General features: G+C 32.4%; 12 protein-coding genes, 1 long non-coding RNA gene and 2 pseudogenes across 23 annotated transcripts; 10 read left to right on the plus strand and 5 right to left on the minus strand.

Moving 5' to 3' along the window:
• Positions 1-24313: 24313 nt before the first annotated feature.
• LOC146924945 (uncharacterized) lies at positions 24314-26168 on the plus strand (annotated as a pseudogene). The gene is made up of 2 exons (XR_015011207.1): positions 24314-24336; positions 24469-26168. The product of XR_015011207.1 is annotated as an uncharacterized LOC146924945 (transcript).
• On the minus strand, positions 25305-27274 carry LOC146924946 (purple acid phosphatase 18-like). Its single transcript, XM_085709917.1, has 3 exons — positions 27026-27274; positions 25912-26008; positions 25305-25777 (listed from the first exon to the last, which is right to left on the minus strand). Exons 1-3 carry the CDS (start codon positions 27176-27178, stop codon positions 25458-25460), a joined length of 570 nt encoding a protein of 189 aa, XP_085566043.1. The 5' UTR covers positions 27179-27274; the 3' UTR covers positions 25305-25457.
• A 1810-nt stretch (positions 27275-29084) lies between these two features.
• LOC146924947 (uncharacterized protein At3g06530-like) lies at positions 29085-48036 on the plus strand. 6 transcript variants are annotated; one of them, XM_085709904.1, is made up of 41 exons: positions 29085-29372; positions 29489-29702; positions 29789-29884; positions 29971-30091; positions 30179-30340; positions 31329-31496; positions 31632-31687; positions 31794-31883; positions 31972-32120; positions 32407-32489; positions 32578-32709; positions 32836-32910; positions 33737-33905; positions 34847-34980; positions 35128-35208; positions 35658-35738; positions 36357-36537; positions 36776-36873; positions 36973-37125; positions 37483-37630; positions 37927-38060; positions 38262-38343; positions 38432-38594; positions 39034-39109; positions 39335-39496; positions 39581-39649; positions 39736-39840; positions 40017-40106; positions 41820-42016; positions 42102-42297; positions 42408-42590; positions 42757-42852; positions 42957-43024; positions 43107-43449; positions 43960-44175; positions 44987-45225; positions 45316-45640; positions 45728-46167; positions 46852-47107; positions 47393-47563; positions 47682-48036. In XM_085709904.1, the coding sequence occupies exons 1-41, from the start codon at positions 29213-29215 to the stop codon at positions 47895-47897; spliced, it is 6378 nt and encodes a 2125-aa protein (XP_085566030.1). In that variant the 5' UTR covers positions 29085-29212; the 3' UTR covers positions 47898-48036. The 6 variants fall into 6 exon arrangements, with proteins under 6 accessions (XP_085566030.1, XP_085566025.1, XP_085566027.1 ...); XM_085709899.1 differs by having other exon boundaries at positions 44987-45640; XM_085709901.1 differs by having other exon boundaries at positions 35128-35205; positions 44987-45640.
• A 10278-nt stretch (positions 48037-58314) lies between these two features.
• LOC146924948 (putative disease resistance protein At3g15700) lies at positions 58315-60439 on the plus strand. The gene is made up of 2 exons (XM_085709907.1): positions 58315-58389; positions 58553-60439. Exons 1-2 carry the CDS (start codon positions 58386-58388, stop codon positions 60172-60174), a joined length of 1626 nt encoding a protein of 541 aa, XP_085566033.1. The 5' UTR covers positions 58315-58385; the 3' UTR covers positions 60175-60439.
• Positions 60440-66847: 6408 nt separating this feature from the next.
• On the plus strand, positions 66848-68999 carry LOC146924949 (disease resistance protein RUN1-like). The gene is made up of 3 exons (XM_085709932.1): positions 66848-67394; positions 67989-68495; positions 68730-68999. Exons 1-3 carry the CDS (start codon positions 66892-66894, stop codon positions 68791-68793), a joined length of 1074 nt encoding a protein of 357 aa, XP_085566058.1. The 5' UTR covers positions 66848-66891; the 3' UTR covers positions 68794-68999.
• Positions 69000-69319: 320 nt separating this feature from the next.
• Positions 69320-72792, plus strand: LOC146924950 (disease resistance protein Roq1-like). 4 transcript variants are annotated; one of them, XM_085709936.1, is made up of 4 exons: positions 69320-71089; positions 71252-71338; positions 71800-72330; positions 72508-72792. In XM_085709936.1, the coding sequence occupies exons 1-4, from the start codon at positions 70854-70856 to the stop codon at positions 72557-72559; spliced, it is 906 nt and encodes a 301-aa protein (XP_085566062.1). In that variant the 5' UTR covers positions 69320-70853; the 3' UTR covers positions 72560-72792. The 4 variants fall into 4 exon arrangements, with proteins under 4 accessions (XP_085566062.1, XP_085566059.1, XP_085566061.1 ...); XM_085709933.1 differs by having other exon boundaries at positions 69320-71338; XM_085709935.1 differs by having other exon boundaries at positions 69320-71338; positions 71899-72330.
• Positions 72793-73381: 589 nt separating this feature from the next.
• LOC146924951 (disease resistance protein RPP2B-like) lies at positions 73382-76138 on the plus strand. Its single transcript, XM_085709937.1, has 3 exons — positions 73382-74008; positions 74980-75483; positions 75597-76138. Exons 1-3 carry the CDS (start codon positions 73530-73532, stop codon positions 75658-75660), a joined length of 1047 nt encoding a protein of 348 aa, XP_085566063.1. The 5' UTR covers positions 73382-73529; the 3' UTR covers positions 75661-76138.
• Positions 76139-76782: 644 nt separating this feature from the next.
• Positions 76783-78219, plus strand: LOC146924952 (uncharacterized). Its single transcript, XM_085709938.1, has one exon. The coding sequence runs from the start codon at positions 76984-76986 to the stop codon at positions 77998-78000; it is 1017 nt and encodes a 338-aa protein (XP_085566064.1). The 5' UTR covers positions 76783-76983; the 3' UTR covers positions 78001-78219.
• A 404-nt stretch (positions 78220-78623) lies between these two features.
• Positions 78624-83899, plus strand: LOC146924953 (uncharacterized). The gene is made up of 2 exons (XR_015010324.1): positions 78624-78675; positions 83688-83899. It is a non-coding gene; the product is annotated as an uncharacterized LOC146924953 (long non-coding RNA).
• Positions 83900-86023: 2124 nt separating this feature from the next.
• Positions 86024-92149, minus strand: LOC146924954 (DEAD-box ATP-dependent RNA helicase 32-like). Its single transcript, XM_085709939.1, has 8 exons — positions 91656-92149; positions 90242-90517; positions 89150-89473; positions 88578-88772; positions 88302-88457; positions 87738-88159; positions 87303-87457; positions 86024-86679 (listed from the first exon to the last, which is right to left on the minus strand). Exons 1-8 carry the CDS (start codon positions 92046-92048, stop codon positions 86360-86362), a joined length of 2241 nt encoding a protein of 746 aa, XP_085566065.1. The 5' UTR covers positions 92049-92149; the 3' UTR covers positions 86024-86359.
• Positions 92150-96735: 4586 nt separating this feature from the next.
• LOC146924955 (heat shock 70 kDa protein 16-like) lies at positions 96736-101460 on the plus strand. The gene is made up of 9 exons (XM_085709940.1): positions 96736-98034; positions 98291-98503; positions 98868-98963; positions 99057-99203; positions 99486-99686; positions 100260-100406; positions 100479-100607; positions 100692-100822; positions 101206-101460. Exons 1-9 carry the CDS (start codon positions 96865-96867, stop codon positions 101291-101293), a joined length of 2322 nt encoding a protein of 773 aa, XP_085566066.1. The 5' UTR covers positions 96736-96864; the 3' UTR covers positions 101294-101460.
• Positions 101461-103177: 1717 nt separating this feature from the next.
• On the minus strand, positions 103178-107345 carry LOC146924956 (uncharacterized). The gene is made up of 5 exons (XM_085709942.1): positions 106886-107345; positions 105146-106133; positions 104673-105045; positions 103810-103872; positions 103178-103728 (listed from the first exon to the last, which is right to left on the minus strand). The coding sequence occupies exons 1-5, from the start codon at positions 107154-107156 to the stop codon at positions 103657-103659; spliced, it is 1767 nt and encodes a 588-aa protein (XP_085566068.1). The 5' UTR covers positions 107157-107345; the 3' UTR covers positions 103178-103656.
• Positions 107346-109189: 1844 nt separating this feature from the next.
• LOC146924957 (uncharacterized) lies at positions 109190-115239 on the plus strand (annotated as a pseudogene). The gene is made up of 3 exons (XR_015010325.1): positions 109190-113069; positions 113544-113643; positions 114908-115239. The product of XR_015010325.1 is annotated as an uncharacterized LOC146924957 (transcript).
• Positions 115240-115536: 297 nt separating this feature from the next.
• Positions 115537-117806, minus strand: LOC146924958 (bidirectional sugar transporter SWEET9-like). The gene is made up of 6 exons (XM_085709943.1): positions 117703-117806; positions 117332-117365; positions 117030-117240; positions 116344-116505; positions 115990-116109; positions 115537-115878 (listed from the first exon to the last, which is right to left on the minus strand). Exons 1-6 carry the CDS (start codon positions 117785-117787, stop codon positions 115768-115770), a joined length of 723 nt encoding a protein of 240 aa, XP_085566069.1. The 5' UTR covers positions 117788-117806; the 3' UTR covers positions 115537-115767.
• Positions 117807-134002: 16196 nt separating this feature from the next.
• LOC146924959 (uncharacterized) lies at positions 134003-138942 on the minus strand. The gene is made up of 3 exons (XM_085709944.1): positions 138402-138942; positions 137097-137225; positions 134003-135950 (listed from the first exon to the last, which is right to left on the minus strand). Exons 1-3 carry the CDS (start codon positions 138771-138773, stop codon positions 134391-134393), a joined length of 2061 nt encoding a protein of 686 aa, XP_085566070.1. The 5' UTR covers positions 138774-138942; the 3' UTR covers positions 134003-134390.
• Between the last annotated feature and the right edge of the window lie 5237 nt (positions 138943-144179).

Below are 144179 nucleotides of genomic sequence, written 5' to 3' on the forward strand. Positions count from 1 at the left end.
TTTTTGGGCGCCTAGGAATTTTTTTTTATTTTTTTAGAATATTTACCGAGGAAACTTTCCTCAGAAACAAATTCCCAAAATTTTCAATTTTTTTAAATTTTTGCGGCAAAATTTTAAAAGTATTTTTTTAATTAAATGAATTTAGCGAGGAATATTTCCTCAGAAACAAATTTCAAAATTTGGTGCAATTTTTGAATTTTAGTTTTTTCCGAATTTTCGCGCCTAAAATTATTTTTTATTTTTAATTAATTAATTTACCAATGAATATTTTCTCCGAAAAACAATTTCAAATTTTTTGGCGCAGTTTTTGAATAATTTGGCGCATTTTTCAAAATCAAAATTTGGGATTTATTTTTTATTTTATAATTTAATAGTTTCCTAGAAAATGTTTTCTCGGAAACAATTATTAAAATATTAATGCTCGCTCACAAATGGTTATATAAAAAGTTAACGTGGATGGTTTCTCTTTCGATAACCCGGACAATGCAGGATTAAGTGACCTTTTAAGAAATCATTATGGAGGTTGGATTCAAGGTTTTTCTGATTCATGCGGAAGAACGTCTAATTTGTTTGCTGAACTCTCAACAATTTTGTGAGGCCTCAAATGACTTGGGATCTTAGTTATCGGTTTATTAGTAGTATTTTGGTCTATTAGTATTTTGGAATCTGATTCTCAAGCAACTTTGTATTTGATTTCTAATGATCATCAAAATAAATTTCATCTTTATGTGACTATTCTTTCACTCATTAAAAAATAATGTGATGAATAGATATGATATTGTCTAAAAAAGGAAATATATCTAGTTATTTTACATAAGAAGAAAATGATATATAACGTTTGTCATCGAGAAAGAACGTTAACGTTAAATAAATATCATTTTTTTTAAAAAGCAATCCTATCAAATCTAACTGTGACTTACTAAACTACTTCTTCTTTGAAAAATCTCACTAAACCAGTATTATTATGAAGGAAACAGTTGCATTAAACACATTTTTTTTAGGGAAGTTGCATTAAACACATGTACGATATACTAATGACTTAAATATAAAAGAAATAAAAATATCGTCAACAAGTCTTTCAAAAATAAAATAAAATAATATCGTTGACAAAATATCGTCAACAAATCTTTCAAAAATAAAATAAAATAATATCGTTAACAAAATAATATGAAAAAGTGTATTACATCGTTAACATTTGCTACATAAAATACTAAAACTCATCCTAGTCCTAGGGAAATAAAGATAGAAAGCTAGAAATCTTTAGATCATGAAAATGGAAATTAAAAGCAAATATTCAAGAAACTTTTAAGGATGCAAAAACCCCACGTAATTTCAAATTAAGAGACATAAAGTCACTCCTTGCAATTAAGACCACTATATTTTATTAGCCAAGAAAACAATGAAAGTTTGCATTTCAGTAAAGAACAAGCAAACGAGCAGTACTGAACCTTTAGAGCAAAGTCTCAAACCTCCTTCGTAACAAAAAAAAAAAAAAAAAAAAAGACAACTGAAGCACAAAAATTTACATGAATTAGTGAATTTCAACCAAAATCCAAACATACCTCTAGGCATCCAAGACCCTCTGAAGTCTGAATACATTTCTTTTGATATATTAGATTAGATGGTATGTTTTAATTGAGTTATGATGTTATGATATATCCTCAAGGGAGGATTAAGCTAGAGGATATAGATATTCCTAATGATGTTATTAATGGATGGAAGGTCATTTCGACCACATGTTGCCAACGAGAATGTGCCATGATGGATTGTCAGAGAGATTCCATTAGGTCCCTTATCCAAAGATGAAGCTTGGACTTTGCTAAAGAAACATTCAAACATAGATGATGACTGTTCGTGCATATTAAATGTAACAACAAAAAAATGTGAGGGGTTACATATGGTACAATTAAGGAGAAGGGATCTTCCTTAACAAGTACTCCATCCGTTTTAAAATATAAGCAAAATTCACTTTTTAGATGTATTCATTTAATTATGTATGTGGTCTATATTATAAATCACATTCATCATTAAATGAATGAACCTAAAAAGTGAAATTTGCTTATATTTTAAAACGGATGGAGTAAATGGCATTTTGAAGAGTGAAAAACATCATTAGACAGTCGGAAGTACTTGATGACATATTTTCATTACTAGTTTATTGGAGACTCCCAGCATATATTAACAATATAAAAATAATCAATTTATGACTCACTATAAAGTAACATATTTTGATTTTAGCCACCAAAAACATTGAAACTTGATCATCTCGCAAATTTTCCTCCTTTTGCTGAAAAATCCGACCATCCGCTCTTTCCAAATAATCAAAACTGCACTAAGCCAAACAACTTTTGCAAAACCAACTTAGCCACCAAAGATCAAAACCAACTAAAAAAATATCACATCTGACAATAAACGATTATTTCTATAAGTTAGTTAAAATTCAATTTACTATTATTTTACAAGTTAGACCCCGTTCAATAAATACAGTTAGTTAACGTTTCTTTTATGTTGGGTTTTCATGGCCAGACCAAAAAATTGTCTCTCATTGATTGTTGTAATTTGCAGCTCCATTCACGGTGTGGATCAACCTAGGGATGGAAAAAAAAAAATCCACACCTACCGCAGATAAAATCTGCTATGGACACAGAGCGGATACCTTAATGGATATTCATGGATAAAATAAACGGATTTTTTAACTACCCGCTAATTAATGAATACGGATGCGGATTTAATGATATCCACACCCGCTATTAAACCGAGTAAATTATATAAATAACCTTAATATCATTCAACTTTTTTTTTTAAAAAAACTACGTATTGTGAGTGTTATTAGTTATCATGTTCCTTTAAAAGGAAGTGAAATTGGTTGGGATTGTTGAAACAAAAACTTTGTTTTTGTTGAATATGATGACCTTTACTTATATTTTTTGCTAAATCAAATAACTTTATTTTTATTAAATGTAAGAGACTTTATTTATGTTTTTGTTGAGTCAATGATTTTTGTTGTTATTGTAATGTATGAATATTATATTTTGCTAAAAAGAAAAGAAAATGCATGGAAAAACCTTCATTTCTAAATTTTAGCTAAAAAAATTAAACAAATTTTTTATTTTAGTTTTATAAATGTTATCCACGGATATCTGTATAAACCCACAGATACCTCAAAATCCGCGGAATAGATAAATAGGATAAAAAATGTGTTTTAACCAATCATTAGATAGATAGATAGATAGATAGATAAGGGAATAGATATGATATAGTCTTAAAAAAGAAAATATATAGTATATGATTTTAGAGAAAAAGAAGGAAATGTTATAAAACGTTTGTCATAGAAAAAGAATGTGAACGTTAAATTAAATAAAATAGTCCGTTGTATTAGTAAGGTAATAAATAAATAAACTACACTTAATAATAATAAAGAAAAGAAGATAAAGTTAGTACTATATAAGAAGAAACTCAAGTACTGTTTTAGTCTTAAGCAACAAGCAAAAGCAAAAGCTAATAGCAAGAAATCATACATCACATCACACATTTCTCAACTCATCTCACATTTCTTCTCTCTAACCGTCAAATCACACATTTCTTCTCTTTCAGATCCTTGTAACAAAATGGAGCATCAGCATCAAGATGATGAACCAAAACGAAAACGAAGAAGAGGAAACCACAAAACCCTAACATCCCAACTCAAAACCCTAGCTACAACCGATTCCGCACCTCAAAAGCGACCGTTCGCTCGTCCTTCTATCTTGTTCGATCCTAAAGAAGCCGCTGATAAAAGTACCGAAACGATTTACACCATCGCTGCTCAAGGTAATTTCATTTTTCACATTTTTTTAATTTATTTTTTGCTATTTTTCATAAGCTTACTTGAATGAATTCGATTTCGATTATTGTATTGAAATTTAATTTTAATTTTTGGTTGTTTTTTAGGTTTGGATGTTCTGATTAGTATGGATGAACGGTTTAGGAATTATAAGAGTGGTCTGTTCTCTCCCCAGAGTAAAGAATTGGATAGAGGTTTGAAGACAGAAGAGGAGAATAAACAACTTAATTCTTTGATTAATCCCTACTTGAGATTACTTTCTGGACATTTTATTCTTCCTGATGCACTTCAAACGCTCGAGTATTTGATACGTGTATACAAGTAAGAACTCTATTTCATGATTTGTTTTGTTTTGTTTTTGTATGATGATTATGTTTTGTGGTTTTTGATTTGATTTGATTTGTTATGTGTTTCAGGATCCATGAGCATAATGTTGAGGATTTGATTTTGTGTGCATTGCCATACCACGACACAGATCATTTTGTTCGTGTAGTACAGATACTTAAGATAGGGTTAGAAATATACGATTGTTTATTATTTTCTCTGTTACTTTGTTTGGTTGCGTTGTCAATTGGAATGGTTTATGATGTTTTTATTGGTTTCTGTCAAGGGATGGTACATGGGGGTTTCTTAAGGGTGTCAAAGACTCGTGTGCAACACTGCCTAGAAAGGTTATAGTGCAGCAATGTCTTTGTGATGGTGGCATGTTATTAAAGTCTCTATGTGCCTATGTGAGTAAACCATGTTGATTTGTCAATTTGATAGATGTTTAAGAGAATTAAATAGTAAGTTAACTATGTTTCGTTGCAGGCATCTCCATCTAAAAAACCTTCAAAAACTGTAATTGCCTTTTGTACGGCCGTTATTGTTGAAGTTTTGGGTGCGAGGGTTGATGAAGATATTGTCAAAACAATTCATCCTTTTGTGAGCTCTGGTCTTCAAGCCGGGAAGAAGGGGATTTTAGATCACAAGGTTAGATTGTTTTCATGCATGAAGCTGGTGGTGTACTTACTCTTGAATGAGTAAACTATCTAAAATTGGTAGATTATGTGAAATGAAGTCGGCTTTTCTCCCCTCATGTCAAGATCCATTAAGATGTTAGAATTATCACAAACAATACCACACCCTCTTGTAGCATAAGTTGGCATATTTTGTTAAGAAGTGCTATTCACTGTAATCGCTTTTGTAATTCTAGTATATAACCTGTGATTTGTTCAATCAATTAATTGCATGATTTGCGATTGATGATTTTTTTAAGTCATCAAACTCCGGTATATCCATATCAGGCAAACATATAATAACCAAATCCACATAGTTGGATAAGGCTGAGTGGTTGTTGTTTTATTGAGTATATTTTCTGTACAATTTATGCTATGAAGGTCATTCCTTACATTATTTATTGTTACCCTTTATTTTTAATTCGCAGTTGAAATGAAATTTATTCACTAATATTAAATATCTCACCATTCTCCATATTTGAAATTGAGGAGGAAACTCTCTTTAAAAGAACATGCACTTAGCACCAAACAAAGACCACAAACCAATTGTTTCTCAAACACACATGTTTAAGGAAGTATATCTCCATTTAAGACTCTCTTTAAAAGAACATGCACTTAGCACCAAATAAAGACCACAAACCAGTTGTTTCTCAAACACACATGTCTAAGGAAATATATCTCCATTTAAGACTCCCCTCCTGTCAAATAGACCGAAGAACATCATTCAATGTGTACCACTTTTAACTTATGATTCTATATCTATAGCCTTACTTTTAGGACTCAGTTTCTGCTTGCAAACTTCCTATAAGAAAGGTCTATGTTAGTAAAGCTTGAAGGGATAGTTGGGCATAACTATCTAATTCATTTAATTAAATACATGTTCAGTTATAGGGAGGGAATTGTGAAAAGGGGAATAAAAGAGGTAAGAGAGGAGAGAAGAACCAAGTTTTTGGAGCCAATTGATTACCAAGGAGGACCTGGCCTCTAATTTATAGTTTAAAAAGAGTGTCATATCTGTATTTTTCATTATTCATTCAGGATCACCCATCTTGTTCTTAGATTCTGTTTCAGATGTTACGTTTTTTTTGTTTCATATTCTATATAGTTGTAATTGATGCCATATATACATTTCTTTAAATTATGTTTGTGTCACCTTTTGTTGAACTACTTCCATTTCAGGCCAGTTCATTGATGATAATTTGCTTGCTTGGACATAAAACTCCATTAGCTCCCTCCATTTTGAATGGTTTGTTACGTTGTGAGGAAGGTCAAGATCATCATTTGTTTCGGCTGTCCCTTATTGCCTTAATCAATCTTGTCCAGGTACCATGTTGTGACAGAATTTTTCATCTTTTCTGTCCCTATTTTCTTCTTGTTGTGCCATGCCTTTTTTTAACTTTCATGTGTTTGAATCTTTGTAGTCCCAAAATGTGGACACACTTCCAATGAAGGTCTTGGATGTTTTAAAGAAACGAAGTTTGTCTATCTCAAACTGCTCAACTTTTTTATGATCCCTGTAATTTTGTTGTTATTTGTTTTTTATATGCATATCTATGATTTATAAAATCCTTTTTCTTACAGGGATTTGCCTGGGATTTTATTAGAATTGTGTAAGGAGTTCAACATTGACAAGTTTCTCGGGATTATGTTGGACTCCCTAATCATCTGCATGTGATAGTTCTATGATTTTCTTTATGACAATCAATAGTTCCAATACTGTTAAAAACTCCTGTTTTGTGTTGACTTTTACACTTTAACAGCTCTAAGGATGAAGAAGACTACATGCAGTTGCTTGGACATAAAACTCCATTATCTCCTTCAATTTTGAATGGTTTGTTACGTTCAGTTGTCGGGATTGCTCTTTCTTGTGTGGAAGGTCAAGATTTTCGTTGGTTTCGGTTGTCCCTTATTGCCTTGATCAATCTTGTCCAAGTACTATGCTGTGACAAAAAATTGCATCTTTTCTCACCCAATTTTCTTCTTGTTGTGCCATGCATATTTTTTTAACTTTGTTGTACTTTCATTCTAACTTTGCTGTGATTGAATCTTTTTAGTCCCATAATGTTGACACACTTCCAACGAAGGCCTTCGATGTTTTAAAGAAACTAAGGTAGTCTATCTCTAACTGCTCAACTTTTTTATGAACCATGTAGTTTGGCTGTTGTCAGTTGTTTTTTATACGTATATGTATGATTTATAAAATCCTTTTTCTTATAGGGATTTGCCTGAGCTTTTATTAGAATTGTCTAAGGAGTTCAACATTGAAAAGTTTCTAGGTGTTATGTTGGACTCCCTAATCATCTGATGGTGATAGTTCTATGATTTTCTTTCTGGAAATCAATACTTCCAATACTATTTAAAAACTCATGTTTTGTGCTGATTTTTTCACACTTTCATAGCTCCGAGGATGAAGACTGCGTGCAGGCTATCATCAATACTTCCAGTTCATTGATGATAGTTTGCTTGCTTGGACATAAAACTCCATTGGCTCCCTCAATTTTGAATGGTTTGTTACATTCAGTTGTCGGGATTGCTCTTTCTTGTGAGGAATGTCAAGATCTTCATTGGTTTCGGTTGTCCCTTATTGCCTTGATCAATCTTGTCCAGGTACTATGCTGTTATAAAAACTTTCATCTATTCTGACCCTATTTTCTTCTTGTTGTGCCATGCTTATTTTTTAAACTTTGCTGTACTTTCATTCTTACTTTGCTGTGTTTGAATCTTTTTAGTCCCAAAATGTTGACACACTTCCAACGAAGGCCTTGGATGTTTTAAAGAAACTAAGGTAGTCTATCTCTAACTGCTCAACTTTTTCATGATCCATGTAGTTTGGCTGTTGTCAGTTGTTTTTTATATGTATATGCATGATTTATAAAATCCTTTTTCTTATAGGGATTTGTCTGAGTTTTTATTAGAATTGTCTAAGGAGTTCAACATTGAAAAGTTTCTCGATGTTATGTTGGACTCCCTATTTATCTGCAGGTGATTGTTCTATGATTTTTTTTTGGCAATCAATACTTCCAATACTCTTAAAAACTCGTGGTTTGTGCTGATTTTTAAACTTTCACAGCTCTAGGGATGAAGACTGCGTGCAGGATATGCTGTCCTTGATAAAAAAAAAAAAGGTCCCCATAAATGGTCTTATTCATCGTGTGGTTACCAAGATCCTATCAACGTGTGTGAATCTATCACTAACAGCTGGTCAATTAACATTTTCAATGTCAGGTATGTATTTGATTCTGAATATAAAGAAAAGAAGATAAAGTTAGTAGGGTAATAAATTAAATAAAATAGTCTGTTGTATTAGTAAGGTAATAAATAAATAAACTACACTTAATAATAATAAAGAAAAAAAGATAAAGTTAGTTTATAAGAAGAAACCCAAGTATTGTTTTAGTCTTGAGCAACAAGTAAAAGCAAGAGCAAGAAATCATGCATCACATCACACATTTCTCAACTTATCTCACATTTCACACTAACCGTCAAATCACACATTTTTCTCTCAGATCCTCTCCCCTGTAACAAAATGGAGCAAACAAAACGGAAAAGAAGAAGAAACCACAAAACCCTAACATCCCAACTTCATCTCAAAACCCTAGCTACAACCGAATCCGCACCTCAAAAGCTTCCTTCTATCTTGTTCGATCCTAAAGAAGACGCTGATGAAAGTACCAAATCGATTTACACCATCGCTGCAACAGGTAATTTCATGTTTCACGTTTTTTTTATTTATTTTTTGCTATTTTTCATACCCTTAAAAAGATTGGAAGTGAATTTTTGTATTCAATAATTAAATGAATCTGATGAAGGAAACTATTTTTTATCCAAGTTTAACTGCTCTAACTAACTCAGCTCTTTGCTTAATGACTAGATTTTATAGCTAATGCAATAGTTGCAGCCTGGTCAATTATCATTTGATGCCTAACTTATTATCTCACAATTTTGTTTTTTCAAATGTTGTAACGCCCTCCTTTTTATTTAATTATTTTTATTAAGTTAGAGTCTATTTATGTGATTTATTTATTTATATGAGGTGTTAGTATTTTATTATGCGGCATTATTCTATTATTTATTAGAATACGAGAATTATTATAGTAAGTAGATTTGGAGGTAGTTCTGAGATTAGATGTCTTTTTATGATTTAGTCGATTTATTTTGATGAGTGATATATTGTTATGATATATGTTGGTATTTACTAGAATAATATATATTTGTTATTTGTTAGAGATATATTTGTTATTTGGTGTAGAAATATATTTGTTATTTGTTAGAGATATATTTGTTATTTGTTAGAGATATATTTGTTATTTGGTGTAGAAATATATTTGTTATTTGTTAGAGATATATTTGTTATTTGGTGTAGAAATATATTTGTTATTTGTGAGAGATATATTTAATTTAGAAATAAATAAGATTATGAGGATTATTAGTGTGAGTGGAATTGGGGGTTAGAATATAAAGAAGAATAAGTTGTTGGGCCTAAATAGATTTGGGAAGAATATTTTAGTATATTATAAATAGAGAAGCTTAGGTTAGAAAGAGTTTACATTAAACCGCTTTTTGGAAAAGAGGAGAACAAGAAAGAAGAGAAGAGAAGAGGAGAAGACCTTAGGAAAGAAGAACGCTACTGCTGATTCAGGAATTAATCTAAGGTGAGGGTGAGACTATCTTGCATTAATATTAAGTTGTTAAATCATTAGATTACTTCTAACAAGTTCAGGAGAGTTTGTGAGAATTTGAGAATTAGGGTTTTGAGAGAGATTTGATGATTAGATGATGAAAACTTGTTGAATTGTTGTAGAAATTGTGTACATGCCTTAGATAATCCATATGATGATTATTGGAAGTAGTTTTGAGGTTAGAACCATGAGATTAGGTGAAACTTGGAGAAAATCTGCATTCTGCCCGAATTTTGATATTAAAACTGGAATTGATCGGTGCCGAATTGGTCTCAGGTGTAAACACGAAAGTTGTAGGTATGGATGTTAGCTTTCAAATGCCGTTGGTCTCACATCAAAACGATATATAGAAATTGAGTTATGGTCAAATTACTGCACGTAGGTCACAGTGAATTTTTATGGACTTTCAGCACAACTTTTCCGAATTTAAAATGAAAACTGGTATTGATCAGTACAAAATTGGTCTTAGGCATAAACATGAAAGTTTTAGATAATTTTGTTAGCTTTCTAGTGGCTTTGGTTTGACGTGAAAATGATGTTTGGTCTTTGAGTTATGATTAAAATACTACAGGGAGGTCTTAGCGAAATTGTACGGTGACAACATTCTCTGTTTCATGTTTTTGCGTTTTGTTCATATGTTTCTGTTTTGAATTGATCTTTGTTGTAAACATGAAAGTTGTTGATATTTGTGATATCTTTCTAGTAGCTTTGGTTTGACATGAAAATATGTTGTGGATAATTTATTATGTGTTTACAAAGGTACATAGTGAATTATTGTTGATGTTTAAATACGATGTTATATGAAGTTGTTTATGATTGATGAATATGATGTTTTAAGATGTTGTTTATTATCGTTTGATATTGTTATATTATGATATGACATGAATTATTTATGTGATCCATATGTTGTCAAGATGCTAAGATGTTAAGACGTTAAGATGATAAGAGTTGTATAAGAAGTTGTCCATTTTAATGGAATTGTATAAGATGTTCACGTTGTTGTCCAAGCTGTAGGAAGATTGTGTTGTTGCATAGTCAGCGATGGGGGCTTAATGCCCGACAGGTTCTTGATGACCTTAGCGATGGGGGCTTAATGCCCGACAGGTTCAAATATGACCTTCGCGATGGGGGCTTAATGCCCTAGTGGTACCACATGCATGTTGAAGTTGTCTAAGTTGTTGTTGAAGTTGTCTAAGTTGTCGTTGAAGTTGTTGTTGCATTGTAGAGTCGACATAACTTATACTTAATGATGATGTTTCGATGATTGATGGTTTAATGTTGATATTTTTGATGATGATGCTTGTCTATGATTGATGGTGATAATATTATGAACTTAATTATGAAGTTGTTTTCGATAAATGATACTTATGTGAATTACATGATGATGCTTATGATTATATTTGGTGTTAGATGTCAATGTTTGTGATTAATATATGTGTTGATGTTTGTAATTAATATTTGATGATGTATGAAGATGTTTATGATTAGTGTTATGATAGTTTATGACTAAGGTAGGAGGATTAATGATACTAGTTAAGGAAGTTTAAGTTGTTAGATATGATTAATGAGTTATGATATGTTTAAGTTGTTGAATGTACTTTATATGATTTATATGTTTAATATTTTTGTTTTGAGAAATCTCACCCCTCTGCTTGGAAATGTTGCTCTTCGTATGGGTAACTTGCAGGTAATCAAGACTAGAGGCGTCGTGAGTGGACTCCTCACATGTGTGTCTAGGTGCTCTGATACGTAACGGGATGAGACTTGACTTTACCTCTATTCCTTACGTATTGTTTATGAACTTTTATGAATAAATATTGAACTAAGACTTATGAGATTTTCTGATGAGGCCTTCGTGCCAAAGACTTTTTTATGTTGAATGAACTAATTTCCGCTGCGAAGTTTTGAATTACTTATGTTAAATGATTTAGTAAAATAAATTGTTATTTATTCAGTTTACGAATTTTTAATAAGTGTAGCATTCCGTTTAAAGTTGAATTACTCTGATTTATATTTAAGAAATTTTTACGTTGGAAAAACGGGGTGTTACAAATGTCAAATAGCTGACTGGGCAAATGAAATTCTGAAAATTGTTCATAAGAAGTATTTTTCTGAATACACTGCAGCAGTTCGTCATTTTCTTCAGGTGTGGTGTATAATTTTATGTTTTTGTTTGTTGGCAATTATTTTAAGAAAGTCTTAACAGCCTGAACCTTAAACTTGCTCAATTTCAACAGAAAAATAAATCGCATTCCGAGGAATTATTGCATATTGTCCTTCAGTTTGTTATCATCCTAGATGTCTCTGAAGTGGTGCAGCAGAATTTTTTTGTTAATCAGACTATACGATCATTGCACGATATCATCCAGGTCTGCAAGGAATGGAAGGGTGTCATTTTAAGCCCAGATTTTGCTATAATGCATGCTTCATCAGCTGCTCCTTCCCTCTTTGTTGTGTGTCAACCCCTTCTTTGTAAATCCCTTCTTTCAAACATGTCATACGTGATCATGGATTTCAATAAATCTATTGGCAGGAGCCTTCCGCGTACCTTTAATCCTTACTCAGGTCTTGAATGTTATCAGCCATTTGAGTTTACCGGACCTCTGGTAGCTAACTCCTGTATGGGAGTAATAGCTTTGTACACTCCAATAGCTCCGTTCCAAATTAGCATAAGTAACCCCATTACTGGGAAATGTGCACTGATGCCGCATGGGAGGGATTCAGATGACATGATGAATAACGACAGATGGAATAGGCTACACCAAGTAGTTGGTATTGGCTATGAGCCAACCGAACAACAATTTAAAATCATTCGGGTTGTGAATATGTCAGCATCAGTTCAGAGTGCAGAAGCGGTCATCAAAGTGTATACCGTCAACAACACTAAAAACACTGAAAACTGGAGAAGGGTGGCCTCGAAGGGTATTTTTTGGGTGGCAGCCTCTCCGGCATATATGGATGGGAAAATTTATTTTCTGGTGAGTTACAGCGAATTTCCATTTTCTCAACCCAGTTACCTAAGAATTAGTGCCTTCAATTTGCGAAGTGAAGAATTCGAAGAGGTTCAGTTGCCTCTTGATGCATATGATAATGAGGTAGTAATTCAACTTGGTTCTGTTATTATGGGAAATCTGGGTCAGGGGCTCTACCTGTGCAAAAAAGTCCATGCGGATAGGGTTTTTAAAGTCTGGAGATTCATGGATAATAACTGGTCTAGCATGTTCGACATACCGTTTTTTTCATACGACCCTTTTTGCCCAAGTTTGTTCATTACCCCAAACCGGAATGGTCTTTACTTAGTTGTTGTTCGGGGATCACGTCAGTTTGTCACATATATTGGAGTACAAATCGAAGGTAGATTTGAATTGTCTGAAAGGGGGCCACGTGAACCTTGTCGGTTCTATTGGGTCCAGCACAGCCCTAGCCTAGTTTTTCCAGCTGTTGACAACGTCGCGAGGTAATAAGTTGGTACTTGTTAATTTTTATACTAGTTTGCTGGGTAAACATTAATCTTACAATGTAAAATGTATGTTTACAGTTGCCTTCAAGACATAAACCCTGAGGATGGTTGCACCGTGTTGGAAATACAACCTGGAGGTACGATGTTGATGAGTTAACTTAATGTGTTGTTTTTTTTTTTTTACGTTGGTTATTTGCTCACTATATATCATTCCTATTTGTTAAATTCACTTAATGGGTTCATATAGATTGTGATAATAGTTGATCCTGCCGTTGTTTTGATATTTTGTTTTTTGGTATTCTCTAACATCTCTATTCTTCAGTTTTCATTTGAAATCACTCGCAGAATTATGATAGAGTTTTTGCATGAACTTATTTTAACTCATTTCATTATATAAGCACTGTTAATTAGGTACAGTGTTATTCACCAAATGAGTTGTTTGACATGTTGTTTTTAGTATTGATACTTTGTAACATCTCCTCGTTTTTGGCTGGCTAATAGCAAACCGTGACTAAACGGGGCGGGCTAGCCGCATTGCCATCCCGAGTGTGTCACTTTTCAATGGAAGTTAGTATACCTTTCTGCTTTTATTTACATTTATTTGTCATGGATGAGACTTTTGAAGGATCTAGTTTGTTTCATATGCTAACTTCCATTGAAAAGTTGCCCATAATAATTAATTTTATAGCAATCGTATGGCGGCTTGTTCTATATGTCCAATTAAGTGCCATTGAACTTAATTCAATACATTGAGCATGTCTTTTGATTTTGCTGTTATATCCGTAAATGATAGGAAATATACTTACAAATTCGGGGTTATGTGATATTAGTAATTGGGGATTAAAAAGTAATTAGGGATTAAAAAGTTTTTGATTAATAATGAGAATAGTAGAGAATCTTATTGATTTCAAGTAAGAGTTTGTCATAATCACTAACACTACACATGGCATGTGTCATGTCCAAATTGACACATATTATATTGTATATATCAACACATGTTGTATTGTATGCCAAGAAAGATATAATTGTTAGATATTATAGATGAAATTATATTGGATTGCATGCAAAGAAACATATAGTAATCATTTCTTGAGTAATAATAACTTGATATCTTCAAGACGTTGGAAATTATGCAAATGTGATATGATTTTCATGTGGATTTCCTAATCATGAAAATCATAAGAATCCTATTACTTCTAAGACACACTATAACTATAAAGCACGGATGTCAATTTGTTCTTGGTTTGGACAACTAAAATAATCAACTTGATATGACATTTACTAAATCTATATAACTTGCTATTCAAGAAATGGTGTACCTATAGCTTATCAATTATCTAGATCTTGTAATCATGAGAATAGTAGAGAATCTTATTCATTCCAAGTAAGGGTTTCCCCATAATCACTAACACTACACGTGGCATGTGTCATGTCCACATTGACACATATTATATCGTATATATCAACACATGTTGGATTGTATGCCATAAAAGATATAATTGTTAGATCTTATAGATGAAATTATGTTGGATTGTATGCCAAGAAACATATAGTAATCATTTATTGAGTAATAATGACTTGATATCTTCAAGACGTTGGAAATTGTGCAAATGTGATATGATTTTCATGTGGATTTCCTAATCATCAAAATCATAAATAATCATATTACTTCTGAGACACATTATAACAATAGAGCACATATGTCAATTAGTTCCTGGTTTGGACAGCTAAAATCATCAACATGATATGACATTCAATAAATCTATATAACTTGCTATTAAAGAAATGGTGTACCTATTGCTTATAAATTATCTAGATCTTGTAATCATGAGAATAGTAGAGAATCTTATTCATTTCAAGTAAGGGTTTCCCATAATCACTAACACTACACGTGGCATGTGTCATGTCCACATTGACACATATTATATCGTATATATCAACACATGTTGGATTGTATGCCAAGAAAGATATAGTTATTAGATATTATAGGTGAAATTATGTTGGATTGCATGCCAAGAAACATATAGTAATCATTTCTTGAGTAATAATGACTTGATATCTTCAAGACGTTGGAAATTGGTCAAATGTGATATAAGGTCATGTGGATTTCCTAATTATGAAAATCATAAGAATTTTATTACTTCTAAGATACACTATAACCATAAAGCACGGATGCCAATTAATTCGTGGTTTTGGCAACTAAAATCATCAACTTGATATGAGACACACTAAATCTATATAACTTGTTATTCAAGAAATGGTATACCTATAGCTTATCAATTATCTAGATCTTGTAATCATGAGAATAGTAGAGAATCTTATTGATTTCAAGTAATGGTTTCCCATAATCACTAACACTACACGTGGCATGTGTCATGTCCACATTTGCACATATTATATCTCATATATCAACACATGTTGGATTGTATGTCAAGAAATATATAGTTATTAGATTTTATAGATGAAATTATGTTGGATTGCATGCCAAGAAACATATATTAATCATTTCTTGAGTAATAATGACTTGACATCTTCAAGATGTTGGAAATTGTGCAAAAGTTATATGAGATGATGTAGATTTCATAATCATCAAAATCATAAAGAATCATATTACTTCCAAGACACACTATAATCATAGACCACGGATGTCAATTAGTTCTTGGTTTGGACAACGAAAATCATCAACATGATATGAGATTCACTAAATTTATATAACTTTATATTAAAGAAATGGTGTACCTATTGCATAAAAATTATCTAGATCTTGTAATCATGAGAATAGAAGAGACTCTTATTCATTTCAAGTAAGGGTTTCCCATAATCACTAACACTAAACGTAGCATGTGTCATGTCCACATTGACACATATTATATCGTATATACCAACACATGTTACATTGTATGCCAAGAAAGACATAATTATTAGATTTTATAGATGAAATTATGTTGGATTGCATTTCAAGAAACATATATTATTCATTTCTTAAGTAATAATGACTTGATATCTTCAAGACGTTGGAAATTGTGCAAATGTGATATGAGATCATGTAGATTTCGTAATCATCAAAATCGAAAAAAATAACTCCACTTGGCACGTGTCAATATATAAGATCTAATCCACTTGACATGTGTCATATTCTGTTTAAATCGCAAGCGGTTAAAAAAATATTGTTTGTATAATATGATCTTATATATACATCGCAAGAACGACAACAATACAAAATCTTATTACCTGTAATTATAAGTATTGTAAAATCATTATCATCAAACTCGTAATAGACATAAGCCATCATATCAACTCTTATTAGTATAAAGTATCTATCATGTAGAGTTAGTCTCAAAAAAGTATCCAACAGGAAAAATGATAAGGGAATCAGAGTTTTTGCTCATTGAATCAAACCAATGCATATAAATCATTAATAAGCTAATAAGTATACTAATTATCAAAATTAAAGGAAACCAAATGTAAATTCCTATTGACACTTGGATTATTGCATGTATTACTCAGGAGTCGTGACACTTGATTTATTGCATGGGTAACACTTGGCTTGTTCCATGTATTCATCTTGACACTTGGCTTGTTGCATGTATTCAAGAGTCATGACACTTGGTTTATTGCATAGGTGACACTTGACTTATTGCATGTATTACTCTTGACACTTGACTTGTTGCATTTATTCCTCGTGAGTCATGACACTTGATTTATTGCATGGATGACACTTGGCCTTCTGCTTGTATTCCTCTTGACACTTGGTTTGTTGCATGCATTCCTCATGAGTTGTGACACTTGGTTTATTGCATGGATGTCACTTGGCCTTCTGCATGTATTCCTATTGACACATGGTTTGTTGCATGCATTCCTTATGAGTCGTGACACTTGGTTTATTGCATGAGTGACACTTGGTTTGCTGCATCTATTCCTATAGACACTTAGATTATTGCATGTATTACTCAGGAGTCGTGACACTTGGTTTATTGCATGGGTAACACTTGACTTGTTGCATGTATTCATCTTGACACTTGGCTTGTTGCATGTATTCAAGAGTCATGACACTTGGTTTATTGCATAGGTGACACTTAGCTTACTGCATGTATTCCTCTTGACACTTGACTTGTTGCATTTATTCCTCGTGAGTCATGACACTTGATTTATTGTATGGATGACACTTGGCTTGCTGCATGTATTCCTCTTGACACTTGGTTTGTTGCATGTATTCCTCGTGAGTCGTGACACTTGGTTTATTACATGGGTAACATTTGGCCTTCTGCATGTATTCCTCTTGACACTTGGTTTGTTGCATGTGTTATTCCTCATGAGTCATGATATTTTTCTTGTTGCATGGATGACACTTGGCCTTCTGCATGTATTCCAATTGACACATGGCTTGTTGCATGCATTCTTCATGAGTCGTGACACTTAGTTTATTACATGAGTGACACATGGTTTGCTTCATGTATTCCTATTGACACTTAGATTATTGCATGTATTAATCAGGTGTCGTGACACTTGGTTTATTGCATGGGTAACACTTGGCTTGTTGTATTCATCTTGACACTTGGCTTGTTGCATGTATTCAAGAGTCGTGACATTTGGTTTATTGCATAGGTGACACTTGGCTTACTGCATGTATTCTTCTTGACACTTGACTTGTTGCATTTATTCCTTGTGAGTCGTGACACTTGATTTATTGCATGGATGATACTTGGCTTGTTGCATGTATTCCTCTTGACACTTGGTTTGTTGCATGTATTCCTCGTGAGTCGTGACACTTGGTTTATTACATGGGTAACATTTGGCTTGCTGCATGTATTCTTCTTGACACTTATCTTGTTGCATGTGTTATTCCTCATAAATCATGACATTTGTCTTGTTGCATGTAGTAGACTATGGATTACATGCCAAGAAAACTCGAGTAATTATTGCCTAAGTTATTATTAATTGATGTGTTCGAGATCTAAAATCGTAAATTAGTTGATTTTTGTAAGACCTAAAACCATGGATTGCATGCCAACAAAACTCGAGTAATTATTGCCTGAATAATTATGAATCGATGTGTTCGAGGCCTAAAACCATATGCTTTCTATGAGATACGCTAAATCTAAATGGCACAGAGCCCAAGAAATTGTGTGTACATGATGTGCCTTTATGTAAATTTTATAATCATTATCATCATAGAAAATCTTATTACTTGCAAGTATAGGTTTCCTGAAGTTAACAACATTTGTCATTAATATTTGCAGACATTAAAGGTTTTTTAAAACTTTATAAACTTTCCTTAAGATGCGCAAAATCTAAATGGAACGGGGTTCTAGAAATTTCGTATCTATGATGCACAACATATTTAGCTTTGGTAATAATGACCATCATAGAAAATCTTATTTCTTTAAGCTATAGTTTCCCCAATCAATAACACTTCACTTATCATTAACATTTGCACATCTTAAAGACTTTAGAGACCTAAAACTATAGACTTTCATTGAGATAGACGTTATCATTAACATTTGCATATATTAGAGAACTTATAGACCTAAACCTAATTTTTGCTACATTCATGTGATGATCATATTTGTATTTTGATATCTTACAAATAGTTTGGACATCAAAATATGAATTGAATAGAACAAAAACATATCAAATCATAAGTTGGGTAATAGGGATACTCTTGAGAAATGTTAACATGCACAAACAATAAATTCTTCAACTAAGAATAACTATTCATGCAATTCATAGATGAATACAAAAAGAGTGCACAATATACATCAAAACTTAGATGCAAAATTGACCAACGACGGCTCTTAGTTCATATTATAGAGAAAATACAAAAAACGACAAAAAGGAGTAGAACATAGGGACCACATATATCACATTATCCAAGCTTGTTGGCTTGGTTCACTTCAAATCCTCAATCTTCAAGAAAACCGTTTTTGACTATTTAGTTGTATAAATTTCTTCACCCACAATATTAATTGAATATAGCCCTTCCAAACTCGCAGCTTTCCTTTTTCAAGTTGATTTGCTTGTTGGAGTTTCGTTTGTGTCCATGACTTAGGAACAACTCACATAACATATGTCTTACTCCATGTGAAAGGTTCGCATGTTAATCAAGTCCCTCCTAACATCTCTGTCAATCTCTGGACCAACATTACCTTTAACTGTTAACATGAGATGAAAAGTGCACAAATAAGATGAAATACTAACATATACAATAGAAGCAACATAATCTTGAACATAAATTTGCAAAAGGAGATTTTCAGTGCATGGTTCAAGACTGAGTTTATTCAAATAAACAACATCAACAACACTATGAAAGAAACAAATTCAAGTGATAGAAAGAACCATAAACATGTAGCACTCAAAAGCTAATCATACCTTTCATGAGATGAAACGCGCACAAATAAGATTTTGAACATAAACTTGAATATAAATTTGCAAAAAGAGATTTTGAGTGCATGGTTTAAGACTGGGCTTATTCAAATATGTGGCATCCAACAACACTATGGAATAAACAAATTGCCTTATTAAAGTTTATGGGATGTACTTTGCAGTGACCAGATAGAGGGAGAGAGTCTGGGTTTGTGAAGGGAATATTGGAAATGGGTTTGGAGAAGAGGAAGAATGAGCTTTGGCTATGAGAGAGATAAAAGGAGCTCTAGTTATGAGAAGAGAAACAAAGATGAAATTTAGTTTTTGTGTTGTGGTTTGCGAAGGCATCATCTTCATTTATATAGAAAGAAGAACTGGTTAATCTAATGTGGTCATTTCAAACATACAAATCAAATCTTCAGCCAAGGGTATGGTTAAATGCTCAGTAGTTAATTGAGGCTATCTCATGCGTTCATTTCAAAGTTGCAATGCAAATCTTCAGCCAAGTGTATGGTTAAAAGAAACAACCATCATTGCCCTAAGCCTAGTAAACCGTGTGCTCATTTACCAATGCAGTTTTTCTTCAAGCAAGAAGTAACTCGACTCCCAAGGTATGGCACATGAGCTGAAGGACAATAAAGTCATTTTCCTATTTTAAACCCTAGGGTTTTCCCTCCATATGAATTTGCTGGTTAAACGGGGAAGAGCTTGCCTAGGGTTTTTTAAGATTTTGTTTGCAAGACTTAGTTCCTTTTATAAATTTAAGATGATAAATGGTTTTTTTTTTTTTTACATTACCCTCTCTTGTTCAAGGGGTATTTACTCCTTCAAGATATCAACCAATCAAAATGTAATATACAAATGTAACATTAAATGAGTCAATTTTTTCTATAAAAAAATGAATTTTAATAAGGTAACTTTTAATTTTTATTTAATTATATTTAGGTATACAATCTTAATTAATTTACACTATAGGGTTGTAACAATTAAAATTTCACATCAAATTCAACCCATCATGGTTGTGTTGGTAACGTGAATAAACTAGCTTATTGCTTGTTGTTCAAGGGGTATTTACTCCTTCAAGATATCAACCAATCAAAATGTAATATACAAATGTAACATTAAATGAGTCAATTTTTTCTATAAAAAAATGAATTTTAATAAGGTAACTTTTAATTTTTATTTAATTATATTTAGGTATACAATCTTAATTAATTTACACTATAGGGTTGTAACAATTAAAATTTCACATCAAATTCAACCCATCATGGTTGTGTTGGTAACGTGAATAAACTAGCTTATTGCTTGTTGGACTAGCTTATAAGTTTGTTTTGATATATTTTTTGTCAGACGAGCTTATAAGCTATGAGCTAAAAGCTAAAAGCTCTTTTTTGGTGTTACCAAACAGAGCCTACGTGTTGGGCAAAAAGCTTTTTCCACTAGCTTATAGCATGTTTTAAGAAGCTATTTCAAGTAGCTTTTGAGCTTATAGCTGATATTTTTTTTTATATTTTCTTCCAATTTTAACCCTATTAATTTAATTTAATTATTTTTTAATAAAACAACAAGTTCATGGCTTAAAAAATAACAGCCAAGTTCATAGCTTATTTTTTAATAAAACAACTATCACGTTTTCTCCTTTGAAAGAAAAACTGCCATGCTTTATTTTATTTTTAACTAGTAATAGACCCGTGCGGTTACGCACTTGAAAGAAAAACTGCCATGCTTTATTTTATTTTTAACTAGTAATAGACCCGTGCGGTTACGCACGAGTCACGTAACATTGTGGTAATCATATAAAAAATAATTACTTTGTTAGTACTATCAAATGTTTTTTTTCTTCATATATTATATATAAAAAAAATGTTAAATATTTGAATCGCGTATGTTATGGATTTTATTTTCTTACTTACACGAAAACAAATTTTTATATACACATATAAGAAAGTCAATAAAATAAATTTTTTAATACTCATGATTATTTTCAAAATATCAACATCAATGTAGTGTTTCTATTAAATAACTTTTTATTTTATATGCAAAACACCATTCAATATTTTCACCGTACCCGTTATAGATTTTATGTGATTTATCTGCAAAAATAATTTTTTATGCTAATATATGAGAAAGTTGATATGATAAAATCGTAGAAACTCATTAATATTGTCAAAATATAAACATTAATATAATGTTTCTATTGAATAACTTTTTATTTTTTATGCAAAACACCGTTCAATATTTGCACCGCTCCCGTTGCAGATTTTATGTGTTTATATATGCATAAATAAATTTTTATGTACATATATGAGAAAATCGACATGATAAAATTTTGAAAACTCGTGACTATTTTCAAAATATCAACATCGATGTAATGTTTCTATTAAATAACTTTTTATTTTATATTTAAAACACCGATAAATATTTGCACCGCACTCGTTGAAGATTTTATATACTTATATGTGCAGATTTTTTTTTTTTTTAACAATATGTAATAGTTAATATAATAAAATTTAGAAAACTCGTGACTTTTAAAATATCAACAGCACTGATTGTTTCTCCAAAATAGCGTTAAATATTTACACCGCACTCATTGTAGACTTTATGTGCGTATATCTCCAAAATTAAATTTTATGTATATCGATATGAGAAAGTTGATATGCTTAAATTTTGAAAACTAATGATTAATTTAAAATTTTTAACATTATTGTATAGTTTCTATTAATTTTTTAAATATGCAAAATATTAAGATTAAGAGATTAAAATAGATGAGAACAAAATGACGATATAGAGAATTAATTAGGTTTGGAAGTGATAAATCTGAAAAATGAAGATATATAGAGAATTAGTTAGGCTAGAAAGATAAACAAAAATATATATAATATTTTTTTCAAAATGAATAAATTTGTATTTTATTTTGTAAAATGACGATTAAACCCATAAAATTAAGAATATTGTGAGGATAATTATGAAATTTTACTCGATTAAGATTTTCTAATTTTCTTATTATAGAATTAGTAGTAGTAATAAAAGTAGATATTTAAATTTGTTGTGTGGAATTGAAAAAATAGTTGTCCGTAATTATCATGATAATATATTGGCTTTTAAGAAGGACAATTATGAAATTTTGTTGGATTTTTATTTTGATATATTTTTTTAATAAATATATTGTTTTTCAACATTTTTTTTATATATTGTTAGTAGATTAAAAAAACAAATAATATTTAAAATTTAAAAGTATTCCAAAGACTTATTAATTTTGCAACAAAAATTCAAATATTGGTGGAAATTTGTATATCAACTTATCAGTGGAAGTACAAATTAGGAACAAATTTTTTTTTTTGTAGAGAAAAAAATTGGCTACACCTTTTTGTTTTTAATTAAAAAACAAATAATGTTTTAAAAGTATTCCAAAAACTTATTAATTTTGCATCCTAAAAAACAAATATTTATGGGTTGAATTTGATGTCAAATTTTAATTGTTACAAGCCCTATAGTGTAAATTAATTAAGATTGTATATCTAAATATAATTAAATAAAAATTAAAAATTACCTTATTAAAATTGATTTTTTTTATAGAAAAATTGACTCATTTATTTGACATTTAATGTTACATTTGTATATTGCATTTTGATTGGTTGATATTTTGATAGACTAAATACCCCCTAAACAAGATAGGGTAATCTAGGCCTCACCATAATAAATGCTACGGGAAATGATAGATACGGTGACAAAATTTATCAAGAAAATTTCAAGACAATGTATTTGCTAAGACCATTCCTTAATTACACACCATTACTTCCCTTGATTTCCGCCAAATAACAAATTTAATTGGTTGAGACGTTTTCTTGATAAATTCTTAATAAAAACTCTCTAGATAAATAACAATGCTCAAATGCTACACTAGACATAAGTGATGACAGACAACTGCTTGTATAGAAATGAATTATGACTTTAATATACACGTTCAATGATAAGTTGTATTTTAATATGATTCCTAGGATAATATTTGCTCATGAATGATAAATTAGTTGGAGAGGACTCTTCCAAAGTGAACATACTTTCTTAATATTTTTGTATAACCTAAGCTAATTATACACTTTGATGGGAGCTAGATAGTAGTAGATACACACAATCCTTTAGGCTAGTTATGAACTAATCCTTAGTCTGAGACTTAAAATTGATCGCCTCTTCTCAAATGTTTGTACGTGGGGACTGAACAAAGTGTGTTGTGAACTTTATTTTAATGTAAGTAATTAATAATTGATCAATTCTTAGTTTACTTTAAATTGCATTTTAATATGAATACACTTCATAGAAGCATTGGTTGTTACTATTTCCTCTATCTAAACATGTTACATACTCAAATTTGTCTTCTCCATTTACTGCATTTACATATATCAGTTAATGTTGTTTCGGTCCATGTATCCTTTAGAAATGGATTATCTGTGTATGTTATGTATGGAGAAATCATGGTCCAATAAGTTTCTTGAAAGTTACAGATTATTGCTATGCTGCAACTGCTAAACAGGACAAGAGCAGGGAGCCAATTGAGAAATCAGTTACTCGTTTGACTATTAATGTTTGAGCATAACACTATTACTAAGATTGGACTATGCATTGAACAACACTATAAAATGCAACTAATGTTATGTTACACCGCTAGTCTCTCCCCAGGAAAGGGCCATTTCCTTGGCTTCGTAAGAATAAAAGTTCTGAAGAATCACTTAATAAAATGTATATATAAATTCGTCAACCGAGTACTAAATTATTCATCAAATACATCCTTGAAATTGGTAACAGTTTCAGCACTAGAAGTTCTTGCAGAAAGTCTATAAATAACGAATAAAGTCATTTACTCGTAGAAGCTAATGAACATAGAAAATGGAAAATGACATCCACATCATATTTAATATTATTCATAACAAATGCTATATATTTTAGAACAAATTTTCTTTGCTAAAATGCATTAGTTTATAGCTTCTGGATGGACATGGATTTCTACGGTGAAAATGGGTATTTTCAAACACACACTAAAAATAATGATATGATAACACTTCTAACTTCAGTTTCTTTTGCCCAAACACACTTATTTGCGGAGTTTTGATCGAACCTATAAATACACAGCTTTGTATAGAATTAAATAAGTTTTTTATTCATCTTGTATACTAACAATCTCACTATTGCAACTGTTTCCGTTGTTAATTTCGAATCTCACTTCCTTATTCACTTGTTTAACCCCAATTCAAATTATGCTGAAAAAGGTTCGTTTTCCGGTGAATTTGAGGAGACCCATGATTTGTTTTATGATAAAGATTCCAAATTTATTGATATTGATACTGATATTGCTGGTTTGAAAAATTATGTTATTCATAATTCTACTGTTGAAAATGTGAATGATGGAGGTAAGAAAATTTCGATTCGTCAAATTTGTGATGATCTAACTAGAGGTTATGAAAGACCTGCTATTACTTTTACTATTGGCAAATATGCTGCAATTACTTCTTTGTCACATATTTGGATGAAGCAATGTGAATCTAATGAGTTAAGCTTCAACAAGATTTTGTCTTGTCCTGAAGCATGTGAAGTACTCTCAAAAGGGTTTTTGGTGAAGAAGTTGCAAAGGAAGAAATTGAATAGGGAAGAAAATGTGGAAGAATTTGAGGAATTTGAGCTTGGGGTTAGTTCTGGATCGGTACTACTTTTTAATTCTGTTAGTGTTAGTGACTTAGATGCTGTTGGTTTTGAGGTGAAGAACTTGATTGTTCTGGATGGAACTTGGGCTAAGGCTAAAAGGATTTACTGCAAAAATCCTTGGCTGAACATTTTGCCGCATTTGAAGTTGCAAGTGAATGAGATGAGCTTATATGGTGAAGTGAGGAATCAGCGTAAAGCTGGTTAGGGAGAATCACAAGGGTTTGGATAATCTGTTGGATACTTTTGCGTCCATGGTTTGTGACCAAAGGCGATGTAAAGATGAGAGATTGAGCAAACTGTTTTATTTCTTCTTTTGATTGAAGTTGAACAACTTGAAAAAGTCGCTTAAACCAAAAAAGAAATAGTTTTGAAATGAATTATGAACCATGAGACCTCTAGGAGTTTATGCCCTGCGTATCCTCAGCAGAAGGATTGCAATATCAAGCTGGAACTTTGAAGATTGCAGAAACATCAGCAAATTCATCGGTTAACAATGGTATATTTTCCTCTTCATGATTTCCTTCTATTACCATCCACGGCCTCGCACTAGCAAGCGGCTCCACAAGCCTACCAAACGAGTCCCAAAGATGTTGCATACAATCAGCATATGAAAGATCACCCGGAAGAAGGTAAACATCATATTTACATTGATCAATGTGATCCAATGTTGATTTAGTCCAACCAGTTTGACCAAGGTCGCCAGCCACAGCAAAAGTAATTGGAAATTGAGATGGAGGAGTTTTGAGCTTGAACTCGGGACCTGTCCACCGCATCGATAAAAATACACGGTATTATATTCCAAAGGTCCAATTACAGTATGGTGTATCTTTCCTGAGCTATATAACATATAATTATAAGAGGTGAACTCTCCTTCAGATATTGAATCATATCTACCAGCTAATGTTCCATATTCTACAAATGAAGGTGAGTGTTTGTCATCAGTTATCCAGGTTATTCTCATGTGTCTGTCTCCTGCCAAAGTTATATGTACCTGAAAAATCACAACTCTGTCATCCCTCAATCCAAGACAACCATTCTGCTTGGATGTACAAAAACAGTCCGATAATGCTTATTTGTTTGTGTTTGGATTTTTTATGAGTGTGTATATTTGAATTGTTGGAAAGGAATTATGTTTGGATTCTGCTTTGATGTACACAAACAGTCCATAGTAAGGTGAAGTGAATATAGTGACTTAACTCAAAAATAAAAACTGAAACATAACTTAGATTGAATTTCAAAACTCATAACTGAAATTCATATAACTACTTTTGATTTTTGAAAATTTCAAAACACAAGACAGAAAACCACTCAGAATTTTGCAGTAATCTGAATTTTAATAGGTACCATAAATAAATAAATAAACAAACAAACATACATAAAGTGTTATCATAATTGCTTCTTTAATATTTTTAAATTAATCCTAATAAAAAAATAATGGTTTTATTATTTATCTTATTATAACTTATAATAAGCTAGTACTAGTAGTTTCTGAAAAAATCTCATATTTTTTTTAGTAAAATAAATAAATAAGTTTCTGAAAAAATCTCATATTTTTTTGGTAAAATAAATAAATAAAAAATCTCATTTAAAAATGTGTGTTAGCTGGAAGAATATTAAAAAAGTAATTTTTTTTGAAGGAATTAAAAAAGTAATTTGTCAGTTTTATTATTACAAACAATCACATACTGTATATCATAAGTTCTAGCTTAACTCCCCTAAATAAAAGTTCTTGACAAAAATATGGAAATTATAGATAACTTGCATAATTTCTTCTAATAATAACTTGTATTTTAATTTTAAACAAATGAAATGACTATAGATAATATAAGCAATTAAACAATAGTTCTGTTTCTATAGGGTTACTTATTCAACAATTCCAGATTCAAAAAAAATAAAAAAGCAAATACAGAAGAAACTAATAATAATAATAATAATAATAATAATAATAATAATAATAATAATAATAATAATAATAGAATTGATGAGAACTAGAGAAAGAGAGTTTGACCTGTTGAGGGTAAGATTGGGATTTAGAATCCCATGGCCATGGAATGTTTAAGGTTTTTCTTGGCAAAGGGCGAACATATTGATCAGCAGTGACGGTTGAAGAAAGAAGCATTAGATTAATAAGAAGAAGAAGAAGAATGAATTTGAGTTCCATGGTGATGATATTAATTAAGTTGGGTGTAAGGAAGGAAGAGGACGACAACAAAGTACTTCCACTTCCGATCTTATGTTTTATCAAAAAATATAGAGTACAATTTTTTATTAAAAAAATTTATGATATTTTTTAATAATTTAATAGCTAGGTTTCATCTCGAATTTCAACCCTTCTATCGTTTTAGAAATTTCACAAATGTTTTTCTTTTGAAAGAAGCAAATCAATGCATTTCATTATCTAAAATAAGTCAAAATGCATGACGGATTGACGGTGCACCATCATAAATATCGGGACTAGAATCAAATGAAGCTACCCTCGCTAATTTGTGAGCGACCTCATTAACTTGCTTTCATTAAACTCGACTCGACATGAGAGTTTTGAAACCTATCCTAAAACAACTGTCTACATGTAGTAATAATACAACCAAGTTCACTGCCATTTTTTAATTCAAAGTCTACATTATCCATATATGGTTAAATGTTTCGTGTGGAAGTGCTGCCAGGTTTGGGGAGGGGCTTTCTGTCATCTGGTGCAAGTTTTTGGGTGTCTGCTGTGACACTTGCTGTTGCTGCAGGTGCTGTTTTTTAGTTCTGTTTAGGTGGGGGGCTGTTAAGTGTTGTTTTGGTCCTGCCTGCAGAATTTTGTTTTGGTGCAGCTAGGTGGTGAGCTCGGTTGTGATGCAGGGGTATACTTCTGCTGGCATTTTGCTTGTTGTATATTCCGGCATCATGACCGAGTGGTTTTGGTGTTTAAGAGTGCCGCCTATATACGGCCACTTTTGTATTTTCTGCCGTTTTTTCTGCGAGTTGTGGGTGTGTCTTACACCCTCTCACCGATGAATAATATTTGCCGTAAAAAAATGTTATATATTATTTTTAGTATAATTGTATTATAGTTTCTTTAAAAATTTTGCCACATTAATATGAAATGTCTAGATCCGCCCCTGTAACACAACCATAAGGATGTTATTAGCTATAAAGTTAAATATGTTTTTGGTCATATGAATATACGAACTTTCTGTTTTAGTCTTTTTTTAACTTTTTGTTTGACTTTTAATGTTCAAATGTTTTACATCTTCACTTTTGGAGAGTTTGAATTTTGCAGTGAAAATGCCTTGAAACGTGTGATCAAACGTGCATCTATGGTTAGAAATGGGAAACCAAACACATACTAAATAAATTCATATGTAGAATTCGTATTTTTGTATAAAATTTTGCAATTTTTTGTATTATTATTATAAAAATATCTAAAAAGAAAATTAGATTGTTTTAACAAAACATGAATTAAATATGAATTTTTATATTTTTTGCGGTTAAAAATTCATATATAATTCATGTTTTGATAAAAGATTCAATTTTTTTTGAGAAATTTTAACAATATTCTGCACAATTTCATTAAAAAATATAAATGTACGCACGAGTTGATTTAAAAATCAAATAAGTTTTTTTTTTCAAGTAACACGGTGGTTAAAACCGACACTTGCCAACTGAGCTATACACACGAGCATAATAAAAAAAGTATTTTCACTACACCAAAATATCAATTAATTCATTTTAGAAATATCATTATTATTTCTTTTTTGTGGTGTCCGAGGTTCGAACCCCGAACCTTGCATATATTATACATTGTTCTTATTAACTGAGCTAAGCTCACAGGACGAAATATTTTCCTTATTATTATAAGCACATTCAGCCATTGTAAAAATTAAAAAATATATAATCATAATTTATTTTGAAGAAACCCAAATAAGGTATTTTCCGAACCCGAACCCGAATTAAACAAACATTTTTAGTACACCCATTTATATTTTTTTCTATATAAAGGTCGAAATTGTTTGTGAGAGGGAACGACGTCGTTTCGGTTGGCGGTTAGAAATACAAAACCCTAAACCCTACTGCGAAACATCACACTTCTCTTTCCCTACCTCTGCCTCTCTTCAACCTCTTCCCTGAACCAAAACGAAGAAGAAGAACACGAGGCCACGAAACCCCAACCCTAACTTCTCAATTCTTCGTTCATCGCAAAACTCTAGCAATGGCAAATTCCTTGGCTTCTCAATTACAAGCTATCAGATCCATAGCACTTACTGATTCCGCACCTCAAAAGCGACCGTTTACTCGTCCTTCTATCTTGTTCGATCCTAAAGAAGCCGCTGATAAGAGTACTGAATCCATTTACACCATCGCTGCTCAAGGTAATTTCATTTTTCACAATTTTTTTTGCCATTTTTCATAAGCTTACTTGATTGAAATGAATGAATTCGATTGTTATTGAATCTGAATATGAATTGAATATTTGGCTGTGCTTCAGGATTGGAGGTTCTGATTAGCACTGATGAACGGTTTAGGAATTATAAGAATAGTTTGTTCAGTCCCCAGAGTAAAGAATTGGATAGAGGGTTAAAGACAGAAGACGAGAATAAACAACTCAATTCTTTGATTAATCCGTACTTGAGATTAATTTCTGGATATTTTAATCTTCCGGCTGCTCTTCAAACACTCGAGTATATGATTCGTGTATACAAGTGAGAACTCTATTTGGTTATTTGTTTTTATTTTTGTACGGTGATTATGTTTTGCGTTTTTTGATTTGATTTGTTATGTGTTTCAGGATACATGAGCACAATGTTGAGGATTTGATTTTGTGTGCTTTGCCTTACCACGACACACATGCATTTGTTCGTGTAGTACAGATACTTAAAATACGGTTAGAAATATATTATTGTTTGTTACTTTCTTTGGTTGTGTCGTGAATTGTAATGGTTTCTGATGTATTTATTGGGTTCTGTTAAGGAATGGTATATGGGAGTTTCTTAAGGGTGTGAAAGACTCGGGTGCAACACTACCTAGAATGGTTATAGTGCAGCAATGTCTTCGTGATGGTGGTGTATTATTAAAATTTTTATGCGACTATGTGAGTAAAAATACCCGAGTGTTTAGCTGTGAATTTGATAGATATTTAAATAATTAAATAATAAGATAACTATGTTTTTTGTCACAGGCATCTCCATCCAAAAATCCTTCAAAGAATGTAATTGGCTTTTGCACTGCTGTTGTTGTTGAAGTTTTGGGTGTGAGGGTTGATGAAGATATTGTCAAAATAATACATCCTTTTGTGAATTCTGGTCTTCAGCCTGATAAGAAGTATCTTTCAGATCACAAGGTTAGATTAAAATAATAATATACATGTGGGCATCATTTAGTTGTTTGATTAGTATTCATTTTCTTATAGCATAAGTCTTGTAGCATAAGTTGGCCTAAACCTTTTTGTTAAGAAGTGCTATTCACTCTAATATATATACATTCTCATGTTATATAGACTGATTTGTTCAATCAATCAGTTGCATGATTTCGCGTTGATTATATGATTTTTTAAGTCATTAAACTCTGTAATAGGAATATCACACAAGTATATATAATAACCAAATCCACATAGTTGGATAAGGCTGAGTGGTTGTTGTTTTATTGAGTATGTTTTCTGTAAAATTTTGCTATGAAGGTCATTCCTTACATTATTTATTGTTACCCTTTATTTTTAATTCGTAATAGAAAAGAAATTTATTCACTAATATTGAAGATCTCACCATTCTCCATATTTGAAATTGAGGAGGAAACTCTCTTCAAAAGAACATGCACTTAGCACCAAGACCACAAACCAACTGTTTCTCAAACACACATGTTTAAGGAAATATATCTCTATTTAAGACTTTCTTCCCGTCGAATAGACCAAAGAACATCAGTCACTGTACCACTTTAAACTTATGATTCTATATCTATCACCTTGCTTTTTGGACTAAATTTCTGCTTGCAAACCTCACGTTAGGAAGGATTGTAATTGATTTAATTAAATACATGTTCAGTTATAGGGAGGGAGTTGTGAAAAGGGGAATAAAAGAGGTTAGAGAGGAGAGAAGAACCAAGTTTTTGAGCCAGTTGATTACGGGGAAGGACCTGGCCTCTAATTTATAGTTTAAAAACAGTGTCATCTTTGTATTCTTCATTATTCATTCAGGATCACCAATCTTGTGTTTAGATTCTGTTTCAGATGTTACGTTTTTTTGGTTTCCTATATTATATAATTGTAATTGACGCCATATATATTTCTTTGAAGTATGTTTGTGCCACCTTCTGTTGAACTATTGTCATTTCAGGCCAGTTCATTGATGATAGTTTGCTTGCTTGGACATAAAACAACATTAGCTCCATCTCTTTTGAATGGTTTGATACGTTCAGTTGCCGGGATTGCTCGTGCTTGTGAGGAGGCCAAAGATCTTTATTGGTTTCGGTTGTCCCTTATTGCCTTAATCAATCTTGTCCAGGTACTATGCTGTGACAGAATTTTTCATTTTTCCTGTTTGATTAATCGTATTGACCATATTTTCTTCTTGTTGTGCCGTGCCTATTTTTTTAACTTGGCTATACTTTCATTCTTTGTTGTGTTTAAATTTTCCTAGTCCCAAAATGTGGACACACTTCCAACGAAGGCCTTGGATGTTTTAAAGAAACTAAGGTAGTCTATCTCAAACTACTCAACTTTTTGATGATCCTTGCAGTTTCGCTGTTGCCATTTGTTTTTAATATGTATATTGATGACTTATGAATCCTTTTTCTCATAGGGATTTGCCCGGGGTTTTATTAGAATTGTCTAAGGAGTTCAACATTGAAAAGTTTCTCGTTGTTCTGTTGGACTCCCTAATTATCTGCAGGTGATAATTCTTTGGTTTTCTTTCTGGCAATCAATGCTTACGATACTATTACAAACTTGTGCTTTGTGCTGATTATAATCATTCGCAGTTCTAAGGATGAAGACTGCCAGCAGGCTTTGCTGTCCTTGATAGAAAAGGTCCCCATAAATGACTCTGTTCATCATGTAGTTACCAAGATCCTATCAACTTGTGTGAAACTATCAGAAAAAGTTGGTGACTCAACATCTTCGATGTCAGGTATGCATTGTGATATTTCAGAGAATTCGAGAATGAGATAAATTTAAAAAGAATGGAAATGGATTTCTGTATTCAATCAGCAAATGGATCTGATGAAGGGAACTGTTTTTTATACTAGTGTGACTGCTCTAACTAACAACTGACTTAGTTTTGACCGTTGTACACAACTCAGTTTTTGGCTGAACGACCAAACTATTTAGTTAATGCAATAGTTGCAGCCTGGTCAATTATCATTTGATGCCTAGCTTATTATCCTCACAACTTCGTTTTTTCGAATGTCAATTAGCTGGCTGGGCAAAAGATACTCTGAAAATTGTTGATACAAATTATCCTTCTGAACTCGGTGCAGCAGTTCATCGTTTTCTTCAGGTGTGCTGAAGAACTTTATGCTTTTGTTTGTTAGCAATTATTGTTAGAAAGTCTGAATTGTCTGAACTATGAACTTGTTCAACTTCAGCAGCATAACACAGCACATTCTAAGAAAGACAATTCATTGTATAAGATTTTATGTAAGATGTTGGATGGGAATTTGGATTCATCATCTGATATCTCGAAGTCAAAAGTTTGGTTTGGCTTGTATCATCCAAAGGTACCACCCACTGACTTTCTATTGGGTATTCACTGTCTATTATCCTGAAGTGTGCATTCTCTTGTTCAATGGTCATCTATTTTCTGTTAATACGTACCAGCTTCATTCTTATTTGATATGTTGTAGGCTGATGTTAGACGTACTACACTGCTTGATATAAATTCTTCGGGCATCTTGAAAAACAAGGCATTTGTTTCAGAGGTACCTATGCTTTTCTACTTTTACCCTTTCCTCCCAAAACTGTACGTTTATACTAATTTATATTTTCATGTGTGACGCTGTTTTTAGACCTTCCCAGACAGTTATCCTTTTGGGTTGATATTAGTTTTTTTTTCCCGCTAAACGTGGTTAATTACCTATATTGTTGATACTTTACAACAATCTCTGATCACGGGGCATATTGATCAAAATAGAAAATTCTTGCCTAATTTTGATTATATTTTTTTTCTGAAAAAGGTTGCTTCCATTTTTTTTTACTGTCAAACTGGTTTTGTTTAAAACTGTTCTCCTATATGTTGAGTTCCATTTCAAATGATTTGAACTGATTATATTTGTAATCTAATATGTGCATTGTTGACTAGAGAGAGTGTTAAGGCCATTCCACATAATTGGTGGGTTGGGGGTGAGCTTATTTTGATAGAAGACTTGATTAGGAGGTGTACAAAGTAGGGGGTTATGGACTCCTTTGTTCGAGGTTTTGAAAAATTGAATTTGTGATATAACTTTTTTAAAGCTAGTATTTTCAATTCGAGAAAAGCACTAAAACAACAGTGTGATTTGTGTTTCTTTGATATGAGTCTGAGCTGATTTGAAGTTGACATGGGGTAATCTTCATAAATTGGTCAAAGCTTTATTTGTGTTGGGTTGATGCTACTAGTTGTTGTGTGCTTTTACATATGAGAATATGTGAAATCGCTTCTGTTATTATCTTTTTGCCAAATTATTTTACATAACTGATTCCTATTCCATATTTTAAATCACCAACCATTTAACCATACCGTTCGACCCAAAATGTTTTGTTGATCAGGGTCTTACTGACATTCAAGAGGCCATATTGAGACAGTTTGATGATAAAGATCTAACAGTTGTTCAAGCAGCTTTAAATGTTGATGGCTTGGAAAATGTACCAGATTCTTCTACACTTCTCGAGGCACTGCAAAATGTGCTAAGAAGATGCGTTTGCAAGCTGCTGTCTGGTAAGTGTGGTATATTAAAAATAATTTGGTAGAAATTCATCTTCCTCTTTTGTTTAAATGTTACATTAAAGCGCAAACAAATATATTTGGTATGTTGCAAAAAGAATGTGGTGACTGGTAAATGATAACAATACAAGTAAAATCATGCATTTTTTAATATAGAAGATAGACAGTACATTTATCGATTGTTGGATGATAACTGATAGATAGTACTAAAATCAGCTGCTGGGAATATGTTATTTTTCTTGGAATGTACTCTTGTTGGATGATAACTGTTGGTGTGGTACAGTCATGGTTCAGAATATGTGAATCTATCTTTCTATCATGCATAGAGATTGATTAGTTCTTCTGAACTTACATTGTTTCCTGTTCTTTTTGATGAATGGCTGGTCGTCCAATTCAATTATTTTATATCAAAATGTTTACCGTGAATATACAGCCTTCAACCCATATATTTCAATTTGTATTTTGCTTAGATAATTTGTTGTACAATTAGTACCAAATTGATGACCATGGTTTTAAATTAAACCCATCTTAGATTTTACAGTTAATTATAAAGAGAGGTAGTGCTTTCATTAGAATGGAAGAAAGAAAGACAATCAATTTAGTAAAGCTTTTGCTTTTTACCTCTAAAATTTATTATGCTGCTTTAATTTTGCTGAGATAAATGATTGTTGGACCAAGGCCCAATTTAGTTAAGCTCTCTCTTTTTACCTCTGAAATTTTTATTTTGTTAATATTCCCTAACAAAACTCAAAGGAAGTTACTAAACAATTGACATGTAGCATCAGTAGCAAAACAATCAATTTTTTTGCTACATCTCAGTTATACTTTTCAATTTTTGTAAAAAAACCTCATTTTAGAATTTGATTTAGGCCTAATATATATTGGGCCTGCCCGGCATACAATTGCTGATTTGTTTTTCAAATAATCTTATGCAGGTTCAACCGATAATAATAGTCTTACTGTCAAAGTTGCTGTCACTTGTCTAAAGAAAGCCATATCATACTTCCGTGATCAGTACTTGAAGAATATTGCTGCCATGATTTATCCATTACTCCTTGCTATGCCACAGGTTGCACTGGACTTCATATTTAACTTTTATTTTTGAAAAGAAAGATTTAACATATTCCGGACTTTGCGCGTTCTTACTTAATTGTTGCATTCAGATTTATGCTTTGTCTTGGTGATTTACACCTGACGATTACTTCTTTTATTGCAGACACAGGACTTATATTTAAAAGCTCTGGTACTAGTCAAAGAAATTAACTGGCAACTTTATGATAATATTGCTGAAGAAACGGTAAGTAACTACATGGGATTCAGTTTGTAATATTTTTGCATTAAAATGTATACTTATATATTGAAAAAACCGAAGTCTGTTGTTAGAAAAGCCAAGTTTGTCATATATTGATTAATTTGTATTGAAAACACCAATGTCTGTTGTTCAAAAAGTTAAGTTTGTCAAATTGATGAGATAGTATCGGCCGAGATGAATATAGAATCAGTCAGAAAGTCCAGTAGACTTTGAAAAAACAAAACTTCAAAAATTGGAAGTTCACATTTTTTTTTCCTGACATACTATAAGTTTGACTGTAGGAATGGCCGAATAGGATCCCGTCTAGTACCACGAGTATCTTGATGTTTTGGCTTCCACGGACTTCTAAATTGTTAATTACAGCCAGTCATCATTACATTTCAATGGACTTCTGGTCTTATCCATTATCTTGACGTTTACTTCTCTTGTTGCAGACACAGGACTTAACTTTAAAAGCTCTAGTACTAGGCAACGAAATTAACTGGCAACTTGATGAGAATATTGCTGAAGAAACGGTAAATAACTACATGGGATTCAGTTTGTAGAGAAAGTCTTATATAGACACAAACACAAATAAAATTATTTAGGCACACACACAATAATGAAGAAAGTTAAATGATAAATGAATTAGTCACATCATTCAACATTATTAAACTAATTTTTCTTTTAAAAAAATGGCATTTATGTGAGTGTGCCTAAATTTTTTACATTTGGGTTTGTTCCTATGTAAGTATTTCTCCAGTTTGTAATATTTTTGCATTTTAATGTACACTTATATATTGAAAAAAGCAAGTCTGTTGTTCGAAAAGTGAAGTTTGTCATATATTAATTAGTTTGTATTGAAAAAACCGAAGTCTTATTTGAAAAGTTAAGTTTGTTAAATCCATGAGACAGCATTGGCCAAGATGAATATAGAATCAGTCAGGAAGTCCAGTAGACTTGGAAAAAACAAAACTTCAAAATTTGGAGTTCACATTTTTTTTTTCTTCCTGACATCACTTAGTTTGACTGTACGAATGGCCGAATAGTACACTAGTATCTTGATGTTTTGGCTTCCACGAACTTCTAAATTGTTAATTACAACCAGTCGTCAATCACATTTCACTATACTGATTCTTAAAGTTCAATTGCAGACATCAATACCTCGATGGTTACCTTCAATTAACTTTACGGTTATCTGTAAATTGGCTCGCAATTTCATGGCCAGCCCTGAATATAATGTTGATTGGTTTGTTAAAAGCTGCAATGATACAGAATTGTCAAAGACACTCTTCTTTTTTGTTCTATTGCAGTATCTGTGGATAAGACCAGAAGGTTTGTTTTGTTTTTGTCATTCTGAATCCCATTTTTCCTCAAATCGAATAGTAGATAACAACATAAACAAATAGATTAGTTAGATCATATTTGTTTAAAAACGGGGTTAGAGAATGATGAATGCTGACTTTTCTATTTTGATCAAGTACATAACACAAACAAATAGATTAGTTAGATCATATTTGTTCAAAAAACAGTTTAGAGAATGATGAATGCTGACTTCCTATTTTGATCAAAGGTGATAATGGCTTTTCTACACTGTTTGAAAGTGTGTTTCCTATTCTGAAGGATGAGTGGGAATCTTTAGTGAATGCTGGTGATGTTCTCTTGGACGAGGTACATGGGATTTGCTATCATACGATTGCTTTTATTTCTCTTATTTTTTCACTTGGTGAAAAATTAACCTTCTTTTGTTTGTTTTGGAATTGTTTGTAGTTCAATTCTAAAGCGTTAGACTTGGACTGCCGTGCATTCTTAAAGAATCTTTCGTATGCCAACCTTAGACCTCAAAATGCAAAAGTTATGGTTTGCATATTTTGGAGGCTGATTAACGCACTAGTGTCAGCAGAATCTTCAGGCAATCTACTGGTTAGTAATTCCTCCCTTATTTGTTAAGCTTGAATTCAATTTTGTCTTATTAACTCTGTTTCCTTATTTTGGAATTCTTTTTTGTCTTATTGGTGTTGTCGCAAATATAGTCAGTCGATAGTTAGTTATGTTCCTATTAATATCATACTGCACTTAGGAATTAGCAATATCATTAACTTGCAAATGTTAATTATGTTTATTTATGTTTATTGCTAAAAAGTGAATAAGCAGAGGAAATTTCTCAAGCATTAAGAAATTTCTTTCTCATATATCTTCTTATGTTCTTCAAATGTTGTTAGCCTTCATCTGTTCACTGTTTGTTGCCTGTTTGGACGAATGACTTTTTGCAATATGCAGGATGATAGCAAGATAAAGGATCTAATTGTATTTTTCGCTAACTCAAACAAAAAGTACAAACATGCTTTCCGTGAACACCTCCATTTCTTAGCAGAAAAGCGCAGTGTGTCACCTGCCCTCCTGTTATCCAAGTTTTTTACAGACGAAGGTACACTGTACTGTTTCCCTGTTGCTTGATGCACCCCATATCTTAAATGGGACACCACTGTGTTGCTTGTACTGAGATTTTCATACTTTTAAGATAGAATATACAGTTCCTTTGTAAATGTCAAGATCTCACATCATACATAATCAGTACATTTAAATAAATTATTTGTTTAACTACAAATTTAAATTTTATGTTGCTCTTCTTTTCCAGGTGATGTTGTGTTCTATAATTAACATTTTATGGGTCTGAAGCAGTGCACATTGGCTTGATTCTTTGTTGGATATTTTATTGTGTAGGTGTTCCTGCTGCTGTCCAGGTTGAAAGTCTCCAGTCGTACGCATTTCTTTGCAGTCTGCAACAAAATAGATGGCAAACTGAACTCTTGGCCGGATTTCCTTCACTTCTTGTTCCATTGGCTGGTGATGATCAGGTACGAGTCTTCGCCGGCTTTACCTACTGATTGTGTATATTTTCTTGTTATCTGCTTGCTGCATATATATGGTTGTTGACAAATGGTTTTCTTTTTTTTTATTGCTTATGTCACTTAATCATATGTTGGATGTTCTCTTGATTTTTGCGGAAATATGGTTTGCTCAAATGATATATATGCATTTTTTGAAATTCTTTGCAGTCTGTAAGGGATGCTTCCATGAAGTGTACTGATGCGTTACGTACCTTGTGGTGTTGCATTGAAAGTTCTGGCGAGAAAAACGGTACTTCATTGTCAGAATAGTTGTATTTAATTAACCCTTTATGCCTAATTATTTCTACCGTCATAAGTTCTTAAACTGGTCACAACAGGGAACAATGCAACACGGTTTCGTTTTCTGGGTGAACTTCTATTGCTGTTGGATGAGTATAAAACATTTATATATTCTGACAAGAAGTTTCTTCCATTGTTGTTGGCGTCCACACTGGGCTCGTCCTGTCATAATGTCTTAGTACCTATTAAAGAGGAAAACAGGTATATAATAACACTGCGACTATTTTGATCTGAATGGCTCCACTTTTATTTCCATGTTTCCTGCTTCTGTTTGTTGGAATTTACCAGATCTTTCAATTGTTTAGACGGGAATTTGGATAGATCTTTTATTTCTTATTTCCTTTTTAATGGGTAAAATATTTAGATAGATTATGTGGCCTAGGTTTTTAGAAGTATTTGAGCTGTTGCTTTTTATCAATAAATGGGACAGAATAGGTTTTAGATATATTAGTTATTGCAAATTTATGTGATGTTTGATATCTTTCTATGTTAATCAAACTTTTCCATTTTCGCTGTTGCCCATGGGTACTTTTTTTTCCCCCGCAGGATTGTTGTTCATTATCTTCATGCTAAAATAGTATTCAATTGTATTTATTTCTGAGATTTTTACCTGCTTTATTTCTGGACAATCATTTTTCAGGTTTGATCAGCCCACAAAAGATGGTATACTTCAGTTCATTTTGGTTTCTACTTCGAAATTCTCCAAATACGGGCAGGTTTGACGTCTCCATGTTGACTCTCTTCTTATGTTTCTGTTTATATGATTTTAATTATGGTTATAGCACTATAACATGTTTCTGTTTATATGATCTTAATTATGGTTTTAGCAATATAGATTAAAGTTTTTTTCAGTTCCAGATTTAACAGTGTTATGTGTGTTGTTATGCAAAGCCAATATTTTAAGACAATAGCTTATTTTTGGGCATTGATTTCTCTGGCAGCTAATGATTCTCTCCTTGCTCGAGGGACTTGGGAATGCTATTATGCGTACTAAAGTTGCACAATTCTTGTCTGATTTGATGAACCAATACTATGCTGAGCGCAAGAAGTCTTGCCAGAAAATTTCCAACACTGAAACTAGGATATTGTGCCTTTTGTTGGAGGTGGGTGCATTCTTATAATATGTTTTATCTCTGTTGAAACCTTCAATATGAAGTTTGGTGAGCTAATTCCTTTTCTTTGTGTAGAGCTGTGTTATGACTTCTCTCTCAGCTGGTGATGATCATCAATATCCTTTACTGGAAGCAGCGTTGCAGGCGAGACACCAAGATACCTGCTTTTCATATGTCCTGCCCTTGCTTGTTATTTTGAATGTACTGACCTTGGTCATTGCCTTTTTCAGTTGGATGGCATGACTTCAGATGACCCTACTTATATAGAGCCTTGCATCTCTGTCTTGAACAAACTTAATAGTCATCTCTTCACGGGGTTGCAGGATAAAGCGAAGGTCTTATTTGTAACAATTATTTATTTTTAGAGTCTATTGTCATTTATGGTAAGTAGACATGTACATTTTTTGGGTGTGGTGCATTATGATAATTTTTTATTGGGTAAATGAAAAAAAATCATCACCTATCTAGTCTTTATTATGACCTAAACTATTGTCTTTTTCTTGTATGTCAGGAGAAATTATTTTGTGCACTTTTGGTTTTGTGCCGTAATGCTAATGGTGATATTCAAAGTTCAACAAGAGAGGCCTTGATGCGCATAGATGTAAGTTTCTTGCTTTTGTTTTTTTTTTTTATCAAACATGTCTTGTCTAATTAAGGTTCTTTTGTTTTTTTTTCCACTTTGGTGCCTGTCATGTATTCCGTTAGTGGTTCCTTGCAATCTAAAATGAAGCAGAATACTGTATCAAGTGCGGCACCCATATAAACTGAATTGATGTTTTTCTAAATTGACCTCATTAGGGTAAAACTATTTATACTATGTCGCTATAGACATAATCCTATCTTAAAGTAAGCCAATTGTAGACAAGTACTTCACTAATATGCACTTAGCGTGACAACTGATAAAGACTGCACTTTGCCGTACATATTTTCCCTTCCATTTGTAGATCAAGCATTTAGAAACTGTTAGTAGGGCAGTACAATGAAAACGTTGCCAATGTTACCACCTTACCCTCAGCATGCAAATGGCAGTATGAAACCTAAGGGTCCGTTTGGTTCGAGAATTAGTAGGGGAGGGGAGGGGAGGGATTTTAACGGAGGGGAGATATTTTAATTAAAAACGTGTTTGGTTCGCAAGGGGAGGGGAGGGGGAGGGATTTTGAAATTATTTTACCGTTTTACCCTTATACTTAATTAAATAAAAGAAACTCATATATTTTGCACAACAAGACATGAATAGGTGAATTAACAGTGAAAAAAAAAAGGAACAAGTAATAATAAGCTGAATTAAAATAAGATGATAATAATAATACGGCCGTTGACAGCAACAAAGTAGTAGTAGGAGTGGTTTGTACATGTAACAAATAAGAGTGATAGATAATATAATAATAAAAGTTATTACAAGAAAAATATAACAAAATAATAATAAAAATTGTTCCAAGAATAAGATAACCTAATAATAATAAGATTGTTACAAAAATAATATAATCTAATAATAATAAAAGTTGTTACAAGGTTAATATTGAGATTTGAAATTAATTTAAGGATAATTATGACAATGCAATAAAATTTTAAAGAGATTTGCTCCCTCCCCTCCCATCCTAAAAATTGAACCAAACACTTAAAATTAAAAATCTCCCCTCCCCTCCCATCCCCTCCAAAACTCTCGAACCAAACGGAACCTAAGACTTTCCAATTGATTTGCACACACAAATCAATTGACTATGGTGGTTTTCAACTTCCATATATGTTTTCGTAGGGCAGGTCTCCGATGGTTTTGGGAACAGAGTAAGAAAAAGAACTGATATTTACATGAAATGTGAAATTACGCCGAGATAATTGGGTTGACAGTAACATGTATATGTTGAGAACTATCAATCTTGTTAAATTGGTAGATCTTATATTTAGCCATGCTATCCTTGGATTATAATATATTAGCTTTCATTTTGGACAATGCCTGTTTTTCTGTGTATGCACTGTTGAATATGTGTACATATTTTTATGATATTATATTTTAAATGTGGTAAATAATGTTACATCATTCCCTCTGTCGACTGTGTCTGTCAACTATTAATAATTTTTTTAAAATGAAATATTAGGGTAAATGTTTTCTTTAAAAATCTTTACAGCGACATTTAAATTCCGTGTTTGATCACAGACCATAGCATTTTGGGTCAGCGAGTTTTCTCCAATTATATATTTTATTTTCTGTTTGTTTTTGTTTATATGTTACTAGGAGTTTTTTTTCCCCAGCTTCCATTTCAAAGAAGGGAAAAATGAACTATAAGAATAATTGGTAGCTTTTATGGAATTGCAGATAAATTCCTCGACTGCTGGCCACGTACTTGAGCTCGTACTTGCACCAAAATGTGGCAAAATTAGGCCAGCAGATGGAAACACAAAAAAGAGACAGAAATTGACAACAAATCAAGATGCAGAACTTCTCTCTAATCCGGTCTACATTCTTAGTTCCCTTCTCGATGTTTTGTTACTGAAGAAAGACATAACAGACAGGTGATTTCGTTATTATGTTAGTACCATTACAGAGAAGTTGGACAAAGCATTTAATTGTGCTAAATTTACAGTTTGATACTTGCAGGCATTCTCTTTTAGACCCCTTATTTAAACTTCTCAGCAATGTATTTAAAGAAGAATGGGTAAATGATACTCTTTCCCTTGAAGAAGGATCATGCCAACCGTCATCAAGTCTTTTTGAAACCTTAGATCATATTCAACAGACTCTATTGATTATCTTGGAGGATATAATCATGTCTCCTAAAAGCATGGCTGCACATGTATGCTTTCTAAACGCGTAGCTGTAATATTTATATAATATTAGAAAATTTAAACTTCCTCTTCACTATTTTTTCTGCTTCCTTTTATCAATTTTCGTCACCCGTGACAGGAAAAAATGACGAATGAGATAGACATAAAGCTACTGATAAAGTGTGCCCAGACTACCAATGTTGCTGTCACCCGCAACCATATATTTTCTCTGCTTTCTGCTGTCATTAGAGTCTTACCAGAAAAAGTCTTTGGGCATATAATTGATATTCTTCCAGTTATTGGAGAATCAGCTATCACACAGGTTTGTAAATGCTCGGTTTCCCTGCTTTTCTTCAATCCTTGATTTTCATGTTTGGGTCCACATTAAATCGTCCAACTTGTATAGTTTTACTTGCAAATTTTTTAGTATGATTTGAATATTCATAATAACCATGTGTCACACTACTTCTATGTTCATGTACATGCAGATCGACAGTCATTCAAAGCATGTATTTGAGGATCTTATATCTGCGATTGTTCCTTGTTGGCTGTCTAAGACAGATGATGTAGAGAAATTATTGAAGGTTGGTTTCTCACGACATCACTTTTGAGCTTTCATGTTACTCCTACATGATTGGAAGTAACTCTTTGTAGATCAGTCTTCTGATTTTTTTTTTTCTTCCTTCAGGTTTTCATAGATATATTTCCTGAAATTGTTGAGCACAGAAGGCTATCAATTGTTTTATATCTCCTACGGTACATTCTACATCATGATCCTAATATTGTAACTTAACCATCGGTTTATGATCTGCATCTTACAATGGCGAATGTTTTGCAGAACTTTGGGTGTGCATAAAAGCTTGGCTTCATTACTTAACTTGTTGTTCTCTTCCTTAGTTTCAAGGAAAGCTACCCGTTTTCTCAATATTGAGACACCAGATGCTTTAACATTTTGTACTATAGAGTGGGAATATAAATTAGCAGTGCAGATTTGTGAACAGTATACAAGTATGACTTGGCTTCCTTCTTTGGTTTCCTTTTATGAACAGAGAGAAAATAAAAATGTTGATCAGTCAATGTTTCTGGAGTTGTTTCTGGCAATGCGATTTTGTTTACAGAAATTGCAAGATCCGGAATTGTTGTTCAAACTAGAATCAGGAGAAGGCACTGTTGTCATTCAGGTATAATCCAGATCACAAATAATGCAACAACGTTTTGTGCCTTTTAATGTCTTACTTTGTTCGATTATACTGGGCAAAGTCTCGATGGTAGTTAAATCATGATTTTTGAAAAGGATCAGTGTTGAATGACCACTGTAAAGTAATGGTAGGAGATGTGGTATCTTATCTCATCAACATAATTGAGAGATTGATATCTCATAGGTGTTGAACTTATGTGAAGGATTGCATGGTGAAATTGTTAGCTTTTAGCATCTCTGGCTAATATTAATGCTGAAGCAGTCTTGGGCGTTATGAACTGAAATATTAAATGTATTAATTGTTCGATTTTTCTTTGTATTTTTCTTTCTGTGATGCTCTTTTTGGTTTCTCTGTGTGATACCAGTGGTCTTGCATGCTTTTACTTGATTGAATGTTCTATTCTTTGATTAGTCTGTTAACATGTCTGTTTATTCCAACTAAAAGATTCATAATCTTATTCAAAATGTATGTGATGGGCCATTAATATTGCAGAGTAAACTTGGAGAGCTTATGGAACATGTTGTTTTCCTCTTGCATCTTGTAGATGCAAGAAAAAAGGAACTAAATATCCCTGTCATTATGAGGAAAGAGTTGAAGGAAACTATGCGCACTGTTGTGAGGAATATAACAATGGTCATGATACCTTCGATATACTTCAAGAGCATAATTAATTTGCTTGATCATTCTGATAAAGATGTTGGAGAAAAGGTATGATTTTTTATGAGATTATTCTCAATATATGAAAATTTTATTTAAAGCTTGCATTATTTTGAGTCTTTTATTCTCGTCCTAGTTTTAGAGACCAGGACATTGGATTTAGGATATTCCCTTACACATACAGTAGAAACTCTTTAATTTAATACTCGGTAAATTAATAAACTCTCTAAAATAATAAATTTGTCCGGTCCCGACTTGGGCCAATGTAAAAAATTGAAAAACTCGATAAAATAATAAGATAATAATTTTTCGGGAGATCCCTTTATAATTTTCGGTCCCAAGAAAATCATAAATTAATAATTCATAGAAACTGAAAAAAAAAATTAAGAATACATTGAACACGTTTGTTCCTCTTGTTTAAATTTATTGTACTTCAAAAATCATTATTGATTTCCAATGCATATGAACACAGTAGTTACTAATTTACGTTGAGTCTCAAGGTTCGCTGCAACGTAATTCTAAGAGGCATAGACTATAATTTGCCTTTTTGTTTGGTATGTACAGTATAATTACTTAAAAACTCTTTAAATTAATAATTATTAATTTATCGATAAATTAATAACTCTCTAAATTAATAAATTTCTCCGGTCCTGACATTATTAATTTATAGAGTTTTAACTGTATATTGCATTTTAATTTGATGATTTTTAATAAAAAAAGATAATTATTCACATACCTGCCATTGGATCTACTATATCTAGGGAAAGTTTTATTTTAGTTAGTTTGACATAAATACACATCTTGGTAATCAAATTATGAGTTTGGAAGCCTGTTATCTGATACTGCATCGCATGTACTCCAGGCTCTTGGGCTGTTGTGTGATGCTGCAAGAAATCACGTAATAGTCAGCTTAACGCTTAAAGGCAACAAAGTTTCGAGGTCAAGAGCAAGATCAAGTTCTCCTTGGCTTCAATTGGATGAAAGTTCTCAAGAATCACTTAATAATATGTGTGTAGAAATTCGTAAAGTACTTGACGACGTTTCATCAAATAACTCCTTGAAAGTAGCAGCAGTTTCAGCATTGGAAGTTCTTGCAGAAAGGTTCCCTTCAAATAGTTCCATCTTTGTTGTATGCCTTGAATCTATTATTAGAAGATGCAATACATCTCAGAACTCTGCTGTGACTTCTAGTTGCCTTCAAACCTCTGCTGCGTTGATCAAAGTTCTTGGTCCAAAAGCACTGTCTAAACTTGATCAAATTATGACCGTGATAAAGTCCTCTAAGGATTTGGAACCAAAAGCTAATGATGTTTCCCTAGCTTCAAATGCACCCCATCTTGTTTCTGTTCTTGTTACTTTGGAGGCAGTTGTTGACAAACTTGGTGGATTCCTAACTAAAGATTTAAAAAATATCATGGAGCTTCTGGTGCTTCGTCCGGCATTTGTCTCAGGAATAGATGCCAAAGTGGAATCCCGTGCACAGGGATTACGAAAGCTTCTTGCGGAAAAAATTCCAGTAAGGCTTGCTAAAAGTATGTATTGTTTGATGGAGGTAGTGTGAAATGAGTATCTGTTTTTCTAACTTAACATCATTTTGTTACAGGTACGGCTTGCCCTGCCGCCACTGTTAGAACTATACCCGGATGCTGTTAACGCTGGGGATAAAAGCTTAACAATTGTGTTTGATATGTTGGCAACATTTATTAGTACAATGGACAGACCATCTATTGTGGCATTCCACGGAAATATTTTTGACTTTTGTTTGGGTGCTCTTGATCTTCGCCGTCGAAGATGTCCTTCAGTTCAAAACATTGATTTAGTGGAAAATGGTGTGAAGAATGCTATGCTTGCACTGACCCTAAAACTTACAGAGAGCATGTTCAAGCCCCTTTTCATAAAGAGTATTGACTGGGTAAAGAGTACTGACTGGGTAAAGAGTACTGACGGGGTAGAATCTGTAGTGGATGAAACTGTATCTGAAGGAAGCATGGATAGGGCCATATCTTTCTATGGCATGGTAAATAAGCTTGCTGAGAACCATCGGTAAGTCATTGCCTAATGTTTTTATATTCCTTGTTAGATAATGTTATATGAAATAAGTGTGCCCTATGAGGGAGGGTATGAAAGTCAAAAGACATTTTGTTTAGGTTTCTTTAGATTTTTTCGGTATTTTGTTTTTCATTCTTAGGATTAGGAGTTAGGATTAGGATTAGGAGTTAGGAGAATAGTTTATAAAGTAGTGTATTGAATTAAACATAATTATGTCAATTCTTGTCGCAGTTGCGATACAAGATAGATGCAATTTGGTCACAATATATACCAAAAGACATTTTGTTTAGGCGTCTTTAGATTTTTTCGGTATTTTGTTTTTCATTCTTAGGATTAGGAGTTAGGAGAATAGTTTATAAAGTAGTGTATTGAATTAAACATAAGAGAATAGTTTATAAAGTAGTGTATTGAATTAAACATAATTATGTCAATTCTTGTCGCAGTTGCGATACAAGATAGATGCAATTTGGTCACAATATATACCAAAAGACATTTTGTTTAGGCGTCTTTAGATTTTTTCGGTATTTTGTTTTTCATTTTTAGGATTAGGAGTTAGGAGAATAGTTTATAAAGTAGTGTATTTACATAATTATGTCAATTCTTGTCGCAGTTGCGATACAAGATAGATGCAATTTGGTTTTAAATAATTGTCGAATGATATCCTTTTCTTATTTCTAGGTCATTGTTTGTTCCTTACTTCAAATACTTGCTTAGTAGCTGTGTTCATCATCTTGGCGATGGCGGAGACCTTAAAATGTTCAGTTTGAGTCGGAAGAAAAAGAAGGCTAAGATTTTGGATGACGGCGATGTAAAAGAAACAGATAGCTTGTCTATCAAGGTCTGGCATCTCAGGACACTAGTCTTGTCGTCATTACACAAGTGTTTCCTCTATGACACTGGGAGCTTGAAGTTTCTCGACTCCTCAAATTTCCAGGCTAGTATATTTTCCACTGCACTATTTATTTTCAAAATATGGAGTTGTCATGAAAACTTGGCCAATATTTGTTTCATGTTGTTTGAATGACACTTTCATTGAGTGAATCTTTGTCATCTTAGTTTGTGAAGTTTTCCATTCCATCTAAAATTACTTTGGATGTTTTCTTCATTTTTCTCTATCTACCTTACAATTAAATATATTCATTTTAAACAGTGAGCCTCCTTCAGCAGTGATTTTGCTTGTCGTATCACTTCACTGACTTTCATATGATGCTTGCTGCAGATGTTGTTGAAACCTATTGTTTCTCAACTTGATCTAGACCCACCTGCCTCGTTAGATGACCACATGAATATACCTAGCGTGAAGGAATTTGATGACCTACTTGTTGTTTGCATCGGTCAAATGGCGGTCACAGCTGGCTCAGACCTTTTGTGGAAACCTCTGAACCGCCAAGTATAATTTGTGATATTTTCCTTTTCCTCCTATTTTGAGTAACACTAAAGTAATCATGTTAAGTTATCGTCATCCTTTTGCAGCTTACAATTTTTTTGCCTTAAATTTTCTTTTGCAGGTTTTGATGCAGACACGTACCGAGAAGACGCGAGTTAGAATATTGGGTCTTAGAATTGTTAAATACCTTGTAGATAACTTGAAAGAAGAATATTTAGTGTTAGATGAAACAATTCCCATCCTCGGTGAACTGCTTGAGGATGTGGAACTTTCAGTTAAATCTCTTGCACAAGAAATTCTGCAGGAAATGGAGTCTTTGAGTGGGAAGAGCCTTTGAGACTGTCTATGATGTTAGATTCGTTGAGCTAGAATTGTGTAATCATATAGGAAATTTATTGTGTAGACCAATGAACATATTATGGTCATTTAAAGGAAAGGTGGCATTTTTGATACTGATAAAAGTTAAAGTTCAATTATTTTCTTGTGTAATTTCAAGTTTATTTTTTCTTCCACAAGTGCCGATCATTAAAAGCGTGAATCCTTTTTAAATGGAATTCAGATATCAGATTTATTATTACCGATTAATTTTGCTAGTCTTCAAACTATCTTTCTTTCATCAATTTATTTTCCGAACTTTTCTAATCAACTAAAAAGTTCTTAACCTATGGAAGATACCTCAATTTAATGCCTTAATATGAAAAACAACAATATTCTGTTAGCTGAGGGACTAAATAGTTAGATGTGAGAATAGTTCGGAGGTTTTTAATAGCCTTGGGATTAAATCAGTGAGAGTAAATTGACTGTTTAATATTGATTTTACTTCTATTATAGTATGCACCCTATTGCTGATATATCCAGTCTCCATTAATACATTGAAAATGATATTATTTTTTTCGATCTCTTGTGGACGGAGAAATTGTATGTTTGTTGATTTCGTGCATTACCTGATCTGTTTAAAAGATACGTGAATTACGCAAGAAACAATAGATATAACGAGATTTAGTTTACCAAAAAAATACTAATTAGTACCAGTTTAGACTAAAATAAAATACCCTGTTTACCAAAAATGTCCTATTTTTTTTAGCAGATAAACAAAATAACAATAACAACTTAATTTTGGAAGTAAAGAGTTGGGATTCAAACTTCGATCATAACATCTGATCTAGTAATTTCAACATTTTTTTTTTGAAGGAAGTAATTTCAACATTTTTAACGATTGAGTTTGACTTTGTAGATAATATTCCTTCCCTAATGTCATTACTAGATGTGTCAATGATAAAATTAATATTGATAAGGAATGAAGAGCCTAGGTCAGACACTCAGACGTTAAATTAATTGATAGTGTAGTAGGAGTACTAAGTAATAGTTTTGTTCCTTTTTACAGAGAATAATAGTTTAGTTTTAATTAGTCTTCTATCTGTCTCATATGGTCTGCCTAAAACCATGGTCAGCATGAACATGTACATGATGATTATGAACATCTGCTTTACGATGTTTTTCTCAGTTTTAGAGGATCCGACACCCGACTCGGCTTCACAGGAAATCTCTTTAACGTTTGTGTTGGGAGAGATTCAAAACCTTCATGGATAATGATGGACTCATGAGTGTGCCAACCGAATTATTGCCTTTATTTTCAAAGTACTGGAAAGGTCGAGGATTGCAATTGTTATTTTGTCCAGAAGTTATGCAGCTTCTACATATTGTCTTGATGAACTTGTCGACATACTTGAGTCATGAGTGTAAAAAGACGAAAAACCAAGTTGTTTTCCCAATCTTTAATGATGTCGATCCTTCGGAGTATAGGATTAAGGACTCATCGAGGTTGAAAGAACGGCCTTCATTTTAAAATAGACTCTTAAAAACCTACATATTAAATTTAAGGAAAAAATGTTTTAAAATGTTTTTTTTTGTTGTTGAAAATATGACCTTTTTAAAATATGTCTTTAGTCCTATAAATTATAATTTTTTAGGTTTAGCTCTTAACAAAAAAATATTCAATTTTTGTCTCGATTTCTTAAAAATTTACAAAAAAAAATGTTTTTAGTCTAGGATTTAATCCCTATAAAAAAGGGTTATATATATTTTTGGTCCCCATAAATATGTCAACTTTTCGATTTAATCCCTCTAAAAATTTTCTTCAACTTTTAGTCCTCCAAAAAAAATTTCATTTTAACTTTTATTCTCTCCTTAAAGTAAACTCTGATGTAGATTTCATATTTTTGAATAAAATTTTCCAGAAAAATAAATAATATTATAAGGATCTCTCCCAAAAAAAATTAGATATTTTTTACCAATACATGACTAAAATATGAACTTTTATATTTTTGACGGTAAAAAATCATATTTAATTTATGTTTTGTTAAAAAATTCTAATTTTCTTTTGAGTAAATTTTACAATATTCTATACATTTCTGTACAATTTCATTAAAAAATTCAAAAAATTTCTTAAAAGTAGGGACCAAAAGTAGTGATTGAAAATTTTACTGGGACTAAAAGTTGAAGGAATTTTTTAGAGAAACTAAAACGAAAATTGGTATATTTATAGGAACCATCCTAAAAAAAATTAAGGACTAAAATTAAACAAAATCTTAGGAACTTAACTTAAAAATCACAAGTTTTGTTGAGACTAAAAACACAATAATTTGAAAATTAGCCAATACATGAAAATTATCTTAGAGAAACAACAAATGATAAAATTTGAAAATAGCTATTTAGAAAAATTGGGCAAAATGCTTTTCAAGACACCAATTTTATCCATAATTGACCGTTTACAAAATAGATTAATAATGTCTTTTATGATCTAAACAAATATGTTATTTGCAAGAAACTCATTTTCCATTTAATATGTCTGTGACTATTTTTTTCGATAATTTTTATTGTTGAAAAAGTTTTCTCTATAATTATTGTTGAGACCGGAAGTACCAAACCGATAAAGATAAATCTATCAATCACGTAGTAATTTTTTTATCTTAATTATGCTAATTTTAGACAACTAAACTTGTTTGAAGTAGTTTAATGTTTATTATTTGAGGCAGCCAAATATAAATACATATCAACCAATTTTTTTTTTCTTTTAGGTAGCCAAGGCTACCCTTCTTCATGATGGGTTGCTCTCCTGGGTAGGTACCTTCAAACGGAGGACAAAATATCACAGCTTCCTCCGTCTAGTCCAAAAGAATGTCTCATTTTAGTATGTTATTTTACTATATTAATGCTTCTTTTTCTATAAGTGCGCCTACCTATATATTACTTTTTTTTTTCCTTCAATTTTTTCTAATTTTTTTTCTTTCTATTAACACTAATGAAAGATAACTTTGTAAAATACTCTAGACATAAAATATTGTTCAAATATCATGGTTCCTATTCGATAGCATATAAATCTCCCAAATATGAACATCTATGTAGCTACACCATTGCTTTATGGACTAGTTTAGTTTCTTGAATCAATAATTACATAATGATTTCCCAGATGAAAGTGATCCGCAATTGTCTCACAACTTGCAACTTGCAAAGCAACTCGCAATTGTCCCTAAAAAAAAACTTGCAACTTTTTTTATTGCTAATTGGATTTGTTATTTTAATAAAAAACAACAATTTTTTTTTTTTTTTGAATATAATAAAAAAAAAAAAAAAAAAAAACAACAATTGGGTTTGGGTTGACTTATTCCCATTTATAAAAAATAAATACACTTTCATGAATCATCATGTAATTAAAATAATTCCCATTGTTTTGTCATATCCATAAAGTTATACTACTAGTAAAGGACGAAAGGATTAAATGTTTGAATTTTGGCAGAACTGAAAAGATGCTTTACAAAGACAAACATCGTCTTCTAAAAGTAGAAGTTCAGAGTTCTCCTCATCCTCTTGGTTGCCACTATGATTTGATCGATGTGTACTGATAAATTAAACCAAAATAAGGGAGAACAAATATTCACATTTGAAAAACTGAACTCATTTTTTTTTTTTTTTTTTTTTTTTATTGGTCAAACAAACATACATTAATTAGGTCTCAACCGTAAGGACAAAAAGGAGTGTTGTTTGTTAGGCTTTAGAACTGTTGTTTAGGACTTAAGTCAATATGCTCGAATACAATAATAGACTTTACGGGATATTAATGCTTTCAATTGTTGTTATGTCAAACTCTTTTTCATGGATTTCACGAACTCTTTTGTAAGCAATTGAAAAATCAAGGCTTTCATTAAAGGGGTCAGAATTCCATCTCTTTGCTGGTTATTTCTCTTCTTTGGTATGTATGGTTTTTACTTCCTTGCTCATTAAAGGTAGAGGGAGGAAGGGTCTTTTGCTCATTTGGCACACTTGTTTTGCCTGAATTGCAAGTAATCGTTGAGTGAATAAATGTGGCATCATTAGATAGTTCTTTTAAGGGGGGCATTATCTATTTTTTGAACTTCATGTTTTGATAGTTGCTTTACCATGTATTTTGGAAAATATTGGCTGATCCAGTTGGCTCTTGATCTTCTTGCACTTCATAATCTTTAAGTTCATCAAGACACCGCTTGGAATATCCGTAGTTTACCTAAAAAACAGCAACTGAAAGCCTTGATTCTTCAATTTCTTCGAGAAGAGTTTATGAAATTTGGTATCATCCATGACGATTTTGAATCCCTCACCAATAATGCTATTGAATCCATAATAGAGTAACAAATATCTAACCTGCAAAAACTTATAAAAACATTGTAGCAGCCCAGGGATTGTATCGTTAACTCCACAATCTTTTGAATGATTTTAGCTTAAAATCTATGAAATTAAGCATCAATTATTACCTATAATTCATAAACACTATTCACTTTGAGTTCTATTACTTTCAATCAAAATTTATTACTTCACTATAAATAATGAATTTAAGCAAACTTAACTAATATCAGTGATTGGATTGAAACCGAAAATCAAAACTTAATCTAACTTAAAATTTCTTCATGATTAACAAAGTGACCTTCAAAATTTAATTGGAAACACTAATCCCCGCTAACCATTATCATCTGCCGATAAGCAAACAAAAATGATTAATAGACACTCATACACCTCTAGCTTTCCAATGGTTATTGTTATTGGTGGATGATCAGTCAATAGCATTATTCTTCATATTGCAATTGAAGAGATAACAAGTCCGTTTGGTTCAATGGGAAATCGCAGATTAAGTTTTTCTACAATTTTAGGGAGAAAAGTAAGCTATTTTTTTCAAGATTTTAACACCTTTGGATTCTAGAATCCAAACTGAAAACAAGTGTTTTTAACGCATTTAATTTTCGGGATCCATACATCTTATTTCCATGCTTCAAACCCTTCTTCTATCAAAAATAAATTTCATATTTTTTTTAATGATTTTTTAGCACAAAAGAGGCTCGAAGCATGTAAATGAGGTGTTTAAATCCAAAAATTCGAATAACTCGGTTTTATATATTTTTATCAATAAATTACTAGCATAATAGGGGTTGGAAGCATGTAAAAAGAGGTGTTCATATTATAAATTTTGAATTACTTTTAAACTCTTTTGCTCCATTTAGATTCAAGAATCGAAACATGTAAAATTTCTAAAGAAAAATAGTTAGTCACGGTATAACCACATCTAAAATAATCATGGTTATTTGTTTTCTCTTTGGAAATGACAGAAAAACACATTTCAAATTTTATAATAAAAAATTCAGACTTAATTTTGGGTTTTTAAAGAGCCCACAAAAAGGATGATGCTATAAGAAATTATGTACTTCTATAGCGTAGTCAATGCCGTGGGATGCAATGTCAGAACTTTTTTATTTCCCAAATGAAAGTGGATAGTACTTGCAACTTTATATTGTTTTCTTTTTGCAAATAGCAACTTTTTATTGTTTAATGCTATTTGAATTTGTTATTCTAATAAAGAAGAAACCAATATTGCTTGGGTTGATTTCTACTACTATACTATAAAAAGAGTTGTTCATATTATAGAATTTAAATTACTTTTGTTCCATTCAGATTCTATAATTCAAACATGTTAAAATTATGAAGAAAAACAGTTAGTCGTGGACCTCGTGGTAGAACCACGTTTAACTAAAACAATAATGGCTATTTGTTTTCTCTTTGAAATGACAGAGGAATATATTTCAAATTTTAAAATAAAAAATTCAGACTTAATTTTGTACTTAAATAGTTTAGTCAATGTTGTGGGATGCAATGTCAGAACCTTTTTATTTACCGAATGAAAGTGATAGTAGTTGCAACTTTATATTGTTTTTTTACAAATAGCAACTTTTTATTGTTTAATGCTATTTGGACTTTTTTTTTTTATTTGGTACAATGCTATTTGGACTTGTTATTCAAACAAAGAACAAGTCATCTTTGCTTGGGTTGACTTCTACTACTATACACCCTCAGGTCACTATTATAAGCAAAAAACTACTTTTTAGATTCATTCATTAAATAATATATGTGGTCTTTATTATAAACCACATACATCATTTAATGAATGAATCTAAAATGTAGTTTTTTGCTTATAATAGTGACCGGAGTGTGTACTATAAAAAGAAGTGTACATATTATAGAATTTAAATTACTTTTAAATTACTTCTGTTCCATTCAGATACTAGAATCCAAACATGTAAAATTTATGAAGAAAAATAGTTAGTCACGGTAGAACCACATTTAACTAAAACAATCATGGTTATTTGTTTTTTCTCTCAAAAAAAAATCATGGTTATTTGTTTTCTCTTTGAAAATGACAAAAAAACACATTTCAAATTTTAAAATAAAAAATCCAGACATAATTTTGGCTTTTTAAAGAGCCCACTAAAAGGACGAGGCTATAAGAAATTATGTATTTATATAACTTGGTCAATGGCGTGGGATGGGATGCAATGTCAGAACTTTTTTATTTCGCAAATGAAAGTGATAATACTTGCAACTTTATATTGTTTTTTCGCTAATAGCAACTTTTTCTTGTTTAATGCTATTTGGATTTGTTATTCTAATAAAGAACAACTAGGCATTGCTTGCTCGTGTTGACTTCTACTACATATATATACTTACTATAAAAAAAAGGTACTCCATCAAAATTTTATAATTATTATCGGTTAAACTTATAATCTTTTTAATTTTATGGGTTCAATCGTCATTTTGTATAATAAAAAACTAATTTATTATTTTTTGAAAATTTATTTATTTTTGTTTATCTTTTAAGCGTAACTAACTCCCCTATGTCGTCATTTTGCACATTTATCGTGATTTTGTGTTTATCACTTTCCAAACCTTGCTAATTTCGTATTTTAATTTTTTTGTTAATCACTTCCAATCCTAACTAATTTCCTATATTTTTAAAATAAACAAGCCAATTTATTAACATGAGTACCGATGAGTTTGTTTGCAAATTTAATTTTTTTGAAGTGACGAATAAACTAACAAAACTTTTAAACAAACGAACAAACCTTTAATAGCGAGCAATAAAATTTACTAATAGTCATATGGTGAAACACTAAACAAACCTTTTTTTTTATTGCTTCCAAGTCTAAAACTAATTCCATATATTTTCCAAATAAATAAGCCGATTAATTTCCTCTTTCTTCTCTTTATTATTCAATTCCATTTAATATATATATAATTTTGTTTATCACTTCCAATCCTAAAACTAATTCCCTTTATTTTTTCAATTAAAAAAGCCAATTTGTTTCTTTCTTCTCCTTATCATCTGATTCCCTTCATTTTATATACTTAATTAATTTTTATTAGTTTACCACTTCCAAGCCTAAAACTAATGCTCAATATTTCCACTACTACTACTACTACTACTACTACTATACAAAAACTAATATATTCCTTTTTTGAAAAATAATTATTTTTGGTTTATATACCAAGCTTAACTAATTCCCTTTATATCATAATTTTGCATATTTATCACTTCCAAGTCTAACTGATTCCCTATATCGTCATTTTGCGTTTACCACTATAAGAAAATCAATTGTCAGCAAAATTTCATAATTAATCTCGGTTAAACTCATAATGTTCTTAATTTTATTGGCCTAATGGTTATTTTACAAATGAAAAACTAATTTGTTATGAAATAAATTAAGAAAAACTAATTATTCCCATAGGACAACAATTTTTTCTCATCTCTTATGTCATAGATATAGGAAAACAGTTTATGCTGATCTCTTTTAATCTCACTAATTCACATATAAAATAAAATAAAATAAAAAATATGTAATATAAACACTATATTAATATTGATGTTTTAAAAATAGTCATGCGTTTTCAAAATTTTATCATATCGATTTGATTTTATCATATTAAAACATAAAAATTTGAGAAATGTTAGGGTCACACCCACTAACACTCTCTTTTAACACACCCAATAAGAATTAGCTATATGTCCCATTTTCTTAATTCAATTTACTTGTAACCTGCTCATCCTGTTTCTAAATGTTTAATTTTTTTTGGAGAGAGAAAGAGAAAAAAGAAAAAGAAAAAGAAAAAGAAGAGAGAGAAGAGTGTTGAGAAACAACATGGATGAGTTTGGATCTGAACAAGTCTTCATTTAGAATTTAACATAAGCCATAAACATCACTATCCTTGAATAACAATGAATTAACGTTTCAAACTTTCAATCAATTGGTGAATACAGAAAGAAAAAAAGCAGACAATTTTTAGCAGTTTCATTGGAAATTTTATGATATCGTGGATGATGATGATTTTTAATAAAGGGACAATGCATTTTAACCTTAATTGCTTGTTCGGTGTACTTCAATCTTCAAATCCCAAACTTCAGAACATAACAGCACAATCAAGTTATATCTATTTAGGGTTTCTGGAAATGAAAGAATAAGCCACAAAACCCTTTCTCATCAATACATGGATTTGGAAAAATAAAGCTTTGTTAAATGTAAAAAGAGCAAAACTTTCATTTCTTATTCTTAATATCACTATGGAATTTGTTAAATTTCCTCTTTGATTGATTTTAATCTGAAGATATATGGAGAATGGGTGGTGGGTGATGTTGGATGTGGGTGGAATTTGCCCCAAAATGATTCAGAGAGAAGAGAGAAAGAAAGGTCAAATTTTTTTGAGAAAATTGGAGAAGAGTGGGTCGCATGTTTTTTTTTTTTATCGGGAAAATTGAAGAAGAGAGAAACATGATGAGCAGGTTACAAGTAAATTAAATTAAAAAAATGGGACATATGGCTTATTTTTATTGGGTGTGTTAAAAGAGAGTGTTAGTGGTGTGACCCTAGCATTTCTCTAAAAATTTACTTACGAAAATATAAACACATAAAATCTGCAACAAGTGCAGTGCAAATATTTAAAGGTGTTTTGAACATAAAATAAAATATATTTAATATAAACACTATATTAATGTCAATTTTTTTTTTTTGAAGAAATTAATGTTGATATGTTAAAAATAATCATAAGTTTTCAAAATTTGCTCATATCGACACATAAAAAATGGCTACCGCACATATAAGCACATAAAATCCGCTATGGGCGCGGTTGTAATATGTAACGGTGTTTTGCAAATAAAATAAAAAATATTTAATATAAACTCTATATTAATTTTGATATTTTGAAAATAGTGACGAGTTTTCAAAACTTTATCATATTGGTACATACATTTTGCCTCTGTATATAAACACATAAGATTGGCAACGGACGCAGTTTAAATATGTAACAGTGCTTTGCATATAAAATAACAAAATAGTTATACTCAGATACCTCATGGGAAATGTGAGTAGAGAAAATTATTATCAATATTAGTTTGTTTATTTTGCAAATGTCTGTTTGCTGATATGTGTTCATGCTGAACTGTTGAGGATATCTCGCATTTGGTTCGTTGCTATTCACTATTTTATTTTCATTCTAGCTTTCCAATTGTTATTGGTGCATGATCATTCAATAGCATTATTCTTGATATTGCAATTGAAGAGATAACAAGTCTATTTGGTTCAATGGGAAATTGTAGATTAAATTTTTCCACAATTTTAGGGAGAAAGTTTAGCCACGTTGAAATGTGCTAGCTAATTTGTCAAGATTTTAACATCTTTGGATTCTAGAATCCAAACCGAAAACAAGTGTTGCCACACATTTAAATTTTAGGATCCAAACACCTTATTTACATGCTTCAAACCTTTCTTGAATCAAAAATAAATTTCATATTTTTTTTTTCTTAAATTTTTAGCACAAAAGAGGTTCGAAGTATGTAGATGACGTGTTCAAATCTAAATATTTGAATGACTCGGTTTATATATGTTTTTTCTCCATAAATTACTAGCATATGAGAGGTTCAAACATGTAAAAAGAGTTTATATTATAAAATTCAAATTACTTTCGTTCTATTCATGTAAAATTTCTGAAGAAAGACAATTAGTCACGGTAAAACCGCAGCTAAAACAATCATGATTATTTGTTTTCTCTTTGAAAATGACGGCAAAACATTTCAAAATAAAAAAAAAAAAATCAGACTGAATTTTGAGTTTCTAAAGAGCGCCCAAAAAGGATGATGCTATAAGAAATTATGTACTTATATAGCCTAGTCAATGCCGTGGGATGCAATGTCAGAATTTTTTAACATTTCCCAAATGAAAGTGATAGTACTTGCAACTTTGTATTGTTTTTCCTTTAATAGTTGATGTAATTAATGTGATGGAACAATTGAATTGTTCATCTCATCGTAATGTTTACGAACCACTTGGCCACTTTTTAACCAAAACTTACGTGGACCTTAAGATAGTGTCAATTATATATAGATGAAGAAAGTAAACTATGACCTCAAGTTACTAGACAATCATTCAAACTTCACTCCTTTCAGGTTTCAAGCTAATACTTTCTGCTTGCTGCAAATATGTGTGAGTTCAATTTCTTCCACTTCAATTCTCTTCTTTATTTGTTTCATATAATGCTCAACAAAAGTATAATCATAACTCTGAATTTTTATTTTGTCATAAGTTAATCTCTAAACAAAGCTGAAACTATGCTGATTTATATGTTTCTATTAATAAATATTTGCAGCTGGAAGAAAACCCTATGCTGTTGCTCAATATGGTTGTCTTATTGTAACTCATGCGGTAAAGAAGGCGGTAGAGGAAGTTGATGGAAATAAATGTCTATCTGATTGGTTTGGCAAAGGCTATATGAAAGTTGAAAGACAAAAGAACAAACTCATTTCAAATCGTGATCGTGTGCGTGCAAAAGTTGATGCAATTGATCGTAAAATTGAAAAGGTCAGAGATGTTGTGTTTGAGTGGCTAAAAAAAACAGACATACTCATACAAGAAATGGAGAATCTTACAATACAATCAAAACCACCATCATGGATTGAATTTAAAAATTTGCAGGAAAAAATAAAAGAACTAAATAAGAAATGTAATTTTGATTCATTTTCAACTACAATTCCAAGTTTAAAGCACTTCTCTCTAGGAAATAATTTCGAGTGTTTCAAGTCAACGGAGAAGGCTTCTGATGAGCTTTTGGAGGCACTGCAAGATGATAATTGTTGCATAATTGGATTGTACGGTAGGCGTGACTGTGGTAAAACTACATTGGTGAAAGTAATGGGTCAGAAAGTCCAATATTTGAATAATTTTTATGAGATATTATTTGTCAATGTGACCAAAAACCCAAATATCACATCAATGCAAGATGAAATTGCTGACTCCTTGAATATAAGATTTGATAGAAACAGTGAAGCTGGAAGAGCCAGAAGAATATTATCCACAATAGAAAATATGGATTGTCCAATACTTGTGATCTTTGATGATGTTCGGACAAAATTTGACCTACAAGATGTAGGAATTCCTTGTAATAGTAATCAATGCAAGGTCCTTTTGACCACACGTCGCAAAAAATATTGTGACTTAATGCATTGTCAAAGGGAGATTCAACTTCATTCCTTATCTACCGAGGAAGCTTCGACTTTGTTTGAAAAACATTCAGGCATTCTCGACGAGGATCACTCCTCCTCATTTGACTTATTTAATGTGGCATGTGAAGTTGCTTTTGAGTGTGATAGGTTACCTGGAAAAATTATTAAGGTAGGGTCTTCCTTAAGAAGTAAACCAATGGAGGAATGGAAAAAATCACTAGACAATTTGAGACATTCAACAGCTCAATGGCAGATGTTCCTCAGTTTTAGAGGGACAGATACTCGCTACTCTTTTACAGGTAGTCTTTTTCAAGCTTTATGCCAAGGGGGATTCAAGACTTTCATGGATGATGAAGGACTGCACACTGGAGACCGAATTTCACCTTCTCTTAGAAATGCAATCGAAGCATCAAGACTTTCGATTATTGTTTTGTCTGAAAACTATGCAAGTTCCCCATGGTGCCTTGATGAACTTGTGAAAATTCTTGAATGTAGAAAATTGAATAATCAATTAGTTTGGCCAATCTTTTACAAAGTAGAGCCATCAGACATACGACATTTGAGAAATGGTTATGGCAAAGCCATGGCTCAACATGAAAACAAATTTGGAATCAACTCGGAGAGAGTACAAAAATGGAAGTCAGCTTTGCTTGAAGTTTCTAATTTGTCTGGAAAGACTTACACGACCGGGTATGAATATGAATTCATCCAAAAGATCGTGGAAGATGCCAATCATATTAAAAGTTGTTTGCAAATAACAAGCATATAGATTTAGACTAGATAGAAGATGTCAATCATATTGAAAATTGATTTGCTCTGCAATTGATTTTGGATTTTGGAACAATCTAAACGATGGTTCTTATGTCAAGGATCTAACAATGGTCCTTATTTTTTTTCTTCATAAATTTGCTTTGTAAATTGTATATATTATTCCTTAATAGTCTCTCTTGTAACTAGATTGAATTGCCTCATTTATTACAGGATTGAATTACCTCTTGTAAATTAATAGATTTACCAAATTGTATTTTGAGAAAGAATATATATTGATCCTTAATAGTTATCATCCCTATGCCAATTCCAAAAGGCATGATTAGCGTTTATAATCTTCAGCTGACAGTGACCAAAACTGGCTTCACGGAATTTTGAACATCTTGTTTGTGGATTTATGTACTTGTAAACAACAATGATGTAATAATAAAGGCTACATGCATACCGATAAACAACCTTAATAGTTATATCGACAAATTTCAGACATTAACCAATTCAGATAACAAAATTTCATGTGTCTGGCATATATTACTTGTATGAGCTAAGCCTCCTCGGTTTCCACTATCGCCTATAGTTATATGGACGATGCCAAAAGGATCCAATCTTCCATTAAATTTTCATTAAATAGTGCTTAGAAATTAAAATAAAGGCTAAATTATACTCCATCCGTCCCTTAATGTAACCTCCCTTTACTTTTTTCACATTTCTTAAGAAAAGCTGTCAGTGTAATTATTATGTCTGTTTTGTGTGTTAATATTACCATATTGTCCTTTGTTTGTATATGTATTAAATTTGACTTTTTAAATTTCAAGATAAGTTAGTAGTATTAATTAAGGGTATGTTTAGAAAAATAATAATAATAAATGCATCTAGTAATTTGAAAAGGGGTTTAAATTTAGGGACAAAAATAAAGTCAAATGGGTGGTTAGATATAAGGACGGAGGGAGTAAAAGGAGTACCGAATGTTCATAAGCATGAACATGACCAGCAAGAACTAAGTCGACACTGGAAGCATAAAGCAATGGCTCCGTGACTGCCATCATATCATCCTCTGCACCTTGGTGAGCCTTGTTACTATTATACCACCTCGCAATAGATTTCTCGTCCATGTTTGTTAACAAAGACCTGTTTGGATTGCCTTATTTGAATCTATCTACTAGCATAAACACTTGTGAGACTTTTTGGTAGAGTTTATGAAAAGAGCTTATGACATTTCATAAGTTGTTTCAACAAATTTCCATAATCTCTCCAAGTTACCTTATGGAAGCAGCTTATAACTTATATGAAAAACAATTTGGCTTGTTTTTTCTTTTGTTAAAGAAATAACCAAGGAAATGTCAAATGTGCCTGTTTTAGTCCATAGTTTGGACATATAATGTTGTATTTTGTTCTTTTGTTTGTATCTTGGAAAAATTCTTGTGTGATCTCTAACCCAACACATCATTCTTGCACTTAACCAATAAAAATATGACACATATTAATAAAATTAAAAAAAGTGATTTAATTAATTAAGAAGTGGAAACATGAGAAATAAAAATAATTGTCTCTTTCTTCAGCCATGGTTTTGTGTTCTCTCCCTAACAATGGTGAAACCCAGTCGCACACCTCCGCCGAGTTTTGACTCTTCCTCACTGTACTCTCATCTCGCTCCTTTTATCTCTCTCTCTCTCTCTCTCTCTCTCTCTCTCTCTCTCTCTCTCTCTCTCTCTCTCTCTCTAAATCATTCTCTTATATGCATCCTGCAGTTTCAGGAATTACAGTCGATGTATTCCTCATAAGAGATGGAGAAGGTAGATGCTGATTTTCAGTTCAAATGGGTTGAATTTTTTAACATAAAATTGAAATCAAAACGTGATGTAGAGAAATTAAAATCCAAACTGGTAGATGTTGATTTTCCTCTTTTAACTAATCGATGAATTTCCAACCAACAAAGGAAATCTAATCTAATAAAAATCCAATTTGCAGAAATTATGAGGATTCTTATAAACTGGACGGTGGTGTTGATCAAAGCAAGTGGAGAGAGAAGATTGAAGAGAGAGAAATCTTAAAAAATAATAAGAAAGAAAAATTGATTTTAATTATTTTAATGATGTGTTGAGTTTTAATTGGTTGGGCGTAAGAATGATGTGTTGAGTTAGAGTTCACCCAACAATTTCTCCGTATCTTGTTCCTTTGTTCCTTGACTACTCACATCTTGTGGTGGGTTTGAAGCCAATAAAATTATTAGCCGATTAAAAATGAAATAAAATGCCGTTAGTTATGATTGAGTAAATATTGCCAATTCATTGTCGTATTTTTTTTTTCTTCTTCTTTCCAGCCAACAAATTTAGAATCAACAAAGAATGGTAGACATTCATCTGAGTCTAGATGCCACCTTGAGCATCATTGAAGCAACATCATTAGGGAATACTTAGATATTTTATGGACATCTTATTCTAATACAATTGTTTTAAATGTTTTAAATGTTCACCCACTAGTGTTTCGATTTTTGAATGTTTAAACTTCAAACTACATGCTTTATCTATTGTTTTTAATTAAGTTGATGTATGGAATGATGTTTTTTTTTGAGAGATGTATGGAATGATTTTGTTACTCTTAATGAATTATATGAACGCGATTTACTTATGTATAGTTATATATTTTTTTACATTTTAAGTCTTTATTAACATTTTGCTTAAAAAAAAAAGTCTTTATTAACATATTTATTTGAGATTGTAATAAAAAATATTTTAAAAAAATTTAAATCAGACATTTGCGACAATTTAAACCGTCGCAAGTCCCTTCAAAACAGTATGAAAGCGCTTCCTTTACGACCGTTGGGAACCGTCGCAGTAACCTCTGTTGGAACTTGTGTTGGGGGTCTGCTGCAATAACTTGACCAAGAAGATGATGAAGATGAATACGATGAAGTGTGCACATAAATTCCAAAGATTTGTTGTATATCTTGATTGTTGGGAAGATGCTGTTGTACTTGAAACCTGAAAAGATTAATGGTTATGCATGCAAACTCAAAGCGTATGGGGTTGCCATACTAACCTTTAGGTTCGATTCGCCCCCACCAATAACTGTATATTGGATGCAATAAGGAATGACCGGCGAATCCCCTTCAGGATACTATGAGTTCCTTGACGTGTATTGCACAACCACACCAAGCGTATCTCCTAACAGTATTTTACAGATTTATGGTTCCAGCAATTCACTCATGCATTAGAGAATTGATGGATGATTTAGAGTAAGAGAATGATGGAGAATTATGTTGTTGTTCTTTTTTTGTGTTTCCAACTAATGCCCAAATGCCAAGCATTTATAGTGCATTATATGACCCTTCATATGAGAGAAAACACCCCTTTGATTTGAAACAATGTTATGGTTCATTAAACATCCCTTTGTCAAAGGTTATAATCATATACACTTGAATCAATGCAAAGGTTCATTAAGCACCCTTTTGCCAAAGGTTATAATCATATACATTTGAATCAATGCAAATGTTCATTAAGCATCTCTTTGCGAAAAGTTCCAATGTATATGAATGATTCCCATGAAGAGTTACAACTTTTGATTTAAAGTGATTCCATTATTTTGGAAATCACCAACAACCTCTATGACAGCTTTTATGATGTTTTCTGAACCGTCGCAATATGCTATAGAGACACCAATTTCGCCGACCATTGAGAAACCGTCGCAAATGACCATATGCAACCTTTAAAACCGTCGCAATCCATGATTTTAAGGGTCTTCAAATATATTTTTACTTGTAGTGAAATTGTGCATTACACAGAAAGCGAAATCTGTGAAGAATGAATACCTTCAAATTGAGGACAAAAAAATCATTGTCCCTTCGTCTGAGATTAATTCAGTATAATCCAAAAGATTGTCTCATTTTAGTATGTAATTTTACTATATTAACGAAGCATTAATGCTTCTTTTTCAATTAGTGCAATTTCTCCTTTTCAAATTCTTCTAATTTCTTTTTCTACTAACACAAACGAAAGATAACTTTGTAAAATACTCTATACATAAAATATTGTTCAAATATCATTGTTCCTATTCGATAGCATATAAATATCCCAAATGGGAACACCTATGTAGCAACACCATTGCTTTATGGACTAGTTTAGTAAAATTTTTGAAATTTTACAATAAAAAAACCTGAAGTAAAAATGGGTTAAAGTTTTGTAAGTCCAATAGGAATTAAGTTTCTAGAATCAATAATTATAGCTTTTTGATTTCCCAAATGAAAGTGATCCGCAATTGTCTCACCACTTGCAACTTTTTTACTGCTAATTGGAATTGTTATTCTAATTTTTTTTTTTGGTCAAGCTGTTATTCTAATTAAGAACAACAATTGGGCCTGGTTGACTTATTCCCATTTATAAAAAAATAAATTTACTTTTATGAATCATCATGTAATTAAAATAAGTGTCTCGTTAAGTAGTGGTTCTGAAACACTTTTTAAGAAATACTCCATCCGTTTTAAAATGAGTGTCGTTTTAGGCTTTGGCACACAGATTAAGAAATGGAATGAAATAATCATTGGATATAACGCTTTTACTAAACTGTCCTTACTTTATTAGAAAAAAGACAAACTTAAAGTTGCATTGAAAATTGTGTGAGAGAAAAGTTTGAGAGGGTAAAGTTGGAAGAAAAAAAATTAAAGTTGTATTGGAAATGTAAAGCGACATTCATTTTGAAACAAATTTTTTTGGCTAAAGTGACACTCATTTTGAAACGGATGGAGTATTCTTTTAAAAAATCAAATATTACAAATTCTAATATAGTAAGTAGATAAATTTTCACAAAATCTTACTATTTAAAGTGTTAAAAGTGCTTTCCCTTAACATTTCCTTTAAAATAATTCCTAATATTTTGTCTAAAATTATACACCCTCCGGTCACAAATATAAGCAAAAAAAAACATCAATCTTTGGTCACAAATATAAGCAAAACTAACAACTTTTACACTGTTATTCCTAATATACCCTTTTTAAATTCAAGTGTGGTTTTCAACATAAGCCACAACTCTTGGAATACAAGTACACGTACATGTTTCCCATAACAGCTTTCATTAATGCATTCATTTAAATTCTCCACAAGTTTAGCTCTTGCTGTACCCAATATAAAAACCCATTTTTTCTTCCTCTAATTTTCAGTCTTCTATCGCCCTGTATACATCTTCTTTTCAACTAAAAAAAAAAAACCACAATAGTTATTGACAGTACCTGGAATGAGTTTTTTTTCTTTTTCTTTTGTAATCTGTTATCTTTGGTTAATCCTTCTTTCATAATAAAACTACACCTCTCTTTATAAAATTATTTGTCACGATTATAGTATTTTATTTTCTTTCTTTTACTTATAATTCCTCACCTTTCCAAGGTGACAAATCAAGATAACGATGTTCTCGCTATTATTCTAACAATTGTGCTTTTGGATTATACAACTAATTTTTGTTGTTAAAAAAAGTAGTAAATGAATGATTACTGTTATTTATCTAGCATGGCAACAATGGACTCAAAAAGCATGCATCTTCTCCATTTATACTTTTGGAATCGTGCAAATTTTGCATCCATTCCAGCAATTAGAATTAAACAACATTCTTACTTTAAGATTATACAATTAGTTTATGTTAGTTCAATTGCTTCTCACAATACTTGTAGCGGCAGCTTGATATAGTTTATGTAAGGTTATCTTCATTCTACAATGTCCACTTGACTCCAAAGTCAGTTCGTTATTGTAATGCGTTTGAAATGATGTAATTTGGCAGTTGCTGGCTTCTTTTTAGTATTAATGTGAACATCTCAGTAGAAAATAGAAATAATATTTGGCTTAAAAAAACTAAAATAACAGACTTTTTAACAAAGCAATTGGATCTCAATCGTCAGTGAGTTTCACCAAAAGCCGAAATCTAAATTCGATTCATGGACGAAACAATTTTTTGTTAAACTTTTACTTACTTTTCAGCTGAACTTCAGATTACTAACTTAAAACCAATAAAATAAAGGGTCATGCTAACTTATGTCATAAAAGCACAAGTTAAGAAGCTAAAAATTTAAAAGACAAAATTAATATTGAAAAGATAACTTTTGAAACTTTTAGAGTGTGTTTGGATGGGGTAATATTTTGAGGTAATGTAATGTTTTGAGCGAATTCAAATACTTTGAGGTGAATTCCATTGTTTTGATGATAATTTGAAGAATTATCAAAATGATGGAAATTTATGAAGTATTTTGTCAGGAGAACCAAGTCTTAACGGACTTGTTAGTTCTAATTAAGAACAACTTGGCTTGTCAGGCTTCCCTTATATGAATCATCATGTAATTAAAATTATATTTTGTCATTTTCATAAAATTATTAAAAGAAAAGGATCAAAGAAAAGATAAAAGAGGTGACAACAACAAACCGCGTGAATAATATATTAACATGATTTTTATATGTTTCTAACAATACTGTCCATTGTTAATGTTAAAATTTTAGCATAGCGTCATTATCGAAAATTGTGTATAGTATTACTTAGTGTTCAAACACATAACATGTAGTATCATCTATCTAATAATTCAAACCAATTAGTCTCAACTTCTATCCTTATATACACTTGTTATGTGTTAGCTTGCCGGTTGGCGTTTTCTAACATTACATCATACTAGACACTATAGTTGTGTTGATTAAAGTTTTTTCAGTAATTGAAACTTGAAAAGATTAAAGAGAATCCTTTGGTCATAGCCATGTTGAATGAAGAGGTTGATGGCTGCAGCTACAAGTACGATGTTTTTCTAAGTTTTAGAGGGGAGGACACTTACTGTACCTTTACAGGTAATCTCTATCATGCTTTACGCAACAAGAGAATCAAGACCTTCTTCTTCCCACATCAAATTCAAAATGATCATAATGATGATGAGGAACTTCAACTTGCAACTTCTATTCTCAAGGCAATTCAGGAATCGAGGATTTCAATCGTTGTTCTCTCCGAAAACTATGCATCCTCCACACGTTGTCTGGATGAACTTATGAACATCATTAGGTGTAGGAAGATGCAAAACCAGCTTGTTTGGCCAATCTTTTACAAAGTATATCCCTCAGAAGTAAGGCTTCTGAGTGGTAGGTTTGGTGAAGCCGTGCTAAAGTTAGAAGAAAGGTTTAGAGATTACCCTCACAGCAACAGGATGCAGCAATGGAAGCAAGCTTTGTCTGAAGTCACAGTCATTTCTGGATGGATTTACGAAACTGAGTATGTACTATAATATTCTATACTTTCAAGGTTATGCTCTTTTAAAAATTAGTCCTGTGCTTGAAAAACTCGATAAAAATTTCAATAGTGACTGACATGTTGCCTTTTGAAAGTAGAAGCTTAAAGTTTTCCTCATCCACATGGCTGAGATTGAGAATTTGACTAGCTTGATTGATGTCAGTCAGTTTTGACTTATGACAAATTCAAGGATAGACAAATATATGTGCTTCAAAACTAAATTTGTATTCGCTTTTTCTTGTTTTTGCCAAACCGACATCGATCATATCACAGTCTTAGTAGTAAGGCGAGAGGACTCTAGACTTGTAAACTTTTACTTCCAAGGACCAACTATTAGCAGATCCACCTTGTTTTGTTAGGCTTTAGAACTCTTATATTGTTTATGTTTGCTAATATGCTCGAATGCAGGAATAGTCCATGGTGTATCATCTCAATGGTAAGAGTTTGACTTTGTAACTTCAAGGGACAAAGTTCAAATTCCTCAAGAGTATGTTGTAAAACGTTAATCGGCGTCACTTTAATTAATAATAATTTTTCTCTTCCCCAATTTTTTTAAAAGGATTTGTTCATTCACAGGTACGAGTACCAATTCATCCAAAAGATTGTGGAATTAGCTGTCCAATCGCTACCACGCTATGATGTTTTTCTCAGTTTTTGCGGGGAAGATACTCGCTACTCCTTTACGGGGTTTCTCTATCATGCTTTGAGTAATGAGGAATTCAAGATCTTCATGGATGATGAGGGATTGGAGGGTGGAAACCAAATTTCACAAACTCTTCTCGAAGCAATTGAAAAATCAAGGCTTTCGATTGTTGTTTTGTCTGAAAACTTTGGATATTCCACGTGGTGTCTTGATGAACTAGACAAGATTATCAAGTGCATGAAGACCAAGAATCAATTGGTTTGGCCAATATTTTACAAAATAGAACAATCCGATGTAAGCAATCAAACAAAAATTTATGGCAAAGCCATGACGGCACATGAAGATAGATTTGGAAAGCAGTCTAAGAATGTGCAAAAATGGAGATCGGCTTTGTCAGAAGTTGCCTTATTGACAGGAGGAGATCATATCAAAGAAAATGAGTAAGTACTAGTGATTACTATTAATTAACTTTAGCTTGTATAATGTCTGCTAATACTTTTCATGAGAAACTGTTCTTGCCGTTGACAAATTGAAGATATTGTGTGTTGTTAAAGTTCTGTGTTTAGTTTTAGTGCAGTTTTTTGTTTTGATTGAGAATCTGTTTTTATTAAAGATTAATTTATGAAATGAAATCTGATTGTTAGAATGAAGTAAATGTTGTTGTGCTTTTGCAGGTACGAATATGAATTCATAAAAAAGATAGTGGAAAGGGCCGTTGAAGCTGAAAATCACATGTGATACAAAGTCCTTGCACAAATAGATTTGAGTTCCTATTACATTGAAGCATCATCAAATCAGAAACTAATTTGTTAATTCTCTGCAGGAACTCTTGTGCAGAAGAAGTGAAGTAACTTTTAGGCTTAATTAATGATTTGGTCCCTTAAGTTATTTGTTGGTTACATTTTGGTCTCATAAGTTATTAACGTTACAATTTGGTCCCTTAAGTTATTTGTTGGTTACATTTTGGTCCCATAAGTTATTAACGTTACAATTTGGTCCCTCGACTTATTTTTTGGTTTCGTTTTGGTACCTTAACTCTTCCTCCGTCAACCACTCTGGTCCTTTATGTTATTAGAGTTAAGGGATCAAAACGAAACCAAAAAATAAGCTAAGGGACTAAAACGAAACCAAAAAGTAAGTTAAGAGACCAAATTGTAACGTTAATAACTTATGAGACCAAAATGTAACCAACAAATAACTTAAGAGACCAAATTGTAACGTTAATAACTTATGGGACTAAAATGTAACCAACAAATAACTTAAGGGACCAAATCATTAATTAAGCCTAACTTTTATATATTGATGAGAACCAGTAACACTTGTTCGTTTGCTGCCACAAGTATGATGGAAAAAAGTAGACGTAGTGGTGGCTAGCATATATTAAAAGTTTGACTAATATTTTTGTTGTTGTTAACAAATGGGTTCTTAGTAATTTTGAATTTTGCTGACAAAAAACTAAATCCAGATTTGCCTGAAAAATATTTTCTTTTGTGGTGCTAATTAAACTCAATTGTTTTGGTTACAAAACAAATTTTATGCTGATCATTGAAGTAAAATTGTTTGGTAACAATTTTTCCTCGCAACCCATAATTTTTTAATAGTTTTTTTTGGTCAATTTTTTTAATAATGAATTTATAATTATCGTTTTTTCTCTCAATAATATCTTTGTTATTTTAATTAAATATTAATTAATCATATCTTTTTTGTGTCATTTTAAAAAACTACAAATGCAATCAATTTGATTCAATTTTAAAATCAAAAAGTCCAATTTCTAACTTAAGTAGAATCGCTTATGGGGGAAAATAATTTCTACTCCGGAGTAGCCAAAGATATCATAATCAATTATACACACCTAGAATCAATTTTCATCTCCTATAAAATAAAACCAAACAATCACTTCACCAAGAGAGTTTTGTCATCCAATGTTGTCAGGAATTATTATTTTTTGACTTGAGCTCCAGAATTAGGGGCAATAGTCATTTTTTTTCTATGAATGTCTAACAATTAGTCATAATGATACTTCAATGTATCAAAATTTTGAAATAATCCTTGATTGGGCACTTCATTATTAGTCAAAACAGTATCTAACATTAAAATAATTCGTTAATATTGTCGTATTAGTTCTTCAATATGATTATTTATTATTATATTAGTCTTTACAAGTAATTATTTATTGTCATTTCAGTCCCTATATAAAATGAATTATTGTGAGTAGGGATTATTTTAGCGAGACTATTTTGACTAACAAAGTGCACAATCAATTACTAATTTGGAATTTTGATGCATTGAGGGATTATTGTGACTATTTATTACACATTCACGGACTAAAATGACCATTAATCCCATAATTATTATGTAACTAACAATATAATATGATTAGTTTGAATTATTTTCATGTAAAACTATTTCGTACGATTTTTTTTAGGTACTATTTCGTACGATTATTCAATATTATGTTATTGACATTTAAAAATATATCACCTTTTAAAAATACATGACTTGTTCCTCTAAAAAAAATATACACGACTTTGTTCTCCTAAAAAAACATTTATTATACATATTAAATGATGTGATAATATGTAAATATTTTTAAAACGACAAAATACATACAAATTCAGATTTATATCGTCATTTTTTATGTTCTGAACATGAATTTTAAAGATGAATCCGTAAGGAAATTAAGCAAAACCGCGTAGGCCATAGGCACCAATAATAGTTTAGTTTTAGTCTTCGGTTTGTCTTTCTATATCTTTCTTTCTTTTTTTATCATAGTCTTATGCTTGTCTGTCTCATATGGTATGATGGCAAATGAAGAGACAATTACTACCATTGCAAGTAGTTACGACGTTTTTATCAGTTTCTTTGGATCCGACACCCGACTCAGCTTCACGGGCAATCTCTTTAATGCCTTGCGGCGCGAGAGATTCAAAACCTTCATAGATAACGACGGGATCAAGAGTGGTGACCAAATTGTAGCATCTACTTTCAAAGCATTGGAAGGGTCGAAGATTGCAATTGTTGTTTTCTCCAAAAGGTATGCAGCTTCCACATATTGTCTTGATGAACTTGTCAAGATACTTGAGTGTAGAAACAAGATAAACCAACTGGTTCTCCCAATTTTTTATGAGGTTGATCCTTTTGAGGTAAGAGACCAAACAGGTACATATGGAAAATCTTTTGATGCTCATGAATATAGGTTTGGAAAGGATTATGTGAAGTTGCAAAATTGGAAGTCAGCTTTGTCGGAAGTCGCTGTGTTAACGGGATGGCAATTCCAAAATAGGTACACTCTCTCTATCTTCGATTCTAAAAAGTCAAATTTACATCATCAATTAATGTATACAAATTAAACTCATATACACAATTTGTAAAAAAAATCATATACACAATGTTTAGTTTTCATGCATTGTGTAAAATCTTTTACATTGTTAGCAAGCATCAAATCATGTCTGACTTTACAGTGATTATGATAAAAGTCAAATATTTTATAATGATCGAATAATTATAAATTGATTGACAGTGTAAAAACTCTTCACGCCACTATATATAAAGAATGCAATATGGGCAGAATGAATTAAAAAGGCCTTCAACTGTGGTAGGTTTGAAGAAAAAGAATTTGGATTAACTCAGTCTTAGCCGTTCAATATGGAATATCGACAACCAAGATTATTTACAACTGATTTCGTGAGATTTTAATAATCGAGATGCAATATAGTGTATAAATTTGTGTCATATTTACTGCAGAGAATCCGCTGAGTCCAAATGTGAATATGAATTAATTCAAGACATAGTGAAATGTGTTTCCAACACTTTGCCTCGTTACGATGTTTTTCTTAGTTTCAGCGAACAAGATACCAACTACTCTTTTTCGGGTTATCTCTACAATGCTTTGGATCGAGAGGGATTCAAAATCTTCATGAATGCTAAAGGATGCAAGGAGGAATTTGTCGGAAGTTCCCAGACTCTTGTTACAGAAGCAATTGAAAAATCAAGGCTTTCAATCATTATTCTGTCTGAAAACTATGCATATTCCTCCTCGTGTCTTGATGAACTTGTCACCATCCTCGACTTTACGAAGAACAACAACAACCAATTACTTGTTTGGCCTATTTTTTACAAAGTTGAACCATCAGACATAAGACATCTGAAAAATAGTTATGAAAAGGCTATGAATGAACATGAAAATAAATATGGAAAAAACTCTGAGAAGGTTAAAAGGTGGAGATCAGCTTTGTTAGAAGTAGCTAACTTAAAAGGATGGCACTTCAATTACGGGTATATAGTATACTCTCAATTTTTTTTAACCAAGTATGATATGATTCTTAATTCTCGTATGTGTGAAGATTTATTGGTCAAGGTTAATTAGTTTGACTATTATTTTGATAAAATCATTTCAGAGAGTATTATTAAAAATTTTAAACAATGAATCTAAGGAACTTGAACTTTTTGCAGGTACGAATACGAGCTTATAGAAAAAATTGTGGAAACGGCCATTAAAGTTTGACATGGTTGTAGAATATATCAACTACAAAGAAGAATTGGGAGTATCTCTTACACTATAGTTCCATTAATCAATTCAACAAGTGCGTTGTTGTAATAATTAAAAGTTGTGTTGGACACGTATCATGTACTTGGAATAATATACTAGGGTACAGTTTCCTTTTTATGTTGTTGCAAGGAATACTTACAATTTATAATTGGGTAAATTAGACTCAACTCTCTTGAGTTTTTCTTAAATAACACTAATACCCCTCTAGTTTTTAATTAAACATTGATATCCCGTATTTTTGTATTCAAAGAGACAAACAACTCACTTCCACTTAACATCGTTAGTTCACCATTCTACAAAGAAGTTAAATTATGATCACCAAAAAATAATAAATTCAATGACAGAAAAGTTCAAGTCATATGTACATGTGGTCCAATCCAAGAAAGATATTTAAATTTAAATATATGAAAGATTTAAAATAAAATATCGTTGGGAATTTCTAATATCTAGAACAAGTTGGCTTGTTCTGATTGGGTTGATTTATTCCCATAAATTAATAAATATACTTTCACGAGTCATTGCATATTCTTTCAAAAAAATAAGTCATTGCATATATATTAAATTAAGGGAACTTCTACGGTAGTTTGTCATTTTCTTATGGTTATAGTAAAAAAGAAGAAAAGACAAAAGAGGGTTATAGGACAAACCGCGTGGATTCATGGTATTTTTATTGTTTAATTTTAGATGTTTGTGACATATTGTCCATTGTCAATGTTAGAATTTTTGCATAGCCTCATTAGTATCGATTACTGTTCAAACACATAACATGTAGTTTTATGATATTATTATAATAAAAAAATTCAAACGAATTAGTCTCAAATCTTCTATGATCTTGCAACATCAGATCCTACAAGACACTATAGTTATGTTCATTCAGTAATTCAAAGACTAAAGAGAAACCATTATTATACCTTCACAGGTAGCCATGATGAATGAAAATCAGGTTGATGGCAGGTACAAGTACGATGTTTTTTTATGTTTTAGAAAGGTGGACACATATTATACCTTCACAGGTAGTCTCTATCATGCTTTGCGTAACAAGAGAATCAAGACCTTTTCCGCACATGAAACTGATATTAAGAAACTTCAACCTTCTCCTATTGTGCTCAAGGCAATTAAGGAAGCAAGGATTTCTATTGTTATTCTCTCCGAAAACTTTGCATCTTCCACACGTTGTCTAGATGAACTTGTGAACATCCTTGAATGTATGAAGATGAAAAATCAACTTGTTTGGCCAATCTTTTACAAAGTGGAGCCTTGGGAGGTAAGGAATCAGAGAGGCCGATTTGGCGAAGCCATGTTGAAGTTAGAAAAATGGCTTCAAAATTACCCTCACAGGATACTGCAATGGAAGAAAGCTTTGCATCAAGTCTCCTTGATTGCTGGATGGAATTACGGTGCTGAGTATGTACTACTTTTCTATATACCACTAGTAGCAACCTAGTACTAGGGTCGTTCCAAAAAAACCAAAAAGTGCTAAACCAAACCAAACCGCATCCAAAAAAACAAACTGTGACTAACAGTTTTTGAACTGAACTGAACCAGTGAGCCATTGATGTGATTCAGTTTGGTTTAGCAGTTCGGTTTTTAGTTTTTTTAAAAAGTCATAATATTTGACTTGGTTCGTTTTTTTTTTCAACAGTTCTAGTTATGAGTTAATGATAGCACTTTGGTACCATTCGGTTCAGAAAAATCCATTTGGTTTGGAAACGTACATTACAATTTCTATAAAGGTAGTTTTGGTTCGGTTTATAACTACAGAACAGTTGAACCGAACCTCTGATAAAACTTCGTTCAAGATGAATCAATAATTGTTTAGTTCTTTTTTTTTAACTGGATAAACAGTTCAATTCGATTCAATTCAGTTTTCTTTCTGAACCGAACCAAGAACAGTCCTGCCCTGTAGTCTACCTGAGTTAATGTTTAGTTGTTGGTAATTTTTACATGGATCAATTAGATAGGTGGTCTACAATGAACTACTACTTGAAAATTGTTTAGAACTCCAACGGCGATAGACATCACCTTTTGGAAGTAGAAGCTCACATTTCTCCTCGTCTTCACTCTTGAAATGATCATTTGACCAATGATGGGTCGACAAAAATAAGAGAAAAATAATATTCATGTTTGAAAACTCAACTCGTTCCTTTTTTTTTGTCGAACATACACATTTCAGGTCTCAACCATAAGGACCATGAACGTCCGAGGAGCGTCATTCGAGTGATTTTTAAGTATCACTCCACCGTAAACCAACTATCAATAGAACCCATGTTGTTTGTTGGGCTTTAGAAATCATGTTTGAGACTTTGTTTCAGGTTGTCAATATGCTCGAACACAATAATAGATTTTATGAATTAAAATGATTTGTGCATTCATAGGTTTGAATATGAACTCTTCCAGAAGATTGTGGAGTCAACGGTACAATCACTGCCTCGCTACGATGTTTTTCTCAGTTTTTGCGGGGAAGATACTCGCTACTCTTTTACAGGATTTCTCTATCATGATTTGCGTCGTGAGGGATTCAAAATCTTCATGGATGATGAGGGATTGAAGGGTGGAAACCAAATTTCACAAACTTTACTCAAAGCAATTGAAAAATCAAGGCTTTCAATTGTTGTTTTGTCTGAAAACTTTGGATATTCCACATGGTGTCTTGATGAACTTGTCAAGATTATGGAGTGCAAGAAGACCAATAATCAATTGGTGTGGCCAATATTTTACAAAATAGAACAATCCGATATAAGAAATCAAACAAAAAGTTATGGTAAAGCCATGGCAGCACATGAAGATAGATTTGGAAAGGAATGTGAGAATGTGCAAAAATGGAGATCAGCTTTGTCAGAAGTTGCCTTATTGAAAGCAGACCATATCAAAGAAAATGAGTACGTACTAGTCAATACTATAGATTACTTTTAGATTGCATTAACGTTGGCTAATCCTTTAAATCAGAAACTGCTCTTGCCATAGACAAATTAAAGTTGTAGAACTTTTGTAGGTACGAGTATGAATTCATAAAGAAGATAGTGGAAAGGGCCATTGAAGCTGAAAATCACATGTGATACCAATAAGTCCATGCACAAATGACAACAAGAAGGAAGGTTTGAGTTCCTCTTGCATTCAAGCATCATGAAATCAAGATCTAGGAACACTTGTGCAGAAGAAGTGAAGTCACTTTTATTTACTGTATATGTGGTTACTTGATGTCTACTAAAAGAATATGCTAAACAAAAATTGCCAAAGGTCCCTACAACTTGATTGTTGATCAATTTCGTTATGCAATTTTTTTTTAGTGGCAGAGCAGGATTGAATAATTACCGGGGCAAGAAGCAATTATATTTCTTCCAAGTTGGACAGTGTTTAAAAAGACCTGTCAAAACTATAATGCTGGCAAGAAAGTGTAAGAGAAATTTATATACATAAACATCAACTTATAAGCCTTTAAATATGAGTCAGTATTCTTTTAATGTTAGAAACAATATATTTGCATCCATTGTATCAAAATAAGTCTTCACATTTCCAAGTACTGTCAATTGTTAATTTTGACTCTTCTAATGGTTGTGTTTATTTCTTAACCATGTTTGATTAAATTAGCACTTGATAGCTGAATCACTATAAGAGAAAGAGTGACAGAAAAAACCTCAGGTGTATGTTTGTACATGGACAAAGTCATAACCTTGTAAAATTCAATACGGAAACAACTGATGAAAAGATTCATAAAATATAGGGTTTTTGATCCACTATAAACAGCCCCAGGCTAGATTTTCTATAAAAACTAAAGCATTCCTCAAATGTAAAGCTTACAATATGCCAGCTACTATTTTTCTGCATATAATGAATCAAAGGAATAAAGCAATAAATACAAAAGACAAATGAGCAAATTTTAGCTCTCCCCTAAAGTGGAGGAATTTGGAAGGGTTGAATAACCTGATCTGATCTAAATCTAAATCTAAATATTATAATGATGAAAATTATAATTTTATACTTTCCTTCCATTGAAATCACTACTCTCCCTTTCCTCGAACCAAACACAGGATTGTAAAATCTCTCCCCCTCCTGTCTATTCAAATCTCTCTCTTCAGTTATACTTAACAGATCCATCATCTCTTCGGTTGTAATCTCAAGAATGATAGTGTACCAACAACCATAGAAAAAATAGAATGCAAATAAAAATCGTGGAAAAGAATATGCACAAGAACTTTAGATGAGGTCGACAATGGCGGAAGAGAAAACCCTAGGAGGCAGGGAGCCAAAAGTAAGATGGGCCAAACCCACGATTTAGAACTGAAAGTTTTGGCCTAACATAAACAAATAAATGGATAGATAGAAAAGTGAGTGTGGAAACGTATTGCAATTGCAAGCAATTAGGTCAAAAAGTGGAGAAGATGGAGGAAGGGTGGCGTTCTGTTGTGAATGTTCGTCAACAACATGTTTCTCAACTTCGTACTTTCTTTCATTTGGAGCAGATCAGCATTTTGAGACATCTTAATACTGTTCGTAATGCTAAGAGAATCAAATACGACATTGATGAAGGTTTTTCTTTCTGTTTCCATAGAACATCTTTTGCTTGGCATTTTGTGAAACTTATAGGTGAAATAGTTCCTGTCAGGTTTCATTGGGATATGATTCCTCCTGAAAGTGAAAGATACCTTTTTCGTGTTGAGATCGTCCCAATTTGCTGCGGGGATTTGATTTTTCTGCCTCCTAATGTTGTTGCTTCTTTCGGTGTAAATATTGGTCCTATTGTCATATGCACTAGGGTTGCCAAAACATTTACTTTGCTTGATCCATTTACCTTGACCCACTGTTTCTTAAAGGCTGATCAGTATTGGAATGCACCTTTCACACATTCATTCAATAGGACTCAGTTAGTGGAATATGTTGTTCTTGATATTGTCCTCCTCCAGGACAACGAAGATGAAGAAGAAGAGGAGGAGAAGGAGAAAAAGGAGAATTATGATGCTGATGCTGTTGCTGCTGCCAAAAAATATCGTTTAGCTGATGCTGTGGTTGCTCGTGTGAAAGATACTGGAAATAATGACACAACTTTTCAAATCAGGACTCATCTTGGTCGTATTTTAAAACCCGGTGACCATGCTCTTGGTTATGACCTGTCTGGAGGAGAACAAGGAGCTAACACCAACACCAATAACAACCTTCCTGCTGCCATTTTGATCACCAAGATTAGTTATGCCGAAGAAAATGGTAGAGTTGTTGCTGTTCAAGATAAGTGGGAATCTGATTATCAACTCTTCTTAAATGATCTACAACAAGACACTAAACTCCTCTTCAACGTAAGAGCAGCCTACCGAGATCAAAACAAAAGCTACACATATGATGGGCCCTTCGTAGTCCCCCCTACCAGACCTTTTGTTCCATTGGAGGACTTGCTTGACGGATGATCTAGTTACTAGCTTAAACAAAAATCACTTTTGTTGATGTTTTGTTTGTTCCAATAACAACAACAATCAAGGAAGATGCTTTTCATTTATTAGGTTCTTTCTATTTGCAATTTCTGTTTCATGTTTACGTTAATTCCAATGACAATTACTTGTGTTGACCACGCTTCCCAAACCATGCTTGTCAATTATATTCGCATAAAAAGTTACTTTCACCATTTCGCCTCACCCTACCATTTACTTTCCTGTCTTCCATGTGGTACACTAGAAATCTTACAGATACAGTTAAACTGCTAAATATGCATTGGTTTGATCTTCTCTGCTATTTAAATATCTGTTTCATAAATCATTAACGGTTGTTTGTAGTATCGTATTACCTTTTATATGGATTCATTCCTGTGCTGAATTGAAATATTTTGTGGATCTGTTATATAGTTATAAATAGTTTACTCTTTTTGGACTTGAGTTTTGATTAATCTATTACATACACTAAGAAGGAAAACTAGCAAGACATCTTTATTAGGAGATTTCCAACTACATAAAGAGTTTTTTCTTAAAGAACTACATTAATAGATGAAAGTATAGTGTGGCTGCTTCTCATACACGTCCTTTCTTTCATTTGCTGAAGCATGGTGGTGCCAACTGCTACTATTGTGAGAATCAAACGGACGGATCAAGGTATTGACTTCTTTTTCTGTAGTTGAAGTCATGCTCAAAAGTAGTTTGTTCATTTTATAAAGGAACTAGTTCTTGGCCACTTGTTTCTCATGATACATTTGTCCATCAATTATGAGATTGCTGAATTTGCTGATTGCAATTATACGATATTTTGAGGTGTTATTATAGGCTACTGAATTTGTTACACCTTGAGCTTGAAAACTATTTTGTCTCAAAGCCGTTCGCAATCTCATTTTTAAGTATATAATCTGGTCTCAAAGCTGGTTATATAACTCTTGCACTCAAATATGGCTAGTTTTACTTCTTTTCACTTAGAATTAGTAGGCTAGAGTGGCCAAACTGTATTAATCTGTGATATTAATTTACAGCTTCACCATGCTGTGAAAGTCTGTTATGCAGGAATGTTGTTTTGGATTTCCAAACTATTGTATTTGGATTTCCAAATTCTATTATCTACCGAAGTTGTTACTAGGTTGAGTCACGACCAGGTCGCTCTCTTTAAGACGTTTCGTGGCACTACCCAAAATTGTGCAAGGTAGACTATCAACCACGCCGCCTCCGGGATAAAACAGATAAAACAAGCCCAGCTACAACTGTGCGGTTAGCTACTGCACTGTAGGAAACCGTTCGAGATATACACCCTCAAATATGGTACTAAGACCACTCTTTAATACTGAAACCACTTTAATATGGTATTATTACCATTCTATATGGTGCTAAGACCACTCAAATATGGTGTTTCCACCATTCTAACCTTTAAGTTCTCCAAACTTTCAATATGGTTCTACGACCACTCAAATATGGTGATACCACCATTTCTCCTTAAATAGAAAAATATTTAAATGATTTATATACTGTTAAGATCATTCATAATTCCGACGGGACATTATTATTACGAAAGGGGCTATGATCTTAATAGTATTCTTTATTCCGAAGGGACGTATATTACCGAAGGGACTATGAACTTAAGACCACTCTTAATTCCGAAGGGACATTAAACCGAAAAAGGGACTATGGTCTTAAGAACACTCTTAAAATATGGTTCAATCGATTGATCGAAGCCACTCGATACGGTACGTAACCGCTCTATTTGAAACCGAAAGGGACAGAAAGGAGTAGAAGCAGAAGAAACTTGTTAACACAAGTCGGAGGGAGAAGAGAAGAAAAGAATTCCCGACAACTCAATGAAATTCTTTTCGGTGTGTAGAATGCACTGTGTGAGCTCTCTATTTATAGAGAAAATTCACAACTAATAAGTGAGAAACTTTGGGAACAAGTAATATGAGAAACTTTGGGAACAAGTAACATATTACTTTGCGATTAAGTAATTCACATATTAGATCTAGTACAAAAATATCTTAATTGAGTACTAAAATATATTAAATTTCGTACAAAAATATGTTATATTAGGTACCAAAATATTTTAGCAAAACTTGGGGACTAAGAAAGCACTTTCTAATAATGATTAAATTAATTATTTAATTTATCATTTCCAAATAATAAAATATATATCAATATATATTTTTCTCTAGTGCTTATGTACCCCCATTAATTAGAGATACACCCCACTATATAAACACTACTAATGTGTGTGTTCCATCCGATGTGGGACTTCCACTTTTTTCAATTCACACAACACTAGTTCTACCCAACATGGGAATTTGTGTTTATAGTCTTTTTACTCAATTTCCACACATGTTCCAACAATCCCCCACTTGAATTTAAAAAATGGTTTCATAAATAACGTCAAAAACGTCTCCATAAGATTTGCTAGTAAACAAAGGTGTCGCCAACAACTTGAACCTTTGCATAGCGGATAATGTTCCGATTTAACAAGAGTTGCTTACAGCATTGAACTCTATCTCAGACATGGATATGATTTTCGTGACTGATGAATGAATGTCGAAGAAGTCTATATTTTTCTCTTTGTCTAAAACCTTTGACTACAAGGAGAGCCTTGTATTCATCAACCGTACCATCAGGTTTTAGTTCCTTTTTCCAAAATCCAAATACAACCGATTGATTTTGAAACTATGAGACAAGTCAACCAAGTGTCATGTTTTGTTAGACTCTAGAAAATTCATTTCATCGTTTATTGTTTTTGCCATAATTCAGCATCCAATGAGGATATAACTTCTTTAAGGCTTAATGAATCTTCTTCCAATGTATAAACCAAGTTCATACTCTTTAGCAATTTTAGCTTTCTTACCTCCTTGAGGTTCTATAACATCTCGTATGATGTTTTCATAACTATTTCTAATTACATGAATGTGATTAGATATAGTGCCCCCACTAGTTCTTAATATACAAGGGGAATTTAGTTTACCCCCACTAGTGCCCCCACTATTCTTTAATTTAAAGGGATACTTACTTCATAGAAATCAACATCTTTTAATTCTATGATCACTTTAACACTTAGGTCCTAAAACCTATATGCTTCGTTATTTATAACATACCTAATGAATACACATTCATAGGCTCTACTAGTGAGTTTAACTCTCTTGGGGTCCTGAAGCCAAATATAGTCCGGACAATCCCAAGTTCAAAAATAAGACAAGTTGGATTGTCTTTTCTTCAAAAATTTCTTAATTAGGATTTTTGTCCTTAGACTTGGGTACTCTATAAATTTCAATTTTCGTTATAAAAATTGAACATTCAAGCATGTCAATTTTATTTTCCAAAATTCACAGTCATCAATAAATATGATAAAAACATTATTTTATCATTTCTAATTTATGTGTCATCAAATTCACACATATCATAATTTATTATGTTTAGAGATTCATATTCTCTAAATTCTGATTTATATGAACTTTTGGTTCATATATCTTGACTGCAATAAATAAAATTGTATAATCATATAACGTTGGAATTAAGTCCAAGTTACTCAAGTTTAAATTTAAACGCTTGTTCTTGATCAATTTTGATATGTCAAATATTAAAATCACACAACTAATAAAATAGAAGGAGAGTTTTAATTTTGAACATGCCTTCTTTTTCCAACAAGAGTGCATAGCACACAAGTCTCTCATTAAGTCTGAGTCAACTCAGTCTTATTCAATAGAAATTTGAAACTCAGATTCTTTCTTATTTTTATAGCATGCAACAAGTTCAAACTTTAGCATTAGCATCAAGGGAAAATGGAAATCCTATATTCTTACGGTTTAGTATGCCAACTTGGGTCTATGTATACCCAATGTGCCATAAATTCTTACGGCAATTCCATTTCCTATTCGAAAGACACTATCACGTAAGGGACTTAAGTTTTTTTTCTTTTTAAAAAAAACTTATCATTATCAATTCTTGTTACAGTACTAGTAACAACCGAAGCCAAATTATTTTCTTGTTACTGTTTTGTAACAAAAGTATGCGACAGCTCTCATTATTTTCCTTTTTTTAGCTCCGATCATTTTCTTATGTTTTGTAACAAGCAAAACTTGTTTGGTTCTATAACAAATAATTTGTTTTGTAACAAATTATTGTTTCACTATATGGCTTTGATTTCGAAACCATATATCAAACAAATTCAACGTATTTGAATTTTTTTAGTGTTGTTATTTAAAACAACAATCACTTCATCGTTTCAGTCAAAAGATGTATTTCAATAGCTTGATTTATCCTTCTTGTATTTAGGGACAACTTAACCTTAATAAGTAACTTCTTCGGTAGACATAGCAGATCGAAACGTCTTAAAATTGTTGTTTTGGATTTCCAAACTATTGTATTTGGATTTCCAAATTCTATTATCTACCGAAGTTGTTACTAGGTTGAGTCACGACCAGGTCGCTCTCTTTAAGACGTTTCGTGACACTACCCAAAATTGTGCAAGGTAGACTATCAACCACGCCGCCTCCAGGATAAAACAAGCCCAGCTACAACTGTGCGGTTAACTACTGCACTGTAGAAAACCGTTCGAGATATACACTCTCAAATATGGTACTAAGACCACTCTTTAATACTGAAACCACTTTAATATGGTATTATTACCATTCTATATGGTGCTAAGACCACTCAAATATGGTGTTTCCACCATTCTAACCTTTAAGTTCTCCAAACTTTCAATATGGTTCTACGACCACTCAAATATGGTGATACCACCATTTCTCCTTAAATAGAAAAATATTTAAATGATTTATATACTGTTAAGATCATTCATAATTCCGACGGGACATTATTATTACGAAAGGGACTATGATCTTAATAGTATTCTTTATTCCGAAGGGACGTATATTACCGAAGGGAGGGACTATGAACTTAAGACCACTCTTAATTCCGAAGGGACATTAAACCGAAAAAGGGACTATGGTCTTAAGAACACTCTTAAAATATGGTTCAATCTATTGATCGAAGCCACTCGATACGGTACGTAACCGCTCTATTTGAAACCGAAAGGGACAGAAAGGAGTAGAAGCAGAAGAAACTTGTTAACACAAGTCGGAGGGAGAAGAGAAGAAAAGAATTCCCGACAACTCAATGAAATTCTTTTCGGTGAGCTCTCTATTTATAGAGAAAATTCACAACTAATAAGTGAGAAACTTTGGGAACAAGTAATATGAGAAACTTTGAGAACAAGTAACATATTACTTTGCAATTAAGTAATTCACATATTAGATCTAGTACAAAAATATCTTAATTGAGTACTAAAATATATTAAATTTAGTACAAAAATATGTTATATTATGTACCAAAATATTTTAGCAAAACTTGGGGACTAAGAAATCACTTTCTAATAATGATTTGGGGACTAAGAAATCACTTTCTAATAATGATTAAATTAATTATTTAATTTATCATTTCCAAATAATAAAATATATATCAATATATATTTTTCTCTAGTGCTTATGTACCCCCATTAATTAGAGATACACCCCACTATATAAACACTACTAATGTGTGTGTTCCATCCGATGTGGGACTTCCACTTTTTTCAATTCACACAACACTAGTTCTACCCAACATGGGAATTTGTGTTTATAGTCTTTTTACTCAATTTCCACACATGTTCCAACAAGGAAACTCTTCCCTGGGAAGCTTGGCACCAATGTGATCATATATCTCTATTTTTGTTTCACAACTTGCAAAGGCTACATTAAGTGATGATTTACCGTGGAATCTGCAAACTCTTACGAAAAATCTAATACTGGTTTTTTACCTTAATTATGCGGTTAACAGTTAAGCAACTAATGTGCGTTGGTTTTGTTTTCTAAAACAGTTCATATAGTGTTACATTTTTTTTTTCTTTCTGAATTCATCTGCAAGTTGGATTCATACAGTGTCGGCAAAGCTATGGGAAGTCATGAACCCTCTAAAGTTATCATATTCTCTTGGCAAATGTTACTCTGCCGCTCCTCTACCAACAAAAGAAAATTTTACTAAGCGAGGAGTTTTTGAGGGAGGGGATGAGTCGATGTGTGAGTGATGTCCTAGAGAAAGGGAATCAAAAGACCGCTTGTTTATCAAATATCGTTTCACAAGTGCCATTTGGTATGAGATTTTTTGATAATAATAGTTTTTTAAAATAAGACTTTTCCTTGAGAAAGAGTTTAGAGACTACTTGTGTATCTCTATAGGTTAGAGACTAAATTTATTAGATAATGACATTGTTTATTCTTAAGTTTTGTTTGTCAGTTTCATGTAGTTTTGTATTTGTGTCACAATATGTTCTTGTGCTGATAGATCACTGATATTAGTTTCTTTTTTGAGGAACTGATATTATTTCTTAATAACATAATTTGATAGTGAAGTAACAACAATTTTGATGAAAAGTAACAGAGCTCAAATTGAATAGAGTAGATGAATTATAAGTAATAATTCATATTTAATTTGATTAAAATATTGTGGATTCAACAATACAATCGTGGTCTCGTTACGATGTTTTTCTCAATTTTTGTTGAGAAGATACATGCTACTCCTTAATGGGAATTCTCTATCATGTTTTGCGCGGTGAGGGATTCAAGATCTTATTGGATAACGAGAGAGTGAAAGGTGAGTCTCTTCTCAAAGCAAATTGAAAAACCAAGGCTTTCACTTGTTGTTTTGTCTCAAAACTATGGATATTCTTAGCACTTGTTGTTTTTCTTTTAAGGTTTCAATCATTGTTTTTGTTTTTTATTAGCTGAAGTTCAGCTTTCTGTACAAAATAATAATAATAATTCACTTGTTCAGTATTTCCCTTTGTCTAAAACTAAAAGACATTGATGTGATTTAAGTCCTCTTGTTTTACTTAAATTGTATTTGTAGTTTTAATCATTTTAATTAAAATCTAGGTTGTGATTGACAGCAGTTGGAGAAAGTACGCAATCGCTGCAGTCAGGCTTATAACGACTGTTGGATAAATCCAACATTCATAAAGCAGCCACGCAAACCCAACTAACTCGATCGTCAATCTTATCTCTTTCTCTATGGCACGATTCAGGCAATTTATTTAATTCTCTTCATCTTCTACTTCTACTTCTACTGTAGGCCTATTATTAATCTTAATGGAGATGGGGTTTTCAATTCATCTCAATTAAACCGTGGAATTGAGTAAACTAGCCACAAATCGTTGTTAAACTGAAAATACTGATGGATTGCTGCAATTGGCATGGATTTGCTAGAAGAACTCGCCACAAATTAAGTAAATTTCCATTCTTAACTGGTTTGGAAAGAATTGGAATTTGACTGAGCTAATTAAACTAAAATACTGTGCTTAGATATCTCGATGCCCATTAGTTTATGAAAAGCTAAACATGAGAAACAGAACCTTATAAATTGAGTTTTAACATTTTATAATCTTGTGGTTTTTCCTTATGGTGTGAAATTAGAGAATTGCCAAATCTGAACCATGTAATAGATTGAATGGTTGGGATTTCTTCAACTGCGCTTTCATAACTCAATATTTTCTACCTTCCCTCAATTTTGGAGACTTTTTCGTTGATGTAGCTATCAAATGGTTGTACAGATTGATTATCGAGTGTCGTTTATAATGATGATGCCATATCATAAAAAATAAAATAAAAAATTCCAAAATTGAGTGGGGTAGAAATTGTTGAACGTTATAAAATAGGGAACCTAAAATATTGCAAGGCAAATTAATTCGAATAATAAAAAAACCAACCCAAAAAAATCAAACATCTTTTTTTGGTACAACAGAGGAGCAAAGCCCAATTAACCATCTTAATTATTATAAAAAATGACACAAAATTGACCAATTCATTCACAAATTGTTACTGCATCCAATTATTGGGAAAAGATAACTAGAGAAAAATCAATGCGAGAATGAAACTCAGAAAACGAATCTAAGATGTCGAATAAGGGAATGAATAATTAATGTTGTTTAAAATGAAGTGCTTTTGACATTAAGAACCAATTTGCAGCCAAAATAGTAGTACTTTTGAACTAGATCCAAGTACAAATTTTCACTAAAACCGTCATCGCAGTCCCAGTTACATTCATCAACAGGTCCTCAACCAAAACTCAAACTGTAAAAATCAAAATTGCAACCAGCCCCAAGTAGCCGGTAGTAACTAATCTAGACCACTGACTTTTTAATAATAAATCTAATGGTTAAACATGATATAATTTGCTTACCATTGAATGGCTATTGTTCATTGAACTTTTGCAATAAGTTCAAACTTCCCTCCATTTCTTACATTTTTGCAGTGATTAAACGTCATATATGTGTATTATGTATCCTATGCTTGCATCAGTGCATGGATTGTAACAACTTCAAAGCCAACTCTTCTTGATCTTCCGTTTGTCTTCTTGAAGCTTCTTTTCTTTGACCCTCATCACTGTCACTGTCAAAGTATATTTTACTCTTTTTATGACGTCTATTTATCGGTTCGTCTCCTTCTGACCCAGAGGTATCATCTTGGTTGTCCTCTTCTTCCTCATTACCAGCCTTCCATTTCATTTTCTGCTTAAATTTTTTATCTCTAAGTCGCTGGCGCTCCACAAGTTTATCTTCCTTGTCTGCCTTCTTCAAATCCTCTCGCATCCTTTTATAGTATTCAGCTTTTTGTTCTGCATGATGATGAGATACTTAGATGCCAAAATAAACAACATATTGCATGCTTAATCAATGATAACATATAAACAAATACAGAGTCACAAAATATTGTGAACAGATCAGGTCTGGCCACGATTAGGTTCTTGAAGACTTGAACTCAACAATGATCACATACAATGTAATAGCAAATACGAAAGCGATCAGGGATATCATACTACCATATATAGGAATTATATTATATCTCGGACTCTATAAGGAACTAATGCCTGTCTAACTGTGCTATTATACAAAGGAAAATGTCCTTATTCTTCACTTGTGCATTTAAGTTAAAGTTTTAAAGCAATTTTTATCATTTATATAAGGAAAGAAATGAAGCTAAGATGCTAGTTTACCATAACTGAATCCTTGTCAAATTTGGCCTCCCGAATGAAACAATAACAATTAACATTTAAGTTACATATTGAAGTTCTGAATAAGCTTGAAAAAGAAAAAAAAAAATTGGAAAGGAAGAAAATTTGGCATTCACGTGCATCAAAATTTTAGATAATGCAATAAATAGCTTTACACATAAACAGACAAGGATTACATTTTATAAAATGGTTTTTACTATTCAAGATTTGGCTTCAAGTGCACATACCTGGATCAATCAATGTTCCATTGCCACTTTGTGGGTCAGCAATCCTGGCTAGTGGAGGAAGTGTGTTGCCTTCATCGTCGAATACAACCCGACTCCCCAGTGGTCTATGCGTGTTAATCTTGAGCTTTTTTTTCTTTAATAAACGAGTCGCTGGCCTGCACGTGAAAAATCTAAATCAGTAAAAAAAGAAAGTAGAACTCAATGCTCCACGCCAAATGATTTCCAACAAGAAATGTCATAAATCCTGCTTCATAAATAGTACTGATTTAGAATTTTTCACTAGTCATCATAAGATTTTATAAAGAATCTCCACTTGTATCGGCAATTTGAAACCGCCCCATTTGAAAATTATTATAAAATACCAAAGCAAGAGTTCAGAACAATTGAGTAAACTTCTTTCACTAAACTACTGAACAAACATAAAAAGGGACGTACATTAACTCTCCAATTTCAGCTGACTTCACGTCGCCTTCATTTGAGGTATCAGCCACATGAAGAAGATCGTTTTCAATTTCCTCGTCTTTGAAAACAATTGTGTCTATCTTTTTTCTTGAACCTTCAAAGACATTTTCCTTTTTTGGAACCTCGGGTTCAACTAAAATTGATTTTGTTGCCACAGCTTTAGATTTAATTTTCTGGTTTAGAAAACGGATTTTGGGGGTCATTGGCAGACCTAATGATGCTGAATACTCATCAATAGGAAGTTTCAAAACGTCAAAGATCTCTTTATCTTTTTGGACGTGGATGGATCTCAAGTATGTGACAAAGGCCCTTTGGGCCCGCTGCTGAAGTTCTGGGTACTTGACCAGTAAAGATGCTAGCAAACTGGACACTGGTTGCAGCAGTTCTTTCCTTGGCTGAATAATCGACAAATAAGGCACAGTAAGCAAAGCAAATATGTCAGAAAACATGAGACAGACAGACACCAAGTTATATAAGAAAATGACATCCTTAAATCTGACACCTTGATGTTCAAATGCATTTGCAGAGCAAATTTACCTTCGTACGATGAACTGGAACCTTTGCTGCTTTTAACTTTTCATGCATCATAGTTTCTGAAGGCAATAGAAATAAAACTGACTTTCCAACAGAGTTATAACGAGCAGTACGGCCAACTCGATGTATGTAAGATGCTACATTCTCGGGACAATCTACCTACATAAATGTAAGAGAAAGGTTAGATTCTAACCATAATAACACACTGTCACATTCCAATACCCCCACCTCAAAGCCTTAAAACTTGCACCAAGACAAGAAACAGAAGCAAAGACTCACTTGAACAACCCAGTTGACTGCCTTATTAAAATCAAGGCCTCTTGCAGCCACATCAGTTGAGAAGAGAACTGAGCGCTTCTCCTCGCAGAACTCGGAATATATTGCCATTCTTTTTTCCTGTTTCATCCTCCCATGAAGGCACTTCAACGGTATGCCAGGGTGAAGTTTCTTAAATGCCTCAAACACAAATTTTACCTATTAAGCAAGGATGTGAATGTTTAATGTTATGGAAGATAGTTGAACTCTAAAGTGGAAACTAGCACCAAAAACACACGGTGAACACGAAACCTTTTCAGATGGAAATAATTTCTCACTGTTTACATGTAAGAATAATCAACAATTCGTCCTGCAAATCCTTTAAAAGCCTTTCAATTACAATAACCACAATCAGCACGGCTAAAAAGCCAGAACCGAAGTTCAGCAAATGCAGACTAAGGGCCTCTGATTGATTGTGTTCTTAATTTTTCGTTTTGGCAAACTGTTTTATAAAATAATTTGAACTATTTTCAAGAACATGTGATTCGAATTAAGTAAAAAAAGCTCCTTGATAAAGGACAGAGAAGTGGAGTTACCTGTTTACAGCTTGATAGAAAGACAAGTGTTTTTGACTGTAGATGTCCCTTTATGAAAGTCCATAGCATATCTAACTTTTGATCCAGGGGAACGATCATCACCGTTTGCTTCAAAAGAGTAGGAGTTGCAGTCACAGACTCTTCGTGCACACTTATATACTCTGGGTCCTTCAAACTTAGTCTTGCAAGATCTTGAACCGACTTTGTTTGAGTTGCCGAGAAAAGCATGGTTTGTCTACGCTTTGGTAACTGTGAGATGATTGCATTTACTTCCTTCTTGAATCCACTATCAAGAATACGGTCAGCCTCATCTAGTACCAAAACCTATAACCAAGAAGTCCACTCAATCATCAGCTATTTTTGCAAAAGATAAATATATGTGATCAAGTTCATCTAACAAAACAACAACCTACTTACTTTGGAAGATAAAATAGAGCCATTTTCAATCAACTTCTTAACAAACACTCATTGAAAAAAAAAATTAAAAGAATCTATCTACGAGTTTTTTTATGAAGTTAGATATATCTAGAGTATTTTAAACCAATAGTTTCTTGTGTAAGATGAAACTAAATTGAATCTCTCTACTTTAACTTTAAACCAATATATAAGGAAGAACCATAAACTTGTTTTATTTGAGAATTTCCTATAACTCTATATAGGTTAAAAGCTAAACCAACTGGGCCATGAATAGCAAGGTTACAAAAGACCTCAACTCAACCACATACAAATCTAGTCACATATACTTTGCATCAACCACAGTTACTAACTCAAATAGTAAGCTGCTGGAAGAAAAAAAGTTAGAAAAACAAAACAAAACAAAATTTCACGATTATTCAGGCCGGTAAAATTATGTTATGTGTTGGCGTGTGTTTGGAACCACATCAAGTGGCCAAAAAACGCACGTTTTTCCTGAAGCTACAAAACATAGCTTCACAAATTTCACATGAATGCTTCTTGGGACACGAGAAATGGATGTGCAATGTGTATCCAAACACATACTTAAAAGAAATTTGGAAGCCAAATTTGAGAAAATGAATTAATTGCTATTCTCATTTCATCTATTTCCAAATAGTAAACAAATATTATATGGACCTTCATCTGTGAACAATCAAAATTGGGAGTTTCATCCATGTGTTGTAGAAGGCGACCGGGTGTGCAGATCAATATGTTTAGCTTGTTGACACATTCTTTCTCAATGGCAACATCCCCACCACCACCAATGAGGAGGCCAGCACTAAAACGATGGTGCTCCCCAATAGCATTCAACACGCCAAAAATCTGACCAGCTAATTCTCTTGTAGGTGATATGATTATGCTCCCAACCCCATCTTCCGTTCCCCATCTCTCTCTATGCAATTTCTCCAACACCTATCATTCACAAAATAAATCCCCAAAAACCGAATAAATATTAACTTAAAAAAACAACATAAAAAAAAAATGAATGTCATTTTGATCTCAAACTTACAATAGTCAACGATTAAATTTTGAGAAAAACATTAATTTAGTACATCAAGTATCACTCTATCTCTTATTCAGTCCCTAAGCTATATGAATGTACTAAACAACCCTTAAACTATATAAACAAACAGTCCTTAAACAAGCTTCACTCTCTCGTATTTTCATATAGTTTAGAGACTAACTTGACAAATTTCATATAGATTAAGATCTACTAATTGTTTTTATATACTTTTAAGGACTAAGTACAGGAGAGTGATACTTAGTTACTGTTTGGATAAACAACTCATTTGCAGCTTATAGCACAAGCACTTATCATGATAAGCATGCACTTATATACAAGCTTACATGAGTTATTTTATAGCAAAAGATAAAATAAAGCTAAATTGTTTTTGTATTTGCTGTAAGCTGTTTCCGTAAGCTGTCTTGGAGAACTTACGAAAATAAGCTTAAAAAAGCTTATGAAAAATGGCATAAGCTGTTTTCATAAGCTCTCCCGAACAGTCACAAAATTTATGTCATTAGATAAGCTCAAATAGTCAACCAAAACAGGCCCCTAAAACTAAATCTAAATTGATGGTTTAGGCTTTAATTATTATAACTTTACGAAATGACAACTAAATCCCTAAAAAAATGAACACTTTTCAATCAATTGAGAGACTAAATCAATCAACAAACACAATTTCTATTAGCAAAATACTAAATTAGTGAGTAACTAAAAAAACATAAATAATCAAGCAGACAAGCACCAAAATCATTCAAATTAGTCTATAGGGGGCTTTTTGGATTGGCTTATCTACTAACATTCAAATAAGTTTTGTGAGACTTATTGGGAGAACTTATGAAACAGCTTATGGCATTTTTCATAAGCTTTTTTCAGCTTATTTCGTAAATCCCTAAAAAATGTACACTTTAAATCAACCAAGTGACTAAATTAATCATTCAAATTAAATTAGTGATTAATTAAAAAACCAGAAAAAATCAAAGTATAAATCATTCAAATTTCAAAAAGTAAAACCCTAAACCCTAGTATACTAATGAAAAGACTCACAGGAATAATGAAAGCAAGTGTTTTTCCAGAACCAGTTTTGGCGGCACCAAGAACATCACGGCCACAAAGCGCATGAGGAAGAGAAGCTCGTTGAATTTTAGTCATGGAAACGAATTTGGAATGCAATTCGTCTTGGGTTTTCTTGGATATCAATCCGTCTTTGGTTTTCTTGGATATCGGTAACTGATCAAACCGCACCACGCCGGCATAGCGTGAGAAAGTGCCGTCGGCAAGGCGGCCGACGGGGGAGTTTTTGGGGAGAGGTGGAAGAGACATTGGGTTTGAACCGGAGTCTGGTTTTTGAGATTGAATCCATGAATTCAAGAGGTTGATTTTTTCTAGTTCTTTGTCTAGTTCTTGTTTTCGAAATTTCTGTGATCTAGGTCTTCTCATTGTTAGAGAGAGTAGTTAAGAAGCTGAAGGTAGAAGATGAAGAGAACGGCGTCGTTTAGGTTTTGTTTGCGGACGCAAGGTGTTTGTTTTTTATAACGGGTGATGGCAAAGGGTGGGTCGGGTACTATATTACCCGAAAAAATACTTACATACTGGACGTGGGTAGCAAGTTAGCAACTTCAATACATAGGTTTTTTTTTTTTTTTTTCTTAAATGCACTTTTCACCCCTGTGTTTCAAAAAATTGCGATTTTGGCCCCCTATAAAAAAATGGATATTTTGACCCCCTAACTTTTGGCCCTCTTTTGATTAGCTGATTTTATGCAAATTTCTCAGTCTCTGATGGTGTAAACTGACATGGGGATAGAAGGATGTTGATAAGTGGAGTTCAAACTGGCATGGTGTAACTTTTGGCCGCCCTAAAGAAGGATCCACTTATCAGTTTGGACTCCACTTATCATGTCAGTTTGGACATCATGCAAGTTTGGACTCCACTTATCAGCATCCTTCTATCCCCATGTCAGTTTACATCATCAGAGACTGAGAAATTGTCATAATCTCCATCAAAATCAGCTAATCAAAAGAGGGCCAAAAGTTAGGGGGTCAAAATATCCATTTTTTTATAGGGGGCCAAAATCGCAACTTTTTGAAACATAGGGGTGAAAAGTGCATTTAAGCCTTTTTTTTAGGTAATACATAGGTTGTTATACGTACTTTCGTTCAAAAGACCATCATGTGTCTTTTACAAGCCAAACTTTTATAATGATTCAAACAACTATTAGATGGTGCTTAACTTTATGTATGTAAATTTTTTAGCAATAGATTGTTTTGTTATTTTAGGGGTAGCAATGTATTGTTGGTTGATAAGTTTTCTTATGTTGCATATCCAATTTTCACCGACGAAGAGAAGGAAAAATTCACCACATTATGTAAGCAAATGATATAGAAAATATAGAATTAGGTTTTTAAGTTTTATTTTAAGATGATGTGTCAAAAGATATAAAAATATTGTTGTGCTAGGGTAAATGAGTTTTATATTGTCACTACGTAAAATTTAATTCATCAAAACTAAAATAGTAGTGCTGAAAATCCATTCATCTTTCCAACTGAATTGGATATGAATCTTCTTAGGAAATTGATCTTCCCAAAGAGGCTATGTAGCTCCTTCTTGATTCGTGGGGGTCTATATTCCATTATGTCCTTATCCTTGTTCTACCTATATCCCCTTGTTACGTACCAAAAATTGCAGGAAGTTTTGAGCTGATATTCTGAGCATGTATTTAGTAGGGTTCGTTTTCGAACCATGCAACCTCAGTCTCTCTAAAGCCTGCTCCATTTTTTGTTAAATGACTTAGGAACCCTAAACCATAAGCATATATTATAAATACTAACTTGGGATATTGGTCCATGTACGCACACATTTCAACCAAAATTACCTAATAGATTCACATCACCTACTTACTTGAGTGTTAGAGTGTCTTTGCAGGCAGGTAAAACATCTCGCCGTCTAAGAAGAAGGTTGTTAATGAAGGTCTTGCACTCAAAGTCCATTCAATACCACCATTTAGAGATCTTAGGTCTTATTGGATCATAATAATAGAACACTTGTCAATACAAAATTTATTTATTATTTCTTTTTTAAACTCCTTAGGATACAAGTTAGCATGATCCACAAAATAAAAGTAAAAAAAAATATCATTACAGAGTATCCGATCCTAACTTTTTTTTTTATTTCAAAGGTTATTTTTTAAAGTAATAAACAATTTGAAGTTATTATCAGTACCTGTTAGATATTTGTGTGTTGGCTTCACTTTTGCTAAAACAAATATTCATGTGTGATGTTGGATACGATGTTCCAACATCCTAGCACAGTTCAGTGTGCCCTGAAGTTGTGCCAAGGTTTTTCGCACGCGTTATTTTATTTAAGGAATCTACGCCTTTATTCTTGTTGGTCAAGCTGCGTGCTTTTAGTACAGAATCAGATCGTTTGTGATTAGGGATAGGAATAGGCTAGCCCGAGCTAGGCTTTGCAAGGCCTAAGCCTGGCCTACCATATTTTTTTAAGGCCTAAGCCTGGCCTGCGGCCTGTCATAGGCCTACTTTTTAGGCCTGAGTCTGGCCTTCTGAAAGCCTGATACGGCCTGCTAGCCTGTTTAAAAGCCTATATCTTATGAACATCTTTAAATAAGCAATGTGATCTAAGTTTAAATGGAATAGCGAACTAATAGTTCAATTAGATTAAACTCTCTTTTGATAATCAACACGAGATTTTAGGGAATTCGACTATATATATTGTATCATATTTCTATTCTAGTTTATAATAATACATTTATATATGCAAAAAATTAATGTATACTAATAAAGCTTAAATTATTGAAAAAGTTTACAAATTTATATTTTAATTCAAAGTACAAAATATAATATAATAAAAAATAATATTATTCATATTACTTAAATAGGTCGGCCTAATAGGCTTTTTGAGAGACCTGTGGCCTGGCCTTTTAAGCTAAATAGGCTTAAAAAAAAAAAGTCTAGGCCTTTTCTATTTAAGAAATAAGTCTGGCCTAGCCAGGCCTGTCGTAGGCTAGGCCGTAGGCCCCTGTAGGCCGGCCCAGCCTATTCCCATCCCTATTTGTGATTTCCTAAGATTGTACTATTTAATTAGGAAAGTTTTGGAGGTGATCAGGATGTTCCTAATTATGTGCCTACATATTAGGAGTTTCCTTTTCTGGTTCTGTTGTTCGTGAAATGGATCACCAAATTGTTCTGAAGCCCAACAAGTTTACTGACCCGTATTGCTTCAGTATACTACAAGACCTAATTCATTCACCGAAGCCGTCATTTTGAAGATTAGATCATTTTAGGGTTTTGAGTCTTTTGTTGTGAGCCTTTCGTGTATCATCTTGATGCATGCTAAGGACTGTGTTTGAGTTGTAATTTGTTCACTACTCCGAAGCTTTTAAGCAAGGAGTTAGGTAGTCTGTGAACTGCACCAAAGCTTTTAAGCACGGTTGCAAGTTGTTGTGTTTTGAAGGTAACTTCATTTTGATTGTATTTGTTATTTAAGAATCACAGGGGTTGTGATCAGTTGTAAGGGAGTGAGATGGGATCTCAGATCTAGGAGTTCCTAGGTTGAAGTCAATACGGGTAGGTCCTAGGTCTTTAGTGTAAACAAGGTGTTTGCTGAGAACTAGAGAATAAGGACTACACTAGTGGATTTCCTTCCTGGCTTGGTAGCCCCCAGAGTAGGTGACGTTGCACCGAACTGGGTTAACAATTCTCTTGTGCCTTTTATCTTTCTGTTGTTTACTTTCCTTGTTCATTTTCATTTACTGCTAGCACGATGTTCTAAACATTTCATTCAACATCTGTTATTTATGCCTGGTGTTGGAACATCGCATAGAACATTCTGTTGCTAGCCAGCCAAAATTTCAGTACCAGTATAAATATATACTTTTTTTTTACCAACAGTATAAAATATATACTTAAAACACACATTTTGGTTGTTTCATTTCAAAGATAGTAAACTCATCGGAAGTAAATTTCTAGAAGTAAAATATATACTTAAAAAAAGTTTGTATTACATTCTGTCAAAAGGAAAAAAAAATAAAAGTTTTGTATTACATTCTGTCAAAAGGAAAAAAAAATAAGTTGTATTACTTCCGTCTTTAATTATAAGACTTTTTTGAAAACAAAATTCTTTGGTCTCTTTTTAGAAGACCCTTTGGTATTTCTAATAACATTAATTATTTTTTTACCAACATGGCCTTATTCATTTTGCATCTTTTTCTTCAATCAACAATAAATAATTTGTTGAAAACATAAACTAACTCTTTCTCTTAAGGATAAAATCGTAAAAACAACAAATTTAATATTGTTATCAATTTTCTTAATTTCCGTGATTTTGGCAAAATGATCTTATATTTAGAGATAGAGGTAGTATGATATTTGTTGAACCCATTTTAGAACAATTTTTAAGACTGCTCTCTCTTATAAATATATTGTGTTTTTACTTTCTCACTCATTTTCTCTCTAATATTTTTGTGTCAAAATAAAAATAAAAACAAGTTATTCCAAAAATTATCAAAAAATATAATACAAATATTATTTCTCTATTTATAACAATCTCAATCAATAAATCCAGTTAAAACATATACATATAATACAATAGTGTTTTTTTTAAGGAACAAGAGTTTTATAAACGATGTCATATTGTTTTATAAACAATAATAGCATAACATAAAAAAAAATTAAAAAAATAACAATAATAACATAAAATAACATTGTATGTTTTTTTTTAGGAGGATAACACTGTAGGTTATGACATATTTTACATGGTATATGTGACATGTTTGTTGCTTGAGCGAGTGAAGTGGCGATTTTGTCTCTCTGCCATGACAACGTAACAATGCATTGCATTGCACTTCCACTCTTTTTCATCTTTCTCTTCTTCTCCATATCAGGTATCTTCTCATTCTCCCTTCTTTTTTATGTTTTCCATTGCCTCAACTTTTTTATTTTTCTACTTTCTAGTTATTTATTTCATAATGTTATAGCATTGCATGACTTTAGAAATGGAGGAAAAATCAATCACAAAATGGGTTTAGCTTAAATTATTGGTTTTTATTTATTTATTTATTTATTTATAATGTTACTTGTGATATCAATGGCAAGTTCTCATTTTAACGTGTTTGTTTCCAACTTTTATTTCTCTTAATAGTTCTGGATGAAGCTTATGATTCTGGGCCAGCTTTGTTGTAGAATATTGTGAAGGTTTTTAATGTAGAGTTATTGGTATAGGGATACAGTGAGTTGAAATGAGTGTAGTAGGGTTTGACATTGGTAATGAGAATTGTGTGATTGCTGTAGCGAAGCAAGGTGGGGTTGATGTTTTGTTGAATGATGAATCAAACCGCGAAACCCCTGCTGTCGTCTGCTTCGGAGAGAAGCAACGATTTTTAGGGTCTGCTGGCGCTGCTTCTGCTATGATGCACCCGAAATCGACAGTATCTCAAGTCAAGAGACTAATAGGAAGGAGATTTGATGACCCTGATGTTCAAAGTGACCTTAAAATGTTTCCTTTCGAGACTTTTGAAGGTTCAGATGGTGCCATTTTGATTCACTTGGAATACTTGAAGGAGACTCATAAGTTTACACCGGTTCAAATATTAGCAATGCTCTTTGCTCACTTGAAGACTATAGCTGAAAATAATCTGGGGTCTGCTGTTTCGGATTGTGTTATTGGAGTTCCATTATACTTTACTGACTTGCAGAGACGAGCGTATCTTGATGCGGCAACAATTGTGGGGTTGAAGCCTTTGAGGTTGATTCATGATTGCACTGCAACTGGTCTTGGATATGGTGTTTATAAAACAGATTTTCCCCAAGGAGATCCTATTTATGTTGCATTTGTTGATATAGGGCACTGTGATACTCAGGTTTCTATTGCAGCATTTGAAGCTGGGAAAATGAAGATACTTTCACATGCTTTTGACAGAAGCTTAGGGGGTAGAGACTTTGATGAGGTTCTATTTAGACATTTTGCAGCAAAGTTTAAGGAACAGTACGAAATTGATGTGTATTCTAATGCCAGAGCGTGCAATAGGCTGCGTGCCGCGTGTGAGAAGTTGAAGAAAGTTCTGAGTGCAAACTTAGAGGCACCTCTGAACATTGAGTGTTTGATGGATGAAAAAGATGTTAGTGAATTTATCAAGAGGGAAGAATTTGAGAATCTTGCAACAGGATTATTGGATAGAATTTGTATTCCTTGCCACAAAGCATTGGCAGACGCGGGCTTGACCGTTGATAAGATTTATTCGGTTGAGTTAGTTGGTTCAGGTTCAAGAATTCCATCTATAACTGGATTATTAACCTCTCTATTTAAGAGAGAACTCAGCCGAACACTGAATGCAAGTGAGTGTGTAGCTCGTGGTTGTGCTCTTCAGTGTGCAATGCTCAGTCCTGTTTTTCGTGTCAAAGAATATGAGGTTTGAATTTAAACAAAGCACTGATGCTTATCCTATCCATATGATATATATTACATACTTGATTTTTGAGTTTATAGATTCTAGAGATGCAATACTTTGTTAACTTGGTTTAGATTACCTATTTCTCTTTATTCTATACAAATTGAGATATAGCCAAGTTTAATTTCATAAAGATATTATACATCCTTTTTGTAGTATTTTCTGTTGTCTTGTATTCCTCTCCATAAAATTTATGTAATATCTCTTATTTATTCAGGTCCAGGATTCTATTCCTTTTTCTATTGGACTTTCCTCGGATGAAGGTCCAATTTGTGCAGAATCAAATGGTGTACTTTTCCCAAAAGGCCAACCCATTCCAAGTTCTAAAACTCTTACACTTCAGGGTAGTAATTTGCTCCGTTTGGAAGCATTCTATGCTAATCCAGATGAAGTACCAAAGGGGACATCTCCGAAAATTAGTTGCTTCACGGTAAGTGTTCTTTAGAACTTGTGCTGCAAAGGTGTCCAGAATTTCGATCATCTTGTGCATATTTCTGTGATTTACTGATTTATATTTTCAGCTCCCATCCCCTTCTATATTTTCCCCTTATTCAGTTTCTTTCCTGCTTCTTGTTGTGTTTCATGAAAGGCTTGTAGTGATGCCTCCGAGTTTTTTTTTTGTCATCTTAATTTGGCTGTTTGGCACTCAAAAATTCTTATATAGTGACGTTCTACAGAGAAAGAAATGTGGTTACATAGTAATAAGGTTATATCAGTGATTAAAAAGGTTGATGTATTCTGCATGCCTATACATTGTCATAATGCTTATACATTTGTTTGCCGCTTCTATTCAGATTGGTCCTTTTCAAAGATCCGGTGAAAGTAAGGCGGGAGTTGAAGTTAGAATTGACCTAAATTTGCATGGCATTGTCAGTATTGAATCATCTACAGTAAGTAAGAAGCCTAATTTTAATCTCTTCAATGTTACATCATCAGTTCTTTTAGAGATCTAGCTACATACATGAACCTTTATTTGTCTTCAGTTGATTGAAGATCGCGTGGAAGATTCTGTTACAACGCGTGAGTATCAATCCAATTCTGAAGCAAGGGATGTTGAACCCATTTCTGAGACAGAACAAAATGATAATGAACAAAGTATCAATGAGAAGTGTGGATCTCCACGTCGTTCTGTAAGTATGTTGTTGATGAACTCCTTTTTTAAATGGAATATCTCAAATGTTAATGATTTCTTGCAAATCATTCTTCAAACATGAAAAACCGTATAGCTAAATTTTATCTGATCATTTATGATGTTAAATTATATGCAGTCTCTCAGGCTATAACAACTGCTCTTTAATATATCTGATAATCATATATGTTTATTTTTATTTTGTGAAGATTGTTTTGATTGCAGATATGATTCATGTTGGTGATTTGAGTAAATAAAGTGTTACTATCATGCCTTTTTACAGTCTGATGGTACAAGAAAAGATAAGGCCAACATAAGGGTTCATGTACCAGTGAGTGAGAACGTCTATGGTGGAATGACCAAGGCTGAAGTCACGGAAGCTCAAGAAAAAGAACGCCAATTAATGCAGCAGGATATAACAATGGAGTTAACAAAAGACAAGAGGAACTCTTTGGAGTCTTACGTCTACGATGTGAGGAATAAGGTATAGATTCAATATCTTAATAAGATACAGACATGGTTTTTGTGACTAGATAATTTCTATTGTCACACATTTCATATCTAGCTTTGACTCTTGCTATGATAATATGAAAGTATTGAATGTTTCAAATGTGAATGAGAAAAGGCTGATGTATATTCAATGATGATTTCGTTTTCAGTGACTTGATGTAGCAAATGTTAGGTAAAACTAAGATAATGAAGTTAGTGCAGTCACACATTTCATATCTAGCTTTGACTTTGGCCTTCTTAATGTAAAAGTGTTGAATGTATCAAATGAGAATGAGAAAAGGCTTCTGTATATTCAATGATGAATTGATTTTCAGGGACTTGGCTGTTCTGATTCATGAATAAATGTAAGGTTAAACTAAGATAGTGAAACTGGAGTCTAGGGATATTGTTTTATTCTGCTTTGTATCAAATCTGCATATGAAATGAAATTAAAATCTTTATCCTTCTTTATCTTTTATGCCTATTATTTAATACATGGCTTTATGTGTGTATGTTCTATATTTCCTGATGGACTGGTATTTAATAATTTGTGCATTTTTATGAATAGCTCTTCAACGAATACCAAAAATTCGCAAGTGAACAAGAGAAGGATGGCATATCCAGGAGCCTGCTAGAGACTGAGGAATGGCTTTACAGTGAACGCGATGATGAAACAGTACATGCTTATTTTGCAAAACTAGAAGATCTAAAACAGGTTATCTTTTTGTTCTCCGATCTCCATTTTTCCTGTGCTATACTTCTTGTTCTCATTCTACACTTTATATAGCTGGTGGATCCAATCGAGAACCGGTACAAGGATGAAGAAGAAAGAGTGCAAGCTACCAGAGATTTGTTAGGTTGCATTGTCGAGCATCGCATGTCTGCAGATTCTCTTCCACAAGAAAATAAAGAACTGGTACATTAAATAGGAGAATAAATATTATTTTGAGATGCAGCTCTTAATATCAGCTTTCAAGTAACAACAACTTTCATGTTTTAGATAATCGATGAGTGCAATAAAGCAGAACAATGGCTAAGACAAAAGACGCAACAACAAGATGCTTTGCCTAAGAGCTCTGATCCAGTATTTTGGTCAAGAGATATCAATAGCAAGACACAAGATTTGAACTTGTATGATTTTACTCTTCTGTTTTTTCATTTCATAAATGCATAATTATAGGGTGTTATGATACACCTGCTGGTGTGACCGTGTGACACATTGTTCATCTGCTGGTGTGATACACCTGCAAGTAGTGTTATCAAATAGCTGCTATGGTGCTTTGGCATAGCAGAATCTGAACAAAACACTATTGTTCCACACGGCACATTATTTAGTACAAAGTGTTGTCAAATAGCGGTGATATAGAACTGTAGTGTAGCGGAATTTGAACCAAATGATATTTTCCACAATCCGCAATTGACAATACCGTCTGTTATTAACACTTTATTCATTATATCCATTGATTTTATCTCTAGAATAAAACTAATGAATGTTTTATTTTGATGGGTTTTAGAGTATGCCAAAGCATATTGAGTGCCGAGGGTTCTTCATTTCCAGAAGAGGTAGGGGAAGACAAACAGAATACTTCTGAGCATCAATGAAGACAGTGATGATGGTGTTACTCTGAACAGAAGATCTAAATTTTCAGTAGTTGCTAACTTCGGACAAATGTATATTTTTTTCTTTTCAACACTTTTACCTATTTGGGGAGTTGAGAAAGATAAATCTAAATATTTGGAAAACACCTTTTTAAATATCATTTTAAAATTACACTTCTTTTCTTCAATGAGGTAAATTTATTAGCTTTTGTAACCAAAAAAAAAAAAGAGGTAAATTTCAAACAAACCAACCTCTTAGTACTAGTGAACAACTAATAGTGCTACTGTTATGATCATGTAGCACATTCATTTGATTAGTACTTTGATACAATTCTACTAATAATGGAATTCATTTTTTTAAAACACAGATATGTTGTCAACCAAAACCGTTTTAAACACAACCTCATTTCTCCTCCACCACAGTTTATCAAGCACCGGACCAAATATAAAATGCCAATGGTTGCCATTTACTAGTCTACTATTCATAAGATTTATAGTTAGCCAATCTAGCCATTCCATATCATCAAATAAATTAATCTGAATACGAGGTATGAACATCTGCCAAAGCTTCTTCACCACATTGCAATCTCTAAAAACATGAAAAACGTCTTCAACATCAATCTCACACAAGGGGCAAACATCAGAATTAGTCATATGTCTGACAATTTAGGACCCAAATACAAAATATTAAATTATTCCCCCAAATTAATTAATGTTGGACAAAGTGCTCCCTCCGTCCCGTAGCTCTGTTAGAGATCACAATGTGTCACGTTAAGTGACACTTAACACCGTGCCTTGTCCACGTTGGTGCTACGACACACAAAACCCTGAACGCCGTTAAAAAGTTAAATTTCTGTGTATGAAACTTCTATCATCACAACCCTAAAACCAATTAGCACTCATGAGAAGTCTTCGGATAAAAATTAAAGCTTTTTTTTTTTTGAAAGGAAAATTAAAGCTTTTATACAATATGAAATTTGCATTTAAGGTTTCATGTGATGTGGCATCAACTTTGACAAGTCACGATGTCACTTAATGTGACACATCAACACCCCTTAACAAAGATATTTGATTTTTTTTTTTTTTGAGGGATTAACAAAGATATTTGATGTAGTGAATATTATGACTGATGTTAGACAATTTAGATGAGAAATTTGATATTTCGTAAATTTAGTCTCTCAAATTAGTAATACTTACAATTTCATGACCAAAATGGTTGTTTGCTCAAAAATAATAATGAAAACACCTTAGTTATTTAAGTGTACCACCTTAGTTTAAAAGTGGTGGATCTGGACCTTATGTGGCGGCGTATGCAACACGAAAACCTGTGTTTTGGTGGGAATTGATGTTCAGAGTGCTCAACACAAGTAATTGGTGTCGAGTATTTCCGGATACAATTCCAATAAAAAGAGTTTATCGTGAGAGTTTCACATCATAACACAGTTCAACGAATTACATGCGCTTGAATATACTTTTTTATGTTAAAAACCGAAAAGGGAACCAGAGGTAAACAGTAAACCTTGCATAAACTAAATTCAGTAACTGTATTATGGTTACAAGGGGTTTGAAAAAAAAATGAAAATCTCCTCATTTCCGGATTCATGCATGCATAATCTGTGTATATATGCCGCAAGCTTCGCCGCTTACATTTATAATGTAGAGTATAGCATGGTCCAAATCTACTTTGAAACGACCACTAATCATATTATATATAATAATTTGATTACCATTAAATGAAATAATATACTAACGGTTATTGAACATTCATATTGTAAACCAAAACTCATTTGAATCATACCATACCATACACATCCTGGAACACATCATTTAAAAGTAAACATATATAAACCCAGAACACTTACAGTTCCTTGTACACTCAAGGCGAGATAGAAAGAACTTCTCAATGTTTTTATTAACTGGAACCATCTTATCCTTCTTTTTATACCATTATCTCTCATTTACAAATTGGGATAGCACTAAGTGAACCAAGTGGTGAATCAAAGCTTGATGCAAATAAAAAGTGAATCAATATCTCAAAGCTACAATCTAATGGTATCAATATCTTAAAGATTAGTGTGTGCACTTCACAGAACCATCTGGATAAGCTCATGACGGTGTCTATTGTTAAGATTGTTTTGCTTTGAAACTTCACTGAGCAACAAAAGCCCCAAATCATATGAGCCTACATGCTATATTGGTAGCTTCTTTTCCCCATCCAGAAATACAACAACAGAAGTTTATGGCAATAGAAAACAACCAACCCTATCAGGTAATACTAGCCAGAAGACCCGGCAGTAATTTACAAGATGCTGTCCAAAAGTAATTTAATGTGGACCTCGCAGGAAACAATGTGTTGCATCAAATGTTTAGTTGCCCTTGGCATTTGCTTTCTTAGCACTTGTTTTCTTTTTGGATTTCTTGAATCCTGTTCCACTCTCCTGTAAGAATAAAAGGAATTCAGTGCCATATCCCGTCCAAATATACCATAAAACAACAAAATTATTTGCAAGTAAATGTACCTTCCGATAGTGTCTATAAGCATTTCGGCCAGTCAACTCCTGTCCACTTTTGCTAACATAAACCTACAATGTGAAGATAAAGATTCAAATTCTGATCAATTGATACAATATGCAAACAAAAGGCTCAAGACAATCATATGGACTGTAATGTGGGTGAATGCCAACAGCAATTTGCAATATTGCTATTCTATGTCCATTGCTAGAAGAAGATAAAAGGATTTGGGGAATCAATTGCCATTTGCTAGATCTATTAAAAACCATCAACTTCACACTTTGGTTATGAGAATGTTGACTGCGAAAACAAAAACACATTCAGGCATACCAAAAACAGCTTTTTTGACTTCTACCATGAGATGTAAAACACTGATATTTTTTGTGTTTAAGCTGTTGCAATGTCTAGAATGATATGGAAATATGGAATACAATGACATAGTATAATTATTATAATTTGAGAGTATGACAGATATATTTGTATTACGATTAATATCAGATATAGTACCTTAATCGTCATAAAAAAAGATATAGTATCTTAACGCAACTATTTATCTTATGGCATGTGATGCTCATTTTATCATAAAAAATATGTATCAAGAACCATATTAGAAATATAGAAATTTGGGTTCAAATCATACAACAATATCTTGTCAAAAGGAAAAGAAAGGCAATACATAATGGTGTGATAATTTAACTTCCATCTGCATCTGTAAAACACTCAAATAATATACTACCTGGGTGGTTTTTGCAATTTTCGTTAACAATATAACACATCGGTTCACAACTTCTTATGACCAGCATCTAGCTATAAGAGTAAATAAATCAAACCACCTAAAAACAGTTAACGTTCTTCAGAAATTTTCACATACCTTTCTTCCATCTGATCCTGTATACCAATGACCAGCAGATTGACTGCTTGCTTGTACACGCCTTTTACCTGCATCTTTCGGCATACCAGTGCGGCTCTTGGGTTCCACCCAATTTCCCGAAACATTTGAAGGGTTTAATTTGCATTGTGCATTTTTAGCTTTTGACACACTTCTCTTGGTGTTGTTTCTTTTTGTTGCATTCTTTCTACTAGATGTTCCACTGCTGAAAGGGGAAATGATTTTGGGATCCACCCATCCTTCAGAAGCATTAAAGGATTCCTCAACATTCAAATTTGTTGATTTGCTTCTTCTGCTTGTTGAGCCATTAACACGTCCCGGCGTTTTAGAAGCTCCTCCATTGTCAAATTGTCCCCTGAAATCAACACAGAAAACATAAGTTGATTAGAGTTCTTCACTGTTATCAATAGATAAAATTGGTTAAGGAAAGAATATACTGGAAAGTTACTTCTTACATATAATCAATATGCGAGACATTTTGTTGCTGATTCACACTGTTGACACCTAATGGAAAAAAATTACAAAGGCGGCTGCGAACCAACTGCTGAATTCTTGGATCCTCATGTAAAAAATAACGATGAGCAGGAGGAAGAGGACCCGCCGCCTCCCATATCTGTTCATCCTGTTGGTATCCAGAACTAACCCCACAATACGTCTCATTGTAATTTTCTGACATACCAACCCCTGATCTCGGCACTTCTGTGCTCTTTCCAGAACAAAAGTACTCTTCGAACACCTCATTGAACACGGGTGTAGGAACAGAAAAATTCTTCACGGGAGAAAAATCTTTCCACAAATCCTGATTTCGGTTCACATCAAATTGTGTCTTTCTATCTTGTTCCGAACAAGTCAAAGGCGTACTTCGGTTACATGTTTTCCCCGTTGACGAAGAGGGGCCAACTTTATTCTCACCACCAACATCCTCACCAAACAGATCATCGTCGCCATCATCATCAGAATCAAGCAATTTAAACTTGGGTATAGGACTAGTCGCTAACTTGGGAAACACGAAGCTACTCTGACCCGTTTCCAACCCAAAAGAAGCTGGGATATCAGAAGCATGGTCTCTTTTTTGGTTCACATCAAATTGCGTCTTTCTATTTTGTTCCAAAGAAGTCGAAGGAGTGCTTTGGTTATACGCTTGCCCCGTTGATGAGGATGGGCAAACCTTATTTACGCCAAAAACATCCTCACCAAACAGATCATCATCATCAGAATCAAGCAATTTACACCTTCGAATAGGACTATCTGCTAAATTAGGAAACATGAACCCACTCTGACCCGTTTCCAACCCAACTGAAGTCGGGACATCCAAACCCTGCTTTCGTTTTTTCCCCATTGAGTTGCTGCTACATGAATGTGGAGTTAAAACTCCAGCACCTCTCAATGAGACTTTTGAGCTGCCGCATACAGAACGATTCTGAACCGAGGAATGCGCAGATACTAATATCACAAAACAGAGACATTTCAGAATCAAAATAAGAGAATAATTTCTACGCACTGATGGTGTAAACTGTCTTTACACATGCATCCAATCAAATTATGTCAAATAGATATTTGTAGATATATTCTAGAAACTACCCTAAAAAAGAGACATTATTGTGAAATGAGTAGTTAATTGAGCGCATTTCGATGTACATATTAACTTCATCAGATTTTGAGAATAAACATTGTAATTCAATCTATACTACTACTAATTCTTGAGCAGAAAAAAATAATTATTTTATAAAAGAAAAAGAGTTCACAATAATGAGATGATAATTTGTTTGCTATGTATTTCTATCAGATTTAGGGCCTGTTAGGATTGGCTTATTTGGGCTTATCTACTGACCTACATTTTGTTTGGGAGAACATTTGAATACAATACAACTTATGACAATTTTCATAAACTTTTCATGGCTTATTTTCATAAGTACTCGAAGATAGGTTATGAAAACAGCTTATAACCTACAGAAAATCAATTTAACTTTATTTCATCATTTTTTTTAATAGAAATAGCTTATGTAAGCTTATTCATAAGTGCTTATCAAGATAAGCACTTGTGTATAAGCTGCAAATAAGCTGTTTACCCAAACAGGCCCTTAATTCTAATTCAATTTGTACTACACCCTAGCGAATTAATTCATTATTCATTTTGTAAATTAGGCATTTTTAAATAATGGTAAATAAGATAAGATAAGAATGAAGAAATTGACCTTGAAGAGGTTCATCTTGGGAGGAGAACTCCTCGATATCATCGTCGTCGGGATCAAAGAACGAAGGCAGTGGTTCCGTTTGAGAGGATGAAGGGGGAGCACGACGGAGGCGTTTGAGGATACGGATAGGTGGGTCGGGTTGAGATTCTGGATCGGAATCGGGGACTTCTTGTGGGACCGGGTCGTGGTTGGGGGAGGTAGATGGAGAAGGTGGTGGTGTATCGTCAAGATCGAGACCTAGAGAGAATGAGGGAGCTTCGAATTCCGCCATGGAAATTGAAATTCAAGGATTGTGATCTTGTTTTGGTTGATAAGGTTGTGTAGTATAGTGTGGATTTTTAAATAAACTGGATTAAAATTTGGAGCAAATTTGTAAATGATTTTGGCGGGGATTTGAATTTGAGGGAGGGAGAAGGAATTGATTGATTATTACATCCGACGCAGATATTTTAGGGTGGGTACTTTACGAATCTGGGTTTCATGAGTGTTTTAGTTTACCCAAACTAAACAATCTTCATCGTTAATGCAAGCAAAATCGAACGGCACAGATTTGGGTGTATTTTTTTAGGTTAAAGATAAGGGTCTTGTTAACGAGTGTCCCGGGACACTTTTTAAGGATTCCAAAAGAAGAAATTATTTTATTAAAAAGTTAAATATTTCAATTCCCAATGCATTGATTACACATATTTCTATAATAAATTACTATTTAAAGGCCTTAACTAGTGCCCCGGTGGCACTGGTTAACATTTCTCTAAGGATAATTGCATTAATAAAAGTCTTGCAATATGTGAATTACCAAGGGTGTAGAAATATAAGGTGAAATCTCTTCAATCCATATGCAAATGCCATAACTACATCGCCACCAATCTTGACACTGGTTTGGATGAACTTTGTGTCTTGATAAAAGCTCAATCGATCCTAAGAATCAACGATGACTCTTTTGCTCTAAACCACGTCAACGGAGAATCTGTTTGGAATCAAAGTCGTCCTCCTTGTCACAATTTGTATTAACTCACATATCGATGGTTAAGTTTTCCCAGTTTGACCGAAAGAAGCTGTGTGACTAGTTATACAAATGTGGTCAATTCTTCCTCTTGGACGGACCCCTTGAAAATCTAGGGTTCGCCTAGCATCGATTTCACTTTGATGGTTTTGCCCTTCAATGATACTTAAACTACATGCAGTCAAGGTACCTCCTCCATGGCAGCAATATGTTACTAATTCACTCAGAGATTCAGCGAGGTGTATGAAGATCGGATAGCACCTGTGTACCATAATGGTATATACCATTGCCCAATTAGAATGTGTCATGTGGCACCCACTTTAAAAAAATATATCAAATAAAGTATTTATAAAGTAACATTGGTAGGCGACGCACTCTAATTGACCAATGGTATATACCATTGGTATATTAATGGTACACAAGTGGAATCCAGACCCCTTGGCTACTTTGATTCACGTCTAACAAGGTGGGAAGGTGCAAGAGTACGCTGACAAATTCGAACTCGCTTTAACCAAAAGGTCAATACTTCTGAACATTTCCTTGACATTTTTCTTTTATATAGTTGTATCCAAACAAATTAAATTATTTTTCTTCTGAACTCGTTTTTTTTTCCTTAAAAAAAATACAAAATAGATTTGGATTTTTTATAAAATTTCTAAAATATAATTTTTAAATTATTTAGGCTTAAATATGTCTTTAGTCCCTGCACTTTCATCAGATTTTGGCATTGGTCCCTACACTTTTTTTTGTTTGGAATTGGTCCCTACACTTTATAAAAATATTGGTATTGGTCCCTCTGTTAACTTTCTGTTAAAAAAAACACAAAACTATTGGTATTGGTCCCTGCACTTTGTAAAAACATTGGTATTGGTCCATGCACGTTGTAAAAATATTGATATTGGTGCCACGTGGCGTGAAATGATTGGGCCACGTGGCACTACGTTAGTTTTGTGTTTTTTTTTTCAACAGAGGAACCAATACCAATATTTTTACAAAGTGCAGGGACCAATGCCAAACAAAAAAAAAGTGCAGGGATCAATACCAAAATCTGATAAAAGTGCAGGAACCAATGACACATTTAAAACAATTATTTAATGTCAAAATCACTTTTATTTTAAATTCATTTAATCTATGCTTTATTATGAATTACGGTTGCAAAAACATATTTGACACTTGAATCTTTTCTAATCTTTTTAGTTGCAAATGGAGAAATGGAGAGGATACAAAATTGAGAAGATATTGACTCTGATTGATTGTATAACTTATCCTTTTATTTAAACCCTAGAGGCTGAACGAAAATCATATCAAAATTATACTCTCTCTGTTATTTGTTCTCACAGGTTCATCTTCACCAAATTTCCTTTCATATTTTGGGTATCTCTTGAGTGAACTACATTGTTACCAGAACTTCCCTAACAATCCAAACGGTCACGTTACCATGGCAGGTTCCGTTTCCGATAATGAAATCCAGAAGACGCAAGAAGTTGGAAAAGCAATTCGCATCTTTCACCGGACCCACATTCGACGCCGATCTTTACAGCGATAACGATAAAGCTTCATGCTATCCTTCAATTCCTGCTACCGAAGAAGAAGAAGAAGAAGACAATCTCCACGAAGCTTCTCGCAGAAACAACTCGTCATTCTTTGTTCCGATCGTCAATCCTAATGATGATGTATTCAGTACGTCTCGGAGGATAATTGACCGTGAAGATGATTACCGGAGACGGAGATTGAATCGGATTCTTTCGCCCGATAGACATGATTCTTTTGCTGCTGCTGGTGAGAAAACGCTTGATCCTTCGGTTAGGACTTATGCTGATATTATGAGAGATGAAGCGTTGAAGAGAGAGAAAGAGGAAACACTGAGAGCAATTTCCAAGAAGAAGAAGAAGAAGAAGGAAGAGGAATGAGAAGGATAATAAATCTCAGCAGAAGAGGAGGAATAGATGTGATCAGAATCGGGAGGAAGGTGGTGGTCGTGTCAAGAAAGCTGACTGGGATGCACCCGATTCGAACTCAATGACACCAGGGAGAGTAATTGATGCTACTCCTGGGAGGAGGAATAGGTGGGATGAGACACCGACACCTGGGAGATTGGTTGATTCTGATGCTACTCCTGGTGGTACAACTTGGGATGCTACTCCTAAGCTTTCTGGCGGGGTTACTCCAATTCCGAAGAGACAAAGATCAAGATGGGATGAAACACCTACTACTATGGGAAGTGTAACACCATTACAAGCTGCTGCTTATACACCAGGTGTTACTCCTGTTGGTGGTGTTGAATTGGCTACTCCAACACCTGGTGCTTTACAAGGGTCGTTTATGCCGGAGCAGTATAATTTGTTGAGGTGGGAGATGGATATTGAAGAGAGGAATCGTCCTTTGACTGATGAGGAACTTGATGCTATGTTTCCACAAGAAGGGTATAAGGTTTTGGACCCTCCTGTTTCTTATGTGCCAATTAGGACACCTGCAAGGAAGCTTCTTGCTACGCCTACGCCTTTGGGGACTCGCTTTATCAGATTCCAGAAGAGAATCGCGGTCAGCAGTTTGATGTTCCTAAAGAAGCTCCTGGTGGTTTGCCTTTCATGAAACCTGAAGATTATCAGTATTTTGGGGCTTTGTTGAATGAAGAGAACAAAGAGGAGTTGTCTCTGGATGATCAGAAAGAGAGAAAGATTATGAAGCTTCTTCTTAAAGTGAAGAACGGTACGCCAACACAGAGGAAAACAGCTTTGAGGCAGCTAACTGACAAGGCTTGCGAGTTTGGTGCTGGTCCTTTGTTTAACCAGATACTTCCGTTGCTTATGCAGCCTACTTTGGAGGACCAAGAGAGGCATATTTTGGTTAAGGTAATTGATAGAGTTCTTTATAAATTGGATGAATTGGTTCGACCTTATGTGCATAAGATTCTTGTTGTTATTGAGCCCCTTTTGATTGACGAAGACTACTATGCCCGTGTTGAAGGGAGGGAAATAATATCTAATCTCAGTAAAGCTGCTGGGTTGGCCACTATGATTGCTGCCATGAGGCCTGACATAGATAACATTGATGAATGTGTTAGGAATACTACTGCTAGAGCATTCAGTGTTGTTGCATCTGCTCTTGGTATTCCTGCTTTATTGCCCTTCTTGAAAGCTGTTTGTCAGAGTAAAAAGTCATGGCAAGCTCGGCACACCGGTATTAAGATTGTGCAGCAGATTGCTATTTTGATTGGCTGTGCTGTGTTGCCCCATCTCAGATCTCTTTTTGAAATTATAGCGCATGGTTTGAATGATGAGAATCAGAAGGTGAAAACAATTACTGCTTTGTCTCTTGCCGCTCTTGCTGAGGCTGCTGCTCCTTACGGTATTGAAAGTTTTGACTCAGTGTTGAAGCCACTGTGGAAGGGTATTAGGCAACACCGTGGTAAGGTGCTGGCTGCGTTTTTGAAAGCAATCGGGTTTATTATTCCATTGATGGAAGCCTTATATGCCAGCTATTATACTAAGGAAGTTATGCTTATTCTAATTCGGGAGTTTCAGTCACCCGATGAAGAAATGAAGAAAATTGTTCTGAAAGTGGTGAAACAGTGTGTGAGCACTGAGGGTGTGGAAGCTGAGTATATTAGAACTGATATCCTCCCTGAGTTTTTCAGAAACTTCTGGGTTAGGAGGATGGCTTTGGATAGAAGAAACTACAAGCAACTTGTGGAGACTACGGTTGAGATAGCAAACAAGGTCAGTGTTGCTGATATTGTTGGAAGAATCGTTGAAGATCTTAAAGATGAGAGTGAACCTTACAGACGAATGGTCATGGAAACAATTGAGAAGGTGGTCACTAACTTGGGATCATCCGATATAGATGCACGGTTGGAAGAGCTTTTGATTGATGGTATTCTTTATGCCTTCCAAGAGCAGATCAGCGATGATGTTAATGTGATGCTTAATGGGTTTGGCGCCATTGTAAACTCGCTCGGGCAGAGAGTAAAACCATATCTTCCTCAGATTTGTGGTAAAACCATATCTTCCTCAGATTTGTGGTACTATCAAGTGGAGGTTAAACAATAAAGCGCAAAGGTGAGGCAGCAAGCAGCAGACCTCATTTCGAGGATTGCTGTTGTCATGAAGCAGTGCCATGAGGAACAATTGATGGGTCATCTTGGTGTTGTCTTGTATGAGTATCTTGGAGAAGAGTATCCGGAAGTTCTAGGTTCAATTTTGGGTGCTCTCAAGTCAATTGTTAATGTTATCGGTATGACGAAGATGACTCCACCTATTAAGGATTTGCTTCCCAGGTTGACACCAATTTTGAAGAATAGGCATGAGAAAGTCCAGGAGAACTGTATTGACCTTGTGGGTAGGATTGCTGATCGTGGGGCTGAGTTTGTACCTGCCAGAGAATGGATAAGGATCTGTTTTGAGCTTCTTGAGATGCTTAAGGCACACAAAAAGGGAATTCGTAGAGCTACTGTGAACACCTTTGGATATATTGCAAAAGCCATCGGACCATAGGATGTCTTGGCAACTCTGTTGAATAATCTCAAGGTGCAGGAGAGGCAGAATCAGGTATGCACTACTGTGGCCATTGCTATTGTTGCAGAAACATGTTCACCCTTCACAGTTTTACCTGCACTGATGAACGAGTATCGTGTACCAGAGCTTAATGTGCAAAATGGTGTGCTCAAATCTCTTTCTTTCCTCTTTGAGTATATTGGTGAAATGGGAAAGGACTACATCTATGCTGTGACTCCTTTGCTTGAGGATGCTCTTATGGACAGGGATTTGGTTCATAGGCAGACAGCTGCATCTGCTGTGAAGCACATGGCACTGGGGGTGGCTGGTTTGGGTTCTGAAGATGCGCTGGTCCATTTGCTGAACTATGTCTGGCCAAACATATTTGAAACTTCTCCACATGTTATAAATGCTGTGATGGAAGCCATTGAAGGGATGAGGGTAGCCTTGGGTTCTGCTGTTGTTCTTAGTTACTGTATCCAAGGACTGTTCCACCCTGCTCGAAAAGTTAGGGAGGTGTATTGGAAGATTTATAACTCACTGTATATTGGAGCTCAGGATGCTCTTGTTGCAGCATACCCTTCACTAGAGGATGAGCACAACAATGTTTACAGTAGATTGGAGTTGATGATTTTTATTTAGATTGCATTCAGACAAATGAGAACTTTTGTTAGCCATCAATATATTGGTAATTTCTCTCTGAACTGTAGTTTTTGGTTTAATTTTTCTTATAAAGTGCTAAGTTGGAAAGTTGGTTATGTATTCTGTTATTGTATTAAATTATTTTTGGGTGAGCCTGTTCATCGTAAGAGTTTGTAGGTTGAAGTTATTGATGATGCTCCATAAGTTTTAGTACACTCTTGAATTTGAGACTTCCGAGTTTTATGCAGTAGTCATCCTAATTGCTGTGCTGAATTTTTTTTTTGCTAATTTGGTCTGATTCAAAAGTAAGAACTGTTGGCCACTTGGTAAAATAAAATGTTTAAGAAAAATGATGTCTGACGAGCATGATTCTTTTGTCTGCTACTTTTTGCCTCTGTTAAGTGATTTTTGAAGTGAATATGTGAATTTGGTGATCTTAAATTGATCAAGGTAAGATTAAATAAATAGTACTGTTTATTTGATAGAAAATATTTAAGGCTTCCACTTCTTTTTTTTCCAGCATTGTTTTCATAAATCTTATCTGGTGGAGTGGAGCTTAATACTTAAGTCACTCTTGATGAAGATTGGAAATAGAGGAGCTTTCTATCTGTGAGTGTGAGGTATATGTAAATCAAATGCTAATAATTTTATTGCTCCTTGGTCAGTCATGCATAGTCATCTAACTGGTTTATATCCTGCATTCTGGTATCTCTGCAATCTACATTATAGAACCTTTGATAGGATAAGATTGCTTTGAAACACCTAGACTCATTATTATTGCTTGATTATATTGAAGCATCTTTACTTACGTACAATTTTTCTTCACAAACTACTTTTTTTTTTCCGAACTAGAGGTACAAAAATAATGCATTACGGTTGATTGTTTTAGTGTTACTTACAGTATTTGCTCTGTTGTGAATTATCAGAACTGGTTTCTATGAATAAGAGCCTTTGACAACTGATAATTATTAAATGATTGTACTTCAATTCGTATTGAATGTAATGTTTGACACACTTAAATAAACTGGGTGGTACTTCAATTTGTATTGAATATATTTTTTTATTTTTTGTGATAATCTTGTATTGAATGTAATGTTCGACACACTTGAGTGTAATACTGATCAGAAGAACTAGTGTAACTAGGAGCAACAAACAACTAAACTGTTGGTACATTTAGCCTTATATAATTAACTACAGTTGAAGCTTTAGTTTTAAAGGTTATTGTAATGAGTATACAAACAAGCATTAATCTGTGACTAAATTTACTATGATAGAAACTAAAAGTGGAATCTACTTGTCTTAACTCTTATCCTTGGAATCTGTAGGCACAATCACACAAAATCTTTTACCAACTTGATCAATATTTTGGACATCCTTGTGATTGAGGCACTGATTACTTTTCTGTGTTCATACACCTTCATTGAAATTGTTATGCAATCTTTCATTTGCACTAATTTAGACATCATGACAATATCTAGTGTTACATATAAGGTAGATAAGTGAGTTCCTCTTGTCCTTAGCCATGAAAACAATATCTATGTAGCCTTGCTAATTTTGCATATGAGAAGATAGCTTGGCTTCTAATTCCATATATACCATGTGCCCATGCTCGAGGATGTTGCTTTTCCATTAGTGTCTGTTTTTCTTTTCTTCCAACTTAGTGCTGCAATGAAATTTGCAAAATAAAAATGCAGGATCTGAATATAGTTATAAGATTAATTCGGAAATCTTACAACTAAATGTAAGATCTGAATGACAACTTTTACCAAATTTGAGTGAATGGTTTGAATAGATAATATGTTAATTTTCATTTCTGTACTTCTTATCCTTGTGGTATTATATGATTCTGTGCAAAATAGTTATTGAGATATTTTAATATCGAAGTGTGGTTATGTGCAAAATGATGCAAGCTTTGGCGGAGAAGCTCCATTGCTACTTCAACAGATGCTGCAAGATTATTATGAATGGGATCTTTGAAGGAGGGAGAATCTTTTGATGTTTAGGAAAGAGAGAAAAATGAATAGGAAGTTTGTTTAAGACTCTTTGAAGGAGGGAGAAGTTTGTTTATAGGAAGTTTGTGTTAAGACTCTCCATGTAAAATTACTGCATGCAAGTAACTTTTTTCTTTCTTTTGTGGTCTCAACTCTGAATACATTTTATCAAGTCTTGGTTGGACTGTTAAATCATGAGTAGTAATGCAAAATCATATTCAATGATACAAGAGCAAACAATCCATTTTTTACTGTGATTTTTAATGTTTTAATGGTTGATTGGGTAGGACCAAAGTGTTTTAACTTTGATATAAATTATTTTGTTAGATACGAAAGTCTTAATATCAGGTTATAACAAATGGATTATAAATGGTTGTGGTACAGTACATCGAAAAACAATGTTACATGCACACTTTTGACAATTATCTAGCATGAAGTTTTGAGAACTCATCTTGTTCTATATTCATGGAGTCTATTGAATTGTTCTTACAATCCCTTCATTTCCCACTCCCAATTCGAGAGTTAACTTTCGGATGACATTTTTAAGCAAAACAAGTTATTGATATAAATTAGTACAGTGCACATAAAAACTTGACGAAATGTTTAACAGAAACAAACCATACACTCATGATCACTTGAACTAGATAGAAATCAATTAAGCCTATAAAATACAATGCAACATCAAACTATATTGACCTCTTTCATTTTAACCACTGTAGGGAAAATCTGATTATTGTCACCATCACAACCATATTATTGCTGCTGATTAGTTGAACTAGCTTCTACTTTATTCTTAGCATTCTTGTATATTAGGTATAAGATCATTTGAGAGACGCCTAATAGAAATCCCAACCCATTTGGCAGCTAATAATAGAAAGAAAAAAAAACATTAATCAGTTTTATTGCTTTCAGCCATACATCATAAAAGAAAAATTCATTAATAGGATGAGAAAGTTAAATATATTTTATACTTACCATAATGTACTTATCCTTGTCAAAGAGACCATAGAAAAACCACATGGTGGCGCAGATAGTAAGAAACAATGACAATGGAAATGGCATATACTCTACACTTCTTGTTTTTATCACCTTCCTCTGCAATTCATTTACAAATTTTAAATTAAATCTCCTTTCATTCAATGAAACATATACATACATAAAAAAATTGTGTCACTACTAGAAAAAATTGGAATAGCTACAATAATGGTAAGTTGTCAAAATTTTGTTTAAACTATCAACCATATGATTTTTTTGCATAAAATTATGATATTTTAAGGGTTCATCAAATTAACTATATATCAGATTAATGGCAATAATTAGAGCAAATACCATTATACTTAAAGGAGCAGCAAACATTCCAATGTTGAAAGTAGTACAAATCAACCCCACAACTTGAACACGGAAGGAACCTTTCACAATGAAGGTGGTGATTATCATTGTCAAGCCAAAACCTCCTATGTCCACAATTAGTATCAAAACCAAAGTGGATATCTGCAATTCATCAAAACACTAATTAATTTCCACACTTTAATCTGCTCTTGCTCATGTCCTAAGCATATATCCATCTTACTAAGGATTTACACAAACACACTCGAAAAACACGACCCTGACACAGTGACACTAACATGTCGATATCTATAATAATTTGAGAATATGGAATTATTTAATATAACCACATGTGTCGGAGTCGTGTTAGTGTCCAACTGAGCTTTAAGTCGGTGCTACATATTTAAAGTTTTCAATATGTTGTTTAGAACACTCTTAAGAGCAATTGCATGCACTCTAGAGGTCATAGAGAAAATAAAAATAAAAATTACTACGAACAAAGTTGAACTACTATCACAAATTAGAGATGAAAAAAAAAAGTTATTTGTTGTTAACTATTGCAGATGTTAAAATTGGAGAACAATTTTATTTTTTCCCCATCTTTAATTTTAGTAAGTAACTCAACTTTTTCTTATAGAGAATGAAGAGACAAACGTAGGAAGAAAGATTATTTTTATTATGGTTTTTACCTTGAGCTTCCTAGGAGCATATATGATGTACATTATTAGGTATGCAACTTCCATAACACATCCAATAGAATTGATTGTGATAAGAAAAATGGCATTGGTCTTTAGGAAGCCATAATAAACAAATAACAATGTACTAAGAAGTGTAACCACATATGGGATTGAATGAAACCCTTCAGATGATTTTTTCTTGTAAATTGAATAGAAGGTTGGCCTGCAAGATATTTGTAGTATTGCAAGTTATGATTGATATTTTCATATCACAAATATATATTATTTAGTAATTTGTTTGAACGTGCACTTACAATGGAGCTAAGAATGACATGAATGTCACAATGCCTATAGACAGAAAGAAAAAGAGAGAGAGAATCAGAACCAAAATATAAAGTAGCAAACAAAATTTAAAGGTACTAATATAAGTAGACAAAATTTTGTTAGAGAGAAGATGTAAGACAAACCAAGAATAATGTGTTTTCAAACACAAAGAAAACCATGTTTTGACATTTTCAAAATACTAGATCTAATTTAAAAAATTGTTAAATGAAACATAAAACATGAAAATTCGATTTTCCTAAATAAATCATCTTAAACATTTCCATGACATCAAAGTTGAAAATGGTGTAGTGAAAAGGTTGGAATAAGAATAACACTAAAAATATAATTTTATTTGATATACCTAGGAGACCAAGGATCAAAACCATCTTGAGATTAGAAAATGGAAACATTTTAGAGATAAAGGGGTTTGCTTGATTACAGGACATTGTGTGCTTCAACCAAGCTTGTTAGCTTCCATATATATAGTGGATATCATAACACTTCATAATTGTGCACTAGACTACAAAATGCATACCATTTTATCTCTACACTCACAAGACTTCTCTTTTTAGTACACTAATAAATTATCATCCAAAAAGCTTACCAAACCAAACACAAAAAATCATAAGGTAGGTAACTTTATAACATTTGTAAACTCCTGTTGATTTCAAGAGAAATAATGACATAATTTTTTTTGAAGAAAATAATGACATAATTTATCAGCGAAAAACTTTATGTTTTAGAATTAAAGAAACCTTGATTTTTTTGAGAGAAAAGAAACCTTAAATATGTTCACAAAAACAAAAAACTTAAATATTGGAAGAGAAAAAATTGGTTTAATAACTAATGTATATATGACTCATATAATATGAGACGATAAAGTTACAATTTTGACTATATATTTTTGGAGCTTCTATTCTATATTAGATTGGCAAATAGAAGGGTTTTGATAAAGTTGCTTTTCGTAATTAACAAATTAATGATTATTTTTTGTCAATTAAATAGTTATTTGTAAACTTTTATACTTAAAGAAAGAAAAAAAAACATTTCATAGGATACAATATTATTTCACTATTTCTTTAATAATTTTCTAAATTTTTGCTTAAAACAGTATTCAACATTCACTATTATTGGTAATAACAAATTTAGAAAATTTTAAATGGTATTTGTTGACATTTTTTATAAATGATAATTAGTTATTATAGTTTTTAAAATGATATTAAATAGTTGTTATTAAAAAATAACTCATTTGCCTCTCGATTTGTTGAATTGACGCATGTACAGTAGAAATTATCATATATTTCATAAATATTCAATTCTTTTATGCACAGTATAAACATTCACACTCTTAAATTCTTTAATTTGTCTTTTATTGAAGACAAAACCATGAGAGCTAAGTCACATGCTCAAAAGAGAAACCTTATGCAACATACTTGAGTTTGGAACAATTTCTAAGAGGGTAAAACAAAATAATGACGTAATATATGATTATATAGAAAAATAATCATATAGGATTTGAAGCGAGTGTTTATGCATAAACCTGGAGAAATAATGTGCTTTTTAAATGTGAGTAAGTCTTCCTTTGTCACAAACACAAATCAAAAATATTTGAACACACTCTTACAAATAAAAAATATATAAATTAGTCACATCATTTTTTATTGTTTTTTCCTTTTATCTTTTATTTTTTTTATTTATATGTGTGTATCCAATTAGTTTTGATTTGTGTTTGTGACCGAGAAAGAATTATACGTACCAACTTTTTCCGTCTTCATTAGAGTTTTATTGACACGGCTTTCTATTTTAGTACTAGTATAATAAATAATAATGAATAGGCTTCCACAATGTCTAAGCTAATTTTCTTTTTTGACAAGATATATCCTAGTCACTAGTCAGTAGTACTATTTTAGGCAATAAAATCATAAAAATATTATAGTAATATGAAGTTTTAAACTATCACTATTTCAGTATAATAAAGTCACTTAGCCCATTGTAACCAAAAAAAGTATAATAAAGTCATTAAATTGTACACCATACTATTTAAGAAGCCTATTGATTATAATAAAACAGAAAGCAGTATTAGTATACCAACAAATAATTATACTCCTCCGCTATGATAAAAAACAAAAACAAAATTACACTTTCTTGTAAGAAAACAATATAATTATATTTTTCGTACTATTTTTAAAAGGGTGGCTGAGATTTTTATTAATAAATTGACATCGGTTAAGAGATTTGAGCTAGCAATATAAAAGATAAATAGTTCGCAATACTATCGTGGGGATATGGAGGGTTCATAAATCAATGAATATTACATCACTTTAAAAGCGAAACTAAACTATCAATGACCTCGAATGGAGCTTGAAAAAGAGAACCCTAATTCTTTTGGTTTGATGTATGTATAATAAAAGGGTTAATAGGTAAATTTCTACTATATAATACGAGCACAATTAAAAATAACCCACAAACTTTGCAAATTAAGATATATATTCCATATATCATATGAATGTGATGTATTTGATTAAAAAAAATTGTTATTTGAACATCAAAATATGTTGTATATGAATATGTGACACTGGTTTGAGATCAATATTTTTAAAAGAAAAAAAATTGATATCAAATTATCATTTTTCTTGATTATGATAGTGCGATAGTATACTGTCATTTTGCAGAAATTACATCTTATCCAAACATAATAATCGTGTTTAGTAAAAAAAAATCCTCCATAACTTATCAATAATTTTTTAAATTAATTTCAAGGTAAGGTGGAGCCGACATCTTCTAACAAGTGTAACTTTTTATTAGTTACAATACTCCATTCGATTCTATTTACAAGAGAAATTATGATCAATAAAAGCTGATGTGGACCAAATACATCAACTTTTATTGGCATAAATCTCTCTTGTAAATACAAATGGAAGATTTATAACCATATCCCCACGATAAAAACATTTAGCAAAAGGCAAATACTTTTTTTGGGTACCAGGCAAAATGCAATTTTATTTGGACACTAAACCACGTGTTTTTTTTTTGTTTTTTTTAAGGGAGACTAAACCACGTGTTTAAGATCAATTGTATCACTTTTTTTTTTTTATATGTTTGGATAAGATCAATTGTATCACACGTTGGTCTGGTAATTTATACAGTTATATCTTATATCATGACAAGATTTGTTAACACGCTTAATTTTTACATGATTTCCACATCCATGCCACATTTATGAGGCAAAACTGTTTAAGGTATTTGGTTATAGTTCGTATGAAATTAGTATAAAGTGCTCTATCAATAAAAGAAAAGAAAAAGGCATGAATGCTTAAATTTAAAGGTTAAATATAATTTTGTTTCCTACAAATATTTTAACTTTTTATTTTAGAACCCTAACATCATTTTTTTATTTTTAGTCCTTTCAAAATTTTCTATCACCATTTTGGTCTCTGTTTTGAAATCAACTTAAATATATCATTAAAAAAATTTAATGAGTTTTTCCATGAATGTTTAGAATCTTTATTATATATATTTGCCTTAATTTTTTTTGAAGAGTACATGTGGCATCTTCACATTCTTCATCTCATTTAATGCTTTCTTATCATCCAATCAAATTGAATTATGACTCATTCATCTTTTTATTTGCCAATCAAGATGAACCATGACTAATTTAGTTTTCATCAACCAATCAAAATTGATCATGCCTTGATTTTTTCCCCTATATATAGACAATTTGTTTTTCATTATTTTCATGTGTCTCTTCCCCCATAATTTTTATTTTGTAATAACAAGTATTTTATGTGTTTTAAAAGATAGAAGTTTAACCATTTGTTTGTAGATTATAGGGTTGGTTTTCTTTTTTATTTGTATCTAATTGTTAATTGTTGATGCTACTTTCTCAGGGTCCCATTGGAGAGCATGTGTCTACATTCTACGACTTCAAGACGTTCAACATCAATAATATAATTTTTAGTCAAGACAATGTTTTGTATTTGATATAGAATCAAGATGTTAGAGTTTAGATACCTTAGGGTGATTGAATATTTTTAATGAATTGATATGTCGAAAAACTAATCTCAATAAATTGATTTAGTCTTTATCTATATTTATTTTATGAACTTTTGTCTTACACAAATGATATATTACACATGAACTCTTATTTGATGAATCATAATTGATGCTTTTAAACACATCTCCAGACATGTCCAGATATGTTAAACATCATCCTAAAGGTTGCATACAATTGGTTCACATCATCTAATTTGGACAAACCTTTTCTTTTAAGAAGACATCTATAAACTTCATCATGTTTTACTATGACGGATTTTCACTTAACATAGTTTCTTCAATAGAATGTATCAAAAGCTTCAATCAACCATTGATCAATAATCATGGTTTATTTTTTATTTTTTTTGACAAAGTGTCATTTCATCTCATTTATTTGACAATCAATATATGACTTTTTTTCTCCTTTGATTTGTCAATTAGATAGTTATTATTAAATAATTTTTTTCAGGGACTATTAAAAATATTGTTAATTTTGCTATCTACATTGTATTATAAATAACCTCCATTTGCAAGCAATTCCATGCACAATTTTAATAAAAAAAATGTATTCTTTTCAATCTTTTGTCTCAATGTCGTGTCTTTTTTCTTTTTGTTTTCTTTTTTTCTTTCTAAGTTTCACGTATTTGGTATTATTAACAAGCCAAAATGAATTATATTAACACGAAAGTTTCATATATTTGTATACTTAATAATTTTATATAGTTCACAAATATTCTTTTTTTTCCTTTTATTAAGGATAATAATGATAAAACAATTTAAGAGTAATTAATATGTCATTTAATTTAAATTAGAATGATTTCATAAAGGTTAACATGTCTCATTTAATTATTAAGAATGAAAATACCTCATTTGGTGGATGAGAAGGAAAAAGAAAACAAATTAAATAACATCGTTAATTATAACCCTTAATTAAAGGAAACAAATAAACCAAAAAAAGATGGAAACAAACAAATATTGAAGTATTTTATATCAAATAAATGAAAGATATTTAAAATTCAAAAAGTTCAATTTTTCTATTCGTATAAAAAAAACTGAATTATTTGAATTTTTTACCTTTTTTTATTAATGTTTTACATTCATTTCTTTTGTGGTACTATTTAATTTACAAACAAAAAAAATTTGTAATTAATTTTGAAATGTTATATTTTTATAATTTATAATAATTATATTTTATGCGTCATTTTAATTGGGTTGATCCTATAAATATTAAATTGTATCGTTTAATAGGACAGACATTTTTTTTTAAAGAGGTCAACCAAAAAATTAAAATGTTCTTTAAATAATATCCTTAATTGTAGCCATTAATTAAACAAAATAAAAAATTTAAATTACATTGCAAAGAAAGAGTGATGTGCTATCGAAATTCAAATAATTGAGATTACTTGGAAAAAAACTATTGAATATTTTAAGTTTTTTTAAATAAACAAAAAACAAAAATATTTTTTGTCTTTTGGGAATATTTCATGTATTTGAAAAAATTATCGTTAAATTTTCAAAAAAAACAAATCTCTAAATTTCAAATACTATAATTTGAATAATTTGACATATTTAATATTTTCTTTTTGTGATTTTTTTTCATTTTATTAAATATAATCATGATAAAATAAATTAAGAGTCATTAATGTGGTCATTTAAATTAAAATGATTCTATTAAATGTCTCATTTATTGGATCAGATTAAAAAAAATGTTATTTAAATGATATCATTATATGGTAACATCTTTTGATTCACTATTTTTGCTATTAGTACTAATAATAGTATTCATAATCAAGGTTGACTCAACTAATAATGAGTTGACTCATTCTTATGGGCGTGCATTCAATCCCCGCTACTAGCGTAATAATCTCTTTGACAGGGGATCTCTAGGTAATTTTGTAAGTGTTCATTGAGTCATGAGACATGTCCTGACCTTGATGTGTTCTCCAGAGTCTAACTCACCTAAATATTTTATAATAAAAAAAAAACACAATTTTGTTTAAATTGTAAATTGTAGATTCCGATAGTAGTCGTTGCAAAGCCTCAATCTTTTTATGAAAAATTAAAGTCTGATGGGCGTATTCTAAATGAACTTTTTTTAAAGAAATAACAATAACAAACACAATATAAAAGGAGAATTGAATGATATCCAAAATTAAATTTTAGCTATAATTCAGTGATTTTTCAAATTCAATTTTACGAATTTTCGACAATGTTTATCTTGATTTTTTTTTTAAATTATGTCATGTCTTTTAATAACAAAGGCACGTAAATGTGTTTTAATACAAAGAAAAACTATTTAATACATTTACGGCTAATTTTAAAAAAGAAAAATGTACACGAGATATCACTAATGATTATTGCACCATGATGATTCTTGGGGTATAACATTTATGGTGCGAGAGTGTTCATTATGTCCAATGTAGGAAAGACCTTAGACCATCCACATGGAGCACCTATTTTAGGTGCTTAAGTGGGTCATATATATACACATCATCAATTTTACAATTTTTAAATATTAAAACTTAATAAGCACTCAATCTCGCCAACCGAGCACCCCACAAAAAAATGACCAAATTAGTCCCACCAATAACTCTAAATCGTTAAATTTCAACAATTTTTTTATACAATTTATTTAGGTAGGGCCTCAAAAAAGTGAAGAGAGAGAGAGGGTGCTTCCATAGCCACCCTTCTCTACAAGCATCATATTTATTTGCTCCATAATTTGGTGCTTATTTAGTATGGTGCTAAATAGATTAAGTATCCACCATTTTGGATAGTCTTAGAGATAAAAGAGCGCTCAAAAATATATTTACCTATCTCCAAGGATACTAACAGAGTTCGAAACTCTGAATCTCGAAATTCAAAGTTTGTCCTTCTACTGCTAGGTTAAACCCTTAAGTTGGAAAATTGCCGTGAACTTGAAAATGAATTTTTATTTCAAATTAATCATGAAAAATGAAATATCCCTTATACTTAAACCATCTCTAATCATAATTTTTTTTTACTGAAAGAATGTGTTGGTTTAATCATTCGTGCTAATTGGGATTGGTCGGTCAAACATATTGTCCGAAAGTTGTTGGTAATTTTATGGTTTTTTTAAGGAGTTAAAAAAATGACACCACATAATGAACCAAAATCTAAGCGTGTTTGTTTCAAAGTAAGAAATTACATTCCTTGAAATGATATTCCTAGGAATGATATTTCTAGGAATAGCATTCCAACTCATGTGTTTGTTAAAAATTTAGATTTCATGGAAATGTTTTAGAAATTATTTAGTTAAGAAGATAAAAATGAAAATAAACGTGAGTGGTAGTGGGAAGTTATGGCAAGCTGAGTTCTATTCTCATGAGAATGTTAGATTCTCATCCTTTAAGCATGGGAATAACAATAGAAGAAATTATGTGCAAATAACATTTCTGGGAACAAATTTTCAAAACTTGAAACAAACATGGGAATGTTGCATTTCCAATGTCACATTCCCGGGAATCATATTACAAACCTTGAAACAAACACACCCTAAGTCATCAGGTATATTGGTCATCTCACTTATATGTTGTTTAACATCTACTTTTGCATCCAATGTGGAACTTTAACTCACATTTGATATATTAACATCTCTCCCTTAACTATGAGACTCTTTGCGACCCTGATATAGAGACATAACAATATAATGTTAGACGGATGCACGACATGCTAAAAAAGGTAGGTTGATGTCGGTTTCATGCAAATGGTTTTTTTCCCTTTCTTTCATGAGAAACAATGGATTAAGCAAATGAAATCCAAAAAGGAAGAAAACAGTTCATCATAATGTAACGAATTTCGCGGGAGCGTAAACTGAGTTGCATAATCACATTAGACTAAGAGAAACTACTCAAGCGAGATTAACATCACATCTTCATTCAAATCCTAAAGGAATTGGATTTATGGATCATCTCACTTATATGTTTGTCACTATATTCTCTTGCATCCAATCTGAAAGTTTAACTCATATAAGACATATTAACATCTTTCCCTTTAAGTGTGAGACTCTTCCCTTCTATGATTTGGTAACAAAGCGAAATAAAATTAGATGAAGACATATCATGGTAAAGAAGGTGGGTTGGTGGTGATTTGATGGAGGTAGGTTTATGTTCCTTTCTTTCATGAGAAGTTATGAAATAAATTAGAAAAGGAGTGAAGATAAAAAAAAATTGAACATGAGAGAAACGATAAGGAAAATAAGGAGTGTGTGCTTTTCTATGAGCGTGTAAGGAATAGAGTGAATTGCCTATAATTCTACTGGTTTAATTAAGGAGTTGGAGATTTTTTAGTAAATATTTAACCAAAAAATTAGACTAACTAAAAAAACGCAACATTATTTTAAAATTTCTAATAAGCATTTATTTTGTCAATTCAACAACACACATATGCTTATTTCCTTTGTCAAATTTCACCAAAGAATAAAAGTGAAGGAATTTGAAGTAGTTGAGGTTGAATAAAAAATATAGCATGAAAGAGAATAACATCCAATAACTAAATTTTAAGATAATAAAAAATAAGCAATTGACAACCGAAAACTAACAAAATAAATTATCATAATGTTGGGATTTCCAGGTGATTTTTTACCGGGTTGGATGATTGTATTAGGTCAATAGCAACCATACAAATGAGATTGACACCACAACTTCACATGAAACCTTAAGACGTTAGGTATTTTGGTCATCTGACTTATATGTTGCTGAAAATCGACTCTTCCATCCAATGTTAACGTTAACTCACATTTGACACATAAACATATCCTAATCAATTGTGCATCTATCTACGTCCATAATTATGTTACGTAATCAAATAAGGTCAAAATTAGACACAACATGTTCAAACAAGTTGAATGATGATGATTTCATGAAGGAAGGTTTATATTCCTTTCATCTACTAGAATAGAGAAAGGAAACTAGAAAGAAAAATAAAACAAATATCAAGAAAAAAAAATTAACATGAGAGAAAAATTAAGGTGAAAAATATGTACTGTGTGTTTTATCCGTGAGAGTACATAAAATAGATTGAATTATCGGTAATTATGTGGTTTTGTTGAAGGAGTTGAAAATTTTTGGGTAATTATTACCAAAAAATTAGACTTAATTAAAAAAATGTTGTATCATTTTAAAATTTTTAATAAACATGTATTTTGTAAACTCATCATAACACATGTGCATTTTCCATTGTCACACCCCATCATAGACCATATGTGAAGGAGTTTGAAAAAATAGAGGTTGAATAGAAGAATAGAATGAAAGCGATTGACATCCACAAATGAAGTTTTATCGAAAAAACGGTTAATTAAGTAAATGTTTCCTATAAATATAAAGATTTTTTTTAGTTTCTTGAAAAAAAAATTGCATATTTTTAATCGTTGTAACTTTTTTATTTGGCATTTTTAGGGACCAAAAACACGGAATGGAAATTTTACAGGGACTAAGAATGCTGATAAAAAAACTTGACAAAGACTAAAACTGCTGACGAATTTTTTTACAATAACTAAAAAGTGCGATTTATTTTTGTATGGACTAAAAATGAAATTCTGAATATTTATAGGGACCATTTACTTAATTAACTCTAAAAAAGAATAACAAATGAAATCAAAACACCAATAAATTAGTTTGTCATAATGTTGGGACTACGGAGGAAACCTACATTGGGTCGGAACATCATATTATGGTAAGAGCAATGACACAAGTGAGATTGACACCACATCTTCACCTGAAATGTCTAATAAGCATGTATTTTGCCAACTCAGCATAACACATCTACATTTTTCCATTTTCAGATCATACCAAAGACCAAAAGTGAAGTAATTTAAAATAATAAAGGTTGACTAAAAAAATTGCGTCAAACCAAATGACATTCGAAAACTAAAATTTTAACATGATAAAAAATTAAACAAATGACATCTAAAACTAACAAAACAGTTCATCGTAATGTTGTGACTTTCAAGGAGAGCCTAAACTGAGTTGGATAATCACATTTGGGTAAAAGCACCCATAAAAGTGAAACTAACACCACATCCTCATCCAAAATTTTAAGGCATTAGTTATTTGTGTCATCTCACTTATATTTTTTTTGACCACCTACTCTTGCATCCAATATGAAACTTTAACTCACATACGACAAATTAACTTCTCTCTCCTAAATATGAGACTTTCTACATTTGTAATCTGGTGACATAACCAAATAAAGTAATATTGAGACACAACATGGTAGAAAAGGTTGGTTGATGGGGGTTTCAAGAAGAGTTGGTTATATTCATTTATTTCATGGGTATAGAGAAAATGAACGAGAAAAAGAAATAAATAAAAAAGGAATTTTAACATGAGGGAAATGATAAGGAAAAAAATGAGTGTGTGCTTTTACCGTGAGAGTATATGGAATAATGTGAGTTGCTGGTAATTTTGCGGGATTGTTGAAGAATTAGGAGTTTTGGGGTAATTATTTTACGACAAATTAGACTCAACTAAAGAATCGCAACATCAATTTAATTTTTTTAATAAGTATGTTTTTGTCAACTCAGTGGAACACATGCATTTTTCCATTGTTAGATTCTACAAAAGACCAAAAGTGGTAGTTCAAGCCTATGCTCTTCAACTCTTCCTCGGATATTTGGGCAATTTTAGATAATAGTTGGACTCCTCAATGCAAAGTGGTAGTTCAAGCTTGCATTATTAATTTATTAAACATCATTTGGTATAAGAGGAACAACATTCGGTTTCAGGACAAAATTGTTGATTGGCGTACAGCAATTAATTTAATCATCTCCAAAGTCTCTTTATCAGGGAACCTTACTTCTAAAACTGCTGCTTCTAATATGTTAGAATTCACCATTTTGAAAGCTTGCAAAGTTAATATTAAGCCTCCTAGGGCTTCCTTGATCAAAGAAGTTATTTGGGCTCCTCCTTTGTCTTCCTGGGTGAAGGTAAACACTGATGGTGCCTCTATTAAGAATCCTGCAAGAGCAGCAGCTGGTGGAATTTTTAGAAACTCCGAGGGTGTTTGTTTAGGTGGTTTCTCTCAATTTCTTGGTAATGTTAATGCTCTCTACGCTGAATTAATTGCAGCAATGAATGCCATTGAAGTTGCTTCCTTGATGGGATTTTCTAATGTTTGGTTGGAGTCTGACTCGCAATTGGTAATTCTTGCTTTTAAATCCAACACTGTCGTGCCTTGGGGGCTTAGAAATAGGTGGGATAATTGTATGCTTATTACGCATAGTATGAGATTTTGTGCTTCTCATATTTACAGGGAAGGGAATATTTGTGCGGATAGTCTTGCGAACTTTGGTTTATCTTTATCTGCTTTAGACTTATTTTGGTTTGATAACATTCCTGACTTTCTTAGGAGGGAGTACAATAGGAATAGGTTGGGTATGCCCAATTTCAGATTTGTCACCTTTTGAAAAGGTTTTGGCTCGGTCCCCCTTTTCTTTTTTGTACTTCTTTTCTTTTAATGATTTGATATGATGCTCTCTGCATCCTTTCATCAAAAAAAAAAAAAAAAAAGACCAAAAGTGAAGGAATTTGAAATAAGGGAGGTTGAATAAAAAAAATAGCATGGAAGCGAATGGCGTTCAATAATCAAAATTTAGGATAAATTTTTTTAAAAAATGACATATAAAAGCTAACAAAACAATTCGTCATAACTTTGAAACTTCCAAGGGATCTTACACTGAGTTTTATCACCATATTAGACTAAGAGATACCATACAAGTGAGATTGATATCACATATTCACACAAAACCTTAAGCCAGTAGTATGTATATGAGTCATCTCACTTATATGTTATTCAAAATCAACTCTTCTATATCCACTATAGAATTCTAACTCACATTTGACACATTAACATCTTTTATTCAAGTTTGTAACTCTCTGTGTCCATAATTACGTGACATAGTCAAATAATATCAAATGAAGACAACATATGTTTAAAAAGGTTGGTTAGTGATGGTTTCATTGAGGGAGGTTTATATTCATTTCTCACATGAGAAGAGAGAAAGGAAATTAGAAGTAAAAAAAAAGATACGAAAAAAGGATTTGAACATGAGAGAAGATAAGGGAAAAAACTAATCATTTTGTGTTTTGTTTGTGAAGGTATAGAAAACAGTGTGAGTTGTATGATAAATCTATGATTTTACTAAAGGAGTTGGTGATTTTTTGGACAACTATTTTACCAAAAATTTAGATTCAATTAAAAAAACACCGCATATTTTTAAATATCTAATAAGCATATAATTATCAACCCAACATAACACATTGACATTTTTTCATTATCATTTACCACAAACGGCCAAAAGTAAATAAATTTGAAATAATTGAGGTTGAATGAAAAATTCACAGGAAAGAGAATGACATTCAAAAACTAAATTTTAAGATTGAAAAGTTAAAGACTTAATTGCAGATTTAGTCCCATATTTTCCGCAACTCATGAATTGGTCCGTTCATTTTAAAATCACTCAGCTTCACTGCTAGGAAAAGCAAAATTAGGGAGGAAAATTAGTGACAGAAAAAATCAAATCCCTCATAAATTCTTTGGTCGCAAAATTTAGTAACAGAATCAGAGAGGGATTTCATGTTATCCCTCACTAATTTTTGTTTTTTTAGTGGTATTTTGGTCCCTTTCTGCTATTTTTAGACTAAAAAACAATGATGTGACATATTTTAGATGACCTTGCATTTATTCTGATGATGTAGAATGATCAATACCCATGTAATTACATGAAAACTCCTTTAAAGTTTTAATTTAAATATGACATATCACCATTTTTAAGTTCAAAAATCTGAAAGAGGCACCAAGACCGTGTAATTTTGAAATGGAAGGACAATTTCCGTGAGTGAGTGAAAATAGAAGAACCAAAACTGTAATTAAGCCAAAATTAAACAAATGACATCTAAAAACTAAAAAAACAGTTCATCATATTGTTGTGAGTTTCGGGGGATCCTACATTGAGTTTGATCATCACGTTAGATTAAAAGAAACCAAACAAGTGATTAGACACCACATCTTCACCCTAAAGCTTAAAGTAGTAGGTATATGAGTCATATAACTTATATGTTGTTCAACATCTACTTCAATTTAATATTAAAATTAAATAAATGACATCTAAAAACTAACAAAACAGTTCATCATAATGTTCAGAGTTCAGTAACAAAAGAAAAAGGTCCAGAGTTCTGATGGTGACTACAATGAGTTGGATCATCACATTAGGTTAAGGTTAACCATACAATTGACAACACATCATCATCCAAAATCTTAGTGTATGAGGTATATCGATCATCTCACTTATATGTTTCTTAACATGTATTTTTGCATCTAATGTGGGACTTTAAGTCAAAATGGACACATTAACATATCTTCCTTAAGTGTAAGACTCTTTGTGTTTGTGATATGGTGACATAGTAAAGTAAGATCACACGTAGGCACAATATTGTAGAAAAGGTGGGTTGATCATGGTTTCATGGATGAAGATTTATTATGTTCCCATGTTTCATTAAGTGAGAGAAAGAAAAGTAGGAAAAAAAATATAATTTTTTTTTTTGAACATGAGACAAATGATACGAGGAAAAAGAAGCGTGTTTTGTCCATGGTAATATTAGAAATAGAGTTAATGGTAATTTTTTGGGTTATTTGAAGGAGTTAGAGATTTATGAATAATTATTTCATCAAAATTATAGTCAATAAAAAAACGTTCACATTAATTTAAAATATCTAATAAACATATACTACAACTAAACATAACACATATGTATTTTTCATTGTCAGATCGTGCTAAAAACCCTAAGTGAAAGTACTTGAAATGTAGAGGTTGGATAAAAAAAATTGCATGAAAGGGAACAACATCCAAAAACTTATATTTAATATAAAAAATTAAGCAATTAAAAACTAAAAAAAGTTCATTATAATGTTCAAAGTTCTGAGGGAGCCTATAATGGGTTTGAGCATCATATTTGACTACGAAAAAAATCCTGCAAGTTAGATTGACACCATATCTTTACCCTAAAAGCTTAAGACATTATATGTATTAGTCTTCCCACCTATATGTTGTTCAATATATACTATTTCATTCAATCTATAATTTTAACTCACACATGGTACATTAACATCTCTTCCTTAAATGTAAGACTCTCTGTATATCTGATATGGTGTGATAGTCAAATGAGGTCAGAGGCACAACATGGTAAAAATGTGGGTTAGTGGCGGTTACATATATGAATGTTTTTGTTTGTTTTTTTCATGAGAAGATATAAAGTAAATTAGAAAAAGAAATAAGATAAAAAAAGGAATTTGAACACGAGAAAAAAGATAAGTGAAAAAATTAAGGAGTGCGTGTTTTATCCGTGATGGTATAGAAAATAGAGTGAGTTGCATGTAATTATATAGATTTGTAAAAGGTGTTAGAGATTACTGAGTAATTATGTTACCAAAGTATTAGTCTCATTAAAAAACATCAATTTAAAATGTCTAATAAACATGTATTTTGTAAACTCAGCATAACACATCTATATTTTTTCATTGTCATATCCCACCAAAAACCTAAAGTGAAGGAATTAGAAATAACAGAGGTTGAATAAAAAAAAATGGCATGAAAGTGAATGACGAACTAAAATTCAAACCAAAAGAATTCAATGACACTCAGAAACTAACAAAATAAATCATCATAATATTAGGACTTATGCGGGAGTCTACAATTGATTGTATCATCACATTGGGCTAAGACTAACTACATTACTAAAATTGACATCACATCTTCTCCTGAAGTCTTAAAACATTAGATATATGGGTTACCTCACTTATATGTTTCTTTACATAAACTATTTCATACAAAGTGAAATTTTTACTAACACTTGACACAATATCTGTGTTCCATCACCAAGAACTTCTCCTCCGCAATGTTAAACATAAATAACATACCATCGTTGGATTTTCTGGAGGAGCCAGCACCGGTCGATCGACACATTTGAGATGGAGCAACCACATAAGTGAGAATGATACTGCGTCTTCATCCAAAAATTTCATGCTTAAGTATTAGTTTTTTTCCCTCTTATTAGTTAATAAACCTTCGTTGTTTTATCCCATGTTTGAATTTAACTGACACTAGATACATCATAATATTGTCTCCCTCAACTATGACAAAATTCTAGCCCGTGCTTGGCACGGGTGTCCATACTAGTATTATAATATATCTCTAAAAAAATATAAATTTTTAATGAAACATGGATTAAATATGAATTTTTAACGCCAAAAACATACAAATTCATATTTAATTCATTCATCCTTAAAAACAATTCATATTCACATCATTAACTTGTTGATCTAGTCGGTGATTAGTCTGAGTTTAATAATAATACGTAGTAGGGATGAAAATGGATCACAAATAATGAAGGACTCAACCTTTGATTTAAAAAATTTGACCATACATAAGTTAACCATGGGGAGTGGATTTTCGTGTTCTCAAAGTCTAGTGGAGTTGCTTCCAATATTGTGGTCGAATTACTTGTTCTTTAATGGTATTTTGTTTTGTTTTCTCAATTGTTGTTCTTAATGGTATTAAATATTAATCTACATTTGGAGAAAGGTTGTATGAATCATAGAATTATAATGTCGTAGATCATTCTCATAGAAGAAGAGAGAGCATAAGAATACTTATTAGTTAAAAACTGATAAGAATATTAATTGATTGATAAAAGATGGATGAAGTATGTACCAAACCATACTAACTTACAAAGTAACTAACTCAAAGAAAAAACGGAAGTGGAAGTGATGGAACTGGAAGGAGGTATATGAACAAGCAAGTAAAAGCAAATTCCAATAATGTAATATTCTAGAACATTCAATAGTCAAAAACTCGTCCTTTTTCCATTCCGATTCCATATTTTCTCTAGGAAATATGCCCCTTTGGTTTTGTTCAAAAGTCCCTCATTGTATTAAAACGTAACTTTTGATCGCATAAAATATATTAGAAGATATAGTCCGATTTTTTGTTTTGTTGGATTAGACGTTATCTCATGATCTGTTTATTTAAGAGGTTGAGCAATCCACATGGCGCATAGAGGAATTATATTTCCTCTGTATTGTATGTTCCAAAGCTCTATCTCCAAAGAATCCATGGAAAATTCATCCTTTTTTCTTATTCGCTGATTTCATTTTTCTCATGCCACTATGATATATTAAATTTCGAACAACTATCTAGTTAGTAAAGTATCATTTGATACAAGTTTTATTTTTTTTTTATTTTTTTTTTACATTATCACTGAATATCATTGGGTCATTGATAGTTTAGTTTTGCTTTTAAAGTGATGTAATATTCATTGATTTATAAACCCTTCATATTTTAGTGTTTATCAATCCATTAATATTTTTTCAGTATTTAAGGACCAGATTGAAGACCTTTTGCATTTGCCGTGATAACGAATTACCCTTTAACCAGAGCTTCAATCAACAAACAAAGGCAAATTTACAAGATTATAATCAAAATGAACATAGAGAGGAGAAGGTCCCAGCATTCAAGTATAAAGTTTATCTTTTTCTATGCCAGGACCACATCGCCCTTGTAAATCTTCTACAACAAAATCCTAAGCAACATCAGCAATGACAGAAAATCAAAATCTAGAATGATATCATCTATATTTTATGACAATTTGTTTTTACTTGACATTTGCCCTATGACTGGAATTGATACAGCACAAGCTACATGCTTCCCATAGTTTATCTCAAAGACCCTATGCAATGAAGTAAGGCCAGTTACAACATATTACAAAGTAAATCCTTTCCCAACATATTTCATTGTTTGAGTTATTATCTTTATGGCACAAGGGAAGGAAAATATAATGCTTAAAAGGGTATGTGCAATCCATTCATGGCTTCTTATAATCTGAGCAGTTTTTCTTTTTTTACATAAGCAGCACATTAGTACCTTCTTCACAATCTAAAATTAACTGCTTCCCTTAAGTCATAGCAGAAGGAGAATCCATGCAATGGCTCTATTACTCAAATCTAAATCTTCTGTTTAAGAACATGGCGCAACTGAACCTTCTGGCTCTCCATTCTGGCCTCCAAAAGTTTAGCTTTCAAGCTATGCTTCTGTGCACCACGAGGAATGCATCCTTTCATACCCCGTTGTGTATGCGGACTTGCGGACTCAGAAGGACTAAACTGATATTGAAGGTCATGAGGGCTCAGCCCCCCTTTACCTGATCCACGGTCAGGAGACACAATGCTCCCGTTGGATAATCTTCCATTTGAAAGCTTCCCATTTATTCCCTCCACCGAGATTATCTTGTAATTATCTTCATTGGTTGGGCATGACCTCCAAAGTCTCGTAATGGACGAGGCCTTTTTTGATTGCTTAGCTGGTATAGAGCACACTTCATTAATTTCAGTTATCGGTGTCTCCTCACCTGCATCTTCTTCCCATTCAAGTACACTCCTCCGGGAAATATTACTCTCTCGATGGTTCCTATTCAAAGATTGGACACACTCTTCAGGAGAATAACACGAGCCTTGATCCTCAGCTTGGCTCACGGTCTCCCATCCACTTTCATCACCCTCTATATCACCATTATCATCCATATATACATTAGAATGCCTCGGAATGCCATCCTTACACATTACATTTGCTTCAGGACTCACTGTGTGAATCTTGGAGGCATGACTAGGAGGACTGTGAGAAACACACTGTTCAATCTCCCTCTCGTTGTGCTCGCCAAAATTTAACTCTTCAAAAATGGCATAGATATCATCTGACTTGGGGGGTTCGTATGAAAATTCCTTAACATCTTCAATGTTCATTGCAGCTGCAGCCTGATGAAGTAACTGTGCTTCTTTAATCTCCTTTGTGTTTAGATTCACATTTTTTGACTTGAGAAAAGATTCTAAATCTGCAACAAGTTTATTCATCTGTGAATACTTTTCGTCAAGAGCAACTTTTGCATCTATCAACTTCATTTGAACACGTTCTTCACGCCATACTTCAGCCATTTGTAACATCTTTCTCTCCTCTTCTAGTTCTTCCCTAAGTTTCATGGATTCCCTCTTCAATGCTTCAACTTCAGCCTTGTCTTCTCCAATTTCCTTGGCAAGCTCATCGCACACTTCCTCAACCAGTTCTCTTCCCTTCCTCTCCTTATCATAATCCTGCATGTAGCGCTTTGCGGATAGTTTCACATCTGCCAACTCATTTACCAACCTCGAATTTATAATTTCAATCCTCTGGCGACTTTTCCTTTCTCGATTCAACTCTGTTTTAATGTCATCAATGTACACACGGATTTTCTCATGCTCTCTGCTTCGCCATTGGGCCTTTTCCTCACCAACTTTCTTCAGAAAATGATCAAGTTTCTTTTTGGAGGAGTGGTGTTCAGTCTCAAGCTCCTGAATGCGTGCACGTGCCTGCTCTAGTTCAGCTTCAAGAGCAGATACAACAGATACAGTATCTACCTTTTGGTTAAGAAGTTTCGCATAGATATGCTGTGCCACATCTGGTGTTTTTAGACATACAGGATCCCACTTTGTTGCACCCTCCATTTCAGTATTGAGCAACTGGAAAGGTTTGAGCTGAAGAACACAGTACACAGAAATTAAAACCTAATTGTTTATTCCTTCACTTTAAAGTTTAAACCCTTAGCTGAGCTAAAAAATTTAAATGCTATTTTCAACAAGTGGATTTGCATGAATGAAAAATAACAAGTGTTTTGTCCAAGTCAGAGTACACAAATATCTACATACATACTCCCTCCGTCACTATTATAAGCAAAATTTGACTTTTTAGATACATTGAACAATTAATGTATCTAGTCTATAATAAAGACTAGATACATTAATTATTCAATGTATCTAAAAAGTCAAATTTTGCTTATAATAGTGACCGGAGAGAGTAGCATGGATCTATGCAACAATCATTATTATCTGGTAACTACCAAGGCAAGCCACATGACCCAATTCATCTATTGTTTTACTCCCTCCGTTTCAAAATACATGTCCAAGTCAACCATTTCACATATGCCAATGCACAATTTTGACCGTTAATATCTTTAATTATCTAAAGTAAAAAATTATAAAAATTAAATATTTTGAAAATATTTGTCGAGACAAATCAAACAACATCTTACATGCTAATATTTGTATTTATACATTAGTAAAAAAGTATGGTCAAAGTATGTCAAGTGAATAGTGCACATTGCAAAAATTGGACATGTATTTTGAAACGGAGGGAGTATTTATTATAAAAAAACATAGGTAAATGAGTACACAATTAAAAAATAAAAAATATACAATGTGATGTACATCCAACCATTGAAATCATGTTTTAAACATATAGATTGTTCTTCTGTCTTGAATAACATTGCTGTTTATTTATTTCAAAGTTCAATTAAGCCACGCTCTGGGAGGCGAGGGTGCTGGCCACATATATTATTAAATATTTCCACTACTAAATCACAAACATGTTGGCCATGTCTATAGTCTGTCGATATCTAGAGCCTCACTTTATAAAACCATACCCCCTTGCAGAAAGATGAATAAATCATTAAAACGCGTAATTGCATAAGTAACCATGTAACAACCACAAAGAACACCATGAAGTACAGGATATAATCTTAACTTGGGTCATTTACATGTATAAGACCTAAATTCAATAATCCTCGATCATGAGAAGTTGTAACACTTGTATTGGTTTGATTGAAGTAATAAGATGAACCATACCTCACAGTTGTGTCCACTCTTTATCCCAAAGACAGAACGGGGGCTTTGAGATTGATTCTTCGGATCAGGATCATGAGTCATGCAATTTGGACGACCAACGAACGGGAGGCCTACATGGCCACTTCCATTCTGCAGACAAATGACATGACATCAGTAACATATCAAATTTGATAACGGAAACCAACTACCAATATCTGAAAATGAAGAGAATGGCATATGAAAGCTAATAAATGTTCAATTCTCTAATTCAACTGGATATCACAAATACCTAATAACAGAATCTCGTACATCAAAAAAATATAAATCACCAAATCCAAATAAAGTTCCGACTTATTTATAAACAAGCATAAAAAAATGTGGCTTCACAATACCAGCAAACCTACAGATCACCATGTTTGTTTAAAACTCTGCCAAACATGACCCAACAATAAATTTAGTTTGGGCATATGCTGTCTGATCAACAAGTACAGCATACCATAAAATAATGTCACTTATCTATCTACACAGACAAACCCCACTTAACTCATTTCTACAGTTATTACAAAGAATAATTTTAAATATGCCAGGTTTCAAGTACAGAACCTCAACATTCACGAGTAAACCAACAAAAGCAAATATTCAGGCTTTAAGGCCAGTTTGTATAAACAGCTTATAGTAAAAGGGCATATATATAAGCTATTTCTATAGCAAATAACAAGTTAAATTGTTTTGATTTAAGCTATAAGCTGTTTTCATCAGTCCTCTCAAACAGTCTCACACAACCTTATTGCAGTATATAAGCTCAAATATGTCAATCCAAAAATGCCCTAAGGACCTCTTTGGATTGACTTATTTTTGAGCTTATGAAAAATAGCTTACGCAAATATATAAGCTTTTATGTTAATTCATAAGATCTCACTAACGAAAAATTGTATCTTCGTAAGCAGTTTTTTCATAAACTACCTTGACAAGCTTGTGAATAATGCATAAAAGCTTATTCATTTCCATAAGCTCAAAAGCAAGCCCTAATCTAAAACTTAACTCTAAACACTCAAACCGAATTCCGTACAATGATGATAAGGGAATCAAAGGTAAGATAGAATCTCAAAATCCACACTTCAAAATCAAGCAACAACACAAGATTAAACTTCAACAATAAGCTAAGCCATTTTATCCCAAATGGAGGGACCTACAAATCACAATACAATAGTATCACATAGCATCACAAAAATCAAATTTTGAAATCAGAAACAAGGGATCTCAAAAAAAAAAGATAACATTTTTATTTATTTTTTTCAAAAAAACCCCAAAAGGTTTAAACTTTACCTGAAACCCAAACCGTTTCTGACTACCACCCACAACCATCTCCGGCTGCTGCAACCTCCACAAACCAGCAGCAAGCCTCCGTGCCGAGAAACTCAATTCCGTCTGCTTCTTAACATTCCTACCCGTTCTCCGACTTAACTTCACCGGCGACGACGGCTTTTGTTTCTCTTCAATTGAATCATTGATTTTATCATGGATCTTCCATTTCAACAAAGGGGTTTCTGGTCTACTCCGTTTACCATTACTAGAAGATTTGAATTTCTTGAAGCGGGTTGTTGCTTTTGGGGTTTTGGGTTTAGGGCGAGGTTGAAGATCTGAGTCGTGGGAAGTAATGCTGAGTGGTGGGTAATGGAATTTTCCGGTATGTTTCATTGTTTCCGGCGAGTGAAAGCCATTAAGATGATGAATAGTGAAAGTGATGGATAAAGATAGAATCTGTGTGACGGAGTTCTTGAAGTGGTGGAGAACGAAACACAAGAAAAAGTACAGAGCAGAGTGTTCTTGATTTTGAGGAAGAAAACGACGAAGAGAGTGAAATCATACAGATACTTCCACGAGGAGTGTATTATAACAATCTTTCTCATTATCAAGAGTAATAATATTTTGACATCCATTTGATGACAACTTTGTTGACAACCTTGTTTTTCTCACTTCTTATTGGTCAAAAACAATGGAGAGAGAAAAAGGAAGAGAGAGGATAACAACATCATGTGAGTATGAGAGAGAAAGTTGTCCAAAAGTGGTTGTCAAAATATCATTTCTCTATTAATAAAGCTCATAAATTATAATATTTCAAAATTTGTAAATACATTCTTTCTTTTTTGGTGTAATTTGTAAATATATTCTACTAATAGAAACTTATCTTAAAGTTAATTTAATAATATCATGAAATTATTTTTCTTTTTTATGACCAATCAATTGTGTTAAAAGTCTTTACAAAATAGGGTGAAATATATGTTTACTTTTTGTAAAGTTTCAAAATTTTGACTTTAATCCTTCAAAAAAAAATTGAAATAAAAATTGACTGCATGGATAAATTTAACAGAGACTAAATATTTTATATGGATTAACAATGGTATACAATGAAGTTGTATTTATTTATATATGGATAAACATAATACAATGATGTATCTACATATAGAGTATAGTTCTGGTTTCTTCGCGTTAGAAGAAACGTACTTTTAAGAATTTCAATCGTAATCGAAAATATAAACTCAGTAATTTAAGAGTTGGTTTTCTCCAACTTAATTTTAATGGAGAAATATTGGAGTCTTCATTTGAGCCAACATGTTAGTGCATTGTATTTGGTGACGAAAATGTGTCACCATTTACCATATTAATACGTTGCTTCTTGTATTTTACGAATGCACTGCCAATCAACTTGATTGATATGCTTTGTCTCTTCGTTAAATGAGTTGAAGTTGATTGCACAAACGGTGATCCCAACATAATGAAGCCCTAAGCCCCTAACTCACGAGACATTGTCTACAGATTGATAACAAAAAAGAAAAATCAAACTCTCACATACACACACACACTAAAGCACAATCAATTAATTGAAAATAAAAAAGAACGAAAGTTAAGTACCGGTGTTAGAGCATGCGTCAACGAGCAAACGATATAGAATGACCGAATTTTTGTATTATCACTTATTCTTAAAGCTTATTAGGTCATGCAACACCTAAACCTAAAATTTTCCCTCTAAATGTGTTGCATTAATTACTAAAATTGTTAACCCTAAAATATTTCCCTTCAAAATCTTTGCCAATTTGAATTCAAATAAAAAAAATGGTGTACCGTCCTCATTTTATTAACTGCATCGAAAATGTAATAGTACTTGAGATACTTTGTATTGCATTTATTTATGCTATTTTCCATAAAGGTAACATACTACTAATTAAATTTTGGAAATGAAAAAAATGGTCAAGCGGTGATTCCAATCTTACAGCCTCTCTACCTTTTAATCTTCATATTCTTCCTTTTTCTTCTCCTCATAAAACGAGTTTCCTTTGGCCATGAAACTCCACTTGCTTCTCTCTTTTAGTCAACCATTCAGAAAGCATGGAAGGTATTTGAAGGGCTTGGTTTAACATCTAGGTATTTAATTAGTTTCTGGTGTATCATCTTTATCAAATTCTATACTTTTTTTTTAATTGGATTCAACTTAGATGTAAGATTTATCTTATTTTGGTTTCGATGTCCTGCACTATGCTCATAATTTGGGATTCACTGTTATGGAAGCAATGGAGATTGAAGGACTCCATTTCTCTAACTATACATTTTGTTGAACACTATATAATTACTTATTCTGGTCTTGAATTACTTATTCTGGTCTCAATTAAGTTGTAATTATCTCTAATTTTTCTAATTTATATCTGTCATTTTTTTAGGGTAGTGATATATACAATGACCATGCAATTAGGCATGCTGCAGAAATTACACCTTAGGTTAAATGATTAATTTTGTTTTTTTAAACTATTAGTATTCAACTTATGGAAGAAAAACTATTAATATTTTGACAAATTATATTTTCCCATAAGAAATGTATTCGCGCATATGGTCTTTTTTAAGCTTGCACCTTAACATCCAATACAGGTTTCACCTTAACTTTATCTTCCATGAGAGTGACCTTAATGACAAGTATTTATGACTACCATAAGAAACTGGCGTTGAGTTTATTTTCAATCTAATCATGTAGATGGTTTATAACTGGTTATAGTTGTTTTATAGCAGCTTATGTATGTGGAGAAGGTTCTGGCATACCGTTGATATGATGTAAATATCACTAATTAGCTTTTACTTTAGCATATGTTTCTATTATTAATTATTGTGTATAAGTGTGGCATATTCTTTACTTCTAGCAATTACAGATTAATATGATTGACTTTTTTTTTTTTGGTAGGAATGGGATAGAAAATGTGCTCAATTGAGAACATCAATGACATCAATGGTTGTCTTTTATCCATTGTATGGGCCGTAATTCAGATGTGCTTCATGGAAAGCATATACCACATATTTGTTGTCACGTGAAACTGTTCATGTTTTAATGGTGCTAACTTGACAAAGATCATGGAAACAAATGCTATCAAATTGTGATGTTTTGAATCAATTAGGCATGACGTTTGGGATGATGAGTGACACTTTTTCTGCTACTACAACTTCCTTCCATTCCCATTGTCATATGATATGTAGGAAACAATATATCAACGTAAAGTTTTTCAATTGACTCACCATTTTCTTTATAAGCAATTGATTTACAATTAATATTACCGTAACTATTTATCCCATATTAAAGTATTTTGTAATGTATATTTTTGAAACATAAATATATTCATAACCGATGAAAATGGTGAAGTTATTACTGTAACTTCAAATGCGGTTTATAGAGAAGTATTTTATAATTTATGATAAATAATGTTGTCTACAATTCATTCTCCAAAAAGATGAATGTCTATCGTACTAGCTTTAATAGCAATACAAATTTTTCAATGACTTATTTAACATTAATAGAATTATATAATACAATTCATTGGTGTCTATTACAGTCGATAGGACCCGTGCGACGCACGGGTCAAAAGTCTAGTTGCTATGAATTTTTGTCAGGTGGGAAGTGATGGTAGAGTGTAGAAAATCAATGATTAAAGTTGATACTGATAGAATGTTAGGGGTAGTTGTTCAAACGGTATTTTGTTAGTTCTTTTATCGTTTTAAATGTTTTTTCATAAAAATTAAGTGATGCATCCACTAAAAATTATTAAATTTATTTGTGAAGAATTAAATACATAATAATGTAAATAATGTAACAGATAGTTCAATACTTATTTCGTCACATACATATATATAAATATATTTTTTAAAGTGATGTTGTTGGACCATTGAAACATATAAAAATTAGTTGACGTTAATAGTGTATATCTGATATTTTTAAGCCTTATATCAACGGATCATGGGTTTGTTGTTTGTGATGGTGATAGTATTTTAACTTGCGTTTGTTTGACGGTTTAAAATTTTATTCCTGGTAATAACATCTTCTGGGAAATAATAATGGACATCTTATTCTTGGGTATTTTTGAAAAATTGTGTTTGGTAAATAATTGTGAGATTCATGGGAATTGTTTGTGATAGTATTAGGGGGTATATGGGTATTATTTCAATTTTATTACTATTTACATGAGAATCTTTTATTCCCAGCCACTTTCTTTGGGAATAAAATCATGGGTAAGTGGAAGTTATTTTTTTCTTAGGAATTCTTTATTCCCGGGAGTTATTTTTTTAACTTTGTAACAAACATATGAATCTATAATTCCAACATCCACGTTTCTGGGAATAATTTTTTAAACCAGGAAACAAACACCCCCTAGTGTTAGGTTCAGTTTCTCTCTAACATGTGCTTTTGGTCAGGCCCGGCCCTGAGTGGGTGCAAACAGCTCAACAGAGCTGGGCCTCCCTCAGCCATGGGCCTCAAAAAATTTTTAATACCCACTAGTACTACTGCCCTCCATTTTTTTTTAATACCCCCAACCATTTTCTGTCCCCTTGTTTTAGCCTTTTAGGCCTATTAGAATTAGGTCATCATGCTTTTGGTGTTAGGTGGGGGTTCCTCATGTATACGGTAGTCATTTTCACCTTTGGGTGTACCGTATATATACGATACCTTATATTTATCTTTTAAAAAATATAAATAGAACATTGCTCATTTAAAAAAAAAATACGTTTTGATTTTATCACTGACCTCTTTTCATTCCCAGAGCCGAGCCTCCGAATTCTTAGGGACGGCCCTGCTTTTGGTGTATTTCTTTGTTCTGATTTTAGTTCCAATTAAAGAATTGAGAACTTGATAATTTCGTTAATATTCAATGTGTCATTTAAATAGATACATATTACAAATATCGATTTCTATAAATCAAGAAACAAAGCTAAGGTTACCAAAAACCGTATAACATCTACATAATTCCTAAAAGCTCATAGCACACATGATCAAGAGTTTGTTACACAACTTGTACATCTACCTACGTATTTGAATTTAAATCATAATTCTTATTATTTAGGACTATGGTTTCTATTAGTTAGGATCAATGTAGCCATGAACACAGCGGTGAAAGGTCACTTGTTTTTATTTACAATAATACATATATAAATTTTTTTTTTGAAGGACATATATAAATATTTAGAGGTGAATTAAATTGTTCAAAATATATATGTTAATAGCTAGAGGAATATTATTCACTTTGTTATTTGTGTATTTGTAAAAATGTCTTTTATTTTACATATTTGTACAAGAAGAAGAAAGATATAAAAAAGAATAAATAAAAACAAATGAGAGGCAAAATATTTAACTAATGTTGTTGATGTTATTTTTCTAATTTCAAAATGATAAATGATGTACTTTATAATTTGTTCATCAAATAATAGAACATCAGAAATTTTTATGGAATTGTTTATTAAAAAAATCAGTTATTTATTTGATAGATAATAAATAAATAATTAACAATACATAAATGTAATATGAGTCAAAATTTACGATCACTTTATTTCTAATATATATAATATTTATTCTCACATGCATGTGTGGACTCAAAATAGTAATATTAAATAAATGAAGAATAAGAGAGATATGCAACATTTGCAATATATATTGGTGATTCATGCATATAGATAGTGATGGTGTTTGCGATTGAAATGAATGACTACAAGAGTCATATTTAATACATGGAAAATGATATAGAGATGAATATTTTTTTTACAAATAAATTGATGGTTTGTGCATGTAGTTCACAC

Source organism: Medicago sativa, chromosome 5, assembly GCF_051527215.1.
Source record: "Medicago sativa cultivar Bolivia chromosome 5, Bolivia_mono, whole genome shotgun sequence".
In the NCBI taxonomy this organism is placed as follows: domain Eukaryota; kingdom Viridiplantae; phylum Streptophyta; class Magnoliopsida; order Fabales; family Fabaceae; genus Medicago; species Medicago sativa.

Bases quoted from the DNA above. Each gene is read 5' to 3' on its own strand.
- LOC146924955 (XM_085709940.1), top strand. From the start codon at position 96,865: ATGAGTGTAGTAGGGTTTGACATTGGTAATGAGAATTGTGTGATTGCT. The intron at 100,608-100,691 runs GTACATTAAATA...TTCATGTTTTAG, and splicing joins CACAAGAAAATAAAGAACTG to ATAATCGATGAGTGCAATAA. The intron at 100,823-101,205 runs GTATGATTTTAC...GATGGGTTTTAG, and splicing joins AAGACACAAGATTTGAACTT to AGTATGCCAAAGCATATTGA.
- LOC146924952 (XM_085709938.1), top strand. From the start codon at position 76,984: ATGGAGGAAGGGTGGCGTTCTGTTGTGAATGTTCGTCAACAACATGTT.
- LOC146924956 (XM_085709942.1), bottom strand. From the start codon at position 107,156: ATGGCGGAATTCGAAGCTCCCTCATTCTCTCTAGGTCTCGATCTTGAC. The intron at 103,873-104,672 runs GTATGTGAAAAT...TTCACATTGTAG, and splicing joins CAGGATCAGATGGAAGAAAG to GTTTATGTTAGCAAAAGTGG. The intron at 103,729-103,809 runs GTACATTTACTT...TTATTCTTACAG, and splicing joins CTTATAGACACTATCGGAAG to GAGAGTGGAACAGGATTCAA.
- LOC146924954 (XM_085709939.1), bottom strand. From the start codon at position 92,048: ATGAGAAGACCTAGATCACAGAAATTTCGAAAACAAGAACTAGACAAA. The intron at 88,160-88,301 runs GTAAATTTGCTC...TCGATTATTCAG, and splicing joins TTCCAGTTCATCGTACGAAG to CCAAGGAAAGAACTGCTGCA. The intron at 87,458-87,737 runs GTACGTCCCTTT...TTTCACGTGCAG, and splicing joins GCTGAAATTGGAGAGTTAAT to GCCAGCGACTCGTTTATTAA.
- LOC146924958 (XM_085709943.1), bottom strand. From the start codon at position 117,787: ATGTCCTGTAATCAAGCAAACCCCTTTATCTCTAAAATGTTTCCATTT. The intron at 117,366-117,702 runs GTATATCAAATA...TTCTGTCTATAG, and splicing joins TTTGATCCTTGGTCTCCTAG to GCATTGTGACATTCATGTCA. The intron at 116,110-116,343 runs GTATTTGCTCTA...AATGAATTGCAG, and splicing joins CTGCTCCTTTAAGTATAATG to AGGAAGGTGATAAAAACAAG.
- LOC146924959 (XM_085709944.1), bottom strand. From the start codon at position 138,773: ATGAAACATACCGGAAAATTCCATTACCCACCACTCAGCATTACTTCC. The intron at 137,226-138,401 runs GTAAAGTTTAAA...ATTTGTCTGCAG, and splicing joins AGAAACGGTTTGGGTTTCAG to AATGGAAGTGGCCATGTAGG. The intron at 135,951-137,096 runs GTATGGTTCATC...TGTGTTCTTCAG, and splicing joins AGAGTGGACACAACTGTGAG to CTCAAACCTTTCCAGTTGCT.
- LOC146924951 (XM_085709937.1), top strand. From the start codon at position 73,530: ATGATGAATGAAAATCAGGTTGATGGCAGGTACAAGTACGATGTTTTT. The intron at 74,009-74,979 runs GTATGTACTACT...GTGCATTCATAG, and splicing joins GGATGGAATTACGGTGCTGA to GTTTGAATATGAACTCTTCC. The intron at 75,484-75,596 runs GTACGTACTAGT...GAACTTTTGTAG, and splicing joins GACCATATCAAAGAAAATGA to GTACGAGTATGAATTCATAA.
- LOC146924950 (XM_085709933.1), top strand. From the start codon at position 70,854: ATGATGGCAAATGAAGAGACAATTACTACCATTGCAAGTAGTTACGAC. The intron at 71,339-71,799 runs GTACACTCTCTC...TATTTACTGCAG, and splicing joins GGATGGCAATTCCAAAATAG to AGAATCCGCTGAGTCCAAAT. The intron at 72,331-72,507 runs GTATATAGTATA...AACTTTTTGCAG, and splicing joins GGATGGCACTTCAATTACGG to GTACGAATACGAGCTTATAG.
- LOC146924949 (XM_085709932.1), top strand. From the start codon at position 66,892: ATGTTGAATGAAGAGGTTGATGGCTGCAGCTACAAGTACGATGTTTTT. The intron at 67,395-67,988 runs GTATGTACTATA...GTTCATTCACAG, and splicing joins GGATGGATTTACGAAACTGA to GTACGAGTACCAATTCATCC. The intron at 68,496-68,729 runs GTAAGTACTAGT...GTGCTTTTGCAG, and splicing joins GATCATATCAAAGAAAATGA to GTACGAATATGAATTCATAA.
- LOC146924947 (XM_085709899.1), top strand. From the start codon at position 29,213: ATGGCAAATTCCTTGGCTTCTCAATTACAAGCTATCAGATCCATAGCA. The intron at 30,092-30,178 runs GTGAGTAAAAAT...TTTTTGTCACAG, and splicing joins TAAAATTTTTATGCGACTAT to GCATCTCCATCCAAAAATCC. The intron at 31,884-31,971 runs GTGATAATTCTT...AATCATTCGCAG, and splicing joins GACTCCCTAATTATCTGCAG to TTCTAAGGATGAAGACTGCC.
- LOC146924946 (XM_085709917.1), bottom strand. From the start codon at position 27,178: ATGGAACTCAAATTCATTCTTCTTCTTCTTCTTATTAATCTAATGCTT. The intron at 26,009-27,025 runs GTCAAACTCTCT...GTGATTTTTCAG, and splicing joins CCCAATCTTACCCTCAACAG to GTACATATAACTTTGGCAGG. The intron at 25,778-25,911 runs GTAGATATGATT...TGCGGTGGACAG, and splicing joins AGAATATGGAACATTAGCTG to GTCCCGAGTTCAAGCTCAAA.